Here is a 144179-nt window from a genome sequence, read left to right as displayed (position 1 = left end):
CGATTCTGAAACTTTAAAATTCTCTATAATACTTCACGATTTACTTGTTACTCCTTCGTTTTAGTGAATTCCCCGTGGTTCCTGACTGCTCACCTTCTGTCCTGTAGATCGAAGGTGGACGCGCGCAAAGTACTTTCTCCATAGTTCAGTCGGGCGGCGCTGTCGGACCAGGCTCGTTCAACCTCGGCTTGATTATTGCTCCACACAGCGGGCGCTATTTTCAGCGTCCGAGGCACGGACTGAGATGTGAACGATCCAAATCATTTACTGCGTGTTTTAACTTCTGTTATGTACATTTCCAAGTTTCCTCGTGTAACTTTCCCACCCCCCTTTACTTGTCAACAAAACATGCCGCAAATACCCCTTAACCATGCATGCAGGCGCTTATCCAATCAGAGCATGAGCCGTTCCTAGCCACGCACTCTTCCTCCAATCAGGGTCGTTATCACGCAGCGATCACGCAGCGATCACGCAGCGATCACGCAGCGATCACGCAGCGATCACGCAGCGATCACGCAGCGATCACGCAGCGATCACGCAGCTCACTTGGCTCTTGTTTTTCTCTCCTGGAGGCTCGCTTGGTTCTCAGCATTGCTTTCTCATGCCGTTTATCTTGCTCTGCAGCTTCTGCTCTGAATATTCTTTCTTGTATTCCCACACCTCAGGTTTTTGAGAGTGACCAAGGGATGCATTTCACAGGTACAGCAATACAGAAGTGGGCTGAAGACAGCAACATTGAGTGGTGATTTCATCTGCCCTATAATCTGACGGGAGCAGGCCTGTTAGAATTGTACGGTGCCTTTTTAAAGGCCACTCTGAAGACCATCTGCCAGTCCTTGCAGGAGTGGACTAAGACTAAAACAGAGGCTGAGAGACTTGAATGAAAGACCCAGAGATAGCCAAGCCAGTGCCCTGTGTATGTTACAAACAATTTGGGCCTCCCCACTTAGAATCCAAATTAAAGGAAGTGATAGATGATTTAAACCCCAAGTTGGAACAGTAAATAATCATCTTCTGCTCCTTGCCCCTGAGAGCTTAGAACCAGGATCCCACCAGGTAAAATGGCCTTGGGAGGTGCAAGTGGTACCAAAATGGTGCGTAGTACTTGCACTGTGGGGGAGATTATTAGAAGTGGGAGGAGTGGTAACACCAAAAGTAATTGGCATATGGCCCTTGCAAATTGTGATACACACTGCAATTTTCATCACAGGGGATCCTAATTATATCACTTTCGCAGATCACACTCCTCCTTCTTTGGTACCTGTTATAATTATTCAACTGTCAATATCAGGCCAATCTCATTTTCTAAGATCTCCTTGTGCATCTGACACAGAGGATAAAGAATGCCTGCTTTCTAACACTCCAAACTCAGTCTTAGAGAGTTTCCTGATCAATCAATTTACAGTATCAGTATCATAATCAGAAGTTCAGTTGGGAATGACACCCTCATTTTCAATAGAGGGACATGAGGTTTTCTATGGCCAGAGCCACAGCCTTTACCTGTGGGCATTCCTTTTGTTAATGCCTAAACCATTTATAACTGGCATAACGATCTTCTGCCAAACAGAGTCTTCCAATAGGAGAGTCCCCTGACACTTCTCTACATCCCTGTTTGTCCAGTGTTTCAATATACATTCTAACAGAGATTTCTTCAGAAATTCCCCCCTTCCAATAAAGGTGTATTACCCATTATAGAATAACATAATAATGACAGAAAACACAAAAACAACCTTCTATTTCCTATTTTCATACTTAATTGTCTGAAAGGAAGGTTTGGCCTTTCATTTTCCTGTGTCACTAATTGCTGACAGAAAATTTGATCGCAGGCCCTGTAGCAGAAATGCCAAGTCACAGCTTGAAACAGTGATAGAGCACCTGGTAGGAAGGCAGGGCCAACCCAGGGGAGCTCAGGTGTGTGCAATGCTACCCAAACCTCATTTAAGGTTTGGCAGGGGAGGCAAAGGTATGTTGCTGGAGATCCCTGCATACCTGAGGCCTTCTGAAAGTAAACAGCTTTTTTTCCTTTATTTCTGTACCCATGGCTGTTGCATTTGAGCAAATCCTCACTTGCTGCGGCCTGGGACCTTGCTGCTCTGCTGTCCTTGCTGCACTTTCCATCATATTATACTTGGCGAATCAGGAGGGTGTGACAGCAGTGAATTTATTTATTATGGATTATCTTAAGAAGTTGATGTGTTGGCTGGTCACTGGGACTCCTCGTACTCCAAAGGAGGAACTCCCAGGGGAAACCCTGGGATTCCTGGGTTCCCCATGGCTGAGCTTTTCATGAATTACTGAATAATGGGGAGTTATAAGGGACAATGGTCCCATTATTAAATCCCCTTCCAAGATGGAAGAATTTTTTTGATAAAGTAAAAGGCTCCAGGAGAAAAAGAGAATCTACCTCCTGTGGAAGAAGGGACAGGTAACTCAGGGAGAGTACAAAGAGATTGCCAGGATGTGCAGGGAGAAAATTAGAAAGGCAAAGGCCCAGCTCAAATTAAGCTTGGCTGCTGGGATTAAAGGGAACAAGAAACTCTTTTACAAATATATTAACAGTAAGAGGAGGACCAAGGAGAATCTCCATTCTTTACTGGACACGGCTGGGAATGTGGCCACTGAGGACAATGAAAAGGCTGAGGCCTTTCTTACGTCTGTCTTTAAAAGCCAGACCAGTTGTCCTCAGAGCACTCTACTCTCTGACCTGGAAGTCTTGGATGGGGAGCGAAACAAACCCCCCCATGATTCAGGAGGAAATGGTCAGAGACCTACTACTCCACCTGGACTGCCACAAGTCCATGGGGCCAGATGAGATCCACCCGAGAGTACTGAGGGAGCTGGCAGAAGAGATAGCCAAGCCGCTTTCCATCATCTATCGGCGTTCCTGGTCAACTGGAGAGGTCCCAGAAGACTGGAAACTTGCCAATGTGACTCCCATCTACAAGAAGGGTCGTAAGGAGGATCCGGGGAACTACAGGCCTGTCAGCCTGACCTTGGTGCCAGGGAAGGTTATGGAGCAGATTGTCGTGAGGGAGATCACGCGGCATTTGCAGGACAACCGGGGGATCAGGCCCAGCCAGCATGGGTTTGTGAAGGGCAGGTCCTTCTTGACCAACTTGATCTCCTTCTATGATCGAGTGACCCGTCTGGTGGATGAGGGAAAGGCTGTTGATGTGGTCTACCTAGACTTCAGCAAAACCTTTGACACTGTCTCCCACAGTATTCTCCTGGAGAAACTGGCAGCCCGTGGCTTGGACAGGTACACCCTTTGCTGGGTAAGGAGCTGGCTGGAGGGCCGGGCCCAGAGAGTGGTGGTGAATGGAGTTAAATCCAGCCAGCGACTGGTCACGAGTGGTGTTCCCCAGGGGTCGGTGCTGGGGCCTGTCCTCTTCATTATCTTTCTTGATGACCTGGATGAGGGCATTGAGAGCACCCTCAGTAAGTTTGCAGATGACACCAAGCTGGCAGGAAGTGTCGATCTGCCTGGGGGTAGAGAGGCCCTACAGAGAGATCTGGACAGGCTGGATCTCTCGGCTGAAGCCAATGGGATGAGGTTCAACAAGACCAAGTGCCGGGTCCTGCACTTCGGCTGCAACAACCCCAGGAAATGCTACAGGCTTGGGGCAGAGTGGCTGGAAAGTTGTATGGAGGAAACGGACCTAGGGGTATTAGTTGATGCTCGGCTGAGCATGAGCCAGCAGTGTGCCCAGGTGGCCAAGAAGGCCAATGGCATCCTGGCTTGTATCAGAAATAGTGTTGCCAGTAGGAGTAGGGAAGTCATTGTCCCTCTGTACTCAGCCCTGGTGAGGCCCCACCTCGCGTACTGTGTCCAGTTTTGGGCCCCTCACTGCAAAAAAGACATTGAGGCCCTGGAGCGTGTACAGAGAAGGGCGACGAAGCTGGTGAGGGGTCTGGAGCACAGGCCTTATGAGGAGCGGCTGAGGGAGCTGGGATTGTTCAGTCTGAAGAGGAGGAGGCTCAGGGGAGACCTCATCGCTCTCTATAACTACCTGAAGGGAGGTTGTAGTGAGCTGGGGGTCAGCCTCTTCTCTCTTGTAACTAGTGACAGGATGAGGGGGAATGGCTTCAAGTTGCACCAGGGGAGATTTAGGCTGGACATTAGGAAATACTGCTTTTCTGAAAGAGTGGTCAGGCGCTGGAACGGGCTGCCCAGGGAGGTGGTGGAGTCACCGTCCCTGGAGGTGTTCAAGAAACGTTTAGATATAGCGTTGGGTGACATAGTTTAGTGAGGTTGTTGGTGGTAGGTGGATGGTTGGACTAGGTGATCTTGTAGGTCTTTTCCAACCTAGCTCATTCTATGATTCTATAAAACAAACTTTCCTAACAACTGAGGAAAGAGTAGTAGCAGCATCCTCTGTAGCAGGGCTGCTGCTACTAATTATTAACATGTATCATTCCTCTGAGGAAGGATTGAAAGATGACAACAAGCTTTTAAAAGCCCATATCAGACAACTGGAAAATAAAATTATACTTCTGATGGGGTAAACTGCCTCATCTTTGAATGGCATTTCCTCTCTAAAATTAAGGACTATCTCATTAGAAGGGGAAAAGGACTTACATCAACAGGATCTTTGGACCTCAGTTGAATCTAAAAGCAAAAGGAAAATCAAGCAGACTAAAATCCAACTGGAGAATCTGGGAACCTCAGATCCTTTAGAAATAGGACCAGTAATTACTCAAAAAATGAAGAAATTCCAAGAAAGACTGGTTAGGGTTGTCACCTGAGGAGTGGTCTACTGCCCACACTACGTTACATGTGATGTTGTGCCTGTACATGGCCGCTGAACTCATGGATTTATTACAACAACTTAAACAGAAACCATGAGAGAGCATACCAGCTTGGCTCTTAAGATTATGGGACATATGGGCTGGAAGTGTGGTTATTAATGGACTGGAGACTTCTAGACCTGCATCCATCAGCACACATCTGGCCCTCAGACGAAGACTATATGCGACTGTAATGCATAATGAGGAAAACCATTCTCTAATTCAATGGAAAATGGCTGCATGTAGAATCATGTGGCCAAATAAAAGTGATGTCCCAATAAATACTGGCCTAGGGACTTCAATGGAGGAACTTCAAAATTATATCAGAGAAATGGCAATGAAGGAGGCAATTTATGGGGAGGATGATTTTGAGAGTCCAGATCTGGTTAAGTTCTTGGCAGGGATGAGGGACCTCTACTTATAACAAGCTCCTCCCCACCAGTATCGCACACTAGTGTTTGGTAGCCTCAGAGGCCATTGCCGAACAAGCCACCCAGTTGGTGGCTGATCAAGGAGAGACAGAGCACTTTTGGACCAGGTGCAATATCTGGACGTTGGAAGGAGCATAACTAAAACTAGGAGACCTGCCCCATGAGCTTCTCAATCTGGACCCATACAGGTATCCCAAAAACAGATGTCTAATGATTTAATCTGGGCTGGGGTTCAATTTGCAAAATTTGATCACCAGCCCAATCATATTCTCTTCCTGCTATGGAGGCAGCTGGAGGAAAATCAAAAGTTTCAAGATATCCTCAAAAAAGCAGGCGTAAGAATTATTGAACAAGTAGCAACAAGAACCTTTCAACTATTTAATATGCAAGACATTGCCCCTGCATAAACTAAGAGTTTTAACTGTCTTGTTACTCTGCATTTTCTCATTTTCTTCTGCTCATCCTCAAGGGAAACCTGAATCCTTTTCCTTGAGAGAAGGTTTGTATTTGAGATAATACAGCTACTAGAATCGCGGTGTTTTTGTTCCCTTTGTTTCTTCTTTTGTCATCTGACTCTGCCTACTACTCATCACCTTAGTTAGCTATCTTATTTGGGTCTTCCATGTATGCTTCTGCCAATTCTTTCCACAATTGCAAATCTGTCACTGCCACTGGGACTCAGTGCCTGACTCAAAAGTGCCAATTGCACTTATCTCTCAGAAATTTTGTCCTGGTTGTTTCAACTTAGCTGGGAGAGGTTCAGTTTCCAACTTCTCGTAATTTCCTGGTGTAGCCCAGACCATAGATTCAGCTTCTTCATAGGACTTTTTTCAATAATTTATGCAGAATTAGTACAGTATTAGATATACTTTGTCCCTTGGTTATATTGATTTACATTCCCAATTCATTCCCAATAAATTACAACTGCTATTTGGTACAGATGAAAACTCATGCATCTCAAATTTATCTCCCACATATATTAACAGTGGTTGAAGGAGGCAGACCTTTTCATCTTTTTCACTGACTCCCTGAATTACTAAAGATGCACTTGAGAGTCACCCTCCACCCCTTGGGAGGAATTTTAATGTGACTGCGAGGCTCTGGTGTTGACTATAAAAATGGACCTCATTCCAGTCCGGACCCATCCTACAGGTTATCAAAGGCTGTACTGGTGGGTCTCTGAAACACAGTGAGCCCCTGATCCTCTAGCAGTCCATTTACATTAAGCACTGGTCTTTTTCCTGACTAGGTGCCGCCTCAAGGCTAGCTTATCTCTATGGGCAGTTTCTCAAAATCATGCCCCCTTTCCTCTGCATCGCCAACACTAATCCCTTCCTGTCTTAGGTCAGGGACATTCCCATCTTGTGGGATGTTCAACTCCTCCTCTGCTTGGGGGTCTCAACCCCTCTCCAACCATCCTTCCTCAGAGTCCCTGCACTTCTCCCCAAGGAGGCTGTAGGGACTGGGCCATCACTCCAGCCCTTATTTTCACTTTTTTTCTCCTGCTGTCTCACATCTCTGGATACTCCAGAACATGATTAAGGGATTATTCAGGGGTATTGTGGAGTTTTCACTCCCCTTGCCAAGAAAGCCTTTCCTCCACTTACCAGCACCCTCCCTTGGGCATTAGGAACTTTTTACTCCCCATGGTCCCCATTTCAACTCCCGATGAAATTTCTTCAAGGAGTCCTTGGCTCCTCCTTTGTCTTCTTTTTCTCTGTTCACAGACTTCCCAGTCCATCATCCCATCTCTCTCTTGTGTCATCCAAAATCTGTAAAGAAAACTCTCTAACTCCAGTGTGTTAGGAAAAGAGCATTCGTTTATTCCTCAATATACGTACCAGGCAATTTGACAAATCAAGCACATGCTCTGAGTTCAAGATCTGCATTTAAACAGCTAAGACATACATATGCAATATGTGGGTATACAAATTCATGTTTTTCCAAGAGTTCATTAATGTATGCTAATGTCCTTCTGGGCATGTGCAGTTGCATCTAAGGTGGTCTTACAATCACCTTCATCCTCCACTTTATTTCTTCTTCAGCTTCACCACAGTGACTTTTCACTGACCTTTCGCTGTTTTTCCCCAACTTGGCAAATTTCCATTGCTTATTATTCCATAATGAGCAACATTTTATCTTGGTGCACTATAACCCAAAACAATATAAGTGAAATCCAATAAAAGAGTCCTTACACCTGGTGGATGCAAAGGAAAAGTAGCCTATTGTGTCTTCAGTGCTTCTGTGAAGCCGGGTCATTGAGAATAACAAGGCTGTTCACACACCAAGCAAAGCTAAACTGGAAAGTTTTAGAACTAGCAGTCACTGATTCCTTTTGCTAAAATAATACACTGATCCTTAAACTAATATATGGATCACTGTTGCTAAACCATCTTATATCACCTGCAAACCCAATCAATCCCCTGGTGCTGATAGCCCCCAGAATGAACTGATCACAATAAATCAGTGAGAGTGCCTGCTAGATCACTCAGGTGCCCACTGAACCTAGAGAGCAGAAGGATCCTGGCTAGGTTGTTGGGAAAATTTTTGCTCAAATAGGCTGGCCCAGTCATCCTTATCCTCAAAAGAGATAGAAAAGAGTCTTTAGATTTCATTATTTGGATAAAGGGAGAGTCCACAGGGAGAGCCCCCCAGTAGTGTCTCTCAAAGTATTGGGGGTTGTAGCCCCCTTTTTATCGTCATCTCCCAACCACATTGTCTCTCTTCCTTTCCTCACTGGCTGAAGTACTTGGAGGTTACAGTCTTCCTGGTCTACATGTTCGCTCTTGTATGTGACCCAACTTTTTATTGATTCCAGAAACAAGCTGATCAGGAAACTCTCTAAGGCTCAAGCTGGAGTGTTAGGAAGGAGACATTCTTTATTATTGTAAAGGAACTGTTATGTCACAGCCTGAACTGATGACTGAGCACCTGGTGAAGGGGGTTGCTTGCCCAGGAGGCACAAGTACAAGAAATTCACTTGTGTTTCCCATGTGACCCAGGGTCCACCCCTCTCTGAGCTCCTTTAAGGTCTAGCCTCCAAAAGGAGAGTGACTGCTGGATGAAGGCCACTTAATGAGAAGGAGAGAGACCCTTATCACCAGTTGTGAGTCAACTGTTTCGTATGTACGATTATAGAAATTTCTAACAACACTTTGCCTGGTATTGCAAAGAACTTACCAGAAGCAATTTCTCTGTTTCCAAGGACCAATAATTATCAATGCTGAATGCATGGGGGTTGACCTCCTCCTGTCTTGCATACCTTGCACAAAAGACTTTCAGCTTATGTACATTACTTTTGTTACATATGCAGAGGTTTTCCTAGAGGTATGTTACATATTCAGTAACTGATTCCAAGCAGAATCTCCTTATTTTCTTGGTACAAACATTCACCAGAACTTCTTTATCTACTTGGTCCAGAGTCACAACTCACTCTCTGTTATCTAAAGAAATTGCGGGGCTATACATCAATGAACTCTATCAAGCTTAACAATATTGTTACAACTTGTATCAGCATCATGCATGCAAACTGTGAATTTATGCCACCCAGGGAGAAGTTAATATTAATTAGCTTATTACGCCTGCTCAGTAAATCCGAAGTTCGTAAGTTGAGGCTGTCTGTAGACTTCTGTAACTAAAACCTTATTTGGTGAGAGAGTACAAATTCCTAGTGGAGAGGAATTTGCAAGCTTCTGCATAACAACTTTCAAGCAAGGGCATCTTGTTCGCAAGCCTCTGAGCAAATAATTTTATCTGCAAGAACATCTTGTTCATAAGCCTTTTTTTTTTTTTTTTTATTTCAGAGACCAAACAGTGGGTGTTAGCACAGTGAGGTATTGGGTGGTGTTTTTCGGCAGAGGTGACAGCAACACTGGGTCACTTCTGCTGGTGCAGGTTTTGATGAACACAGTATGCAGGTTCTTGTTCATCACTGATGAAAATGCATGGTTAATGGGAGTGACTATGTTGAAAAATATTGTATTGTAGGTGAGAATGTACTTGATCAAGCAGAGCTACTGTGCTCATTGTATCTGTTGTAGTTTCCATGAAAATAAATAGAAGGCATTATTTTCAGAGTAACGTGTATATGCAGCCTAAGACAATTTCTTTTCTCTCAGTGTGGCCCAGGCAAGCCAGAACATTCTATGCCCATGGGTCTAGGGACCAGGAGCACAAGTAATGTTTTCCTGTATCCCTCTAGTTGCAGGGAATGATGACAGAAGAGACAGGAAGAGAAACAGTTGGTCAGTATCTGTCTCCAAGCCTGGTGTCACTTGGCAGACCTTTGGGATTTTTGATCATGGATCACGTAAAAAACATCTGGCCTGCTGGCAACAGACCCGAAAGGGGGAAAAGGATTCTTGTGCAAGAATCCATCTAGGCTAACTGAAAGAACTTTAAAGTAGATTGAAAGTGTGGAAGGGATAAAACTAGGCTTGGCAGAGATAAGCCTAGGGATGGTATGCCAATGGCTGCAGGATGATGTGCTAGCAAAATTCTTAGTTGTATCATCCCATTGGAGGTAGGGAATGGAAAGCAATGTGACAGCACAGACACAAGGGATACTGGTGAATTAGAAATCGTGTAAGCACCTGAAAATGCTCATATATTTTTACTGTAAATTGGTCGATCAGGAAACTCTCTAAGAATCAAGTTGGAGTGTTTCAAAGCAGGCATTCTTTATTTTCAGCTCTAGATGCATGAGGAATCAGCTCCACCTATAATGCACATCTCTCACAAAAGGTCTTCAGTTCATATACATTACATGTTATACATATGCAAAGGTTTTCCCACGCAGTACATACATATTCAATACTTCCCCAAAATCATTAATGTAGAGTTCTGCCTCCTTGCACATGCTCAGTCTTTTTGTGGTGGTGGTCTTCTGGGGTCTCTGAAGGTTGTCGGTAGTCTTTCTCACCATATCTGCTGGCTGAAACCGGTCTTCATGCATACTCAGTTAGCTTCATTCTTTGCACAATTTTTGCTTCCACAACTCCCTTATCTACTTGATACAAAGTCTTGACAGAACTTCACTTATCTGCTCAGTAACAAGTTCATCATATCATCCTGATCTACTTGGCACAAAGATATGGACTCTTCCTGTTTTCTAAACTAACTACAGGGCTATCCATCAATGAACATTAGTAAGCTTACCAATATTGTCTCAAGTTTTAGGAGTTGGATCTTCTCCACACAAAATGGTTATGGGACCAGTAGCTCAACTAAAGTGCATCTAAACTAATGCATGTAGCATGGGCAATGAACAAGAGGAGCTGGAACCTATTGTGCAGCAGGAAGACTAGGACAACTATAATATAATTGTCATCATGGTAACATGATGTGGTGACTTGTGGGAAGTATTTGATGGACAGTGGGCATATTTATTAGAACACACTCGAGTAATCCCTGGAGTGTCCTTGGAGGCCTGAGACGAGGAGCAGCTGCTGTGTTGCAAGGTCAAACATCTACGCCTCCAGGTTGTGCTTTACGGGACTGCTAACCACTATCTAACTGCAAGAATGCCTATGTGATGATATCTGCTGTCCAATTAGCAGTGTTGTAGCGCGTGACGCCTACCTGATGCTCTATAAGTGTTGTAGTCGAATTGCAATAAATTAAGCACTATGCGATAACCATATTGGTACAGCGGGTGACTTCGGCGTGCACGTTGCGACAAGTGGCGCCCGAACAGATCCAAGAGGGTTCTGGTCCCTCGCTGAACGGGGACAACGGTGGCTTGATGCAGGGGGTGACCACTGACTGACCTCAGAGCTGTTGAGAGACAGGACTGGAGGTGCAACGACACGGGCCCAGCCGGGGCAAAGGGGTCGCTCCCCTAGGCGGCTGGGAGAGAATGGAGAAAAGTTCAGCGGTGGGACTCCTTCTCGCTATTCTCTCTATGAGAGGTGAGGCAGTCTGATTAAAGGACTTGGAGCAGTTGCTGAGCTGAGCTAAGGCTCAGGGCTGCGTGAAAGACGTGGAGCTGGTATTCTCCACAGCGGAGTGGAAGGTGGTGGGCGATAAGTTGCGGGCAGCCGCCCTGGATGGTTTTAAGGACTATAAGAAGTTAGGAGTTATGTGGAGGATGGTGATTAATGCACTTAAGAGTATGAAGGAAGAGTGCAGGGTAGCTATGGCAGCAGCGAGGTTGCTACAGCTAGACCTCGAGGAGGGTTCGAGTGAGCCGCCTGACAAAGGGAAAGTATCGTGACTGTTTGAGTCAGTTTTGCTTGGGAACTATGGGGAGCTCTCTAACAAAGGAGCAACAAGTAAATCTCAAAGTATTACAGAAAGTGTTAAAGTTTCAGAATCGAACTGTATCTACCTCAGCATTAGTTAGTTTTCTTAAATGGATAAGCAAAAACGCCCCTGAGTTTTTGAAATCTGGGTTTTCTTTTGATGGGGCAGTTTGGGACAGAATTGGCATAGGACTCTGGGATGCTGAAATTACTGCAGATAAAACAGCTGCAAAGCTTTTACCTTTCCGGCGCTAAATCTCGGAAGCGCTCAAGCAAGTTTGACAGGGAAGGACGAATCCTTCCGACTATTCGCCACTGCCCCTCGATGAGGAAAGCAGCTCCTGCTCGGACCCGATCCGCGACTCCAACCCCTCCCCCAGTCGGGGAGAAGAAAAGGTGCGGCCCTCGGAGAACGCCGCCGCCGCTGCTGCGAGGCGCCCGCAGTCCCCCGGCCGCAGTCTGCTCCGGATCGTCCCTGCCCCGCGGCTGCCCTCCGCAACCCCCCCGACGCTCGCTGCGCCGCTGCCGCTGCCCGCACCCCCCCCCCCCCTCGCCGTGACGCTGTCGCTTTTCCCCCCCCCCCCCATGCCTCTTGCCGTTCCGCTTCTGCTGCCCGCATGTAATTTTGTTAAAGACAAGGATGGACTGCAACTAGAGGATCTTTTTGATCCTGGTCCCGTAGATCCGGAGGACGAACTGGATTTTTTCCCTCCTGACGACAATCTGAAGGGGATGGGAAGGAAAAATGTTGTCTCTTCTACAGTGTACTACAGTGCTTTAGAGCAGTGCAGAAAAGAGATGGCTCTGGCAAGATACACCGAGCAGTGGTTCTCTGGCGTGTGACTGCTACCCGATGGCAGTCAGATGTGCATATCATCAGTGGGTCACCTCAAGTTGTAGAACTAGCTGCGGTAGCTCAAGCTTTTCAAATTTTTGCAGAGCAAAAGCTTAATATAATAACAAACTCTTTGTGTGTTACAGGTGTCATTCAGCAGATTGAAGGGTCTTTTCTTAAGGAAGTTAACAACCCTGCTTTGTTTGCGCAGTTCAAGCGAGTTTTGCATTATGTCTCTCACCGTATTCCTTATTTTACTATGCATATTCAATCTCATACTATGCTGCCTGGTCCTTTAACTGTAGGCAACCACACGGCTGATATCATTGAGCGTGCTTATCAAACACTGAAATGTATTCTTAATTAAAAAAAAAAAAAAGGGGGGGTGAATACGGGAGACACGCCACAAGAAAGATTATGTAAGGCTTGTGCTGAATTTTTTGGATAGTGATCATACAGATACAACTCGAGTAGATTGTCATTTTGGGGTCTCCCCAGTGCTCAAGGAACAGCCAACAGTTAACGTTCGGAATATGGCCAATGGACTTTGGGAAGGTCCCTTACCTTGGGGTAGTGGATATGCTTGTGTTTCTATAGGGACTGGCGCTACGTGGGTTCCAGCACAATACATTTGGCCTCATCTCAAGGCAGAAAATAACTGGGATTGTGTGTTTCTTACTTACTGGTATTGTTTCATAACTTGTTGTATTATAGATACTATAGTGAGTGATAAAAAATGGCTGCACTACCCACTGGATGGTATTATAAATAACAACCCTAGTAATGGTATGGCAAAGTAGGTGATTCTCCTGTGCTAGCAATGCAGCCTCAAGAATTAGAATTATTAGGCATAATTTATGTTATTGTGTGCTGCTTCTATTTTAGTAGTAGATAAAATGTGAATTGAACAGGATTTGATGTTACCAGTGCTAGAATTTATGGGAATAGCTCTTTTAGTGTAATTTTACCACCTCATTATCAGTAATTCTTGGTTATGATGTTATTAGCCTATAAATTAGCATTTTCTTAATTTGTGAAGGCAAAACCTGGAAAGGAATCCCAGGCAAAAGGATGACCATGTACTATAGAATGATTACCTGCTTTTCATCCCACTAGTCAGGATTTTAGAAATATGACTACGCATCACTCGAGACAAAGGTGCACGCTATCTTACTTTGATTCCACATGTGATTCTGATATAGGATTCTGGAGTATTGCCCAACAGATTTTTAGTTCACTGGTCCCTTCAATTGGCACCTATATCAGGAGCCCAAACGCCTCTCACTATAGAATGATCTTGGGATAGAATGAAGTATTCTGATAGTTTTAAGGGAACGGATAGTTGTGTCTATAGCTGCAAATGTTTTGTTTCATAGAGAGAGCTGACTTTGATAGTTTATTTTGCTTTGTGAACAGGTGTTCCACTTGGGCTCTGTATAACGCACTGGCCACGCAGATGCAGTGTACAAATGGAAAAGGCCCTGCAGACCCTGAGAAGAATAAAAGCAGGAGAGAGTCTGTGATGGGTGGGAGAGGAGAAGTGCTCTTTGAAGCAGGGGATGCCCTGCTGGCACTGCCTATCGCATCCACCACTGGTGTGTTTCTTCTTTCTCCTTTCTGGTGGTTTGCAATTGATCAAGGGTCAAAAAGTAATAATGCACTAGCTTAGGGAGTTTCTGATTCCTGCTTACGGGATTATCTAGAATGGATGCCTGTGTGTGTGTGAGTGTGTGTATGTTGCCTGGAACTCATGACCCTCTGTGCAGCTCTGAGTGCATGGTTTGCTTGTCTCTGCTCCTGAGCCATCCTGTCTCTCAGATCCAAACGTACCCTGTGAACAGCACTCCTCAGCTTTAGCCACACTCACCAAGTTAGGATGTTAGCCAGCTAAGGAAAGTAATGCCCCTAGTGATGCTCTAGCACGCTTGCCCACTAATATCAATTCTATCCGACATGTAACTTTATGAAGTTGTGGAACCATTGATTTTCTGTTAGTCCAAAGGCATGGCTGTGAGCACTCTAAAAGCATGTGTTGTACAAATTTTAGTGATCATTCAAAATCAGTATGTCAGAGTATACAAAAGTTGAAGATTTTCTCTAATCAGTTACAGGTACACACAGAATGGGACCCTCAGGGACACTTTTCCAGGTTGCAGAAACTTGGGCCATGGGCCAAACAAGTGTTTATTCTTTTTTAATGGGTCTAACAATATTTCTTGTCATTATGCTATGTTTGCCTTGTATCTTTTCTTATGTTTAGTGTGTTGTCAATCGAGGCCTTGCTTGAGTTGTGATGGTTATATTATTAATAAGATTAGTGCTATTGTTTTATAGAATAGTAATAGTTTGCTAATAAATAAAAAAAAAAGGGGGAAATGTGGGAAGTATTTGATGGACAGTGGGCATATTTATTAGAACACACTCGAGTAATCCCTGGAGTGTCCTTGGAGGCCTGAGATGAGGAACAGCTGCTGTGTTGCAAGGTCAAACATCTACGCCTCCAGGTTGTGCTTTACGGGACTGCTAACCACTATCTAACTGTAAGAATGCCTATGTGATGATATCTGCTGTCCAATTAGCAGTGTTGTAGCGCGCAACGCCTACCTGATGCTCTATAAATGTTGTAGTCGAATTGCAATAAATAAGCACTACGCGATAACCATATTGGTACAGCGGGTGACTTCGGCGTGCGCGTTGCGACAGTGACTCACAGAATTGGAGTGCTTCGGTGGTGTAGCAAACCAGCAAAAAACAAAAACACTTTCTGACTTTCTGTGATATGCTTTGTATGTCTCAAACACTTGCAAGATAAGATCATTGTCATGACAACAAACTGAAGGCTGATAATGGTGAAGCACAGGGTCCTTTGGTAACAAGATAACCTTGCTTTGTCCGAAACAGGTCTACTTTCCCTTGAGAGAGGATGAAGTTTTGACTGGAAATCTATTTTTTATGAATTTCTTTATTCTGAACTTGCTTACAGCCTTGGCATGGTGCACCTGTAAGTCTAGCAGGCAAAAAAGGATGCCTGAGAGAAGCTTATCGCTTTGACACTTTGAGACTATAAAGACTTTGATACTTCTGGACAAGCACTTTCACCCCCTGCTTCCATCCACCCTTTGGCACTAGCAGACCAGCACTAGAATTCAGAACAGACAGATGATCTATTTTCTCTGTCAATTGTTCTCTGTCTCTTGTTCTCTCTCCACTTCTATTTTCTCTCTTTTCTTTCTATTTCTCCTGTGAAGTTGTTAATTGCAAGGCTTATTTTGATTTCTTTATAAAATTGCATAGTTTAGCCGCACTGCTAAGACTTCCAGAGGATAAACTTGTTTGTTTGAAGACCAGTTGACAGAGTCCCTTGGGAGGCAGTTCTGAAGAGCAAAGGAGTCCAAGAAGACTGAACGCTCTTCAAGAAGGAAACCTTAAAGGTACAGGAACAGGCCAATGTCATGTGCCAAAGAAGACTAGCCTGGCTGAACAGAGACATTTGGGAAGAACTAGGAGAGAGTTTATTGGCATTTGGAAGAAGGGAAAGACCACTCAGGAGGACTACAAAGATGTTGTGAGGCTTTGCAGGGAGTAAATTAGAAGGGCCAAAGCCCAACTGGAGCTTAGTATGGCTGCTGCCAGTAATGACAACCAAAAATGCTTCTATAAATACATGAGCTAAAAAGGAGGACTAAGAAGAATCTCTATCCTTGATTGAATGTGAGGGGAAACATAGTGACAAAGAATGAGGAAAAGGTTGAGGTACTTGATGCCTTCTTTGCCTCACTCTTTATTAGTAAGACCAGCCCATTGAGTTGGAAGGTAGGGACAGGGAGTAGAAAGAAGCCCTCATAATCTAAAAGGAAATAGTTAGCTACATGCTTGTCATGGTTTTTTGATTTTTTTTTTATTGGTATTCTACTTCATAACATCATGTAGAGGACTGGGAGTTAAAGAGTTAATGCTCCAGTTCCATGGACTGTTGATAGTACTGGGTACCTGGTTCTCAGAACTACGTATTCCAGAAGATGTTCTGTTTCCATTCAGAGGGAAAGATAAAACTGGTCACAAGTCATGAGATGTCCCTTTTTCCTTTCTGCTTGTCTGCAGTGTGTGTCCCTAGCAGTCTCACCTTCAGCATTTGTCCTGGTTTTATGATTTTTGGTTATCAGTATTCCACATCATAACATCATGTAGTGCACTGGGAATTAAAGAGTTAATGCTCCAGTTCCATGGATTGTGGATAGTTCCAGGTACCTGGCTCTCAGAAGAGAACTACATACCCCAGAGGACTTTGAATTGTCCTCTTTCTGTTTTCCATTCAGAGGGAAAGATAAAACTGTTTGCATATCACAAGATGTGCTTTCATCTTCCCTTTCTGCTCCTCCTGGCTAGATGTCTCGCCTTCAGCATTAGAGTAAGGTCTTCAGTTTTTGGACACTCTCTCTCATTTTATTTGATTTATTAGCTTCAATTCCAATTATATTGTATTATATTGTGTTATCTTCCATTCTAATATCTTATTTAGTAAATATATCTTCCTCCTCAGATCACCACAGCTGTTTTGCTTTTAGGACCATCTCCCTACCTTTTCCCCCTTCCCCCTTTCCTGGGACATGGGTCCATGGGTCCCCCGCCCCATTAGTCATGGAACTGGACCGAACTGACCCATAAACCGTTGACACTGCTACACCACTTAGATGCACACAAGTCTGGCCGGAGAGGATCCACCTGAGAGAGCTAGCAGAAGTGCTTATCAAGCCACTTTCCATCATTTGTAAGTAGTCCTGGCTATTTGAGGAGGTGCCAGTTGACTCTAGGGTAGCTAATAAAAAGCCCATCTACAAGAAGGGTCAAAAGGAGGACCCAAGAAACAACAGGCCTGTTGGTCTGACTTCAGAATCAAGGGAGATTATGGAGCAGATCATCTTGAATGCTGTCAATGTGATCAGGCCTAATCAGCATGGGCTTATGAGAAGCAGGTCCTGCTTGACTAACCCAATCTCCTTCTATGACGAGGTGACCCACTTAGTGGATGAAGGAAAGGCTATGTCTACTGTGGTGGTTTGCTCCCCCCTGCCACCAGTCTCCTCCTTTTGTCTAGCTGTTACACTTAAGGCCTTTTTCAAAGCTGATTACACTGTACTGCTAGATGCTATGCCAATTATCTTGCCCCATAATAGTGAGCAGCTCAAGGAAACCTTGAGCTCTAATTCTCTAAACAAGATACCACGTGATCTCCCTGGTTCCTTTTCAGAGTATTGAGAAGCTTGAGTGATTGTAGTCATGGGGTGGATTAGAACGAAGATAGGTATGATTACAGTCACTCAAGCTCCTCTTGAAAGTAAGAAAATAGTATAGAAATGGCTTAAGAGAGAAGACAACAAAGACAAGTTAGGAGGACACCACTGACTTCTGGGACCAGCTGACAGGCTAAGCATCTTCCTCCCTCATCATAAAGGATGACTGTTAAGCTTTGCACTCTCTGTTATTCCCAGGAAACCTAGGAATCTCTGTAGAGTTATTCCATAGTGTAACATGTTTGCAGTTGACTGTGTTGTTCATATTAGTGGTATTTGCATGTGCTCTGCAGACAGTATATTTATCAGAAATAATATGGCCAACAGGACTAGGGAAGCGATCATCACCCTGAACTCAGTTATGGTGAAGCTGCACCTCAAATATTATATTCAGTTTTGGGCCCCTCACTACAGGAAAATCATTGAGGTGCTGGAGCCAAAGAGGGGCAGTGAAGATGATGAAGGGTCTAGAGAACAAGATTTATAAAGAGCGGCTGAAGTAACTGAGATTATTTATCCTAAAGAAAAGGAAGCTCTGGGGAGAGCTCAGGGGGAGCTCTCTAGAACTCCCATTAGAACTACATAAGTGGAGGCTGTAGAGAGATGGGGGGTTGGTCTCTTCTCCCAAGCAAAGATTGATAGGACAAGAGGAAATGGACTCAATCTGCACAAGTTAAGGTGTAGGCTGGATAGTAGGAAAAACTTATTCACTAAAAAGTTTATGAAGCAATGGAACAGGCTGCTCAGGGAAGTAGCTGAATCACCATCCCTGGAGATATTTAAAAGATGTGTAGATGTGGTGCATAGGGATGTGGTTTAGTGGTAGATTTGCCAGTCCTATGTTAATGATTGGGCTTGATGAGCTTAGAGGTCTTTTCCAACCAAAATTATTCTATGATTCTGAATATTTGATCAACAATTGATTAACCTTACCAGATCAAACATTTAATTTGAAGAAAATGAAATAAAATTTATCAATATTCTACATGTATTAGATAATTGTAAGAAGAAATTTTTACTTTAAAGTTCAGCCCTAAAGGGGAAAGATTATTTCAACCAAGGAAGGTTCCTGAGAACCAGAAGAAAGCAAATGTCACTATATTCAGGAAGAGCAAGATTATAGATAGCTACAGGCTGCTCAGGAGCAAGTTGAAGAAGGTCTCTGATAGCTGAATATTGAAGATATGCTAGATTAATAGTTTTTTAATTAAGAAAATTTTTGGCTACTCTTTCTAAATGCATTTAGCCTTGGACAAGGTCGTTATTGAAAAACTAAAGAGCAACATCACAGAAGTACTGAGAAGATGTATACAATCTACCTATGTAGATATGTAAATCTAGATCCAGGCACTAGTCAGGACAAAATACAGGAACAGAAGGAATGAAAAAATAATAGACTACAAGATTTGACAGAAACTCATAATGAAGTAACTGCAAAAAAGGAAATGTTGCTTTTTTTTTTTTTCTTGGTGAGAATCTAAGTTTTTGTTGATTGCATGAACATTGTATGCCATTTCTGGAGCCAAATGACCCTCTCAGCAATTACTTCAGTTTAATTCAGTGGTATCTGACTTTGATGGAGGATCTTATGAACATTAACATTTTCAAGTTGCCCTCAGGTAGTCTCTACATGTAGTTTATAATGAAGAGAAAGTAAACAGGTTTGCATTAACTCATGCAAATTAGTCTGCAAAATATTTTGCACTACAAGAACAATTAAGAAATCCCAAGGTTGTTTTTTTTTTTTTTGGTGATTCAATTATATAAAATACTGAGAACTAAGTCAGTTCCACATTTTATATGCAAAAGGGTCCAAGATGCACATCCGAGTATATATACACTTAATGTGGTGTATGACACTAGTGAGCCAAAGTAGGCAAAATGGCATGTCTCACAAAATCTGTTTGATTAGAATGAATGAAACATCAACTAATATAATGAGAATTCAGTAGGAAGTTTAATGTTCATATGTATGCATCTGCCTGTTGCATACAAGACAAATAGCAAGGAAATAGTCTATTGTGAAAAAGAAATTATGTTCCAGAGGCTATACCAAGGGAGAAGAGAAGCAAAAGAGCGGCAGTACTACTGCTAGCAATACTTGTACAAAACTATTTAACACAATGTCTAGCCTTACAAATTGTATAATAGCATTGTCGGCCCAAAGAACTAGATAAGTTTCACTGAAGATGAAAATTAGATTTAGGTTAGGTTCTATTTCAATTGTGAAGAAACTAGCATTGTCAAAGGAGTAGTGGTCAAACATAGTACTGACCACCATAAGGTGTGCTCAAATTCTTTCTCTGTAACTCTTAAAACACAGACTTCAGACTTGACCCATTTTCATTCTTATAGTTAAATCTGAAAACTGCGAACAATAAATGGAACATTTTTCTCTGGATGACAGGATAAAACGATGCTGTCAGTAGTTCCTTATTCTTTTTTCTACATTTTTTTCTGTAAAAAAAAAATATATATATATATCTCACACTAGTGAGCATTACATCAAAAAGAACAGATTCCACTCACATACATATGTTGCTCTGAAAGTAATGCCTCCTTTTATTATGTTGGCCCATGATGTCACAGGCATATGTTGGTGGTATGGCAGTAGAAGCTGAACCTTCCTGCCACTATTCCATTAAATTTTGTTGCCATGTGAAAGAGGCAGCAGAGGAGCAGTCTGACATAATGGCATCTGACACAGAAGTGCATATGAAGCAAAGATATGGAATTGAGCACCTATTAGCACCTAATAACATCCATTGATGCTTAATGAACATTTTTGAAGAGCAAACAGTGGATGTGAACACAGTGAAATGGTGGGTGGTGCATTTCAGGAATAGCAACAGCAGATTGAAAGACAGGCCATGTTCTGGATGGCCATACAGATTTTTGCTAGCACAGCATGCAGGCTCTCCTTCATCGCTGGCAAAAATGCATAGCTGATGGTGGTGACTATAATGAAAAATAGTGTTGTGTACCTGAGAATTTTCTCAATCAAATAGTGTTACTGGGTGTTTCAGCAGTGGCGACACTGATGTAAAAAACAAGTCACGTTCCAGATGGCCATGCACAGCTGTCACACCACTAAGTGAAGAGCATCTCAATCAGCTCATCCTCACTAATTGATGGATTACGACAGGGGAACTCTGTACCAACCTGAATATCGGCTTCGATACCTTTGAAACAATGGTGGTAACACTGGAATATGTCATGGTTTGACCTGGTTCCGGGACCCACAGATCCACACCCTGGGAAGGAGGGGACAACGGGGGGGAGAGGAAAAGGGAGGGTGATGGGCCTAGATGAGGAAAACAGTGGCAATGAGCAAAGGGGAAAAAACTTAGTTTACTAAATACTGTGGTGGAATGTGAGATAATACAATATTATTGGAATTGAAGCCAATAAATCAAATAAAATGAGAAAAAGAGACTTTCTGAAACCTAAGTCCTTACTCTAATGCTGTAGGCAAAGCAGACAGGGAGCAAAAAGAGAGGCATTCTCCTGACTCCCGGTCCATTTTATCTTTCCCTCAAAATGGAAAATGGAAATGGAGAAAATGAAGTCTTCTAGGAGCTGTAGTTCATTCTTCTCTTCTGAAACCAAGAGACTGGAAATATTGACAATCCACAGAACTGCAGCATTAACGCTTTAACTCCCAGGGCACTGTATGATGTTATGATGTGGAACACCAATGGAAAATCATAAAAGCATGACAGAATATTGCAAAGCTTGTACCAGGTGGGTCCCACGAATGCTCACACAGGAACAGAAACTTTACCGTATGCAAGTTAGTCATGACCTATTGAACCAATATGAGGCTGAAGGTGGCAGTTATCTGAATTACATCTTTAACAGTGTTGAGATATGATGCCACAACTATAAGCCTGAGTCAAAATGGCAGTCCATTTTGTGGACATGTAACATATGACAACATGTAGATTCCCCAGCAAAGAAAACATTCAAGATGCAGCCCTCAGTGGGTAAAGTGACGTGCACTGTCTTTTTGGATGAGAAAGGGGTGATCCTTCTGAATTTCCTGGAACCTGGACAAACCATCAACTCTAACTGCTGACTAAACTGAAGGCTCGAGCTTCTAGAGTCAGGCCAGAGGAGAAGACAACCTTTCTCTTGCAACGCAATAACACCATGCCCCGTACTAGTTTGAAGATCTTGGAGCATGTTGTCAATCTTGGTTGGGCTCTCCTACTAAACCCACCATATAATCTGGATTTGACAACTCCTGGCTTCCATCTTTTCAGGCCAATAAAAGATGGACTGCACGAGCAACATTTTCCTAGCGATTATGACATCACAGCAGCTGTGAATCACCACTGGTGCAGATTTTTATGAACATAGTATACGAGCTCTTGTTCATGGCTGACAAAAATATATAGCTAGTAGTGGTGGCTATGTTGAAAAATAATGTGTTGTAGCTGAGAGTGTGCTCTATCAAGTAGTGTTATTGTGCTCTTTGCATCTGTTGTGGTTTCCTTGGAAATAAATAGGAGGCATTATTTTTGGAGTTTTGGAGGCACCCAAATACATTGCTATTTCTCTCTTGTGAGCGAAGTGTGTAATGTCATGCATGACAGAGTGAACTTGATAGTTTCAATTATGAACATTAGAAAAAAAGAACAGTCATCAAAGTAAAAAAAAACACAGTTCAAAGTGTACTGATGGTCTTACAATGAAAAATAAATGACTTACAAAGTCTGGAGTTCCAAAATGGTGAAGACAAGTGGAATGCAAGAATACAAACTACAGTGCAAAGGATTATAAAGTGATCGTAAACCACTAACATGACATCCAAAAAAAAAAAAAAAAAAAAAAAAGGCAAAATCATTCCAGAATTCAATGTCATCTGGATTATAAAGAAAACATGGGAATTAGTTATTCACCTGATGAGATGCTTGTATGACTGCACCCAGTTTGGACATCAAACCTCAAGAAGTAGTAGATCTCCTGGGGGAATTCAAAGATAAACTTGAAGTCACTAAGAGCAACCAAGAATTTGAGAAAATCTATCTTAAAATTGAAAATTGAAGAAACGTGTTTTCATCTAGTAAGGAGAAAGCTAAGGAGGAATTTTATAAGTCTTTCCTTACATTAAAAATATATTTCATTGAAGATAGTGGTTGATATCACATTTACTGAAGGAAATGAAGAACAGTTATTTAGCATGACTTCTGGAGGTCTCTAGTGCAACAATCCCACTCGAAGGAGGGCTGTCACTATGTCAGGTCCTTTTTATGCTGACACTTGAAAACAGTAGTGGAATGAAATTTCCACCATTTTTCCTCAGTGACCAGTGCAGTACTAATCTCCTTGTGAAAGCATTCTTCCTGAAGTCCAATGTAAATTTTTGTGGCTAGAGTTTTTGGGCTGTTGCCTCCTTTTGTATGGCACTGCTGTGACAATGGTGCTACCATTTCACAGTGTCCCCTGGAAGTCTTCTTTCATGCAGTTTAGAGCTCCATTACATCCAGTCACCTTTTAAGAACCACCTTTTAAATATGCAGGGGCATCCAATCCCATTGTGTTTTCAGTCATGAAAGTGGGGCAGAAGACCAGCTTTTCTGAACAGGCATCTACTCTAGGAACTTCGGCAGAAAAGGAAAGTAAATGGTCTCTGGAAGCAAGTTAGGCCTCACATGGAGATTACAAATTACATTTGTAAGGGAGAAAACTAGAAAAGCCAAACCTTTACTTGACACAGGCCAGTGTAGAGTCAGACAACAAAAAAGGCTTTATAAATTATGTTACCGTGAAAACACAGGACTAATAGTTGATGTTCAGCTAAAAGTAAGGACAAGGAAAAAGCAGAGGCATTTAATAAATTTTTATGCCACAGTTTAATATTAATGATAGACTGTGGGCTACCCCATCCTCTGAGTTGTAGAACCATGACTGGAGAACAATGACTTTCCATCTGTGAACATCAAAATTGTAAGGAACCAGTTGCATCAGCTGGATGTTTTGAAGCACACAGGGCTTGACAATATTTGTCACAGAGTAGTGGAAAATGTTAGGTGATGTTATAACAGGACTCTGCTTATTCCAGTTTACTAAAAGGCCATGAGAAAAGACCCAGGGAATTATGAAGCTGTTAGTCTAACATTAGTGCCTGGAAAAGACATGAAGTGTATTATCCTGTGTGCTGCTGAAAGGCACTTAAATAACAAAGTTATTTTAAGGCATAGTCAACATGAGTTCATAAATCGAAAACTGCGCCAGGAAGCTGGCTGCTAAGTGAAAAGAAGGGATTACAGCTCAGTTGAGATAACAGAGAAACTAATTTACTAGAAATCGTAAAGAAATATGAGATAATATGATATAAAAGGAGAAATGTATAAATGTAGAAATGGCGGTAAAACCAGAAGTAAGGCCGTGGTTACATCACCTCCTTTCCTTCTGGAAACCACATGGGAACAACTGGAGCTGCTGGGAACTGTAGTTTCCACACAGCTGTATCAGAAATTTCAGCTTCCCAGCAGCCATCCCAGCTCTGACAGCTGAATATCTATGGAAAACCATGATACTTATAGAAGAAACAAAACAGAATATGCTGTACAATAAAACGCTGCATATTGATTAAAATATTCTGTCCTTCTGCACTCCTTTCAGTGGCACTATAATATCTACATTAAAAATACTACTAGCTTAAAAACAGATTCACTGTGTATCTTAATAAATTCACAAAAAAATAACCTTTGGAAAATTTTCTGGAAAATAAATGTTGGTGAAATTTTAATACTTTGCTAACTTTACTAACACTGACTAATGTTTGCGGATTTTTTTTTTGCGGATTGCAGCCTCACCAGTGCCCCTCTGACTATTATCCTTTACTGGTAGTTCAGGCCAGCAGCAATGAAGTAGCTGAGAGAAGCCTGAGTATTATCAAAAAGGACTTTAGGGGATTGGGGCGGTTAATGTGTACAGTGGGCATCTATGTCATATTTTCTACAATCCCTTTGGTGGTAGGGAAGGATACTGAAAGGAGCAAGAAAACTCATCTCATAAATACATAGATGAGAGACTGGTGCAAACACAAGAATATTTTTTGGCCATGGGATGGTTTACTTGGCACCTGGCCTGATGGGTCTCGACTATCTCAATGGGGGAAACAGATCCCAGTCCAGGAGCTAGCAGGACTTGTTGACAGAGCTTTAAACTAGACGTGAAACAGGAAGGGGATAAAACCAGGACTGCCAGAGATGAACCTATGGGAATGATGACGTGACTGGGGGAGATGTAAGGGGCTCAGCTGAAGTGTACCTGCACCAGTGCACATAGCAATGACAACAAACAGGCAGAGCTGGAAGCCATTGTGTGACAGGCAAAATATGACTTAGTTGCTATTAAGGAAATGTGGTGGGATTGCTCCCACAAGTGGGATTGCTGCAATGGGATGGCTATAAGCTCTTGCGAAGGGACAGAAAAGGAAGGAGTGGTGGTCGTGTGGGTCTCTATGTTAGAAAGTTTCATGTTTTTGAGCTGGGGCTGAGAATGATAAGGTTGAGTCTCTATGGGTAAGGGTCAGGGGGAGGACCAACAAAGCAGATGTCTTGGTGGGCGTCTGTTACTGACCACCTAACCAGGACAAAGAGACAGATGAGGTGTTCAATGAACAGCTTGCAGAAGTTTTGTGATTGCCAGCCTTTGTTCTCATGGGGAACTTCAGTTTCCCTGATATACGTCGGAAATACAAGGCAGTGCAGAAGAAGCAGTTTAGGAGGTCTCTAGAGTGTGAGGAAGATCACTTCCTGCTGCAGCTGCTAAGAGTGTCTGCCAGGGGAGGTGCCCTGCTAGACCTACTGTTTACAACCAGAGAAGGACTGGAGGGAGATGTGAAAGTCAGGTCAAGAAAAGGTAGAGTTCTCAATTCTTGGTGAAGTCAGGAGTGAGGAGGAGCAGAACTGCTGCCTTGGACTTCCAGAGGGCAGACTTTGAACTGTTCAAGACACTGGTAGGTAGAGTCCTTGGGATTCGGTCCTGAAGAGTAAAGGTGTTCAGGAAGGCCGGTTGCTCCACAAGATGGAAGTCTTAAAGGCACAGGAGCTGCCCTGCATCTTTAACTCCCACCAGGATGTCGGCTTTGTTGGTCCCTGATCCTTACCCATAAGGACTCAACCTTATCATTCCCACCACTGAGCTCTTACACATCAAAACACTCCCTGAAATAGAGAGCCACCCCACTGCCCTTTCTTCCTTGCCTATCCCTCCTAAAGAACTTAGAGCACTGCACTGCAGCACTCCAGTCATGAAAATGATCCCATCATGATGGTGATAGCAAGTAAGTCATATTTCTCCTGCCACAAAATGGCTTCTGGTTTCCTCTGTTTGTTGCCCAGGCTGCATGCATTGGCATAGCTGAGCTATCAGTCTCACCTCTAGCTCTGGTATGCTGCTTCTAGGCTCAGGCCTACTTTTATCCCCTTTCCCATTCAAACCTAGTATGAACAAACCTTGACAACTCCTGGTCTAGAACCACTTTACCCTCTTTGACGTAGGTGGACCTTATCTGTCACCAGCCAGCCTGCTGCTGAATAAACTGCTTAGTGATAAAATAACAATAATAAAAATTCCTTTGATGGCACCAGCATCTTAACCACATGTTGATCACGTTGGTTTTCCTGTTCCTCTCAGTATTTTTTCCTGCTACCGAAGGGATCGAGGAAAACATTGTGTGAGCTCCTGCTCCATCAGCTAACTGCCTCAAGACCCTGAAGTCTTTCTTGATAGCCTGTGACCTCTTCACTGCCATCCCAAAACATCAAAGTGTGTTATCAGAAAGCCATACTACACTAGGGAGCTTCTGCATGATGTCCCTGTCCTGGGCCCCAGGGAGGCAGAAGACTTCCCCGTGAGTATAGTCCACTCAGCATATTGGGCTTCCTATTACCCTCAGGAGGAAGTTGACTATGGCAACCCCCTTCTTTTGTTCTTAGTGGAGGCTGTCCTGAAGTGTGAGGTTGGCTGCCTCACACTAGAAAGCTCTCTGGATGGACTTACTTCAGTATCCTGATTTATCTGCCTTTTGAGTCCCAGGGCATCATACCTGTTGTATAATGGGACCTGAGAAGGTGAGGTAGGCTGGGAGGAGGGTCACCTGCCACCTTGAGGAGAAACATGTTTCCATTCCTCCTTGTCTCCCAGGTCTCTTCTTTCTGCCAGTGGCAAAAGCATAGGGGATACATCACTACTTCTAGAGCATACCCTCTCTGCCTCTCTTGCAGAGATTGCAGGGTGTGGCTCCACCAGTTCATTTTCTTTTCATATTCCCCAATGTATCTTAATTGTTCTGCTTCCTCTTTTAGCTATGTTACCAGGCAGAGTAGATTACCCAGCTGCTCACATCGCACACAGGTGGTATCTCTGTCATACTCCAGTTCTTCTGCTGGGCTCAGGCATTCCCAGCAGCCAGAGACCCGGACAGCTGCATGCATGTGTGGGTGCTCAGTCTGGGTAGCTACAGTTTTGGCAATGGCTTTCAGCCAAGTGGAGACTACTGCTTGCTTAGTTTCACTAAGAAGCCAATAAGTGTCAGATGAGCTGGCTGCTTCGATGATGAGGAGGATTGCAGCTTCCCTGCACAAAGTGCCTCACAAACTGCTGCACCACATCCTACTGGCTGTTAGGAAGAAATTTTTTACTCAGAGGGTAGCGAAGCACTAGAACAGGCTGCCCAGAGATGCTGTGGATACCTCATCTATGGAGGCATTCAAGGCCAGGTTGGATGGGATCTTGGGCAGCCTGATCTAGAGGTTGGCAACCCTGCCTATGGCAGAGGGGTTGGATCTACATGATCTTGAAGGTCTTATCCAACTTAAGCCATCCTATGATTCTAAGATTCTGTGAGTCTACTGATGTGTCACGTTCTTTTTGCCTGCCCTGTTCACAGCATTCCAGGTCACTGTGCTCCCTAGGGGCTGCCTTTCTACATGCAGGAGTGTTGTACTGCTGCTACGGGCTCCATCCACACCACATCAGAACTGCTTCAAAGTCAGGAACTGTCTTAGTTCTGCAGAGACAGAAATTAGTTTTTCCTCATAGTCTCTGGTATGTTTGGCATACTGATAACATACCATTGCTTTTACTTGTTGCTGGACAGCACCAATGACATACCATCTTCTCAGTTTCTTGTACTGCTCTGTCAGCTAGGAAACCGGGATTGGGCACAAAGATCTAGAGATATGCATATAATTATTTTTATATTTATATGAAAATATATTTGTCAACAGTTTACAGGCAATCAGCCCAGTTCTGTGATGAAGGGGACAGGGAACCCACGGGCCCACGCCCCGGGAAAGGGGAAAAGGGTAAGGAGATGGCCCTGAGAGCAAAGAACAGCGGAAATAATCTGAGGAGAAACAAACTAATTTAGTAAATAAGATATCGGAATGCAAAACAACACACTATAATACAATATAATTACAATTTAAGCTGATAAATCCAATACAGAGAGAGAGAATGTCCCAAAATCAAGGTAGCTCTTACTCTACTACCGGCAATAAGATGGCTGGAGAGCAAGGTGCTGCCAGGACGAGAGACATCGGAAAAAGGGCTGAGGTCTTGTGATCTGCAAGTTTTTATCTTTTCCCTCTGTCCGGAAATGGTAACAGAGGAGCAAAGTACCTTGGGGAATGTAGTAGTCCTTCTCTTCTGAGAACCAGGTACATTCACTACATGATGTTATGATGTGGAATACCAATAACCGAAAATCATAAAACCATGTCAATATTTTAATGTGTATATATATATAAATACATATATACAAGTGAGACAAAATAACACTAATGATATCATTTTTCTTTGTCATAGTAAATAGTCTTTATCTCAATCCACTGCATTTTCTCCTAATCCTCTCCTCTGTCCCACTGAGGTGGGGCAGTGAGTGAACGACTGTGTGGTACTTAGCTATCTGCTAGATTAATCCTCAAGAGGGAGTCCATGCTTCCCATTCGGGGTGGAGAGGATTGAGGGACTGGATCTCCTTCTCTATGTGCCTGCATTCATGGCTTTTGCTACTACTATGCCTATTTTATGTTATTTTGTGGAAACTTAACACTTCTTACCTCTTTTCCACAGGCACACAATCTATGGGTGACTTTCTTCTCCTCTTCTCCTTCCCCTCCAGGCTACAAAAACTCTTGAGAAATTTGAATAACATTTGTTTGAATATCCCAAGTATGTTTCAGACATAATTCAACTATCCTACTCATTTATCTATAGGGTGCCCAGGACAGCCTTCCAGACAACATAAAACAGAATATATTTTCAATCATCCAGTGGTTACATTAATGTGACATTGTCAACACATTTTCTATCCTGTTAAATTGTCTTTATCTCAACCTACTAATTTTCACTTTATTGCCTCCACCTCACTGTAGAAAGGTATGTGTGGCAGAGAAGGGGGAGTGAGTGAATAGCTGTATGAAGTGTGTGTAGCTGCCTGGCAGGTTAAGCCATAGCAAGCTTAATTAATAGTTCATACAAATTAGACTATGTGGAATTAGTACTGCTACAGTTAATACAAAACAGGTGAACTTAAACTGGAAAGAAATAAGCTGGACAACCAGGTTCAGAAGTAAAATACAGTATTTCATACAAAGCTCTACTGTTGATCAAAATAAACATCCAAACCTAAACATAATTCTAGTTGATCACAGTCAAATGCACTAACATAGAAGAAAAACATGCATGTAATGGTTAACTCAAATTTTATTATACAATCGAAAGCACACACTGAGGAGCAAAGGAAGGCAACAGTAGTACCTTCTACTGGAACATAAACACCACAGAGCAATGAAAGATGACAAAGCTCACCCTTTCTGGTCCCAAAAGAGTGTAATCTCTAGCCAAAGACACTACTCCCTCAGCTGCTAGCACTTAAATGAGAGTGAGGAGGAGTAGACCAGACTCCATCCCTTCTGGTAACTCAGGTGCATTGCTTGCACCTGAGCTCTCTGGGTTAGCCACACCTTCTCACTTGGTGCTCAACATTTGGCTCAGGCCATGACCCGGCAATTCCCATGCCCTCTGGCTCTTCACAGCATGAACCAATGATGGAATAGGTCAGGAGTAAGCTCCAACTGTTTTGGTGATCCAAAATACAATGTATATTGCAACAAATGTACAATACCCATCATGATGTAGAATATCAAGGCACTGAAAGTGATTGTTGCCAGTATTCTGTAGTACTGTTGGGCCAGTACTTGATGTTCCTTCAGGAGACATATCTTCTAAAAGGACCAGTAGTAGTTTAGGTTAGCATTCTCTGGTTCATGAAACTTCAAATGTTTCTGGCAGGAGTCTTGGTCTCATTTGCAAACAGGTGTCACATTCCTGACATGCCTGGACAATATCCAGTAACTGTATGGCCAGTTCCCATTCTTCAGCTACTGAAGGTCTTCTGTCCTTCAAGTTATAGTTTCCTATGCAGCCACTGGGCAATGTCTTCTACTGATGTATTTTCCAGCCATCTAACTCAAGCCAGTGTGTCAGCTTCATCATTGCCCGGCAACTGCAAAGGTAGATGTCCAGAGAAATGGTACGCTTGTAGTGTCCTGTGTCTAACCACATTCCACATATCAACACACGTATCTGCTGAAGATAGGTCGGGCATGAATTGTCCCATCTTTACTGGCCCACCGTTTTATCTAGAGAGTGAGCCCTCAGTAGACTGCCCATCTATCTGTTCAGATACTCAATGCACTGTCTCCCAGCTCTTGAGTTATAACCATTCACACAGCTCGTAGCTCAGCCAACTGGCTACTTCATCCATCCCCTTTTTCAGACAATAGTGTTTCAGTTAAGGGATGGTGTGCGACAGCTCGCCATCTACTCCAGTTCCCTCTGCTGCCCATGTAGCAGGTGTCTTCAGCAAAAGGATATTTCCCCTCCCATGTGGGACTCTTCTCCAGACAAGAGACCATCATTTCCATGGGTGTCTCACTGTGATACATTACTGGGCTGAGTATATTTTGTATTTCTTCCTGAAACAGAGTTGATAACAGGCAGCTTTTCTCAAGAAGGTAAGTGACAGAGCATGCCATTGTGTGATTGGGCCACACTCATCTGAGTTATTAGTTCTACCATCTCCAATGCTGAATAGGCCACCAAAAGCTGGTTCTTAACCATAATATATATTTCCTCTGCTCCATGCCAAAGCTACAGTCAGAACTCAATTGAGATTTAGAAGTAATTCTGGTGCCGCCACAACCCCCAGCAAATCCTTCTTGAGTTACACATACATCTACTTCAGCAGGAACAGTTGGATAGAATATATACAACAACTGGACCCTATCATAGGCAAGATGTAAACAGTTGTTCTTTGTCCTGTGGTAGGCTTTCCAGCTTCTTCTATTAGCAACACAGTTGATGCAGCTCCTCTCAGACACACAGGCCATCCCTCCAGCACTGTATCCAGCTGTTTGGAGAAACAGGCTACTGCCCTCCTGTTTTCTACCAGATATTGTGTCAGGACCCCTAAAGCCACAGCCTATCTCTCATAACTGAACTATTTCAGACAGTTTTTCCAGAAAAAAATGGGTAGTCCCAAGACAGGGGCTCTCACTAATGTTCTTTTAAACTTGCTGTAACCATTTCGATGTAATCATTAAGTCCATTGGAGCAGTCCTTCTGACACTGACAATAATTCATGTAAAGGTCTTGCCATTAGTCCATAATTAGCGAGCCAAAAATGACATCATCCTATCATTCCTAAAAGTGTCCTCAGCTCATGGACTTTTCAGGGTTCCAGAAGCTGGCAGATAGCTCCTTTTCTATTGACACTTTGCTGTCTCAAAAGCTAAATACATTACGATTTCCTGTGCAAGTGGAGCCTTTTCCTTTGACACCTAGTAACCACTCAATCTGAGAAAATTCAATATACTAATGGTTAATTCTAAATATTCTTCTCAAGACTTTCCAGCTACCAATACATCATCAACATACTGTGACATAATTCCCTCTCTCTTTTCCTGCCTCAGCTCCTTTGCTAGTTGATTTCCAGAGATATTTGGGCTGTTCTTAAATCCTTGTGGCAGCACTGTGTACACCCAGTGGATTGGGTTTTTCTTCCCACCTCAGGATTTTCCACTCAAATGCAAACAGCTCCTTGACATGGAAATTCAAGCAGGACGCAGAAAAGGCATTTCTCAGGTCTAATACTGTGAACCACCCATGTTCTTCAGCAAGAGTAGTTAGCAACGTAAATGGCTCTTAGAACTGCTAGTCCTTAAGACTTCCCCTCATCTTTCTTAACAGGCAAAATGCAGGCTGTTTTACTTAGACTCATGCTCCCTTATTAAACTGTGGTTTTCTATGGGAGAGGTGACAACTCCACCTCAGCTTCAAATTTTATAGGATACTGTTTCAGCCTCAGCAGTACCAATCCTGGCTTTAGATCTGTCCTCCATGGCTCAGCACTCTTTGATCTTCCAGGCATCTCCCTTGCTCATATGAAAGGCACCGCTGCAGCTTCCGCTTCGGGTGAAATTCCTTTCTTTACTGGCTCAGCTTCGTGTAGCAATAATACTGCAGCTTGGATTAATTTAGACTCTGGTATCAATACTTCTACCACCCTGCCTTTACATTTCAATCATGCCTCTAATTTTTCCAACAAGTCTCGACCAATTAAAGGCTTTGGTGCCCCCTGGAAAATACAAAAACTGATGTGTCACCCATTGTTTCCCAATTGTAAACTTCAAAGGCTTAAAGAACCATCTAGCTCCTGACTTTCCTGTTGCACCAGTAATGATGGAAAGAAAGCACCGGAAGGAAAAAAAAGAACGAAAGGAAGACAGAAAGAACAAAGTATAAATAACATGGCGAGGATGAAGCTCAGTGGTGAGAGGAACCATGCATCATGTTCGTATTCTGTCGTTGTAGTCCCTCTTTCCTGCAGCTGCGGGACCATCGGATTGCTGCCGCTCCATCGCCAGCAGCTGCTGCTTGAAGGCAAGGATTTACATTGCTAAACACCTACTGAAGAGCATGGCTGTTCCACAGGATCCATCTGAAAAATGCCTTTTCTGCATCCCACTTAAATTTCAATGTCAGGAGCTGTTTGCATTTGAGTGGACAATCCTAAGGCAGGAGGAAAAACCCAGTACCACTGGGTGTACAGAGTGCTACCATAAGGATTTAAGAATAGCTCAGCTATCCAGGTACGTGCGATTAGGTGGAAGGATCCCCTCATGCATCTGGCACCGAGAAGGAAGAATGCCTACTTTCTAACACTCCAATGTGAGTCTTAAGAGGGTTTCCTGATTGACTGGTTTACTATATCAATCAGTGTTGCCCAACAACTTGGTGAGAGAAGATCCTCTGTTTCTCAGGCTTCTGAGAAAGAAATTCCTTTCTTTGAGGAGTCCTTCTCAACTTTTTCTGGTTTTTGTTTTTGTTTTTGTTTTTGTTTTTGCTGTTTTCCCATGGCAATGTCACCCATCCTCTAGTTCTAGATAATTCAGTCAATTCTGCCAATATTCTTCATGTGCCTGTTCCTCTGCTGTTTGTTGTTGGTTTTATTTTGTTGTGGGTTTTTTTTTTCCAAGTTGAATTTGATTCCATGTTTTCAGGTTATTTTTACAATGCATTTCACACCTTTTGGTAATTGACCTAACCACCTCTGTCCTATTTCCACTAGTAATTGTAGATGGTCCAGCAAATTTTCTCTTGCCAAATACACAGCGTTGTGCTCTTCCCTCACTAGGCTACTCATGAGTGTGCGGTACTTCCACTAGGCCAGAAGGAGCAACTGCCCATCCATCTCTCTGCCTTTCAACTTTTAGCACTGTTATCAAATTTATATCACATTTACTATAGAGAGCCTTCCCTTGTGAGGTAATCCTTCTCTCAGGTGCTATGGCTAGCACTTCAGTTTCTATGCCTTTTTCCACAGTCCTTTTTGCAGCCATGTCTGCCAGGTTGTTCCCTTGCGCTTGAGTGCTTTGTCCTGATTGATGAGCTTTTCTCAAAGCCTAATAGCCCCCATAGTAGGAGCTTTTGGATGCTCCAAAAGTCTAAAATTTCTTCCTTTTGTTTAATTTCTGTTCCTCGTTTAGACAGCGGTCCTCTCTCCTTCCATGTAGCTCCATGTTGCATGCACTACTCCAAATGTGGATTTTGAATCAGTCCAAATGCTTACACATTTTCCTTCACCTAACTGTAGGGCTCGAGACAGAGCAATCAGTCCAGCCTTCTGAGCAGGTGTTTGGGAGGGCAATGCCTGCACTACTGCTGTTTTTTCTACCATGGTAACGGTGTTATCTTGACACTCATTTTCCTTTCTTCTACAAAACTACTGCTGTCCGCGAACCATTCCCAGTATGGGTCGGGCAAGGGCGTACCTTTCAGATCAGGTCTGCTTGAATAAACCTCTTCAATAGTTTGCAGGCAGTCATGTTCAGGGCTGCCCTCAGTCTGCTGGGCCAGAAGGAACACTGCAGAGTTGACAGCAGCAGCCGTTTTCAAGATTACATCATATTTATTCCCTCATCTTTGACCACAATTTCCTTCTCCCTGTTCCCCAAATTGGGTACTATGGATTTTGCAGCCTATCTGGTGTTGATTTTACAGTTTTTCCCCTTTTAAGGCATACTTTCAAGAATTTTCTGCTTTGTCAAGACATCTTTTCTTAATGTCCAAGGTTGCAGAGTGTCAACATTTCAATGTTTAAAGCCCACAGTTTCTCCAGAGTTACTGGTTTCTCAGTTCTTGCTTAACTCTTCTCACATAGGCCTAGCTGTGTTCTGTTACTCAGTTTCTCTTAACAGTCTGTCTAGCAGTTATTGAAAGGACAAGTTAACGTTCCATATATCATACTGTGTCCCAGATGCCTGTCTCAGTGGGAACTGTTGCAACCTTGGCTTCTCAGCAGAATTGCACTTGCATCCCACACTTATTCTCTGTGTCTTGGAAACAGGGTATAACTTATAATCTGATGAGTAAAAGGAGGATGAAGAGCCAGAAATGTCCCTTTTGGCATCAAAGAACATATTGAATTCAGTTAGAGTCTGAGTAAGCAACTGTGTCCTCCTTTTGTGCTCAGAGAATGAAAGAATTATTGGAGACTACCATTGATTTTGATGTAGTCATAATGATCAAGAGACTAAGAGTCACAGATGGGTGGTACATGATCATGCAGTATTGCAGTCATAATCTTAACATATAAAGACCTGATTCAAAACATTGAAACATCCCATCTTCATTTACATCCACATACTAGGATGAGTAACGTTCTTGCAAAGATAAATATCTGTAATGACTGGTATATAGTAGTATGTACTTACATATATAAAATAGCATTGTGCTGTTAGCATTTATCTAGCAAATGCAGCACCATTCCATCAGTGAAGAAGTCCTAAAGAGGCCCTCTTCTCTGGATAGTGTTTCTCAAACTTTCTTCAGTCCTAGATAATAAATTTCTTTGACTGAACTGGGACTAAAATACAGGGGAAAGAGGAAGATTCTGCACTAAACACGTATTTAGAGACACTACATGAGTTCCTTTACCATCCATTATTTCTCTTTATTTATTAAACAAAAAGAGGCAGTAGGATTCAGTCCAAGGTTCTCCAACAAACACAGAAACCTATAAATCCAAGTGCCAACACACAATGTGAACATTCAAACAGATTTGAGCCCACAGAGTTGCTCATAGACCTATTCGTATAACACCCACCAGAGCTCTGCTATATTAGCGTTCACTCACAGGTTAGCTAAATAATCATCCAAGGAACTTAGCAGTACCAATTAGTAGATGAATGCTAATTGAGCTGCTTTGGGACTGGCTCTCTAGAATTACAGCGCTACAAGTATATACGGCAAGCCCAAAACATAGTACAGGCACAGACTGTTACACTAATAACATTCATATCTACAAATAAATGTTTCAAGATGTTTCCTGCATCACTGTCAAGTATGAAGTTAATTTCTCTGCTCTGCTGGCCAGTGGTACTTAGCATAAACTGCACAGGGCCAGAGCCACTGCTGTTTGAGCGGCTGCCACTTATGTTTCCCAAGCAGCTGACCTTAATCTCTGTGCCCTAACCAGGAGGGAACAGAGGTAAAAAATCACATTTCCATACTTTCCAGGTAAGATGTGAATGTAACATTTCCAAGATCATGAAATGTTCTTTGTCTTCCGTGCAGTAAGACTGTTGTTCATTTTAAATTTCCTGAAACGCAGAAGACAAGTGCTTAGAAAGGAGATAAGTCTGTATTCTGCGCAGGGTGCAATGTGGGAAATCTCCACAAATCAGGCTCATGGAGTCTCTACAATTACTTCTATTTACCGTCAAAAACTTTGTCATTACACTCCTAACTAATACATAAGTCACATCTACCTATTACATATTCCAAGGATTACATATGTACAAGGTTATTTAACATGTTTGAATCTGTGTGTGTGTGGGAGGGGTCTTCAGTGGTCATTTGGGGAGGTATCCCAAACCTTATTTTATCTGCGTTTGTGGACCAGAACCCCTAGTCCCTTCTGATTGGTTACTGTTTTGGACCTGTACCTCATCTCAGGGATGTTTCTTATTTATGCCAGTCTTGGATCTTTGAAGAAAAACATTCTGTCTCAGGAAGGTTGTTTATCCTAGATAAGCAGGACATCTGGAACTCAAAGTGGAGCTTTAGTCTTAAGCAAAATACTCAGCCAGGCAAAAATGTTAAATAATTAGCTTTTGAGACATCAAGGCTCCAGTTCCATATTCCAGAAGCAGAGTGGTGTGAGAGGACGGACTGAAAAATAAAATAAATTTGTATCCAGTGCAAAGGATTTATTGCCTGTGAGATCAAAAATTAACTCTGTCATCCTCAGCTGCTTAGGACTTCTACGGATTTGATAATAATTTACAGTATTACTAACTACATTGAAATCTGAAACTGGGGACAAGAATCAGTCATTAAGATTGTAGATGGCAACACTGTCACAGTGTGGGAGACTTCACATTTTGAAAAGCACATCATCCCGATACAGACTAGAAAATTACGTATTTTTCTTTCAACCTTATAACTAGCAGGTATTCCTGCTTCTGCGTGTGAGATACAACTTATGTGTCCAAAATATGTGTTTTTCTATTAGCTTTAACAGGCTAATATCACAAAATGGATAAAGATTTGTCAGTTAGGGTGTCTTCTGCAGCAGCAGATGCAAAACGCCTCCCGGTACCGACAAGGACAACAGTGGGTAGAAGGAAATTAACTGTCAGCGCCAATAATGCAAACAATAAATGCAAAACTGATCTGGAGACCAGTGCTCTTTAGTCTATTAGAGCTGGAGAATATTCCTTATGACCAGATCTCTATAATGGATTGTATACTGAGAGCCCTGGCAAGTCACCACTGGTGTAATTAAAACTATGGATTGTTACAAGACATACTAATCTGCAGGGAATTTCAAAAGAAGAGAAGAAGGAAGAAGCAAGTATATGTGAGCCAGGCTAGCAGTGTGGCAATCCTTCTGTAAAAGTTTATCTTAACATGACAGTTCATTTTGGGAATATAGAGAAGAACATGGAGGACTTGCAATGGGTGTCTGGGGAGGAAATAGTGTGACATCAAGGGCAGCACACTAAGTTGTTAATAAATGCTTTCTTTGTGTTTTGTTGCTGTTATTTGTTTTTGTACTAGATAAATACTTGTTCTTTTTTTGAGTTGTTACTGTAAATTGGTTGATCATAAAACTGTCTAAGATTCTAGTTGGAGTGTTAGAAAAGCAGGTATTCTTTATTTTCAGTGCTGGATGAATGGGTATTATCCTCCTATAATGCATGTCTTGCACAAAAATGTCTTCAGCTTATATTCATTACTTGTGTTACATATGCAAATATTTTCCCGAATGGCATGTATATGCAATACTTCCCCCAAAATCATAAACATTGGATTCTGCCTCCTTGCACGTGCTCAGTCTTTCTGTGCTCTGGTGGTCCCAGAACCCTCAGTAGTCTTCCTCACTGTTCCCTGGTTGAACTCAGTCTTTGTGCATGATCAGTTAGCTTCTTGCCTTGTGTAGGGGAACTGTTAGACTGTGGCTTGAACTGGTGATTGAGCACCTGGTGGAGCAGTGTGGCTAGCCTAGGGAACTGCCATGGTTTTATGATTGTTATTATCAGTATTCCATATCATAACATCATGTAGAGCACTAGGTGTTACAGAGTTAATCCTCCAGTTTCGTGGTTTGTTGATTTTTCCAGGTACCTGGTTCACAGAAGAGAAGAACTACATACCCCAGAAGACTTTCACTGTTCCATTTCCATTTTCTGTTTAGAGGGAAAGATAAAACTGATTACATATCAGGAGACTCTCCCTTCTTTTGCTGCTTGTCTCTGTAGTGTGTGCTCCCTAGAATTCTCACCTTCAGTTTTAGAGTAAAGCCTTCAGTTTTAGACACACTCTCTCTCATTTTATTTGATTAGTTTCAATTCCAATTATATTGTATTATATTGTGTTATCTTGCACTCCAACATCATATTTAGTAAATTAGCTTTCTCCCTTAGCTTGTTACTGCTTTTTTTTTTTTTTCCCAGGCCTATCTCCCTGTCTTTTTCCCCTTTTCCCCATTCCCTCTCTCCCTGGATCCCCTCACCCCATTAGTCATGGGACAGGGCCAAACTGGCCCAGAAACCATTGACAGGAGCACAGGCAAATTGTTTGCACCTGTGTTTCCCACATGACCAGAAGGCATGGACCCAGGATGGAGCCACCCAAGGCTCATATACGGGCCAGCCACTGAAAGGAGACCACCTCTTAAATCTTGAATGTTTCCTGAGAAGGAGTGCTGTGTAGTTGCTCAATGGTTGAGTGTGTTCTGCTCTTCTTTTTGTAAGTGACTATTGGCCTACTTTTCCTGTTATTGCCAAGAACCTGACAGAAGCAATTTTGCTTTTTTTGTGAGCAGAGTACCTTGATTGCACAATATTTGCTTGCACCAAATTAGCTGTTTCAGAGCAGAGCTTCCTTTATCTGATACAAAGACTTGACAGAACTCATCTTATCTGCTCAGTAGGACATGGATTGTTCCTGTTTCCAAAACCAACTACAAGACTATCCATCTACGAAACTTAGCAAGCTTAACAGTATCGCTACAACTTGTATCGGAGTGATCTTTTTTTTTCCATTTAACATTTTAAAAAGAGATAAGAAAAGATAGTACTCCTTTTAAAGCCTGTAACTTATAAAAATGGTTTGAGTAACATTACATGAAAAAATTTACTGGAGCATGGCAAATGTGTTGCCAAAGGTTTTAACAATAATCAACCACAAACACAGTATTAAGGTGTCTTAGTTTCAGCTTGAATGGAATAGGTTTTTTCAGAGTGCCTGGCATGATGCTATGTGTTTTAGTTCTGATTTAGGTTGGTTTAGAAATAGGGACCAGGATACTGGTTTAGGGACCATGAATTGATGTGTACTAGTTTTAAAATTTTCCAGTTTTTGCTTGGTATGTTAACAGTCTTTTTTTTTTTTTTTTGGATGATCCCTGCTTCACTGAAGCCACAACAGACCACTCCTTATCTTTGTATTCACCAGATGCAAGGATTTTTTCTTGGATTTCATATAAATCGTTTTGAGTTAGTGTACCAGGATAGAATGCTGCTTATTATGGCATGACAAGCAGTGAAAGTCTGCCAAATAGCAGAAAAACAGCTAGAGATCAGCTAAAGGGCACTGTGATGAACAGGAAGAAGAAAATAAAGGGGAGGAAGTGGGTAGTCATATGGCCACCATAGCTGTGACTGCACATGCCCAGAGGGACATTTGCATATATTAATGTATTCTTAGAAAATATTTAATATGTATACTGATGCATTGCATAAGCATGTCTTAACTGTTTAAATGTAGAACCTGCACTCTGAGAGCATGCTCTTGATTTACTGAGTTGCCTGGTATGTATATTGAGAATAAAGGAATGCTGTTTTCTAACAACACATTAGAGTTAGTTTTCTTCCTGGATTTTGGATGACAATAGTAGCAGAACAAGCCGAGGCTGAGGTCTGATAAACATTTGTTTGAGTCTAATATGACCTGCTTTAATGTATGGGTGTTTTCACTTACTGTTTAAGGCAACGGTGGTGCTAGGACAGGGACTGAGAGTTGCCTTCTGCAGCTCTGCACCTGGCTGTTGTGTTTAAGATGTCTCTTTACTGGGCTACTGATATGCTTACTTGCCTGACTTTTTTTAAGCAGCTTACCTTCCATTTCTCTCTATGTCTTCAGACAGGAATACCAAGCAAAACAGTTTATTCTATGCATTAGAAAGATTGCAGGCATCTTCAGGATGCATTGGACATATGATCAAACCTTTATGTGACTTCAGGCTTGAGAAGGAAAACATAACCTACTCTATTCAAAAAGAGCTAATTATCACAAGAAGGGAAACAGCAACAGCAATGGGAACACAGTGGGGTTGAACAGAACACTTTTGAATTATGTCTAAAGAGGTAAAGATTAAAAACCACTAAACATCAGTCCTCATATTCTTAAAAAGGTTAAAGAAAAAGGCAGAATATGATGGTACCTGTTCTATACCCCTGAAACAGAAGAAGCTGCCTAGCAGAGTTGACAGTGATGTTTCATCTCAATACAGAGGTTACTGTGAGCATATATAGGGCTTGGCTTTGGGCAGTTATGTCCTGCCATAAGCCTCAGCCATTTGCTTTCATTGGGGTAATATGTTAAGGTAGCTGCTAACGTTAATATAACTGTGGATTTTAACTGCACCTTCCATCTCAGCATGTACAGAGCAATTAATGCATGTGAAGAGCAGGTGAATACCTGAGAATATCTTGACATTCCACAGGCTCAGAAGTTCTGTTGCCACCCCTTCACTGCTCCCAGTGATGAGCCAGCCAGCTCCCAGCAGGGGCATCCCTGGGCAGAGATGCAGTGAAATGCAGAGTCATTGGTAGGAGTGGGGGAGAGGAAATATGTATAAATATTCATCCCAGTAGGTATGAACCATGAACTGAAAAGCCAGAAGAAATGCAGATATGGCTTGGAATAAAAGAGAGAATGAATAACTACAGACGTTCCCCTCCAAGTGCATGAGTAGGTGTGGATCGTCTTGCTGCTGCAACTACATGGGCTGGTGCAGACACACAGCAGTGGCTGTTTGGTTTTTCAGAGCTGAGCAGAAGATGCGTTCCTCTGGAATACATCCAGAAATTGGCACTTCATAGTAGCACTGAGCTATTAGAACTTAACTAGTAAGACCTGAGTGAAGATTCTTTGTCCCAGTGTTAGGGTACAGTGAAGTTTTCTCTTTTGTCACTTACGAACATAGCCCAAGGATTCCTGCCTCCTCACCCACAAGCCCTTCAGTGGTCTGGAAAGCTGATAATCAGTGTAGCAAAAAGGTGTCTCCGAGGCTGTGCCTTTTTGCCAGCAGCTCTTGCTAACTTGTGACAGCAGATTACGCTGGATATCTGAAGCTGCTATTCTTATCTGCTCACAGTTATTTTTAACTTGAATAGCTTTCCTGAGCCAGGGCTTGGCACAGCTCCACAAACAGCAGTGTTGGCACAGATAAGGGAAAGCTTCAGGCTGGCAGAGTACTCACACTCACCCAGTAAGGTCTACAGTCCTTAGGTCAGTGCCATCACAGTCTGCATCATGAAATAACTGCCCTGGCAGAGGCAGGGGCAACAGCTTAAGAGAAGACACCATTAAACAGAGCTGCCCTTTGTTGTGTTGCTGTTTGTTTTGTTTTGTTGTTTTTTTTCCTAATGAAGGCAAGAAATATTTCCAGGTAAGGAGGCCAGATTATGAAAGCACACCTTCCTTAAGTCCTATCAGCTTGAGGGTCCCCCCTCTCCCTTTGTCCCCTGTGCTCATGCGTTTTCAATTGGCTGTGCTGTCTCAGCTGGATGTGCAACCAACCACACTGTGACACAGATTTGCAAGTGCTGGTTGCTGAAGAGCAACAGTCCCCTGTAATACCATGTCACTTTTAGCTGCATTAGCCCCTGAAACAATTCAAGGCACGGACTTATAAATGGCTGCATCAGTAGGACACATACATGAGTGGGGAGGAGAGGTGCAGACTTGTTTAATCACTAGTACAAAACAGAAAACTACAGTCAGAAGCAATTGCACTAGATGCCTAGCAGAAGCTATTAAAATATCTCCACAGCCACCTTGTCTTGAGCATTATGCAAGGAACAGGGCCCAGGAAGCATCATAAATCTATGCCACAGAAAGGAGCCAGTGTTGTGCCTGGTTTAGGATACAACTTCCTAGGCAAATCAAAGCAAGCCCTGATTGTTTCTTCCTCCACCTGGTGCACATTGCAGTTGGGACAGATGAAGAGAAGCCCTTACAGGATTGCGGCAGTATGGCTCTATCCTGCTGCTGCCTTGACCCTGCAGTTGGTCTTCTGGAGGTCATAGACATATATTATTATTAGTCTATATCTACATAAGTTGTTTCAAAAGTAATGCCTTCTATATTTTTCCATAGAAATGAAAACAGATATAAATAGCACAATAATGCTACTTGATAAATTCTCAACTACAAAACACTGTTTTTCAACAGTCACCACTATTAGCTGTAAGTTTTTGCTAGCAATGAACAAGAGCCTGCATGCTGCGCTTGAGTAACAAAAACAAAAACAAAAACAAAACAAAACAAAAAAACCCAAAAAACTGCACCGGCAGAGGCAAACTAATGTCACTGTTGCCACTGTTGAAACACACCACTAACTGCCTTGCTGTGCTAACATCCACTGGGCAGGAAATTTCAACCTCTACTGCCATACCACCAAAATTCACTTCTCACGTTGTGGGTCAACATAATAAAATATTAAGTATTCACTTCATGCTGTAGTGTCCCATCCCACAGTAACACACATTTCACAGCTTCTCTTCCTTCTAGTCCCCATTTTTGGTGGGACAACCCTGAATGCCAGGAAACTGACAAGCAAGAGCTCCCCAATCTAGAAGCACATAATACTTCTGTAAGACCAGTCACTCCAAAACACAGCTCAGAATATACGTTCCTGCTATGGGGATAGAAGATTTGACTGTTACCTTGTTTCCTAATGATACGCATATGTATTTCTATTTATAGTGATATGTACAATAACTAAATATGTATATTTACATAGAGTCATTTATTTATAAATAATTTCATTTAGGAACTTCTAAAAGCCCTTAATTTTTTCCAATTTTTACAAGTAGAGATTTTCCACATAAGCAAGAAGAATATGAGAAAGGGCATACACATGAGGATATGTTTTGGCTAAAAAAAGCTACATAGCCCTGGGTGATGCATGTCATCACAGTGACTGAGATGACCACGTAGTAATTTGCCATTTCATAACCTGTCACGGTGCAAAAATAGACCCTAAGCAACCGGGATCCCATCCCGGGGAGAGAAACACAATCACAGATGCTGTGGAGTCAACTCTCATTTACTGGAACTTTCATGCGGTCTTTTATACCCGTACATCCGCTGCGCATGCCCGATCGCACCCGAATCACGCTCACGCACCCATCCCCCCTCTTTAACCCACCTAGCACAAGGCATTACATCAGAAAGCACGTGCCTGTGATTGACGCCCTTCCTTTTGTTCACCTTGCCAATCAGCACACATCCCCCTACCGCTTTTACCCGCCACAATAACCCTACTTAAGATTAGATATTGATTCATTCTTACAACGAATTTCACTGTAAATAGTTGTAAAGAACATATTTAGCACCATGATTTGGTATGCAGAACATCTGTACTGTGTCTGCTGGTCAAAGATAACCGACCCTCACGTATAACTCCAGGCATTTGCTTATTTTCCCCAAGACTAGAGTTTGAACTACTGAAGAGACCAGGATCGCTTGCCTAGCATCCCATAACTTCAAAAATAGAAGTCCTCAAAAATTCTCCAAAAATTTTCCATTTACAAGACCTGTACTTCTGGGGGCTTGAAAACAAGTCTGGACTCTTGAGGACTCTATGAAAGATCACAGTGGAAAGAAAAGACCTATTAATAGGCTTGCATGTACTATACAGCAGTTGACAAATACACTGGTTATGTTTTTGAGTCTGGAACTGGAAAAAAACTTACAACCACTTTTACAGTATGGAGATCTAAAGCAAGGAAAAGTGACCACACTGTTAGCAAATCTTCAATTCCTTGAAATTCCAAGCGGTCAGTATTACGTAAAACATTTATTAAAGATGAATTCCATTCCATGAATAACGTGCATGTATTATGTAAAATATTTATACTCCATGGCATTCATGTTGCTTAGTTTGAGTAAAAACATGGCACATATCCATTGTAAATAAAGTTCTTCCTTCTGCCCAATAGGATGCCATTAATACCTCAGTCTGTAGCCCTTTTCAAAGGTAAGTTTGCTAAATAAAATGCAGTTTTCATACAAACAAGTATAAAATAGCATCAATAGCTCAAGAAGAGGGCAAGCAAATACACCAGAGATAATAAAATGTAATGAAGAATTTCTAAACCTGGCCTACAGCTTGAATAATACTTTATTGATAGAGGAGCATGAATTAGAGCTTAGGCCTCTGTCCCTCTGAGTCAGACTACTTTCCACATCACTCCTAACATGCTCCCACCCTCCTCCCTCTCAGGGGCTCACATAGCTGTTACAGCAGCCATCTCACTGCAAGTCTCACCTCTTATACTGTGAGGGCATTAAGGAGCACCTGTAACTACACAGAGGAAATGATGACACACATTTGCCGAAAGGAAAAATGCCATTCAGCCATCCTTTTTTTTTTCCCCCAAGATTAAATGTGATTGAATAAGCGGGAAGATCAAATGAGCAAGACTGAATCCCTGACACCTCCAGAGCAGCGGCAGTAATAGCACTAGCACAGCATCCCTGCACATCTATTCCAAATGACAGAAGCTGCCCATCTCTGGTTGCACATGCTGGCCCTGGATAGAAATTGTCTAGAGGGAAAATTTAGACAATAGCGTTGCAAGCCAAAGAGGCTTATGGTTCATTATAATGATCCAATCCCTCCAAATTAAGACTCGAAATGGAGCTGAGGTGTTGATCAAATGAGGGTGTGCTTTTATTTATTAAAAGACGAATGATTGAGAGAGGAAAAAGAAAGGAGGAGAAAAGAAGGGAGAGAAAATAAAGGAAAGAAAAGCAAGTCACATTGCGGATCCTGTGATGTCCTGAGGGTCTGTCTTTTGTCTTCTCGAGTGGGGTAAGTGCTGCTGGTTGTGAGGTTGGCAATGCCTTTTATGCCATATGATGGTCCCTTCCAAGTGGACCAACAGCTGCTGACAGGTGGAGAGTGTCCGATATCATGTGATGTGTTCACGCTGTACAGGCTGTGCTTCTCCCTTCGCATGGTGGTTGTGGAGAGCAGTGATTGCAGGGGGAACCCAAGACTACCTTCAGCAAGATGACTAACTCCTGGCTTCTCCATCGCACTTGGGCACAACATGTGTTTGTTCTGCAACTTTCACAAGAGTGTTACAATACAGTTTTTGTTCTGAGGCCTTCAGACTTGTTTTGCTAGTCACCAGTTAGTTTCAAGTCCATCTCTTAACCAATCAGAAAGAGAGCGAAAATTCACAGTGTTACAGTTCCATATACTATTGTCACAGAGTCTGAGCCAGAAAGAATCAAGTCACTTTATTCCCACAAACAGAAAAAAAAGTCATCTTTTACTTCTAGAGGGTTATCTCTGCACTAGGGAACGATTCATGTTGCTAGGTCATATCTTTAGCTGTTTTTGAGCTATGTTGAAATGTTCCTCTTTAAAAACTGAAGACCTGTCTGGATCATTAGACGGAATAAATAAATGATTTATTCCAGCATACTCCACTTTTCATATACTTACTCTTCTCTATCAAGCTCCTCCTCCACCTCATATGCATAGATTTGGAGACTACAACAGTACCCATACATATTTGTATACATTAAATCTATAATAGTGTATCACTGTATCATATAGTATCCAACATAATAATATGATATTGGATAGTCTATTCAATAAATTAATCTGCCTGTTTGCTTATACACAGTGATTCCTACAGTTAATTAAAGTGCAGTTATGCATACACAGATTCCCTTCCCTCTAAGTGAGCAACAAACTTTTTATAGAAACAACATCATCTGTGTTCCCTGGCTGTGTTGTTTCACATGCTGACTTGTTTATTTTTTTCCACTCTGGGCTTCTTTGGTCTTAATACTTCACTGTTTCTGTTGCTCACATCCCTGACAAACTACAAAACTTCAGTGGAAGCAAAACTGCTAATTTTTTGAAACCCTGGCTCCCAGAGAACACCAGAACATCCTCATTGTAAGCAAAGACTCTTTATTAAAAATGAAAACACACAAGAATAGAAAAATACTGCTTAAAAGCAAGAAGTCTGTCATATAAGAAATTGAGAACAAATCATTCAACAAAACAAGAAAAGCCCCCCAGTTAAATATTAAAGAAGCATTTCTAGGGCATGAACTCACCCACTCCAAAGGCAGACATCTGAGATTGGTCAGCAAACTGCTACCTAACAATGTCCGTGTCTCTCCAGTCTGGCCATAATTCAGATGGAGGCACCTGTTTTGTGGATATCAAGATGGGGCAGATGAAACTCAGCCCCAGTCTTCACCTGAGCTGCCTCAAACACAGTCCAGTTTCTGCAGGAATTGCTTCACAGTATATCCATGACTGAAGGAGAGCAAAAGCTCTCCCTTGTTCCTTTGGCTGCCTTTTTCCAGCTTTCTTAAGAAAAACGTTCAGGGAGGGCTGCTGCAGGAAGGGGCAGAGCTCTCCTGTCCTAGCCCTCCCCTCCAGTGTTGGAAGCAGTGGAAAAAAAGGACTAAAGGTGTTTTCCTGCACTATCTTCTCTATAAATACAGGCTCACTCTGCTTTGTTTCTTCTCTGCTTTTGCCTTGACCAAAATTATATTTCTCCTTAATTTTCTCTCCACTTACATATATCCAGAATGAGATAGAAATTTCAAAATCAGAAGAGAATCCAAAAGCACTGTTTGATCTTTTTAAAAATATTTGTTTTGAAATTTAAGGATCAATTTAAATATATATTTTTTGTCAGGCTTGTTGTTTCTTTTCTGTAGTTTCTTCAGAAAATAGGGCTACTTATTGCATTGCCAGTCCCCCATTACTCACTCAGGAACCAACCAGCTCGTTAAAAAATGTAACAAACATATAGAGGAATCAAAGCTGAGAATGTTTCTACAGCCGAGTACAGCAGGGAGCTCTTGCTGTCACTCTAGAGAAGGATCAGCAGGCAGAGGCTGGTCCTCATCCATTTTGTTTGGCAGCTTTTGTATTATCTTGTCCAGGAAGCAGGTCAAAATATTTGGTTTAGGGACACTCAGTCTGCTGGGAGCATGGGAGGGATGTGAAGATGTGTTTAGGGGAAGAGGGAATGCCAATAAGCCTCATTTCTTTCAGCAGTAGGCTGAAACTAATAACTGACAACAGAATGTGCTGCTTTTGTAATAAATATTAATGGCAATATTAGCAACAGTGAATTAGCTGTATTCTTTTTGGGTCTTTGTTTAGGCTCTAATGAAGCAGTTCTGTACACAGCCAAAGCAAGGACTGCCCAGAGCCAGCCAGCTGTGCAGCTGGGTAACCTGAACACAGCCTGAAAGCTGCTGACCCAAAATGAAAGGGAGAGCATTGGCAGTGATAAGGGATGTGGGAAACAGGTTCAGGACAGAGTGGGGAACAGGTGATTTTTAGTCTGGAAGTAGGATGGGATGTGATAACATGGTTTCAGTGGATGAGAGGCTGTTGTTAAGGATGGCAGCAACTGCACTGCTAGAAGGACAAATACAGGATCTAATCAGTTTAGTTTTCAGAGCAGAAAAAACAAGGACAAAAATAAGAAGCCTCTGTATTTCAAAAATTTTCTCTGAGTAAATGTGGTCTTAAAAGGGTTACACAGTAGGTTGTGAAAGTTGCTCCAGTGGAAGCTAGAAGTTATGCCAAGTCACATCATAGACAGCAAACAATAAACTGTCTTGCAGTTCCTGATCATGTAAAAGCTAGCAAGGTCTTTTAGCCTGTTGTGTTGTTACCTGTTACACCTCCATCCTGCTAGCAGCCTTTCTCTCATTACCTCCCAGCCAGCGACCTTTGGCGTCCTGCAGAGAAGCACTGGCCATCTGTGTTCTTTGGGGCACTCTTATTCCTACTGAAATTTCATAGCAAGATTACACAGTCATCTCTCTGCTATCTGAGATTATGGTGGCATAGGAGACCACAAATACTAGAAAAAAGCAAACAAACATTTCATATGGTTCTTTCAGGTCACACTGTAGAACAGAATATTCTCAGCATACAGGGTGTACTGAGGCATGCAGACCTTCCCCGTACATCTGGGTATATTAAATCCATTACTATATTTCAATTCCAGTACCAAAAGAGACAAAGAGAGGTGTAAGGGAGGTGTTCTTGAGCTGCTACATCAGTATCATAGAATCACAGAATTGCTCAGGTTGGAAAAGACCTTCAAGATCATCAAGTCCAACCGCAACCTAACCACACTACTCTAACAACCCACCACTAAATCATGTCCCTGAGCACCACATCCAAATGGTTTTAAAACACATTCAAGGATGGTGACTCAACCACCTTCCTGGTGAGCCTGTTCCAGTGCTTAACAACCCTTTCTGTAAAGAAGCTTTTCCTGATATCCAACCTAAACCTCCCCTGGTGCAACTTGAGGCCATTTCCCCTTGTCCTGTCATCTGTCACCACAGAGACCAGCCCCGCTCTCACTACAATCACCTTTCAGGTATTTGAAAAGAGCAATGAGGTCTTCCCTCAGTCTCCTCTTCCCCAGACTAAACAGTCCCAGTTCCTTCAGTTGCTCCTTGTAGGTCATATTCTCCAAGCCCTTCACCAGCCTTGTTGCCCTTCTCTGGACCTGCTCCACCACCTCAATGTCCTTTCTGTATTGAGGTGCCCAAAACGGAACACAGTACTCGAGGTGAGGCCTCACCAGTGCCGAGTACAGGGGCAGGATTACTTCCCTAGTCCTGCTCACCACACCATTCCTGATACAAGCCAAGATGCCACTGGCCTTCTTGGCCACCTGGGCACACTGCTGCCTCATATTCAGCCGACTGTCCATCAGCACACCAAGGTCCCTTTCCGTCAGGCAGCTTTCCAGCCACTCCTCCCCAAGCCTATAGGGTTGCATGGGGTTGTTGTGACCAAAGTGCAGGACCTGACACTTGGCCCTGTTGAAACTCATACGGTTTACCTTGGCCCATTGATGCAGTCTATCCTGGTCCCTCTGTAGTGCCTTTCTACCCTCCGGCAGATCAACACTCCCTCCCAACTTGGTGCCATCTGCAAACTTACTGAGGGTGCACTCAATCCCCTCATCAAGATCATTGATAAAGATGTTGAATAGAAGAGGCCCCAGCACCGAGCCCTGGGGGACACTGCTTGTGACTGGCCACCAACTGGATTTAACTCCATTGACCACAACTCTCTGGGCCTGGCCATCCAGCCAGTGTTTCACCCAGCAGAGCGTATGCCCATCCAAACCATGGGCAGCCAGCTTCTCCACAAGGATGCTGTGGGGGATGGAGTCAAAGGCCTTACTGAAGTCCAGGTAGACCACATCAACAGCTAAGCGGGTCACCTTGTCATAGAATGAAATCAGGTTTGTCAAAAAGGATCTACCATTCATAAACCCATGCTGACTGGGCCTGATCCCCTGGTTGACTTTTAATTGATCCACAATGTATCCTGAGATTATCTGTTCCATAACCTTCCCTGGCACCGAGGTGAGACTGATAGGTCTGTAGCTACCAGGATCATCTTTCCGGCCCTTCTTGAAGATAGGAGTCACATTTGCTAGTCTCCAGTCAACAGGGACATCCCGTTAGCCAGGACTGTTGAAAGATGATGGAGAGAGGCCTGGCAACCACATCCACCAACTCCTCAGCACTCTAGGGTGCAATCCATCTGGCCCCATGGACTTGTGAGTGTCCAGCTTGTGGAGCAGGTCCAAAACCATCTCATCGTGGATTGTGCATGGCCTGTTCTGTTCCCCATCCCCATCTGCCAGCTCAAGGGGCTGTGTGTCCAGGGCACAACAAGACTTACTATTAAAGACTGAGGCGAAGACAGCATAAAGTACCTCAGCCTTATCCTGATCCTTGGTCACTGTGTTGCCTTCAGCATCCAACAAGGGATGGAGATTCTCCCTAGCCCTCCTTTTACTGTTGATGTATTTATAGAAACATTTATTGCTGTTCTTCACCTTAGTGGCCAAGTTCAGTTCTAGCTGGGCTTTGGCTTTTCTAATTTTCTCCCTGTACAGCTTCACTAGGTACTTGTAATTGTCATAAGTTGCTTGCCCCCTCTTCCAAAGACCATAAACTTCCCTTTTGTTCCTGAGTTCCAGTTTAAGGTCTCTGTTCAGCCAGGCCGGTCTTCTACCCCGACGGCTTGTCTTCCGTGACTTGGGGATGGTCAGCTCCTGCACCATTAAAATAACTTCCTTAAAGTATTCCCAGCCGTCCTGGGCTCCCGTGCCCTCCAGAACTACCTCACAAGGGACACTCTCAACCATGCTCCAAAAGAGGCCAAAGTCTGCCCTTCGGAAGTCCAAGGTTGCAGTTTTGCTGACTCCCCTCTGAGGTTCAACAAAGACTGAGAAGTCTATTATTTCATGATCACTTTGCCCCAGACAGCCTCCAACCTTTACATCCCCCACAAGGCGTTCTCTGTTAACAAGCAGCAGGTCCAGGATTTTGCTTCCCCTTGTTGGCTCCTTCACCAGCTGTGTCAGGAAGTTGTCTCCCACACACTCTAGGAACCTCCAGGACTGTTCCCTTTCTGCCATATTATAATTCCAGCAGACATCTCGGAAGTTGAAGTCCCCCATGAGAACAAGGGGTAGAGACCTCGAGACCTCACCCAACTGCCCATAAAGTATCTTATCCACCACTTCGTCCTGCTTGGGTGGCCTGTAGCAGACTCTCACGATTATGTCAGTCTTATTGGCCTTCGCTTTTATCCTAACCCATAAGCTCTTGACCCTATCATCATCATCATTAACTTCCATACATTCGTATTCTTTCTTAACATAGAGGGCTACACCACCACCTTTCCCGTCTTGCCTATCTCTTTTGAAAAGTCAGTAGCCATCAATCACAGTATTCCAGCTGTGTGTGTCATTCCACCATGTTTCCGTGATGGCAACTATATCATAGTTTTCCAACAGCACAATGGCCTCTAGCTCCTCCTGTTTGTTACCCATGCTGCATGCATTGGTGTAGATGTACCTGAGCTGGGCCACCTTATGAGTGGGAGAAGCCCTAATACCCTCTTGACCACACTCACATGTTTCCATAGCCACCAACCTCACACCAAGCCTTGTGTTCTTCCTACAAAAAGGTGTGTCGTCCTCCTCCTTCACCCCACAAGACTGTGGGATCTTACTAGCACAAGCCCCTCCCACAAGCAGTGGCTCATTACATACAGGCTCCTTACTAACAACCCTGGTTTCACCCCCACCCTTCATACCTAGCCTTCACCCCACCCCCCTTCATACCTAGTTTAAAGCCCTATCAATGAACCTTCCCAGTTCCCTTCATAAAACCCCTTTCCACTGATGGGATAGGCTAGTCCTATTGGTTGCCAGCAGGCCCAGTCTCGTGAAAATCGAGCCGAGGTCAAAAAACCCAAACTCCTGTCAGGCACACCAGGCTTGGAGCCAGATATTAATCTGTTGACACACCATGTTTAGTCCCTCATTATTCCAGAGAAAGCTTTTATGCAGCTAGGTTTCCTTGGGATATTCATCTGTATACCTGGAAGGACAGGATGCCTGAGAATGGCTGTTGTGGATTCAGACTTTTGGTAGAACTTAGTTTTTCTACTCAAATTCTGCTCAATTTCATATTTACTAAGCTGTTCAATTCACTTACCCCTACTTGACAATCCAGGACACAATGCTAGGATCTCTGAGGTCTGCTTCTGCAGGGGCTGAGCTGTGCCCTATGCTGTGAGGACAACTCTTCTGGCACATGGTGCTTTCCTTTAAAATCCTAGCTATTTGTCGGAGGGAGGAAACACAGCAGAAGGGTTCACACGTGCAAAAATAATGACGGACCTTAAGCAGCAGGAAGAGAGAGACAGGTAATGAAGAAGGTTGCAAAAAAATAAATAACATAGTTCCTCTTTCTGGAACAAGAGACAACAGGGGGCAGGTACACTGGCTCTGCTGTCTGCTTCAAGACCAAAAAAAAAAACAACAAACCAACATCAACAACAAAAAAACAGCGTTAATCGCGTTTTGCACCCCGAATCATGCAGAGGAATACTCCTCACCGCGCTGCGACCCACCGCACAGCCAGCTCCGACGCCGAGATGACTCCAGTGTGCGAGCTCACCAGGAAGAGGACGACGATTCTCCCCACACCCGCCGGCGGGGGTGCGAGCCCCGTTGTCGGCCCCGCACGCCAATCAGGGCGGCCCGCCTGCCTTCCTGTAGGTGTGCCCGGCTCACCTGGGAGCCGTGGTGCTGATGACATACCTGCAGCCCCGGGGGAAGCACGGAGACCTTAGTCTGCTGTCGCCTAGGGCAGGGGGACCCCAGCTAGAACGGCGCCGGGGGCAGCGCTGGCCCCGGCCCGCCCGCCGCAGGTAAGGGCATTGTGGGAGTGGCGTTGCCGTCTGCCTGGAGAGGCGCGGGCCTGGCGCCCGATCCCGCACGGGCCGGGCTGAGGCCGGGCTGGAGCGGCGCTCTTCCCGGGGCCGGTGCGGCAGGGAGAGAGGACGGAAACGGCCCACCGTTTCAGGATCCCACGGGGAAGTGGAGTAGGAAGGATCTCAGGGGAAGGAACTCGCCCTCCTCCCGCGGCGAGACGACGGGCCTGCTGCGCTCCTCTGGGGCTCGGGGCTCGGCCCGATGCGCGTAGGTGTGGGTGAGCGTGTGGGGAATCGACGTTCGGGGAAGCCCCGCTGAGCCAGATGTGGGGACGTCCGCTCCAGTGCCCACAGGGAGGGCGACAAAGGGGCCTGGACCCTTGGGAGGCCCATCGCAGCACTTTACTGATGTTCCTGCCCCTCACAGGTAGAGACAGAAACGTGGGCCCGACCCCGGCAGCCGGAGCGCTTTTCTGCACCGCTGCTGTACCTCCCACATGGGAGCCAGGTCTTGGCTCTGGTCACTGGGCTGCGGGCTTCAGAGGCCCTGGTGTTTCAGGGCTGCATTTGAACTCTGGACACCTTGTTTTTCTCTCTGCTTTGCTCCCTGGTGTCTTGTGACTTTTATGGCCTGTCATGGAGGAACGGAAGACGAAACACATGCTTACTGCACGTTTCCCTTCTCACCGCTTGGAGCTTACCTCAGAGCCGTGGTGGCACCCTTGGTGCCCCAAGCAACCTGCCTGGCCTTTCAAGCTCCTGCAGCTCATCTGGCCTGCCCAGCACCCTTGTTATCCTTGTGCTTGGTGCTTTAACTTATTTTCAGAAGTTGGATGGATCAAATTTGGCAGACAATACAGGATCAGGGGAACACCTTTGCGAAGGGGTTACTGGATATGAATGCTGTTGCCTTGTCCTTGCCCCTCACTTGCTGACCAATCCACATCTGTAACATGCCACTTAAGTTTTGTGACAGCATTCACTGATGTTTTGGAATTTCTTGGAATCTGAAAGGCTTATTGGAGGTAGCTTGTATAAGGGCAAAGTCTTCTTAAAGGGTTGCATGGGAGGGATGTGGCTTGTTTTGGAGTGGTAATGTATGAGTGACCTGGATTTCAGAAGCCCAGCTGAACTGGTTGAGGAGAAGGCATTGAAAATATGGTTTGAAGTTGTTCTAAATCTGAATTATTCGTAAGATTCGGCTGTTAATGTTTGGCATCCATGCAGAATCTCATTTTGCTGGCTCATGGCTGATGAAGTATTTGTAGTGCTATCCATACAGCAGCTCAGTGGTCTTTATAAATCTGAGTGGGAAGTGGGGATCGCATGCTATATTGCTGGTGACAGTTTGGGACTAGAACTAAGCCTGGTGCTCCAGCTGAAGCCCTGTCTTCTTGCAATCTGAAACCATGAGACCTGGGTTCTTCCTCTGAGGAACTCTTCTGAGAACCTTTGCTGGTTATAGCCTCTTCCCTGGGCCTTGTTTTATTTCATCCTGTTAAACTTGGATGCTCTTGCTCTCGTTCCTTGAGCCGCCTTCTTTCCTGTGGATCACTTTTTTTTTCAAGTGCCTTCTAGAGGTAAGGAACAAAATTTTGCTAAGGATTTTATTCTATATTTATTTACTTATTTTCTATCATTGCTTCAACTGAAAATTGGCCCACTTCCTTGGAAAAAAGAAAATTGTCTCTATGGCCATACAGTGCATGGTCTGGTGCAGAAGGGTAGCTTGAAGCCAGGCATGAGTAGACCATCCTTGTGCTAAAATGAATAAAAGAGGGAATCATATATTTATTTCCTATATTTCTGGGCTGAGACAATAGGTTGTGGTTGCACAGATCCTATCAGCTAGCACTGCTTTGGAAGATGGTGTTATGTTTGTCATCCATGCCAGTTCTCCTGCCTGGCTTGTTGCAAGGCCATGCATGTGTATATGTTGCAGAAGAGAAAGAGCAACGTAAGGTGGGAGTAAGGAGGACAGGGGATGGGCCAGCTCCTGGCAGCTGTGTCCACTTTTGACAAGTTAGGGAATTTGTGAAACTAAGGCTTGAGGTACAGGAATTGTCACAAGCATGCCTTAACTTAAATCTTTATGGAAGGTAGTTTTTTTTTCTTTTTTCTTTCAATATTCCCTTTAAAGCAAGTGTGTGAGATCAGCTGTCCTGATTCACTCATTAGCCCAGGTTTACTCAGTTGCAGGACTTGGTTAGTCAGCTGAGTTTAGGTCTATGGCATGGATGTCCAACCTTTTGTCTTGCCTGGGTTGAACTGGGTGAAGATGAGTTGTCTTGGGCCACATATAAAATATATAATACCATTAATGTGGATAAGCAACAAAACTTATTATTATTTTTTTTAATAAAACATAAAAAAGAGCGACAAAAACATAAAACTAGTGGGATATTTGACCTTGTTTTTGTGAAATGAATGCATCAATGTCTGGTTCAATGGAAGTGCTTGCAATTCTTAGTAAGTTCTCAAAGTGCTTGTCAGAAATTTTTTGATGAAATTTTACTTTTCTTGTGCATCATCCTTGAAAACATATATGCTCAAAAACATATATGCTACCAAAAAGCAATGACATGAATAAGGTGTGATTATGAAGCGAGGGATATTTCTCTCTGGCAAGATAGGTCTTGTAAAAGTCTAGTAAAAAGACGTAATCAAACTTTTCTTTGCAGCTTGATACATTCCATGTGAGAATTCACAGGTAATCTATTTATGTCAGCTGAGGATGGAGTCACACATATACCCAAAAATTGATGGTTTTTTTTTTTTTTTTGGAATCTTCAAACCTCTCCTCAAATTCCTTTATCAAAAGAGAAAGCATGGCTGCATATTTTGTACTTACTGTTCACAATAATGTGTTTAGCCAATGGATCAAAATGCTTATGTGCCATAACTTGAGCTTGCCATAATTTGAGTTTCATTTTGAACACTGTTATGATCTTAAATGTAGCACAGATAAGTTGATTTTCATCTTGAAGACACATGTTTAATTCACTTAAATGAGCAGTCAAATCCACCAAAAGAGCTAAACCTCTGAGCCATTTTTCATCTTCAAGTTCTGGTGCAAAATTTCTGTTTGATTCCATAAGTGACTTGATTTCTTTTTCAAATCATGAAATCTTTTTAGCGTTTTACCCCAACTTAGCCACCTTCCTTCAGAAAAGTAAATGACGTTCTCATAATCAGCATCTATACTTTTAAGTAACTCCTGGAACTGGTGATGATTGAACTTTATGAAATTCACAGCTTTGATGATGATTTGAATTACATTATAAATTTTTAAAGCTTTCACGTGTAAATTTTCTTGATGTCTGATGCAGTGATGTTTCATCAAACATGAGTTGCTGGTGGCAATTGCATTGTCTTCAATAAATTGTGTAAGCCTCTCTTTTTTTTTTTTTTTTTACCAAAAAAACCCATCTCTGGGGAACCATCAGTAGCTATACCAGATATGTTGACCAAAAGTTAAGAAAATAGCTTTAATGTATTTTTTACTGTTTCATACAAATCAAGAGATTTGTTATGTCTTTTAATGGCACTAAAGGAGCCATTTGCTCAGTAACATTATATGCACTATCTATGTCTCTAATGAAGATGGCAAGTTGAACTGTATCTGTAGCATCAGTACTTTCATCTATCACAAAAGCATAAAATTTGAAACTAGCAGCTTTACTCTCCAGATTTCTTTTGAAAAATTTCCTGACTTCTTCAGTTTGCCTGGCTACACTAAGGTGAGACAAACCGATTTTAGAAAAATCCTTTTTTTTTTTTTTTTTTTAATCAGGACAAGTTATATCTGTCATACTTTCCAAATATTGCTTAATAAACTCGTCATCAATAAATGGTTTTGATTTTTTTTGCAATTAAATTTGCTACCACTTAACTAGCTTTTTATAATAGAGTTCTTTTGAGCTTTTTAAAAAAAGATTTTGTTGAGATGACAGATTTTTTTTTCAGTTCTGCTATTTTGTTTTCACAAAGCATTCTTTGATATTCATTGAATTTGGCATCATGTTTCTGCATATAATATGTTTTCAAATTGTAACCTTTGAAAACTGGCAGAATTTCTTTCCAAATTAAACATAGTGCCATATTATTTATCTGGACAAAAAAAGTACTCATCTGTCTGTTTTTTGTTGAACACTCTTCCTTCATCCGTAATTTTCCTTTTTTGGGGTTCTGGTTTTCTTTTGAGGCACCATTAGGTATCGGCAGTCACTATGTTTTACTCAACAAGTGACACAAGTGCATGCCACGTGTAATACATGCGGGTTTTGATGCGACTGAGTGTGCGTGATGGGTGTGAGAGAAAAAGTCTGTTCTGCACTGTGCCCCCCAAAGTTTTGGATAGTATATGAAAAGTGAACCGGAGTAGTTGGCCATAAATTAACTTCCTCAGACTTTATCCTGTTTGCAGAAAGTCACATAGAAGTATGTGTTGACTACAGCCACAGAAATTTTCAGACATCAAACTACCTTTGTAGTCTTGAATGTTTCAGTTCTTGTTGTGTGAGAATTGGCCTTGTTGGAGCTCAGCATCCATAGTGGAGTGCTCAGCAGTGGAGTTTTTGCCGCTGATTGTACACAAAACTTCCCAAATCCTTACCTGGGTCATGCTGAGGTGCCTGGGAGGATCCACAGTCTTGGTGATCCCTTGCATGTGTGGGCAGGGCCCAGTCATGCTGATGAGATTAAGCCTTGCACAGTGTGACTGAAGAGGGGAAGATGAATGCCACTTCATTGATTTATCCAGTGGTAGAGTTTTTGGTTTCAAAATACTCTAGTCAAGAGGGGCAGGATTAGGATTACAGGATTTCTTTTTATTAGAAGGTGCAATTCAGGTTGCTTCCCCATAGCAGATGAAATGGGGAGTTGGAAGTATCTCTGTGTGTTCCAGGTGACTGGTTCCATCAGTGAAAAAATTGGTATGCTAAATTGAAGAGCATACTCACCACAAATCCTACTCCCCCTAAATAAAGTGTCCTCAAAATACTGTGTGTATAGAATGAAGGGAGGAAATAATCACTGGAGATGTATCCTCACAGAGGAAGGTTACTAAATAACACGTGAAATTTGCTTCAGTTCAGACCAGGAAGTGTGTCTGCCTGGGGGAGCAGGAGGTCGGATGCAGTTCATTTGGGTTGCTGGAGCCCTATGCATGTGGTGCAAGGCCTGAGCTGGGTTCAGTATTGGATGTGGTCATTGCTTGTAGCTGCTGCAAGGTGGCTGCAATGGCTACATTTACATATTCATTTAATGATAGAAATAGATACATAAACCAGTGTTGAACTAACGCACACAAACCAATGGGAGCAGGGGTGACAAGAAGAAGATTCTTTGCTCTCAGGTGTTGCTGAGCAGCAACAAAAAATCAGTGGATGTAAACTTTATGTATGTACCCTTTGTATGCACAAAAATTACAGGTCTGGTAATCAAAAGTGCCTGCAAATACTCTTTGAATAGCGTAAGTCTTAACTAGAACCTTACTTTGTTACCGATTCCTGTCCTGTGAGGAGGTGCTAGTGGAAAATTCTTAAGTGTATACTTGCAAGAATATGTCTTTGCTGGCATACTTCATTTCATAGCAGAAGGAAGGGTACCCTAGCCATACAGATGCCTAACAAAGCATTGATGTTGTAGCTGTGTCTTTAGAAGATCTGGGCTATAAGCAAGATTCTTTTGGTATAGATTAGCCTGAGCTGCTGTTAAGACATACAAATTGTACTGTAGGTATTCCATAGTACAAGTGTATAAGGGTAACTAGCCCTGTGAAATATAATCTAGCTGCAACACTTGAGTCAGCCTTCTTTCTAAAGTGCTCAGAGATTCCTATCCATGTTGCAGACGACACCAAGCTGGCAGGAGGTGTTGATCTGCCTGGGGGTAGCAAGGCCCCACAGAGGGATCTGGACAGGCTGGATTGCTGTCTGAACCCAATGGGATGAGGTTCAACAAGACCAAGTGCCGGGTCCTGAACTTTGGCCACAACAACCCCAGGAAATGCTACAGGCTTGGGGCAGAGTGGCTGGAAGACTGTGTGGAGGAAATGGACCTGGGGGTATTGGTCAGTGCTCATCTAAGCATGAGCCAGCAGTGTGCCCACTGTGCCCAGGTGGCCAAGAAGGCCAATGGCATCCTGGCTTGTATCAGAAATAGTGTTGCCAGTAGGAGTAGGGAAGTAATTGTCCCTTTGTACTCAGCACTGGTTAGGCTGCAACTCGCGTACTGTGTTCAGTTTTGGGCCCCTCACTGCAGGAGAGACATTGAGGCCCTGGAGCATGTTCAGAGGAGGGCAACAAAGCTGGTGAGGGGTCTGGAGCACAGGCCTTATGAGGAGCGGCTGAGGGAGCTGGGATTGTTCAGTCTGGAGAAGAGGAGGCTCAGGGGAGACCTCATCGCTCTCTATAACTACCTGAAGGGAGGTTGTAGTGAGCTGGGGGTCGGCCTCTTCTCTCTTGTAACTAGTGACAGGACGAGAGGGAATGACCTCAAGTTGTGCCATGGGAGATTCAGGGTGGACGTTAGGAAAAGCTACTTTTCTGAAAGAGTGGTCAGGCGCTGGAATGGGCTGCCCAGGGAGGTGGTTGAGTCACCATCCCTGGAGGTGTTCAAGAAACATTTAGATGTTGTGTTGAGAGACATTGTTTAGTGGGGTTATTGGTGGTAGGTGGATGGTTGGACTGGATGATCTTGTAGGTCTTTTCCAACCTTGCTAATTCTATGATTCTGTGTTTACAGGTGAGGATTGTCAGGTTGCATAGCAGCAAAGATGAGAAGGTGTGGTGTGCATGTTTCCCTTTTAGATTTATACAAGAACAGGTGTTCCAGGTATACTGTCAGCCTTGTACTATAGGGTCAGTGTCTCACTACACAATATTTGGGACAGCAAGGGTTAGATCACAGAATCATAGAATCCCGATCATTGATAATGTATGTGGCTCAGATAAATCTTCCCACTGTCTGTTGCCTTTCTGCATCTGTTTCTGTAACTTGCTTTGCACTGTCACTCTCTTCCTCAGCGGTGGGCACCGCTGGGAAGAGGGAATGTTCTCATAGTACATCTGGAAGGGACTGAAAGGGAAACTGTAAGATATTTCCATGGTCACAGAGTCAATGCTGCCTTCTACTGTATTGCTACAGAGCTCATTTCAGTCTGTGTTCTGTGCCATCAGGGAAGGCAGCCTTCCTCTGGCATTCGTGTAGCCCACCATATCGCCTTGCACAGTGAGTAAAACAAGCTGTTTCCTTCCAGAGAGGTGCAGAGGAAGGTGCAGCTTGGATGTGTACTGAAGGAACAATCATGCTTTTTACTGGAAGAGCAAGGCCAGGCATGCCAGTTATGTCACCAGGTGGTGTGCTGTGACCAGTCACGTGTCAGAGCAATAAGAACCCACCTGAAATTATGTCTCCATGTATAGAAAAATAATAGCAACTGAATTGGACAGTGAGTATTATCAGACATATTGGAGCTCTTTCCCTCAATTCTAAATACAGCTTCCATGCTTACCTATTTGGCTGCTGAGTGTATAGTAATAGAGATATCAAAGGAGTAAGAGTAGGCATTGGGGTGGAAAATGGAACAACTCTAGCTCTTTGATAGTCACAGCAAAATGGCTTTGAAGAAAAAGGTATAATAAGAAAATATGGGGTTTGATGGACCATGTGCCATGAAAAAAAAATCCTGAAAATCAGAAATTTCAACTTCAGCAGAGCAGTATGAAGTCAAATCTACCCTGAAATATATTATGTTTTACTAGCATGTTCCCTTTGGTAACTTAATTTAAAATTCAGCATTGTACAAATTTGGATTGTGACAATGGAAAAGAGTAAAGTGCATTTGGATTTTTTTCATTATTATTCATTGAATTGCAGAACTGCAGGGGTTGGGAGGGACCTCATGAGATCATTGAGTCCACCCCCCCCTGCTAAAGCAGGTTCCCTACAATAGGTTGCATTTCCAGACAGGACTTGAATCTCCATAGAAGGAGTCTCCACAACCTCTCTGGGCAACCTGTTTCAGTGCTCTGTCACCCTTACCATAAAGAAGTTCTTCTGCATGTCTGTATGGAACTTCCTGTGTTCAAGTTTTAGGCCATTGCTCCTTGTCCTATCGCTACACACCACTGAGAAGAGCTTGGCTTCATCCATTTATCTCCAACCTCCCTTTAGATATTTATAAACATTTATCACCTCCCTCCTCAGGTTTCTTTTCCCTGGGCTGAACGGACCCAGGTTACTCAGCCTTTCCTCATAAGGGATATGCTCCAGGCCATCTAGTACTGAAAATAAGGCTGAATTTCTCCTATTTGGAAGCACAGTGTTATGATACAGAACTCTCCAGTGTGTATTACTACTTCAGTAATATGTTGACTTTAAATAGTTGTCTGGAGTCCTGGGAGAACTGCAGTTTTGTGCTGAAGTGAAGCAGTAATCCTGAGCCAAGAGTTGAAGACCAGGTTCCTAAGATTAAATACCTGGATCCATTCAGAAACAGCTAGTTATACTCAGTTTGCGTGAACAATTCCAATGTAACCAAAATGTTATTGATTTATGTCTGTGGGCTTCTTAAAGCCATAGGTTCAGAATTATGGATTATTTTAGAGTAATAGTGGAGCGGGAGTGTTGGATTTCTGTGGTTTTGTTTTGTATTTAATAAAATAAACCTTTTAACTGTCTTGATCGTAGGAGAAGGCTTGAAGTGGGACAGAAGTGTGACATGGCTCCTACAGCAGAAAACATTAGAAAAAAAAAAAAGTAATCCCAAGCTTCTTTTGTCCCAAACAAGAGATTTAAAAGAAAAAAAAAATTGCATAGGAGAGACCTGACCTATACATGTAAGTTCAAGCATTTATTTGTAAAGACTTGGTTTTCAAGAATGGTTTGGTGGAGATACTTGTTTTGTGCTTAGAGATACCACGAAATATCTGATGCTGTATATCCTGAGCTTATAAAATTGTTGGAATTGTGGTTCGGGGCTTACCTGAATGTGGACGGAGTGAGAAATAGGCTACTGTGAATACCTGACATCTGTGAAGTTATGGGGCAGGTACTTTCATGAACTGGACAGTAAGATCACTAGAATGTAACCATGATACAAGATTAAAACTGATCCAGAGTGAGTTGCAACAATTAATTATGAACACTACTTTGTATGAAAAATGTATCTGTTGTTTGTGCTAAGCATCTGCAGTACAAAAATAAAATACCTTAGGAACACCTTTTGTATCCTAAAGAGCTCGGAGGCAAAAGACACAGTGAGGGATCTGAATGAACAGTTAATACTTTTTCTGCTGGTGAAAGGATGGTTTAATAAGACTTTACCTATAGCCGTGGTCAGTTACTGAGTTTAAAACAGGGCTTTGCATGTTGGTCACGCTGAGTGGGCACTGACTTACTAATCCTGAGAGCACATCTGTGAGGTATAAGGGGCTGTGGTTCCCTCAGCTGCTCAGATAGGCAGGAACTGCTACTCAAAGAGCCAGAACTGGGAATTCTGTTTGGAAAGGTGTGAGGGTGAAGGTGCAGTTCTCAATTGCCTTGAAAAACCACTGATCATCCAAGCCATTTGTAGATTCTTCCTTTACCAAAGGGCAACAGTGGGTAATTGAAGGAATGTGAGCTCCTACTATCCGAATGTGTACAGTTCAATTTCCCATTATGTTACTGATGTCACCCTTTGTGGCCCCATCAACTTGAAATTTCAGGGTGATCACAGCTGTTTAACTGTTCGCAAGAGGTAGCTTTAGGTAGAAGCACAACTTGACACAACAGTCATATTGGAGCATCTTTATCACCTTTTATTAGGGTAAATGCTAGCAGAGCAGGAGTACATAAACATTTGCAGTGCAGGGTGTTTTTCTATTTGAAAGAAAAGCAGTAATACTGCTCTTTCCTGCTGTGAGTAAAACTATGATCATTCTTTCTCTACTGTGATTGTTTCTAGAGAGCAGGTCTAAAAAGACCCGTTGTACCTCCTGTGTATGCCAAGAGTGACAGAGGTGGTTTGTTACATCATGATGCGTCACTGTGATTGTTCTCACTAGCATACTGAAATAATGAGCTTGTACTGTCCTTCAGTCCTGCAGCAGGCAATCATAGCTAGATAGAATGCGAACCTGATACTGAACGAAGACAAAGACCTGTGAAACAGTGTCTGGATGTGGGTTGTTAAACCCTCCTGCCCTCTGGCTGTGAGGGTGAGACCTCACTTGCTGCAATGTTAGCTCTCAGCATCATGTGTGCTCTGGAGAGCAGGCAATGTGCAGAAGTTGCTTGCCTCTTGCCCTTACCTGACCACCAATATGCTGTGACATATGGGAGGTGCAGGGTTCATTAATTGTCAGCAACAATTTGTTCTTTGAGCCAGGTTCACCTAGACTGGCAGAGGAAAGATAGAAGACCCTTTCTCAGTATGGGAGTACATTTGGGAAGAGGGCTTTGACTTCCTTTCTGTCATGGTCTATGGACTACACCAGCCCCTTCTCTTGTACCGTCCTGATCCTTCCCCCTTCAGACACTGCCTATAGCTCTTGGCTTTCCCCAAACAGACCTGCTGTACCTGACTGCATGCTGTGCTGTTGCCTGTAGTGACTGCTGAATGCAACAAAGTGGTTTGCTGTATGCCAAGTCTGATGATCTGGTGTAGGTGAGTCTGATGGGCAGTGTCAGGATTTAGGACAGAAGACTACCTGTGAAGCTAAACTCTGCTGAACCCCATCGAAGCTGAGAGAGATAAGATGTTTGTGTGTTTATTTATCCCCCACTGATCAAAGTTTGTTACAGGTAATGGGAAAGACGGTGAGCTGAGTCTTGGATTTCATTTAACTACTGCCTGTAACTTCCCAGGGGAAGTTACTTATTCATGCTAAAGTATGCACAATCCCAATTAGAATATAGTATGCACGCTTGCGTAGGTTGGTGGATCCGAATATATTAAGGACTTTGCATTCCTTAGCTTGACATTATTGTGTGATAGTGTCATAAAAGAGGTAGAGGAAATGATATCAACCCTCTATTACACAATTAGTCATGACAACTGTTAGGAGACAAATTGTCTCATGTTCCAGTTTCTCACTAGCATGCTGAAATCATAAGCTTGGAGGGAATTTAAGGGACAAAGGACTGACTTCTCTGTGTTTCTTTTTGGTGGGGTGTGGCCTGGGAGGAGAATGAGAGGCAGTTCTGTGTGCTGTAGGACTGAGGACAGAGAGGCCATAGGCCAGTCAAGAGTTGGGGCTGATGTCTTCAAAAACTGCCAAAGGGCAGTCTCAGGGTTTAAACTGTTCAGTTGAAGAGCTATGGAGCTGCAAAGCAATACTATTTTAAGAAATCTTGGAGGGTGATGGTGTGAAGCAGACTCTTCTTCCTCATTTGTATGTCGTATGCAAAAGAATGAAAATAGATGGAGGAAGGATTAAAATGTCTGTAATTGTTCCTTATACATTTAAACTTATTTAATTATTAAAGTAGGAAAAATAATTAGTTAATGGTAGAGAAGGTAGCGATATTTCTAAGCTGGTATAAATTCTGTGCATTGAAATAATACAGACTGGGAGCTGTACAGCATTGGAAAGCATGTGGGAATAATTTTTGCCCATTGACAAATAAGGGGTAATATTGATAAAATTAGCATTATTATTTTTAATCTTCTTCTATCCTATTTTCCCTTTTTTTACCTTCCTTCCCTCTGTTCCTTGCTTCCTTCCTTCCCCCACCCTTCCTTTTGCGCTTTCTTTTTTTTTTTTTGCCTTAATCTGTTTTACATTCTACATACAGTGTGTCTCTCCTTCCTCCTCCTCCCCTCCTACCTCTCCTTCCTTTTCTGCTTTCTTTTTTTTTTTCTCTATTCTGTTCTACATTATACGTTCAGTATGTCGAGTCCTAATCTAAATTCATTGAGACCTGTGTATCCTCAGTTCTAATTAGTCAGGAATGAAGACTTAACGTTTTTGGCTTAAAAGGCTAAGATAAACCCAGACAGCAAGACCTTGTCTTTGAGCCATACTTTTTAAAAAATTATTTTATTTTCAGGCCTTTTCCACACCTTTAGAGGCCAGACATACATTTTTCCTGATTGTAAGCCAGAATTCTCACATAATCACATGATTCTAGGAAGTGGGACTATGTGTAAAACAGAAAATACTGTGATGCACACAATGAGCCTATGCCAGTTGGCCATGCAGGCACTGTGCTGTGAGTAACAAGTTTTCCATGTCTTTGCATTAGTATCTTCCTATTCAGCTCCCACACAATTCCTGTGGCTTTGGGTGTGTGATGCTGTTTTTCCATGGGGAGAGGGAAGGGGTCCTCACTGGTGCTTTCCCACATTTACATTGTTTACATTTTATTTATATCTAATACTTTTTGCTCCAAAAAGCAAACTTCTCATTGTGCTTCTTCAATCTAAGTTCACCAATTAACTTTCCAAGAAGAATAAGTTAATTCCCTGAAAAGTAACTTTAGAGAAGGGTTGTACAAAAACCTGTTTTTTCTCACACACATCACTACATTCCTTTTGGATGGACTTTTTTTTTTTCTTTAGCTGCAGGTTTTAGTACAAAGCAGCACCAATGCTGCAATATTGCCAAGTATTTTTGGCTATGATATATATCTCAAAACTTTTTTCACATTTTTCATTAAGTCTAATTACTAGATTACAATAAAAATGCTGTTCGGAACTTAAGACAGAAAACGTATTCTGAAAATACAAAATGAGGACAAATGAGTTCAAGATTAAAGAAAAAATAGTTGCTATGTTAGATGTCAAAAATCAATATTTTGTTTGTATTTCCATTTGATGATACTTATAATATTGAAACCAAATGTGTGGTATGTTTTTCGGCTGTAGGTATGCTAGTTGTAGCTGATGAAGTTGTGCTGGTTGAAGTTGTTAGCACAGTGTGATGTATAAGTGAAGTTTTGTTGCTATTACTAGGAATTGTTTCAGTTACATAGAATATGCTTCAGCTATATTGATATAAAAACAGTGATTTGCCAGTACTTTGGTGGCTGGGTGTGTTTTGCTGTATAGCTTACCAGTTGTCCTGTACTAATAAAATGTTCCAGCTTTGTATCTTCCATTCTGTTAAGGCTCTGGCAGCTGTCACTACTGGAAGCAAGAAATCTAACTGTTCTCAATATGGAACTTGATCCGGTTGTGAAAACTTATATCATGTGTTTTCCAAGAACATCGGACAGAATAACTTCAGATGCCCTTCCTGCAAGGAAGGGTACTTTGTTCAGTTTGTTGAATATTGTTCATCCTTATCTGTCCATAGCTTAACTGTGCTCAAGACTGGTACAGGTAATGTGGCAATAACTGTGTTCAGCAATGATTCCATTGAGCAGTCTGGGCAAGGCCAAGCTTTCAAGTCTATTTCCAAGCTCTTTGATGTTTTAATGGCATTTCCATTTGTCAAAGTGATTTGGTATAAACATTAGCATTCTTTAATCTGAGACTCAAAAACAGCAGCATGGGCTCATGTTTCTGTAACATAGTAAAAAACTGTGAAATTTCTGCAGCTAGCTGGAGATCCTCTCCCATCTAGGTCCTGAAACGCTTTGCTTAAGGAGAAACTGGAACTCCTGTGGTTTATAGCAAACTTTCTGTCTTGGAATGTGTGTAGCATGCCTCTAGCAAACAAGATAGCTCATCATAGTATACATTTCAGAAGTCCTTGCTTCCTTTTGGACACCAGATGTTTTTGTTGGTTGTAGAGACACCTGTGTGGTGCAACTGGAAGTGACTGTACGTTGCTGTCACTGAAGGGAATGCTTCCTCTGTGAGTCCAGTAGTAACAACAATATTCCTGCTAAGCTATGACAGTGAGCACTGTGTACTGTTCCTGCTTATTCCTAAAGACTGTACTAAAGATTACAAAGTATCAAGGCTTATCCAGTGCTTTTTGTGACTATAAAACTGAAGCTCTGCTTAAGCCAATTCTCCTGATGTACAGATGGCCGTGGTTGTCATAAGACTAAATCATTTTGTTGCCTCTTTGGGAAGCGTAATATCCTGTCCAAGCTGCAGGCATTATTTGCTGTTTGGATTAACATTCTGTAGCAATTACTTAGGTGAAATTCTGTACTAATTTTCTTTCTTCAATGTATTTTTTAATTTATCATTTAGTCTTCTAATCCATTTAAGAGAAAACAAATATAGGGTGAGTATCATTTTTCTGTCAGTTAGTGAATCATTTGATAATTAATGTGCTCAGTATATCTTCAGTACGCCTACTGTTGGTGAAAAGCAGTGGGGTACTGAATATTAAAACTCAGCAAACTGCATCCATGTGACAGAGAGGTCTTATATTTTCCTGAGGTTCAGTAGTAACTTGGATGTATTTTCCTTTTTTTTTTTTCCTGCCCAAATCATTAGAGGAGGCAACTATTTCCCAGCATACCAATAGCACACAGGCTTTTTAACATAGCAGGAGATGCTACATTATTTTGACTCATGCTTTTTATATGACTTATTTTTTTAATTCTTTATGTTATTTCTTTTGTCAAGCTCCAAAGGATTACGCTCTCCATACTCTCAAAACCACCTCTAAGTAACGTTCTTTCACTCTAGTGCTCTGTGAAATCTCTTCCTGAGCTCAGGAGTTTTGACCCTCCAACTTCACCTCTCTCTGTAGGCTGTATAGTGGAGTAGCCTGATGGTTCATGAAGATCACTAACCAGGCACTAGCCTGGTATCCATTTTCTGGAGTTGTTTGTTGTTGTTGTTGGTTTTTTTTTTAACTTATTTATTTATTTATTGCAGATACACATATGCAGTAGGCCTCATGCAGGAGGCACTGCTCTGTGGAAATGGATTTAAGCAAGATGTTGACTTACAGGGATGCCCTCCTGGGGAATGGTCTACTAAAAATTGAGTCTTGTGGTGGGGTAGGTTCTGTGTTAGCACAACCTTGGGCATTGTACTAAGTTCCCTCTTGAGTGCCTAACCAAATCAAAGGATGTGCAGCCTTTAGGTAGAAGTGGAGATTGTCGCAGCTCTGGATTTTGTATGGAGGAAGCCAAACTGAGCTATCCTCTGCCATCCTGACTCCTTTAAAATATACTTGAGCTGTGTGGCAGCCCAGCTGGGGCCAAACATCCATCCACCACCCATTAGGGGGCTTGGCTACCCCTAGCCAAGCCATAGGAGAGGCAGTGGGGTTCCTCCAGGCCTTGTGGGCTGGAGAGGGCCAGTAGGCCAGGCGCACAACCCAGCTAGCAGTACGTGTTAGTGCAGCTCTAGTTGTGAGGCCTGTAATTGCAGGGCAGGGTGTTCTCAGGTGTGAGGCTGTTTACAACAGCACAGGCGTATGCACCTTTTGCTCCCACCTCGCTGTCCTGGCACAGGCCTGGGGAGCTGGCTGGATGCCCCTCCAGCTCCTCTGCAGAGGGAAGGCAAGGCGAGGGCACAAGAGGCTGGGTCCATCCCCAGGTTGGCAGGAGGAGGATCTCAGCACTCATTTAACTCTTGGTTTTCTTAGGATTAGTGCTCTATTTAATTCCATGTAGTTGTTGCACCTTGTTTCCTGGCTAACTGTATAACTTGTCTGTGCTTGACAGCACTTGTTATTTCTATTTTTTTTGTTTTGGGGAGGAGGTGGGGAGGGAAGGTGAGTACTTTCTATTTAAAAACTGAGAAGTTTGTCATCTCCATCCAGGTAATTGACACACACTGGAAGAAAGTATGATACGTTGTTTTTTGTAATCTGGGAAAACCATGGATAAACATGTACCATCACAGGAATTACTATGTCCACTAGTGCTTTCACTGCTATCCAGTTTTGCTTAGCTGGCTACCTTGCTCACTCTTCCACTCTCAAATTTTCTGCCCCCTGTTGCAGTAAAACCAAGTACTACCCCTTTATTTCCGTGCTTCTATGCAGCTCACTTCACCCTCTCACTTCCAGCTTGCAGCTGTTTTGCACCTAGCATCAGTTAGCATCACTGTGCACTGTTGTGTGCACATGAGCTCTGAAGTCCTGGATTTTTAGGTCCTCTTGGCAAAGAAAGTATCGCTAGCTTTATCTATACAGGGGCCATCAGACTTGAGAAGTTCTTTCAGAAAGTACAAGGGAGAGATGACACGCTGAACATCTGACCCAAAAGGATGTGAAAAGACAAGCAGTCCCAACAATGGTAAAGTTGAGGTTTCTGGGAGAGTTTGCATAGCTTGCAAAAAGATGACATTTGTCAGAGAGGCTCCTTTGTCGTGTTTGTTGTGTTATTGGCCCCCTAATACAAATGCTAATTGAAAATTTACTTTGGCTAGCCCAGGTCCTGGGAGTTTCCTTGGCTATTTTCTGGAGGAGAACCAAACTCTATTCAGAGCTTAAGAACGCAGTGCTCCATGGGGATTCTCTAAAAGAACTACTGGTGTGTAGATTCTCTGTACGTGTCCCCTACAGATGTAGTAGGAGTTATTATTTTCACCCTATTTCAGTGAAGTCCTTATTGTAGAGATGTTTTTTACTACAATGCACCAGCCTTCAAGCAGGAGCTTACCTGTTTCCCTCACCAGATGCTTAAGGCTCACACCACTGTGTATCCAGAAAGTTTGCCCATCCTTTCTCCTGCATCATACCCCAAAAATTCTCTCTTATCCCTGAGGTGCAGAACACCTGGCAGTAATTTGATGAGACAGATCTCACTTGGCAGCTTCCAGTGTTGATATGCTGTACACCTAATTCTGCCCTGCTGTCTCCCAGTATCATTGTGGAACTGTGCGAGACACAACTTCAAACTTGTCCTTTCACCTGTCCAAATCCCTTGCCAACAGAGCCAGCGAAGTGGAAGCTCAATCTTTGAGCTTAATGCGAGGAAATTCACTGTTTACAACTGTAACAGCTCAGTGGGCCACAGCTGTTCTTCCTCTCACAAGTGAATTGGCTTGAGTTTGAGGATCTTGTTATTCAGACCTTTCTAGACCATCCCATCTTTAGCAGTAGTAAACTTTCCTTAGCCACCAGCCTGTGTCTAGGACCACCAATCTCCCTAAACAGTCTTCCTGCTCCTGGGGAGCCCATTTTTTGGTAAGCAGTATTCTTCTAGGCATGTAGCAAGGATGCTAAAGTTATATAGTTATATAGGAAGAGCTAAAAACAGTGTAGCATGAATAATCTGGCATGATCATGGAGCCTTTGTTACAGGAGGGCAAACGTCTCTCTCAGGGATGATTTAGTTATAAGTTGATCCTGCCTTGGACAAGGTGGCCTCATACAAGTTGCTGCTTTCTGGGATCTGCTTAGCTCTATGTTTCTGTGCTGGAGTGTCTTCCTGACGCTTGCTTGTAGAAAGGTAAAAGATAATTTATCAGCACTGACAGCAGTAAGATACAACAGAAGCCCTCTGGGAAGGTTTTGAATGGACCTATCAGTTTAAAACATACTGTTTGTTGAAAATAAATATATTTACAACTATTTTCAATTTCAAAAATTCAAATGCTGAATAATCTATTTTTACCTGGTTTTGGAAAAAATAAGTTTTCAAAAAAAAACCCCACCAAAACAAACATGGTTAAAAAGGAACAAAGTTAACTGATGAACTCAATTTTTTGCCCATTTTTCTAAGCCTTAAAATGATGAGAATCCCCATGAAGCTGCATCAGGGGAGGGTCAGACTGGACATTAGGACATTCTTAACTGGGAGGGTGGTCGGCCACTGGAACAGGCTCCGTGGGGCAGCGGTGATGGCACTAAGCTGCCAGAGTTCAAGAAGCATTTGTACAATGCTCTCGGAAGTACGGTTTGAGTTCAGAGTGGTTTTGTGTGCAGACAGGAGTTGGACTTAGTGATCCTTGTGGGCCCCTTCCACTTTGGGATACTCTATAACTGTATGATTGAGATATATATATATATATATACATATATATATGTACGAGATATATATACTGCTTCAGTTCTGTACTTGCTAATTTCAGAGTAGGCGTTCTGTTTCACTTGACGTATTAACGAAACGAACTTAAAGGTCAGGTGTATCCTGGCCGTGGAGCTGGATGGAGCAAATAGTCCAGATATAATCGTGCCCATAATGCTTTTACCTTCTGTGTGGAATAAGCACAATTAAATTGTCATTGATCTCAAAGACTGCTCTTTCATGCAGAGATTTTTCTTTCTCTGTGAGTCTCTCTAGTTGAAATTGTTGTCCCCCTCCATCACACAACAGCAGTTGAAATTCTGGAAAAAATGTAATCTTAAAATTGAAGGGAAGATAAAGAGCCCGAGAGAGAAAAAGCATGTTTAATGAACTCTGCAGACTCTCCAGATTCAGGCCTTAGAGCTATTCTGCTGCTAAACAGTAGGTTTCTATGTGAAGAAATGTGGGATGGTTTGTGTTATCAAAAGATGCAGGACTGTGCATTCATGTCTGGAAACCTTGACAGGATGAAGGAGGAGAACAGTGAATCTTTGTTCAGGGAGAAATCTTCACTGTGGTTACACGTTGCAGCAGATCCTTGAAAGCTAAATTACAAACTCTGGTGTGACTGCAGGTGTACCTAGTACATGTGAAGCAGCCTGAAGCAGCAATTTATTAGCCACTTCTAATAAGCATGGAATAGGAAGTAGGGAAGAAAGCCTGGAACATGAGGGAGCACATTCCTGAAGCCAAAGAAAGGGGGGGAGCCACTGAGGTTTGTCTGTTTCTTACATCTTTTAAATTTGGGATTCTGGATCATGGGATAGGCAGAATCCAGAAACAGTAAAGCAATGAATCAGATTCTACTATCCTTTTCACAGATTTTTTTCTCAAAGGTCATGTCTGAACTTCAAATGCGCTAATGTTTAGGAAATTCTACTATGTCCTTTGAGAAACTGTCCAACAATCCTGAGATTTTTACTAAAATGGGTAGTCTGAATTTTCATCTTGTTTCTCTTTGCAATCTGTAGTTATGTCTTTGTGCATCAGGGGTACTCCTCTCCACCTGTGTAATTTATACAGCCTTCAACTATCTTGTGTCTTATGTCATGTGCTTGTTATGTATTAATCAAATTCTTACATTCCTACTTCTTGTCAATCAATTCCTGTGATGAGTTGCAATAAGTTCTATTGCACATACATACAAAGAGATCTGTGAAGAGATCCATCAGCTCCACAGTACAAGTGCTTTGCTGTTGAAATCAGAGATCTTTAAGTCTCAGCTAGCCACTACAAGAGATAGTGAGTATTAATCCACTGTGCCACAAATATTAATGGAGATTTTTATTATATTCTTGTCCTGCTTTCTGGGTTTCCCCTTTTGAGTTTGAGAGGGCTTGCCATAGCCAATCCTTTTCATAAATTGCACTTTGCCCATGTACAGAGTGATCAACATCTCTACTTGTGACCAAAGTCACTTTTTGGATTTGCATTTAAAACTAGAAAGGCACTCGTAGTTTTATTTTGGAGTTATTTTCCTATAGTGCAAGCTTACATCAGGTGTTTGCCTACCCTCAGTCATGGTGTTTCTCTCAACACTTACTGATTCACTAAAGTATGTCTTTTGTTTTCTTTCCCCTCAGCAGCATTAGTATCTTTTTTTTTAAATCTCTTAAGCCAATAAGTTCTACTAAATCATCTGCAGTACTAACAGAAAAATGGTTTTTTTTTTTTTTTTTTTTTTTTTTTTTTTTTTAACTGAATGCATCACTGATGGACTCTGAAGAAGTCAGCAAGGGAGGTATCACCCCTGGAAGCTTGCAGCACTGCTGGGGAAGCCTGGAATTCTGCAGTAGATGAAAGAAAGCATCATGCCCCTCATGCATCAGCTGAAATGAGCATCAGCTCACTGGATTCTGCAGAGGAAGCAGAGCTCAGCATACTTGAGGACTGCCTTTCCACTCCAGGGGAAGAAGCAGAAATGCCAGGCAGACCCTCTAACCCTGTACAAAAAGTGCCAGCAGGACTTGTACAAGAGCACGGTGATGCAGATCCTCAGAAGAGACTCTCAGAATGGGAGGGAGAAATGATTTTAGAGGGTGGACTGGATTGTTCACTGAAACTTAAGCAAGGGGATCTGGCTGACCTGGAAAGCAACCAGGACTTTTCCTATCTCAGCCCAGTCCAGGATGGGTCAGCTACTGGCAATGCCATCCGACAGTCTGTGGACCTCAGCACTGAATGTTCTCAGTCCCAGACAGAACTGGATTTTCATGTCTCAGACCCTCAGGCCCAGTATCAAAAATCTCCTTTGTCTGATGACGTTTCCTCTGAGAGAGAGGCACCTAAGTGTTTCTTGGTTTGTAAAACCATTTCAGAGGGGCACTATAAGGCTGAGCCATCTCTGGATAAGGTAGAGTCCTCGCAGGAGATTGACGCTAGCGCAGAGCAGAAGCAAAGCAGCAAAAAGGTGGCACTGGTAACTGATGAACAGCATACCTCAGAGATAACAGCAGAGGATGCGGCTGAACTTTACGCTTCTGAAGATGGTAAGGAAAGCAGAAGAGCACTCTGGAGTTGGGAAGACAATTCAGAGTCTTCGTATCAATTGTCTTTCACCTTAACAGATGACAGCCAAATAAGCTCACTACAAACAGGAGGAAACATCTCAGCTTGTGAAATAAGGAGTAGCAAGCTGTTCAAAGACCAGGGAACAGTAATGATTCCTAAAGAAAACTCATCCATTTCTAAATGCATTCATCTTGAAGGTGATCACAGAAAAACAGACAGCAGACCGACCTCTTCAGTATCATGTGCTTTCCACGTAAAGGATGCTGCTAAAAATGTTAAGCAAGTGAATACTTCACAACATAAGGAAGCAGCACAGGAGGAAGCAGTGTTTAAACTTCAGCAGGAACAAGAGAAGAAAGAGTGCAAAGACCAGAATTTGGAAGAAGGAAAATTTTTGGAGCCCAAAGATCAGGAAAAAAACAAACATAATGAACAAGAACAGCAACTACAGAGCGAAGATTTCAAACTGAAGACACTGTCATCAGCTCTCCTTTCAGAGACACCTTATATGCCCAGGCATAAGGTGGACTTCTGTGGTTCGGAAAATGTTTTTCTGGCTGAGCAAACTGGTACAGGACTTCCTGGGGAATCTGACTTCATAAAAGATCGTCTTGGTGAGAGCATGCTGCTCAAAGCGCATGTCACAGCAGTGGGTTCTACATGTCAGACACCTTCTGCCAGCCCTTTCCCATCAGAGAGCCTGAATCTAGTGGATGAAATTCCAGTGATGCCTCTGCGCATGTGCCATGTCTCTGACCAGGAAGAGCTGGAAGATTCTGTCCGCTTTTCCATCAGCAGTCAAGACAGTGTAGAAGTTGACTGGGATGACAAGATAAGGCTGGGCAGGGAAGGTGAACACAGTGGTGGACCTGGAAAGGCTGCCCAGATATTTGACAAAAGAGAAGCACCACTCTGTGAAGGAGTGGCAGCACCTTCCAGCATAGAGAACCCAGAGGCTTCTGTTCCAGTATGCTCCTCCTCTGGTACTGAGAAGGCGGAGCCCACTGATCCTGTGGATCCTCATCCCATTGCAGAAGACTTACGAAAAGCTGAGGTTCGTGGCTTTGTTTCAGATTTACCCTCAGAGCTCACCTCTGTAGCTTCAGTGTCTGGCCCACAGCAAGAGGATGCCAGTGGAGGCACCCCAGAGAACCCTGAGGACTGTCATAGTTCCAACCTGAACAAATTGCCATACTCTGTAGAGAAGCAAGCTAACCATGCTGTTTCTCTGTGCATGCAGGACCTGGCATCAGTGGAAACTGTTGATTTAACTACTGATCCAGAGGAGGCCAATGCTTCCCATGAACTGCTCGCTCCTGAAGAAGACTGTCATGAAGACCTTAGTGGCCCATCTTCTTTCTCTGTAATATATACAAGCTCTCTTCCTGCAGAGAAGAGCCTTCCTGGGGACAGAGAAACTCTGTTTTTCATTTCAGAGCCTCTGGAATCACCTCAAACATGGGGCAGGACTTCCACTCCCCTGAACCACCCAGAAACAGTTCAGCAGTACCAACCTCCACCAGAAAAAAATGCCATTATGCAAGAAAAAGAAACTGGAACAAACGTGGCTCACAAAGCACAAGAGGTGCCTTTGCTTGATCAGCCTGACAGGAGCTTAAACCAAAAAGATCCTGGATCTAGAATCTCAAGCATCCTGAGCACCCTAACTTGGTCCCCTGAAGAAGATGTGGTCCTTGCTATGAACCAGGGAGGACGACCTCTGTCTCCTATGCCTAACTCAAGCCTAACTCTGGTGTCTGAGCCTGATTCCAAACACCTTCCTTCCCATATTCAAAGCCCTAATCAAGCTCAGGCCCCTGCACCTAATGCAAATCACTGTGCCCAGCCTTTAGCCCTTGAGAGTTACAAGACACTGACTCCTGTACCCCACTCCAGGCCACATCTAAACTGTAATATGGATGATCACGACTTTCTAGCCCTTACTATAAGCCATCCTCTATGGACTTCTGCTACTGTATCTGATGCTAACACTGTGGACTCTTCTCCTGATAGAAGTGTAGTAGACAAAGTTGTCTTTGTTCCAGCGACTGAAGAGCACAATCACTGTGACTTGGGTACCCAGGATACAGAGACTTCTGATGACTCAGTGGGCAGTTTGTTGGCCAAAGGCTTTTCTGCTGTTGGAAATGAGACACTGGCCAGCTGCTCTGACACCAGCACTGAAACAACAATTCAGCACATGGGTATACAGTGTGGAAAATCCTCACCTGACCACCTTTCTTGGTCCTCACTGGAAGATCTGAGAACATTCCCAGACTCCAAGAGCAGAGACTCTGTACAGTCCCTTCCAATGCTAGCATTCACCAATCCAATTCACTTTCTCCAGCTAAGTCCTCCATCACCACCAACCACTCAAACAACCTGCCAAGAAGATGAGGTCTCAGGAGAGCTTCAGTGGGAGCAGCAAGCAGACCTCTTTGGTGTGGACACAAAGAACTTCCAAGCTCCGTCAGCAATTACAGAGAAAATAGAAAGTGAGAGGAGAGTCAAGCAAAGGCTAAAAGAACAAGAAGAAGAACACTGTTTGGTGTCTCAGATAAAGGAAGAAGTACCCAAACATTTACCTTTGGAGAAATCATCAAGCTGGCCAGACAAAATAACTGTTGGGGTAGTTGCACAAGGGCCAAGAGCCAATCAAGAAAATCTGAGTAAGCGCAGAGTAAAAAGCAAGGACTGGCACCGGCAGGGCCTGAAGAGGATATCAGTACCACCAGACCTCTTGAAGGGTGAGCCCATCCTCCATTTCTACCTGCTCTTCTTCCCTCTGCAAAACTTAATGCAGATATCAAAAGCCTGAAGTTAAATTAAATAGGCAGTGTGATACAAAGTCATGAGAGTTGAAAGTGTGGCAATGCTTTTGTGCACTTCTGGCAGTACTTGTAACTGCAGCCCTTTGTAGATCTCCAGACTGCCACCACACAGCTCTCCCTGGGCTCCTGTCTGCTACCCTGTGATAAGTGCTTCCTGCTGCACATGGGGACTTAGTTCCTCTGCTTCCACTAACACATGCAGCAGAGACCTTATTTCACTTCCTATTCCTTCTCTGTGTTTATTGATCTGCTGCCCTTACTCAGTAACATGAGCAATTTTGGCCTACTTCCTAGAGTTGGTTTTTTTGTGGGGCTGCTTGCAGCTGCTGATCACCTCTGCTGCCATCATATGGCCATTGCTTTTTGCTGCACTTCAAAAACAGCCCTTTTCTAAGTAGTAAGGAAAGTATGCACACATCCTTGGCAGCCCGTACGTGTTATGGCATGTATCAGCTCCTTGTTTATTTCCTACCTCCCTTCATTTTGCAGCTGACACCTTTTAGTCTCCAATCTGACCTTATGAAAGAGATTTTTTCCTAAGAATGTAGACTTTGAGATAACAGATAAGAAAGCACATTTGTCAAGTCTAAAATCCTAACTTGCACAGAAGCCAAATCATTGATGTTATAAACGGAAAACTTGCATCTTCTGTAGTGCAGCTCATTCAGACAGTACCTGTCTGTTCCTTATTATATTCTGCATGTACATAGGTTGCTCCGAAAGTGATGCCTCCTATTTCCATGTAAACTGCAACAAAGAGCACAATAATGCTATTTGATTGAACTAATTCTCAGCTACAAAACACTGTTTTTCAATATAGCTACCATCACTAGCTATGCATTTTTGCCAGCAGTGAACAAGAGCCTGCATGACGCACTTGTAAAGTCTTTAGTAGCAGAGGTAACTATCTGCCGCCACTGCTGAAACACACCACCCACCACCTCACTTTGCTGACATCCACTGTTTGGTCTCCATAAACATGAGCAAATGTCAATGCATGTCAGTGGGTGCAATTTTTTCTGTATGGAAGAATTCAATTCCCCACCTTGGCATCTGATGTAGAGCGTATGAAGCAATTTTGTCAGACTGCCCTCTGCTGCCATCTGTTACATGGCAACAAAATGTAACAGAATATTGGCGGAAAGGTTGAATCTCTACTACCATACCACATATCACCACAATCTGCCTTGGATGTCGTGGGCCAACATAATAAAATAGAAGGCAGTACTTGTGGAGCAGCCCTCATATAATATTTAAACATACTTGCTTTTTCTCAGAAATTAAGAAGTTTATTTTCCAAGCTCCACAATGTGCTGGAGTTCTGTCATGGAGGGAAAGAAGGGGATGGCTGAGGGGTGCTAAGAGTTTGGCAGCACATTCAAATCAAAATTTCTTCATGTATTGGACCTGTACATTTTTTGTTCAATATTTTAAAACATTCAAGTCAGCAGTTCTTTTCCCTGACTCCTATTTGCAACTCAGTCTTTAGTCTCACTTCCTCCTTCTGCTTCTGATGAATTTATATATAATTTCTTCACACCTTACTTAATTAAACCTCTCACAGAACAAAAGAGAAGCTCACACTTTCTTCATTTTATATAAATATAAGCTGACTCAAACAGTGGTTTGTAAGTAATCAGGGCACATAAATGCAAGTTTTGGATAGCACCATTCATTCTCATACTGGTGTCATCCTTTATAAGACTCTGGACATGTGTGATTTTGTTAGGTGTTTGGTATTTCTGTCCTAGATGTCACTCAGAGTTTTTGGAGCTCAACATCTGCAAAAGCAAGTCTAAGACTTTCAGACACAAGTAGTGAGTTTGGGTCCATAGATCCTCAGATACCTAGCCCAAGTTGCTGAAAAGAAAAAGGCTGCTTACAAATATAGGGCGTGCAGGCAATATCTTCACTTAGGCAACTGAAAATCAATGCTCTTAGAGTTTCTGTCACTTTTGAAAGTGTCAGTCTTTTTATTGGTATGAAAAGCAAACATGACTAAGTAATAGATCTAAAGTGTAAGTAATGCCAAGGATTACTAAAACCAGAAATAAAGCTCAAGAGGGCATTTGTACTGTAGACTTAAAACCGTTGCATAGGTAGGGTATGATAAGTGGTATTTGTGTCTTTTGGGATTCTGGCTTGACTCTACATTTGGATTTGTGTTTACCTTCTAATTATCTTATGTAACAGAAGTCCATCCTGTTCCTTCAGAGGAAGAAGCACACAAGATGCATAGGGAACCACCAGTCAGTTCAGAAACAGTTACATTGCGGTAAGTCTCTTAAAGGCTCCTTTGATTTTGGCCTCATATCTGTGTAGCACAGATGTCTGATGCTCTCCCATTGTTTCTGAGGGGCCAAAGATGAAAATAATAAGTAGAAAAACTATGATAAGGTGACTTATGGCTGTGTTCCTTTCCATGTCCTATTGGAGAGAACTTCATTGTAACAGAAGTATTTCTGTCCAGTGGACAGTATTTCCATCAAGCCAAACTTTGTTCTTTGTAAAGTAAAGCATGTGGAGCTTGAGCTTGTTGAAAAGAGAGGGCCTTGCTGTGCCAGATCCATTACTAAGATCTGGGTTATCCATCTCTGGCGCTGTGCTCTTCATTTTCTCTGTGTTTGAAAATCCTTACTCCCTGACAGAGAAAAGAAACCTGCAGACACAGTGGAGACCTTCAAACGTCGGCACTCCAAACTCATCAACTCCTGTAAGTACCTTCTGCTTGAAGTGCTATGGCAGACCCCTATCCTCTGTCATCTCCCACCCTTGCTGTGGCTTTTGTCACTCAGCAGAATTAGAGCATTAGAAAAGTGTGTTTAATGGAGGCAGTGAAGCCAGAGTCATGGTCACCACCTGGCTGATAGTAGGTACATATGGTCTAATGTATTCAGTTATCCTAAATGGAGGTAGTAACAGAGTTTTCTCCAGACTGAAGTAGAGGCAGGTAGCTGCCATAGAAAGTATAAAAATATATGCCTCTCTTCACAGCAAGGTTGCTGTATCAGGAGTACAGTGATGTGGTTCTGAACAAGGCCATTCAAAGCCAGAAGAGAGTGGATTCTTTTGCAGAGGATACAGAATCAAGTTTGCCAAGCTCCCCGAGGCTACGAAGGAAAGTGCTGTCTCCCCAGGACTCATATTTGCAGCGTCTGTCAGTCTCATCAAATGCATCCCTCTGGCAGGATATCCCCATGATCCGGGGCAGCAGAATGCTACTCAATATGTCCCGTGATGAGCAGAAGCTGCAAGAGGTAATGGATAGATGTAGTAGGGTAGATAGGTGGGTTGTAGTCAAGAAGGATGACTGAGGAGGGTAGTTAAAATGGAGAGCAAAAATGTCTGATGTGGGAATGCAGTGGCTGAATGCCAAGGTCACCTTTTCATGTAAGCAGCATGGGAATGTGGCATCAGTGCTTATGAAGTAGTACAGTACTGAAGTTTAGCATTGTTGATAGAAGAAGCACAGAAATAAGATAATAATTGTATCAGTAACTTCATGAAAACAGACGCCAGGAAATTGGAACAAGAGAAAACAAGGAATTTTGAACAAGTTTGATGCAAAAGAGAATTTTAAAGAGAAGACCAATCTTTCTCCTGCGCTTAAGCTTATGAGAAATGCTAATAAAGCCACAATGAACTGTAGTTCCTGTGCTAGCATGTGAGTTTACAAAATTGACCCACAAGTGCTGCAGGGCTGAGGGGAAATAAGATGTAAGTATTCAGCAAATTGGTACATGGAGTAATAGGCTATGGAAAATGGGAGGGACCAAAAAGTGGATGGGAGAACACCGAGAGAGAGGAAAAAAACAACATGTGAAACATTATGAAGGAGAAAAAGAATATGGGCAACGTGGATGCTTGAAAATTTATGGGAGCATGTAAAATAGGGGACTTAGTGAAAGTGGAGTCCAGGAATGAAAAGTAAAATTAGAACAGGTAAGTCATACTACAAGCTGTCTTTCATTCCTAAAGTTTCTCTTATTTTGTAATTAATTGCACGCACCTCATACTAAAAAGTTTTCTTGCTTTGCCCCATCTCCACCGAGTAAGATTCCTTGCAGGCTTGCCTGGTCTGCTGATGTTTTGCTCCCTTCTTACTTCTCCCAAGGCCAAATTTGAGTTGATTATGTCTGAGGCTTCCTACCTGCGCAGCTTAAATGTGGCTGTGGATCACTTCCAGCGATCAGCAGAACTCCAGGCAATGCTCAGTAATCAGGAGCGTCAGTGGCTTTTCTCACGCCTTCAGGATGTACGTGATGTCAGTGCCAGGTGAGATACACCCCCTTACTTCCACAACTAACACCCACCATAAAGTACAAATTCAGCCTTGAAACTACTAGTTTCTATCAGTAACATCTCTCACTCCTGTTCTGTATGTTCACTGACCTTTGAGTTGGATATACATGCACATAGCACTTTGTGATTGCACATCAATGTTGCCCTCAAAGGAGCCATCACCTTTTTAGGTGACAGGACAATGCAAATCTTGGTGTTAAGTCCTGAAAATGATACAACTGTGCACAGAGATCATTGCAGAATCAGAATGTTCAAAATGCTACCATGCCTTATTGGCACTAACTACAAACAAGTAACTAGACCTCAGTCCAAACCAAATGCAACTCTTGCAAAATACACGTGGAGAAGATGCAGCTGCACAATCCTGAATCAAAAATAAGTAAATAAGGTTACAGCAATCATATGACAGCATAAGCATTAAGCATAAGTCATAAAACATAGACTTGACCCCATGTGCAAAGAATCCTCTATGATTCTGTCCGGTTTTTCTCCTGCAAGGCTACTATGGTTTGCTCTATGTTTTCAGTTTCTACCAAGGGGATTTTTTTGGTGATGTCCTAATTTGCTATTGTTTCATGGTTGTAACTTTAGAAGTAGCAAATATGGCTTCTCAGGAACAAATTAGAGGGCTGGGCAGTTGCCAAATGCATGAAAGTTACAAGATTCAGATTGTATACATGGGACAGGGCAACCCTAGCTGTATGTACAGACTAGAGGACAAGAACCTGGAGAGCAGCCCTGCAGAAAGGGATCTGGGGGTTCTGGCTGATAGTAAGTTCAATCTGAGACAGCAGTGTGTCCTGGTAGCCAAAAAGGCCAACTGTACCCTGGGATGCATCACACACAGTTGATAGAGGGAAGGCATTGTCCTGTTCTGCTCTGCGCTGGTGCAGCCTCACCTTGAGCACTCTGTGCAGTTTTGGGTCCCATAATTGTAAGAAAAAAATGTAACATGGACATAAAACTATTAGAGAACATCCAAAGGAAGGTTATGAGGATAGTAAAGGATCTAGAGGGCAAAAAGTATGAGAAGCAGCTGAGATCCATGGTTCACCCTGGAGAAGAGGAGGCTGAGGGGAGGCCTCATGGTGGCCTACAGCTCCTCATGAGAGGGAGCAGAGGGGCAGGAGGTGGTCTCTGCTCTCTGATGACAGCAACAGGACCAAAGGCGATGGCATGGAGCTGCATCAGCAGAGGGCCAGGTTGGGTATTTGGCTCTTCACTGAGGGTGGTTGGGACTGGAACAGATTCCCCAGGGAAGGGGTCATGGCACCAGAGACCTGCCAGAGTTCAAGGAGCATTTGGACAACAACACTCTCAGACATAGGGTTTGAATTTTAGGTGGGGCTGTGTGGAGCCAGGAGTTGGACTTGATCATCCTTACTGGGTCCCTTCCAACCAGGATGTTCTACGATTCAATGAGGAACAGTAACCTGTTTTGCTTCTGCCTCTTCCTTGATGTCTAGCCCCAAATTGTCATTGTACAGGCATTATGCTCTCTAGAAGTAGAACTATCTTGTGCTTATATGTGAGCTATCTGGATTTTAAAGAAATTAAGATGTTCCTGCTACTAATGAAACTGATCACTGTGCTCTGTATTTCTCTCTTCTTCTGTGGTGCCACAACTGTGTGCTGCAGTTTCCTTTTTGACTTGGAGGAGAAGTTTGAAGAGGACATGTTCACCTTCCACGTATGTGATGTGGCTCTGAAACACGCTCCTGAGTTCCGCAGGGTGTATCTACCATATGTAACAAACCAGACATACCAGGAGCAAACCTTCCAGCGGTTACTGTAAGTTTTTCATTTGTTGGAATCTTCTCCAGCCTCCTACTTGCTTGCTGCGCTTCTGATGTGCACTGTCTCAAGTGACAGGGCATACAGCAAGTATGATTGGTTTGTTGGCACTCACAGTACATCTCCAGAAGAAGAAGTGGAAGCCTTCTTCAATTTGGATTTGGAACAGCAGGACTGAGCTGCTGCAAGGCTCCTCTTTTGAGAGGAGAAAAAGAATAACTGAAAAGAGAATAATTAATATCTATTTCTATTGAAGGCAATTGCCACTGCCTTAGAGCAAAAATGACTGTCCTAGACAGTTGTTTTCAGTCTGTGGTTTTCAGTCTACTAAGAACCTGAAAATGATAGTTAATAAAAGTATGGCTGCTGCAATTAAATCTAAACTGGTTATCCAAGAGTCTTTGAAACAGATTGAAAATCCAAAGGCCAGAGCACTATTAGTTTCTCTTGCTGTCTTCTGCACTCAGTGGCACAATCAAGCACTGCTTAGGCTCAGTCCTGAGCAAGGTTTCCTTAGCACTTCTGCTCTTCTTCCCTCTGTAAAAACCCAATCCTAGTTGATGATTCTGACAGAAGTCACTGTTCCAAACAAATAATTCAGGTACTGTCTCTGGGTGCTGCTGACTGGGAGAGATTTAGTCTTACAATTGGTTCCCTTCAGTGAAGGCTCAGTTCTGCACAGAAAGAACCTTCAGGATATCGTCTAGGGCATTTTGGGCCCAATGGTTGCTTGTGAGATGCTTCTACTAGGCATACAAGCTTCTTTCCCATCTCTTCAGGGACATAGGATTGGCTAATCTGGCAGTAGATGCCACTTGCGTACCATTATTCTGGTATCTGCTGCTGCCCAAGACAGAAAACTGGATGGCGGTGGCTGTTTTTAAGAGGACATGTTAAGGGGGGGAAGGCTGGAGTAGTACTCATCCCAGGAGTAGCAAGAGAGTGGAGGCAGCTTTTCCAATTTCTGGATAAAGCCCCTGGAGCTGGGCCATTTGGTATGAAGAAAGTGGTAGTTTGTAGCCTATCTTGTGAAAGGTACCCTTTTTGTTGGTGAGACTGAAACATAGATGCTACTTCTGGTTATTATTCCAAAGGACTATAGCAAAAAGAGGAAAGATCTAACAAGTGTTGTACTGCTGACCTCCTACAGCTGTTAGAAACCTACACTTATTCTTGCTAAGCAGAGTGGTCCAGTTTGTTGACATCGCTTGCTCCAGGGCCAAAACATGACTGCAGTGACTGGAATACTCCAGCACTCACTGAAATCTGGTACTCTGTTAGAAAGTCTATTTATTTGCTCTGATGCCTAGATATCTTCTCTTATTTACAATCCCACAGGAGTGGAAATGCAGGATTCCAACAAGTCCTGGAGAGATTGGAAAGCGATCCAGTATGCCAGCGTCTTTCACTTAAATCCTTCCTCATCCTCCCTTTCCAGCGCATCACTCGACTTAAACTCCTCCTACAGGTAACTGTGCTCATTCTCTGTTTTCCTGCACTTTCTCTTAAGCTGACTCTTCTTCAAGTCTGAAAGTCACATAAATATGAACCAGGAGGGGGGGCTGCATACAGCTCTTCATGCTCTGTGTGATAAGTTTGGCTAGATGCTCTGAAGCAACTCTACTGCATTTATTGTAAATATGGCTTTCCAAAAACAAACCTATTTATCATCATACAAATGCCTGCTGTGTGTTAGACCAACACCATTAGTTGATTACAGTCTCTCCTGTGAGACAGTGTAGTTTTGTATACTTGTTAGGATTTAGTTGTAACACTACTACAATTACATACCAATGAGTAATTTTATGGAGTAGTCTCAGAGCATGTTGCTTTAAATTCTATTGAACTTTTTTTTTTGCCTTCCTACTAGAAGGCACATGTTCCCTGGCTGCCCTCTGGAAGGCAGTCTGTCTCTACTCTTTGCCTGCAACACTGTCTCTCGGGGTCACTCCTATTAAGTCAACATGCAAGTCCTCAGTGAATCAACATTGAGCTCTTCCACCGAATTTCTTTTTGATTATTAGAGCCTCTTTTGAAAAGGAGAAAAGGAATATCGGGCAAAGAATTATTCTGCACTTAAGGCTGTTTTTGTTCAGATTAGTGATTGTCTACTATATCATGTAACTTGCAGAGGATAGTTAACTCCATTTAAATTTTCAGGGATGTCCTGTTCAATGCAGCTTGTCAGCTGTGTCTTGCACTTCAAATTTCTGGCCTTGTTATCTCCTCATCTCCTACCACTATTTCATTCTCCCTTGAGGCTAGTATCTTAATGTATCCTTGTTTCTTGAACCCCTCTCAGAGCTCTTCCTGTCTACATTATGAAAAATGCTTTCTCTCATGCAGAATATCCTGAAGAGAACTCGGCCTGGGTCTGAGGAGGAAGTGCAAGCAACACAGGCCTATGATGCACTTGAAAAGGTAAGGCTGTCAACCTGTTCTCCACAGCCCTACTATACTGCACAGTTGCAGAGCACCAAAGTGTCATTGTGTGCTTTTTCTATTGACCCTCACCCTTGTCAATGGCCCATATTATTGATCCTCACCTATAACAAATCACTGTGTTCATGTGACTCTACTGCATTAAGCACTAAGAAAGGACCTAGCTAGGATGCAACTGAATCTTTGCCAATGGTACTGAACTCAGGATTCATGTCTTCAGTTGTCTTGCCCCAACTAGTCGGTTACAAGGAAGGTGAATCTTTTGAATCCCCCAAATAAGGCACTCCCTGCTCTGCAGGAGACACCAGACCACTGGAGTCAGATAGTGACTTGCAGGAATGACACAAGACAATTCACTGAACTTTCCAACAGTCAACAGTCAATCAATTACTCCAAGGCAAAATTAAGCAAGTTTCTAACAAGGATAAATCAACTACTTCAAGGTAAGATTAGGCAACTTTCTAACAACAATTAATCAATATTAAGGATAAAGGATACTTTGGCACAGGTGTTAGTTCCTTATCAAGTGTTTCAAGGCAAATTTAGTCAATGGCTACTGAAGAAAAGGAGTAAAAGAAGGTCAAGGGGAAAAAGAGGGAGAGATAGAGAAGTGGAGAAAGAATGAGAGACAGAGAGAGAGACAGAAAAGAGATCACTGGTCCATTTCAAGGAATTCCAGCACTTGCCCAGCAGTGCTGGAGGATGGATGAGGGGAAAAGGTGAGAGAGCTCATCCAGCGGTTGAATTCTCTAACTGGCAAATAGCAGAAAGTGAAAAGTCCCCTGAAGCTTCTCTCGGGCATCCTTTTATGCCTGCTGGGTTTGAAGGCACTCTGGGTTTGAAGGTTGTAAACAAGAGAGTTTACAACAGTAAGTTTGTAGCAAAAACTTTATTGTGGGAAAGTAGGCCTCTTTTCTGGACAAAGACTATCCTGTTATTTCACAGGATCCCGTACTTCACTGTTATCAGTCTGGTTTGTTGTCACGGCAATGGCCTTGTCTTGAAGTGTTGGAAACCTACCAAGCATACCAGAGGAAGTCCGAAAGCATTTTTCATTGGTCCATTACACCAGTCTCCTAAATGTTATCACTCCTTTGTGTTCCTTATCTTTGTCTCTAATTAGCTATCAATTTATCCCCCACTTCTCCAAGAAAATCTCACTCTAAAAAAAAAACAACCAAAAAGGCATGTCAAGGTTTTTACTCTATTACATTCATTCTTACTCTGTTTATTAAAAAGACAAGACTTAAAGTCTTCTGAAACTATTTGTTACCTGCAAGATGTACTGCAGAATAAGATAGACTTGTTCCTTGGTAGCCCTTATGCCCTTGTTTTGTCTAGTCATCATTTGACATTCTTGGAGTGTCACTCCCTTTCTTGCAATCGCTCCAAACTCTCTCCCACAAACCGAAACACCAGTTCAACGCGATGCATACCTCCTTAAAATTTGTAGGTCTGCACTTGTCATTTGCACAGATCCCAAAACACTGCACCCTGAGACAGGGGGTAAGATATCATACACGGAATTCTTGGATTTGGCTCTGTGTAAGCCATCTCTGTGACACTGACATGCATCTGCCCTGTATCACCTCAGACAGCTATGTAGGCAGCTTTAAGACTGAAATACTTCTGTTGTGTCTAGTCCTCACAGTTACTGCAACATGCTCTGGGTTGTGAAAAATCTGGGTCTTATGTTTATCTAATCATCCTCCTGTGTGTACAGTGGAGCATCAAATAAAAGCTCCATACAAATGACCAGCAATTAAACTTCTGTCACCTGAAAGGAGAGAGAAGTCTCTACTATCCTTTCCAGTATCCTAAAGTTAAAACAATACGTATAGAATATCCTAAGTTGGAAGGAACCCAGAAGGATCACTGAGATCACAGAGACTTCATTGAAGTTTTCATCTGAATTTCTTAAGAAAGAACAGTCACTGTAGGTACGGAGAAGCTTAGTATGCTTGCCTGGAATCTTTTTTTTTTTTTTTCTCAGGAAGATGCCCAAGAATTGTAATTTACCGATTCTTCATGGGTTCCTGAGAACAGTACTGATTCCAGTTGGCAGGTCTGCTCCTCACTATCACCCATTTTCCTCTGCAGCTCATCAAGGACTGCAATGAAAATGTTCAGCGCATGAAAAGCACTGAAGAGCTGATCTACCTCAGCCAGAAGATTGAATTTGAGTGCAAGGTGAGCTTGCCCATGCCCTGGGCCTTGCTCTAGCCTAATATCTCTCATCCCTTTCCTTACGAAGTCAGTTGTGTTTCCTTTTGTTCTCCTCCCCAGTATACATTGACATTCTGGTTCAGCAGTTCTTACACAGCTCAGTTCTTTGTCAGTGCTTCCCTTACCAAACACTTGTGTCAGACTTCAGCTGTAGGTCTCTAACATGAAGTATCCTGGTCCAGCTGAAAAGATGAAAGCATGCCTCCTTTGGAGAAAGACCAAAATCCAAAACTCATGGATACCTTTTTCCTTGCATACACTTGACATAAGTTTTTACTTCTGTCTTGTAGATATTCCCACTTGTTTCACAGTCAAGGCGACTTGTGAAGTGTGGTGAATTGACAGCTCTGGACTTCAATACCCCAAGTCCAAAATGGAAAGTCACTACCCGTCCTATCTACCTACATCTCTTCAATGACTGTCTGCTCCTGTCTCGGCCAAAGGAGTGAGTGCTTCAGCCACAGTTCTTGCTGTCCCTTCTGAAATGCCTGCCTCTTTCTGGGTCTGTGCTTTGGTGAGAGTCCGTTCCCTCTGCCTGCCAGCAAGTGGCAGCATTTGTCAAGCCATTTTCCTAACCTTGCATTATATGAGTATCATGTAAGTATGTGCAATCTGACATTCCTAAGGTTTAATTAAAATATACAATAATATAACTAGGCACTTTATTGTTCATAGTGCAATATTTCCATTCTGTCTACCTCAACAATATGAAACACTTTAATAGCAATTTATTGTAGTTATACTCAAACAATAATTTCCTCCTAAGTGACAGTATGAAGGCTCATGAATGTACAAATTAGTGAAACAGAAAAAGCAGTTAGCTGGTTGAGGGAAAGGTGAGTGGGTGTTTTTATTATGCTGTAAGCTATCAAATAAAACCTTGACTGGACAGAGCTTGCAAAGGTAGTATATTTCTACCCTTTTTGTTAAATCTTCTCTCTCTTCTCTGGCTCTCTCAGATTTCCAGAAAAAACAAAGCTTATGGTGCCTGAAGCAGATCAAGAATCATTAAAAGCTTCTTGCTTTACTAACATCAGGGACTTACTTCTTAGCCTTCATCACCTTAATACTCACAATTTTTGTTCCTCCTCTTTACCTGCAGGGGTGGACGTTTTGTTGTATTTGATCATGCCGCTTTCTCAGATGTGCGTGGGGAAAAGTGTGAGATGAAACTGCATGGAACAAACAAAAATGTTTTCCGTCTCTTTCTACTTCAGAATTACCAGGGAAAGAGAGTGGAGTTTCTATTTCGTACAGAGACACAGTAAGTTAGCTCAAGGTTACCGTAGTGTATCCTGATGCCATAACCAGACACCTTCTAGAAGCCTGGCAGTTGTGCCTTAACTACCAACATGCTGAAATATCAAGCACAACTGCTGAATGGAAGACTCAAAAATCATCCTTTTGCCGTAACAAGCCCCTAATGAATCATGTTGCTCCTCTCTCATCACAGCTGCTTATAGAATACTACAGCGTCATTTCATACCATCAGCCTGCAAAAGCGGGAGTTTTTGCCTTGTCCCACCCTTTTTTTCCCCAGTTCTTTCCCTACTTCTATAAGGACCCACTTCCTGACCCCTCCTGTGAGGATGGACCCGTGTGCGCACATGCACACAGACACTCCTGTCATCATACTGCTATCCCTCACACTGAAACCTGACACGTATCTGCTGATATTTTTCAGTAGTGAGAAGCTGAGGTGGATCTCTGCTTTGGTTCCTCCACAAGGGGAACTGGACCTCCTGGAATGCCCTGGTGAGATTGCTCTGCTATTATTAACAAGGAGGGTGGGCAACTTAGAATCACTGCAAGGTGGAGTATCCCAGAATGACTCCATGGCAGAATATTTGCCTTTATGTAATTAAAACATATTCATGTTTTTTTCCTCAGTGTCACGTTCTGACAGTCATTCTACTTATTTTTACTCCTCATTTGGTAGAAGACCTGTAATCTCCCTGCTCTTCAGTGATTGGGCAGTCTCTTATCCTCTTCCTCCTCTGGGTCTGATAAACAGAGGTTTACTGTTACTTTCTTGTATACCATTATGATCTTTCCTCTCGTATTAGATGCACCACAGGTTCAATGCATAAGGACGTACAAAGCTCGGGAAAATGATGAGCTAGCTTTGGAGAAAGCAGATATCATCATGGTTATGCAATACAGCAATGATGGTGAGTAGAATGAACAATATCTAAAATTATGGGTAGCAAGTTAAGTAGCATAAAGCTTTTGACAGCACAATCCAGCTTCAGAAGGAGCTTCTCACTTGTGGTTGTTGGATTGAGAGAATAAAGAGACTTTTTATCTTCATTAAGGAACTTTATGTGGAAGCTGAAAGGGGCTTTAGGGCTTTGTTGGAGTGAGGTTTGGGGGAAGAGTGATGAAAAAATGCTCACCTATTTTACCTCATGTTGTGTTTGTCCCCACTCCTGCAGGATGGATGGAAGGAGTGAAACTTTCGGACAGGGAGAGGGGGTGGTTCCCCTCAGAACACGTGGAGCTCATCTCCAGCAAGCATGCGCGACAGAAGAACCTGAAAGAAGAACAACGTGTGAAGAATGCTAAGCAGCAAGTCTTCTGCAAGAAATAATTCTACCTTGTTTGGACCTGTGCAGTCTCTCTGCCGCAGAGAAACCATCTTTTCCTATTGTTTCTCAGAATAAGTACCTCTGCAAAGAGTGTAATACAGCACTTTGATAGAACTGCATGTCTTTCGCCAAAGAAAGTGGGAATTCAACTGGGAAAAATTATTCACTTCCTTTCTGTCACCAGGATTACAGCAGCAGAAGGGAAAAATATTGCATGTATTGCTTGCTTTGTGTTAGTAGGGAGAGACTTTAATCGTACAGAGCACTGGGATCTGGACTCCTGGAAATGTATTCTGGTTTTACCACTGGCACATTACTTCAGAATTCTGCCTTAGTTTTTCTGTTTATGAAATGGTGGTAAACTTACCTACCTCACTGGATGTTGTAAGGCTGAATTCATTATTATTAGCATACTAAGAGCTTTGAGTTCCTGAGAAAGATGGTGCTAAGCACATTAGATGAGTATTTTCCATGTGAATATCCTCTTAATGTCTTGAGAATATTGATCTCCATAGTATAATTTCTACTTAGAACAATGGATCTATTTGATCATACATGTCTACTGTTTGCTTGTTTTTTTGAAAGGCACAGCACTTCATTGTACCTAAGTTGAACTCAGTCTTAGCATGCTATTAAGAATCCTCAATAGCGTTAGAATACCCATTTGAGTTTCAGAAAGTTTTGGAAATTACTGTGATGATTTCCTGCACCTTAGGAAGTATAAAGCTGAAGAATCTGTTTCACAAAAGTCACCTCTCTCCTGAAACAGGGTTCTAGTAAGCCATCTGAAATAACTGTTTTTCACTCTACCTCCCACTCAAAGTAGAACAGTTACTTTTTACAAAGATCTGACATGTTAGTACCTGCCCTGTACAAAACAACCATGTCTAAGTGTTTGGAATGAAGGGGCATTTCCTGCTGCTCCTAATCTTATAGCTGATATGGTACTGCATGCACCATTTTGCACACTTATAGTAAACACTGAGATACTTAGCCATTGTAGATAAAGTCAAAATATGTGCCAGGGACTCTGTTTTTCTTTTCTTTCTTTTTTTTTTTTTTGTAGAACTCTCCAGTTGTAAGTCCAGTTTACATGTAGTCCCGCTTTTGTGCACAACCTATTTGAGGACATGCCTTCAACTGTAAAATATTGTTTCTGCATTTAGTTACATCAATACAAGAATTAATACACCAAAGAAAACCGTAGCTTTCTTGCATTTAATATATTTAAAGAATTAATTATCTTCATATTTCCAGCTTTCCTTTTCTATAACGTTCTACTTTTAATTCCCATTTACATTGTGGTATAGCTTATTTCAGCCTATTTATGTCAATAATTGTAGCTGGATTAAAAAAAAAAGTTTTAGTCCTAGTAAATTCATGCACTTTTCCTGTTAAAATAAAAAATATTTCTGCTTATTTTAGATTTCCATATTAAATGAGAGTAGCTGACTATTTTCTGAATATTTTCAGAAATATATTCAGTATTTTAGTTTATTTTTTCCATAAACGCTCCTTTCTAAATTAAGTACAAATTACTGCCTTAAGTATAGCTAAGAAAACGTGTTACTAGCCGTGGTAATGATCTTTAGAGCCTTATGGTATAAGTCTGTGTGAATGCCCTGAAATAGTTGCTGCTGCAGGTTCCCTAGTGGTATTAGTCATCAGCGTATCAAGGTAAGCTAAAAGGATGACCTAGAGAAGATGGGATTTGGGTCTACTGTACTAGTACTGTGGGATTTTTGGGCCCCTAACTACAAGAATGATACTGAGTTGCTAGAATGCTTGCGAAGAACAGCAACAAAACTGGTGAAGGGACTAGAAAACAAGGCATACGAGGTTAGGGAACAGGGCTGTTTAATCCAGAGAAAAGGAGACTCTGGGGAGGGAAACCTCTTAGATCTCTACAAGTACCTGAAAGGAGGTTGCAGCAAGGTGGGTGCTGAACTTTTTTTCAAGTGACAAGTGATGGGACACGAGGAAATGGCCTCAAGTTGTGCCAGAGGAAAGTTAGACAGGATATCAGGAAGTTTCTTCACAGAGTGGTGAGGCATTAGAACAAGCTGTCCCATAGAAGTGGTGGAGTCATCATTCGTGGAGGTATTCTTAAATATGTGGATGTGTGGATGAGGCACTTAAGGGCATGGTTTAGTGATGGATTTGTAGTGTTAAATTGATGGTTGGACTTTATGATCTAAAAGTTTTTTCCAACCTTAAGATTCTAGGGTTGTCTTTTTAATTTATGGTCCAGTCTACAGTATGCATACACTTTTCTTGCCTAGAATAACTGAAGCTGGTACCTAGCTCAGAGCAAAAGTAAAGCCCTATCTCAAACTGCACAGTCACATAAGAAAAGTTGTAATCCTCAGCAAGATCTGCAAATGTTCAAAGATCCAAAATATCTGCTCATCTAGGCCTTATGAAATATGTGATCATGATCACTGATGTTTCAGTTGTGTCCATGTAACATCATCTTATGCAAGCAGTCCCAGGTGTGTCATATTTGTATCAGTTTCATCTTTGTTACCTGCCTCTTGAAGAGGAATGCTATAGATATTGCTATTTTCAATTAGAAGTCATCTTGTTAACAATTTATAAACCAAGAATTCTTTACTCTTTCAACTTCTGCTCTCAAGAGCGAGCAGGCATATTATTTCCTAGTCTCCTAAGGTGGTTTTTAAGTTAAACAGTGTATGTTGTCAGAATTTTAATTGAGATAGGAAAAGTTAAGGACACTATTGTTGTGAGGGATAGAACATTTATACTGTTTAACTACTTGTATCAAAGGTTAACTTCTCCCTTTCGCTAATACATGTTCCCTGTTGTCAGGATTTTGTTCAGGAATATTTAATAATCAGCTTATGCTTTTAAGTGATTATATCCTGTTTTACTTTGACTCCTTACATTTCAGATAGAGACAGTGAGAAGCTGAGAACTAATTAACTAATTGTTTAGCTGCAGCACCATCCTGCCTCCAAAATCTGTAAAAAATCTCCACTGACTTGCTTCATGCTTTTTGAGACTTTGTAAAAGCCAAGGAGCTGTCAATTAAGCTACTGCAATTCTTCTCAATATCTCTTAGCACCTTCAGTTCATCAGAATCAAGTTGACAGACTATCTCTCCCTTACATTATTTAATAGGGTGAACCTGCCTAGCCAGAAAATTGGTATGCAACAGGAATAGGTTAGAGCTTATCTGCTCATTCTCTACACTCTAAGATGAGCTCCAAAGAAGGTCCACTGAACAAAAACACTGAATGAGAAATGACCTTTTCCTGTATGTCAGCAGGGTCTGGGACTCAAACACTAGTGCTGTCTATATCCCGGTCACCTGTGTAACTAGCTTCAGGAGTCTATTTGACATCACAGTGGGTACAGAAAGAAGTAGCTATGTGCATAAACAAGAACTTTTTAGCTATATGTTGAGCCCATCTGAAGACCCATAAAATATGTAGTTTTAAACACCTCCCCTCCACAGAATCACAGCACACATCCCAGTAAAAGCCATTATTTGAACAAGAATCTATAAATGCTGCTAATGTTTTACATTATGAACCGATACGGTGATTGGTGAAGTCTGAGGAAAAAAAAAAAAGTTTTGTATTTTGAAAAATGAAGAACTGTAAGAGGTAACCTTTCTTTCCTCGTTGTGGCTCCAAGTGCACCAGCAGGCTTTTATTACCCTGGCTGGTTTCCTACACCAATTAATCTGTTCCTTGTTGTCTCAGGAGGTATCTTTGAGCTTAAGCACAGGACATAGGACCATGTTGTGGAGTAGGCTTGTGCCTACAGAGACAGGAATACCTGCCTCTGGCTGCAATTCCTTCTGCTTGTGACTGCAGCCTCTGGACAGACCACAGTCCTGATTCATCATCTCACCCTGCCTGAGGCTGTCAATGGGCCCTGCTATCATCACCCTGCTCTGATGCTCTAGCTGTGCATTCCGGTCCATGAGGACACCACCTCTGCCTATACTGGAGTCGTCCCTGACTCTAGGTTGGTCTTCACTTACAAAGCAGCTCCAATCTTGCTGTTTCTGGCTCTCCCAACATGTTCTATCAACTGGAAAGACAAATTCTCTCAATCTATCCAATTAAGTATTCCTGTCAATGCCAGACATACATTCTACATGTCACATAAGCTACCTCTAGAGAGGGATTCAAGACAAAAATCTAAATTAGGGTTCTGACAAATTAGGTTAGGATCAATTGTAATGATTCCCCTTTGCAGTCATTCCCACTGCTGCTACAGGAAGAGCTAGAATGGTGATGGCCATTAAAGACTGTGGCCTGAGTGAAGAAAGAAATCAAACTTAGTGCTAACTTACCTTAAAAGGTGGGCTGTAAATAAAAGCATGACTTTCACAGGAACCTTTGGAGACATAAAGAGTATCTGGACAAAAAATATAAGTAAATGAGCATTTCCATGCTGCTATGAGAAAAAAAAAACTCAAAAGATAACCCACAGAAGTGGGCAAGTATGCCTGTTTCTTTCTGTGGTAAGAACAGTGATGAAATACAGACATGAGCTACATTTGAAAAGCTTTGTTGAGAACCTGGGAAAATCTTGGATCATGTCTAAAAATAAAATGTTGTAAGTACTGTCATTTTTTTTCATTTAAAAAAATTTGAAATACATAAATAGACACGTTGCTCTAAAATCTAAAACTTCACAGCCCTGGAGACCTTGTATTGGTTCCTTCTAAAGAAAGACAAAAGAAAGCATTCTCCATAGTTCTTTCTCTTCTTCAGAATACTAGAAAAAGCTGCTATTTGAGCCAGGTACTAGAATCAACCAAACTTCACTCAATAAGTAAACACAATGTTGATTAGAGACAAGGACTTCTAAAGCAGTCATTTTTTATTTTTGTGCTTTGGTTTAATATTTAAGAGGTTCTATCTACTTCAAGATCAGAGTTGTGCCTGGTCAGCTAAATGCCTCTAAGAAATTAAGCATAATTTTAGCTTCAATAACATTCCAGCCAGCACAGCTTACATTTGCTGGCTGAATCAGCTGTACTGTCATAGTAATTGTACTTGATTAACACAACTCTGCCACACATGCTTCAGTTTATACTCGTTTAACACTATGAAATTACTCTTGGGTCAAAGCATCTCACTGGCACAGAGTAAAGGGGCAGGATCACCTCCCTTGACCTACTGGCCACAGTTCTTTTGGTACAACCCAGAATACGGTTGGCTTTAACTGGGCTACAAGAGTGCATTACTGTCTCTTGTCCATCTTGCCATATGCTAGTACGCCCAGGTTCTTTTCAGCAGAGCTGTGGTCTATTCTTTTGTCCTCCAGCTTGTACTGATAGTGGGGGTTGCCACAACCCAGGTGCAAGACCTTGCACTTGGCTTTGTTGAACCTCATGAGGTTCACCTGGGCCCACTGTTTGAGCCTGTCTAGCTCTCTCTGAATGGCATCCTATTCTCTGGGTACGTATCATGCAGCTTGGTGTCATCCACAAATTTGCTGAGCATGGACTTGATCCCAATGTTGTTGATGAAGATATTAAATAGCACCAGCCCCCCTACAGACCTGTGTGGAACATCAGTCTTCACTCCATCCAGGCATCGAGCCACTGACCACCACTCTCTGAGCACGATCTTGCAACCAGTAGGAGCCCTGCCCTACCGCCAGCTGGCTTTCATCTGCTGCAGGGCTTTCGAGTTTGCTGCCCAGTTACATACGGTTCCATCGGGAGTCCTCTTTTTTTTTGCACTGGCGTAGCCCGCCTCCGCCGCCCCCTGCCTAGCCGAGTGGCTGAGATAAGGTAGTTCGGAAAACCCCAGCGCTCTGGGTTACACTTTTCCCTCAGAGGGTCGCTGGCGCCGCAGGTGGATTTGATGAGCTGGCTGGTCTCGCTGCCCGCATAGGGCTCGCTGCTGGGTGGGGCATTAACAAGGCTGCGCCCTGCTGTGGTGGGCTGGACGCACAGCAGCCGTCGAGCCGGGATGGACGGGGTGGGCATGGAGGAGGAACGAATGCCGAAAGGGCTGGGTAAGGGTTGGGCTTCAGGAATACGATAGCAGCTCATGTTAATCATCGGACAGGAGGCACCCGGCAATGAGCCTAATGAGCAGCCCCCGGAGAAAATAACAACCCTATCGTTTCCTCCAGGCTGTTACCTGGGTGGTGGTCCTGCCAAACCTTGACCGGTACTTGCAAGAAAGGTGATAAGAGCCCTTGCCCCAGGGATAGCTGCTATGTTATCCGGTGTGCTGTCTGGAGGCTATGGGCTGCTGTCAGCTCAGTGTCTTTGTGGCCTTGGAGTCTCAAGGCTTGCAAAAGCACAGGGCAAACTGGAGAGGAGGCTGTTGGTCTTCCCTTTATAGCTCCCTAATGGGATCCTGCTGCCTCAGGGTTTCCAGGCTGGTGGTGCTTATGTCCCTCAAGACAATTCTTTTCCTCTTTGAGTTGCACGAATGGCTCTGTGAAGTTCATGTTTGTCCCTGCATGTCCAGGTTGCTTTGCACCAAACACTCAAAGCAGCCTTAAAAATCTTCCTGTTGCTGTGCAAATATTAACTTTATTCTAGAAAATTCTGAGGAGGTGACTGTGAGGAAGAGGACAAATTTGCTTCTTGCTCATGCAACTTCAGACATTCCAGGCTCCACTAGTATGATATAACCTAGTCACTTAAGGTGTCTTCTAAGATTATCCAAAAAATGTGATGCTCAATCGGGTCTCTTGTTGCTGCAATGATGGAAGAAGGAGTGGATTGGCAACTCTCTGGTTGTTACTGTTAAGGTCTATATTTTTTTTTCCAAGTTTTACTTTCATTTCAGGTCTCTTCTTGTTGATATCAAGTTACTTGTCAAGTCTTTGCTTTGTGTCTAAGAAATAGAGGTGGTAGATTTTCTTTTTGATGAAAGGATTATTTCTGCAGGTGATTGCAAAAATCCCTGCTTTTGATCCATCTCTCTATTGCAGATGCAAGGAATGGGCATAAGACTTTGAAACATGTTTTGTGATGTAAACACATACCAATGCATGCATAAAAGTAAAAATTAGTTGAAAGCGTTCTGAGACAATCAGTAGGAATTTTTGAAGATGTTCGTCCCAGCTGGAAAAGATCACATTTTATTTTTTTTATTCTGTTAAAGTAATAGTTGACTACTTTTCTTGCTGTGTTGTTTCTTAACTATCTTCTGCTATTTGATCTCTATTAGCATAGTGCAGTCAGTGCTTTTTATTAAACTTGGTCAGACTTCTTCATCTATTTTTGTCCTCAGATACCTTCTTCATTGTCCATCCTTAGGTTTGTTATTCATTACTGTTGTGTCTGAAGCTGAAGAAAGCTAATGCAAGTCAGTTAATAGATGTTCATAGAATTCATTTCTTTTTACTTTGATCAACTTCACTATGATAGAAATAGAAACCTCTATAATCAAAAAGTGGTGCCATTTATCAGATAATCACTGCTGACAGAATAGACCAGAATCTGGCTTTCATTTGTCTTTTGCTTATTTTAGTAAGGAGTCATTTGATGTCTTGATACGTCACTGATTTTTATTTTGTTCCTTATTCCAAAGACCTATGTTATTCACAGTGCTCTTTTCCTTATAAGTACTACTGTTTATTATATGCAGCTTTATTTTTTGTGTCTAGTATTAACTCATACTAGAGTTTGCAGTTGACTGTTTTTTTGCAGGCATTCTCTCTCACAAGATAAGGCTTTTCTAGGCTCAGAAGTTTAGATATCTCTACGTTGACCATATTGTATTCTTTTTTCTTTTGTTATCCTGGTCACAGTCTTCATTTTGAACTCTCGAAGTGTGTTTGTCTTTTTTTTTTCACTGTTAATTTACAGTGCAGTGTTCCCTCTCCCATAACTGAAACTTATCTAGGCACACCTGGGTTAGAAATCATGCATATGAGTCAGTCTGGGGACATTTATTTTTTGTTTATTTATTTATTCCTTGTAGAGTGCAAGGACAGGAAAGAGGGCTTAACACTGAAAACTGAGCACTTTGTGGTAGATGCTAATTCTCTTGGTGGACATGGTACAGTGTGCAATGCATTGTTTACATCCCAACATGCAACTATAAAAGAAGTTGGGGATACCCTGGGTACAGAAGATAAGACCAGCCTTGTGAAGGAGGAAGGTGGCAGTTACTGCATGCTGCAGGAAAGTGGGTCAACTTCTGAAAACTCAACGTCCCTACCACTCAACCTTGCCTCAGTGTGCAGGCAGTTGTCAGATTTCCACAGCAACACAAATTCTGTGCTTCCTCTTCGCATGGTTAAGTTTGCACAGGCACCCACAGATAATTCAGGTTCACTCAAACAGCATGAAGGTTATTACTCTGATGTGACTGAAAAGGAGGCCAAGAAGAAAAAAAATGATGGCATAAGTGGAATGTGTGCTGAGAAAGCATCTAGTGCAATCTCTGGAGACCTCTGCAGGCTAGCACTGTTAGAGGATGTATATGGCCCAACTACTTGCAGGTCAGTGCTCTGCACTTCAGCCAGTACTGTAGCGCAGGAATCCTACAATGTATCTTCATTCCTGGAATCTGGAAGTAGCCATGGTGAGAACAAGCAGAAAAAAGATCTACCTGAGAATCCAGAAATTCTACCACCAGTCAAGAAGAAGACACGCACCTTCTATAATGCAGGTAGATAATGGGGAACCAAGTGGCAGACAGTGATACTTGTAGTGATAATGGCACTAATGTTTTTTACATCATACTGAAGGCACAGCATGGAGGTGCTGAACTGCTCTGAATAGTATTTGCTATGCATTCTGCACTATTAGAGGTGTGAGAAATTCTTCAGTTAGAAGTTGCCAAGTGTTTCTGTTTGAACTATTGCTAGCAATGCTGTTTGTTATACTGTGGAAGGAGACATTACTTTTGTGGCTTGCTTTTAAGAAAATACCACTTATGTTGTTGTATTTTTAACTACAGTAAAAAAAAAAAGGGGGGGGGGGTCTTTTTAAATGACTTTTGTCATTGTTGTTTGTTTCCACCTCTCTCTTTTTGAACAATGCATTATTTCTAGAGCAGCTAGAAGAGTTGGAGAAGATGTTCCAGGAAGACCGCTACCCTGACAATGAGAAGAGGAGAGAGATAGCAGCTGTGGTTGGGGTGACACCACAGCGTATCATGGTAATGGCTGTGTGGGTAACAGTGACTGTAGGATCTGTGCCAGAGAAATGTCAGGGGGAGGAACTGAGGCAGGGAGGAGAGGTTAATCTTGCAGATGCTCTGTGGAAGAAAGAATTTTTAAGAGTTCTGGATTCACCTGGGGAAGCATGGAGTCAGTCATTGCTGTTTCTTTGCCTGTGTCCCCGTGTGTAGATCATTCCTCTCTGAATGTTTCTTTCTATTGATCAGGTCTGGTTTCAGAATCGCAGGGCAAAGTGGCGAAAAACAGAGAAGTTGAATGCCAAAGGTGGCAAAAAATACTCAACATCAGCGGCTCTGTCAGTCCATGCTGGGTCAGAGAGTTGTGGGTGAGGGACTTGCTCTGTTTTCTCATTTCTCCACAATAGATACCTAATGAATTAAATCTTCACCTGTCACTTTTGACCTTTATGTTCAAGTCATGGAGAGCTGATCATAGAGGCGAAAGTTTATTGCCCTTCTGTTTTCTCCAGTCAGACACGTTTCTGGAAAATTGTTGTAGTGGCTCCTTTTAGGAGAGCTTTTGAGCACACTATTTTTTTGCTGAAGCCATGTAAAGAGCAGAGAATTGGATAGAAAGGATCAGTGGAATCACTCCTTCATTTTTATTTTATTTTTATGTGCTGTTCAGGCCTTTTGTGTGCACACAGGAAACCTTTTATCCCAGACCGCCTTCCATCACCACTTTACGTTTTCATGGATTTTTCACTTGGTGATGGAAATGCTGCTTGCGTGTAACAGTTTCACAGAGACATGGGCTTCTCTGAAGAGATGAAAAATAGCACCTTTCAGAGATGAGTGGGGAACATTTACATTTGAGAGAAAAAGGAATAAGTGAAAAGATATGTAGCCTTTCAGGGGAAGGAGGGGGTGGAAAAAAGGAAGTCTCCAGAGGGTGGTGTTTATGGCAATCTGGTAGGAGAATCTTGTTGTTAAGACCGAATGAAAACAGAACCATTAAGTGACAGATAGGAGACCACCCAACTGACTTCATTGCACTGTCCCTACTGCCTGTCCTTTCCACATGAATAGTCTCGGACTGCTTCCCCAAATATTGGTTGATAGCGTCCCTTGCGCTGCCTCCTTGCACTCATAAGTCAGTGTTTACTGATCTAATGATCTAGGATCTACCTGTTGTAGGATAGTTTAAAAAAAAGTGTGTATTTTGTGGTAATGTCTTGCATTGTCTTCTAGTTCAAGTTCATACCTTTTATGTCCAACTTCAGGGCACCTCTTCTGCCAATGCCTCCATTGCCTGACCAGTCTGCCATATTAAGTGTAAACACTACAGCTGGGAACTGCTCCAGCCTGCTCAGTGAGCACTCTGCATTGCTTTCTTCCTCCTCAGGTGAGACCCATATCAGTGCAATATTCTACAGTTATTTTTGGTGATGTTGGGAGGCTCTCAGACACTTCAAGGGATGTCATGTCCAAAAAGTGACACCAGATTTAACAGTTTCCTTCTAATCATGTTAATGGCTATGTTGGATGGTGCCTCTGCAGTAGTGCTACAGTTGGATGTACTGTTCTTATTCATTCATGTTGTACCACTGCCCAGCAAGGAATTCTGAATATGAGCTCATAAGGATATGTGATTAGACATTCTGCTGTTGTGGTTGTATGATAACTGGTGCAGCTGGAGGTGCTTCTCTACGTGATGATGAAAGTATTATTCTGGATATTATGTGTTCTTTGGGGCAAAAGTACAAATCCCACATTCTAGTTTAGACGATAGTTTTCTGGCTGCAACCTGTAATGAAGTGAGCTTGTGAGGAAGGTGCATCATGTGAGATTTTTGTCAGGTACTCCATACCTTTCTATCTTAACAAGGTGTGCGTGTGTGTGTGTGTATTACTTCCCCAGACATTATAAATAGTGCAAATATACATTTGACCTTGAGGAAGTGAGACTATGTGAGTTCTCAAGCATATAGCCTAGTTTAATTGCTGTTGCAGTGCTGTTGGAAGTCAGTGAGTTGTGCTGTTAGATCAGTTTTCTACCTGAGCTGCATTTAAACTTGTTGATGGCAACAAAAGAGAGGGTTTATTAAATTATGTATTCATGTGTAGAATATTGGAGCATTCCTTGAAGACAGGAATGTTCCTTAAACTATTTCATAAATACATTTACTTTTCCAAGTTGGCATAACTTGAAAATATTTCCAAAATGATGTGGATTTCATGACTTCCTTAGGGAGGGATATCTCAAGCAATAGATGTGCTGGCATGTGGTACAGAAATTCCCTACTCTTCAGTATAACTAATTCATTTGAATTTCATGCTGTTGTTTCTGACCCTCATTGTATTCTATATATACTTATACATACATAGATATATTAGAAAGTGATCCACACAGAACTGCCCTTAATACTGAAATATATATTATAATATATATAACACACATATATAATATATAGTTATAATATATATAATATATTATATATATTATATAATATAATTATATATAATATAATATATAATTATAATTATATGTATTATATATATAATATATATATAATATAATATATATAACATATATTATATATGTTATATATATTATATATATATTATATAATATAATTATATATATATAATATAATATATAATTATAATTATATGTATTATATAATATATATAACATATATATAATATATGTGTGTTATAGATATTATAATAGATATATAACACACATATATAATATATAGTTATAATATATATATTATTATATATTATATATATTATATTATATATATTATATATATATAATATAATATATAATTATAATTATATGTATTATATATATAATATATATATCATATATAATATATACACATATATTATATATATGTTATATATTATATATATTATATAATATAATTATATATATAATATAATATATAATTATAATTATATGTATTATATAATATATATAACATATATATAATATATGTGTGTTATAGATATTATAATATATATTTCAGTATTAAGGGCAGTTCTGTGTGGATCACTTTCTAATATGACTCAAAATCTTTAATGAATTTTTAATAGTACTGATACCTGTGGAATAAATTTTGACATTGTAAAAAGCAACTTTAAGAGCCTATAAATAAATTTGGAATGTCAATAAATAACTATATGTGTTAAAAGAGAGATACTTACTAAAGATACTTTCTTGATATCAGCAATTCTGTTGCATAATCAATTCTATGAGCTCCTTAAACAATATGACTGTTAGCTTTTCTGCTTCTTGCAGTGGAGTAAACATGGTAAAAAGTATTTGAATAATTTGCTGTTTTCCAGAATGTTGAAGTGGTGCAGACAATTGAGTCCTGTACTTAATTAGTTAAAGACCAAGATTCTGAAAAAATAATTGATTTAAAGGAAACAAAGCAAAGATCCTCTTATTTCTATACTTGTCTGCAGAACAAGTATAGTTGTCCTGGTTCCTAAAGTACATTTGCAGACATGCTATTTAATCAAGAGAAGAGTATATCTGTTGGAGAAATAAATTTTCATTCAGGGATACGATCTTGTCATCTGTCTATATTGAGCAATTTCTTTCTGGGGAATCTGCACACTGGAATGCAATTCTTGATGTGAAAAAAAAATCAAGATAAAGATTTATGGGTTTTTACTCCCCAGATCCTTTGAACTTGCTGCTGTGTGTAAATCTATCTTTTATGAAATACATGCTTCCTCTACTTGTCTGAAACTCTAGTATCTTCAGTATTAAGGACATGTGAAGATGAAAATATACCTTAATCTACTAGGTGTATGTAAGGGAATAAAATTCTCATTCTCTTTAAATCAAGCTGAACAAGAAGTAATGAAGTCTGTTTGTCATCTAGGGCTGGAAAATACTTTCCAAATAAATATCTATGTGACAAAAATAATATTACCATTTCTAAATTACTTTGCAGAAAATAAGCGTGCTTCGCTAGTGAGCATGAACTGTGAAGTTCAGTGACTGTTTTTTTTCTTTTTTCTTTTTATCCTGGTTTCCTGAGGGGAGGGAGGAGTGTGCTATGTGTAATGATATGCACACAGGCTGAACTCACTGTTTACAAAATCCACCCTTCCTTCCAATCTTAAAGCTACATTCCTACAAGCCACGGGAAAATTGTTACCCAGGAAAAGTAGAGATTTAAGTTACTGTTCCTTCTCAGGGAAAAGACTGCTATTAGAGTTCTCACAGGCGAGAAATCTGCATATCCCATTCACAGGAAAACCTTCAGTTAAAGTTGTATCTTAGATGTAGGATATCACAACCATGACAAGTGAGACTTTTTTTTCCTCTCATCTAGAATTGCATAGGCAGACCCATTCATCCTCATTCAGAAATAAGTTTGCTCATAAACGAAGCTATCCAGGGCTCACCATTTTTCTTAGAAGACTTCAGAAAAAGAAGATAAAACATGGATAGGATAACATGCAAAGTAAAAGAAGCAAAAGAAGAGTGAACAAATGAATAAAAAATTATAAATTCACAAAGCAAAGACTAATAAAAGTGGCCTCAGTGGAAACAACTCATAGCAGATTTCAGCAGAATAATCTGTGACACATGCAGTGGTGCAGTTGTGCTCAGAGACTGGCCCAATGGAGTGATTGTTCAGATGCTTTCCTTGGTAGCAGTGTTTCGCCACTTTCAACTGGACAAGCAAATTATTTATGTGCATGAGAACACTACAACCTGTTAACTGACTTCTGTAAAGTGCTCAGTGCCTTTTTTTCCTTTGTTTTTCCTTGTTCTCTAGACAGTGGTTATGATTTTTTTTTTGTCTCACTGTTTGATACAGTTCTCCAAAAAAGATGGTTAGCTGGTTAAAAATGCCAGCAAGTTGTAGTTGAGATATTTTTCCTTTCTGTCAGTTATTGATAGCACAGCTAACAACAAAATCAAAAGATTCGATTATGCTTCAGAAATTTTTACTTGAGCTTGCCTTCTTAGAATTCTATTCTTGCATTTTTGCTAGATTAGTAGCATGCTTTAAGCAAAGTAACATGTATGTATATGTTTGATATTTCTCGTTTGCAGTTTGTCTGAGACTTCTGACAATTATATTATTCTGATTTAGTGATTTAGCGATGGCCTCTTAGAGATGAAACTTGAATGTCTCTGAGTAGGACTGAGCTTCCTTAATGTTATGGAAAGTTTGGATGCATGTAAAGGCATGAAATGCCTTTTACATAAAAACAAGAACGTGTTTCTGCAGATAAGCACTGGCCATGCATGTAAACTTCCAGTTATAGCAGTTCCTTGAGCAAAACTAGACAGGCAGTTGTATGTATTTTTGGATAATTTTGTGTATTTTATGAGATTTTCTGGTGATTTAGCTGTTGATGCCTACTTTTCAGAAGCTGTTTGTCAGCTTATATACAGTTAACCATTTACCCCCATAGAAATAAAAGCTACATTCTATGCCTCTGTTAGTTTAAGATTTTTTTGTTTCCCTTGGTGGTTTTTCAGGAAGTATTTCTTTCATGTGTCTGTTTTGCTGAGGACACGTGGTGGGAGCATATATTTTTCACAGAACTTATAATAATTTCAGGAAGAGATTGCATATGTGAAATGCTTTATGATGGCCCTTAATGTTCTACTAAATACTGTGATTACAATTACACAGGCATGTTTTATTATAAGAAACTGGATTGGATGGTGTGTGATTGAGACTCACAGTAACAGAGCCTTTTGCTGAACTCTCGATGCTTGAGAAAGCAGTTCTAGTGTAAGTACATCGTGTGAGGTTAGTTTGGTTGCTCAACATCATCTGTGTTGTACCCAACACTGTGCTTTTTGAGAAGTTAGTCATGTTCCCCAGACCTACTGAACAGTCTGCGAGCAGCTGCTTGTTTATCTGCCAGAATTGTGACAGTTGTCTCATGCCAAGGCCTTCTGGAGTTAGCATGATGTGCTTGATTAAGAAAGTAATCTATGGCAGGTATTGGGAGAAAGAGCTCCAAAGCAGATAGATATCACCCTAATACCAATTATTTTGGAGGTGATCTGATAACAGCAGTGAAAGCAGATCCCTAAAACATAGTCTCATAGTTGAAACCATGCCCAGTTTTAAGTTCACGGACACATCTGTAGCATAAAAATCAGTCCCCTAAAGTCTGGTGCAAGACTGAAAACAGTCATCTTGAGAGACATATACATATCCTTCACATCTTTTTCTTTCCTTTTAACTTAAGACTGTTTCATTCATTGGAAACTTAAAGAATGGGTCTCTTAATTCTGCCAGGATGCTGAGAAAGCAGCTATACTGCAGCAAAGACATTACTTAGGGTTCTAATGTCATGATCACAAGGGTTATTTGTACTAAGTGTTTAGAATATTTAAAAAAAAACAAAACGGAGCATATTTCTCATTATGTGTGAAGTGGGTTTAGAATTGTTTTTCTGGGATATGTTATTAACACTGCTCACATTTGTCCTGAGCAAGGCTAAGGCCAGCTTCAAAATAGTTAATTGTACTGTCATTATTGAACTAAAATTTATCTGGAAATAGACAGTTTTTCAGATAAGTTTTGCCCTGTATGGTTACTGTTTCATAAAGTTTACTCAAAATATTGTATTCTGGGCCTTTACAAATGAAGGCTTTTGTAAATGAAAACAGAGCTTCAGCTCCATTTCTTCCTAAGCTATTTTGACTTGTTATGAAACCGAAAGTTGTTTTGACTTCTTTGTTTTACAAACTTTGGACTGTATGCTATGTCGAAAGAATTATGAATGTAATATGTACATGCAACATAAAGGCTGCCTGAAATGGAGAAAGAGTATATTCAAATAGCAAACTAAACCACTGAGAATTGCCTGGGAGCGTGAATGCTTCAGAGATGCCATTCTAGGTCTTGATCTTGTTTTTGAAATTATCCCAAACTCAGGGCTATTCAAGTTTTCACTGAAATATCCCAGCTGTCTCTTTCCATAGTTGCAGTGAGTTGGAGGAAAAAAAAAAACATACAGAAAGATACAGTAAGATAAATGCTGGGGAATCTTAGAAATGGAGCTGAAAATGATTGAAGTGGAATCTGATTAGCTCTCTGGACATGCATTCCAAAATTCTGTAAAAGTTGCTCATTCTAGCCGCAGCTGTATTATGTTTAGGTTTTATGCCAAAGGCCTTTAGCTTACACCTGGTAGAGTGCATCTGATGTTCCCCTCTATGCCTGTGAGGGTGAAATACAGCTGTAAATTATTTGCACTACCATAGCATTCCCTGAGTGCACTGCCGTGTGTGGAAATAGACCATTTCTGCTTGAATAATAATATCTGTGTTATATTCTCATTTCTGCTCATTCTTAATCTGGTTCAGCCTAACTAGTCTTGAAAAAATCATTTCAGTTGTCCTACATACCTGAAGATAGTTACATTTCTCTAAAAAGAAATAATTAGCTGTTTCAATTAATAGAAGAACATTCTGTTCTCATACAAAGTTCTTGAAGAGCACATACAAAAATTCTTGAACATCTGTGTTCTTGTTCTGGATCACCAGCATACATGCTTATGACCTTTTCTCTTCCTATCATGTCCTCCTTCACCAGAGGTGGCTTTGTAAGAAACTGCTAAGACAGAAGAGACAGGTCACTAAACAAGACTAACAACTGAAATATGTTGGGTGTGCTTTTCCACCTCCCAGCTTCCTTTTCTGAAGGCCCTTCAGCTGACATCTATGGGTTTTTGTTTAGTTTTTTATTTTTTTTTTTTAGTTTTTGGCATGACTCATCAAAGGCCAAATCAGGAGTGAAAGTTGTTTTTAAAACACAGCCTAGATGGTCTATCTCCGAAGACATGCTTTTTGTTTCTTTCAAACTAACTGAATTTTTCAAGAGGAATGTGCTGCACAGATTATCTTCCCAGAGGACAATAGACATGGAGGAAGGCTAGGGGATCTTGTCTTTTTTCCATGAAGTACTTATTTTCATTTGGCTGCCTTTTTGAGAGCTGAATAAATCTAGTATGCAGAGACTGAAATCCTGAACATAATCTTAGTTAACTAACAAACATAACTGTATGATCCAGAGAGCTTGCTACTACTTGTTTTTCTTCCCAGAAGCAATGCTGCTACTTGTTCGCTTTTATTCACACCAGTTAACCTACCCTCCTTCACTGGCATCTTGCCTTTCTGTTTTACCACTTTTCTTAGACCAATCCTATGTTTACACCTTTTTAGTATGACAGTCTCTCTTTTCATTCACAGGCTCTTCAGTGACAGGAATGATGGCATCTTGCGAAGCAGTTCAGACAAAAGCATTGCTGCAGCTTGACTTCAGTTCCAGCAGGGTGGAGTGCTTCCCCAGCCTTCCTAGCCCTCCACCCATTCGCAGGGCCAGCCTCCCTCTCAGTCTTTCCTTCAGCCCCTTTAGTCACATTGTTCCCTTCATGCTGGATGCACCCAACAGTGAATGCAGCTCGTCCAGTCAGGAAGTCAGCTCCAAGGAGGCCTTCACTTATAGCATCCAGAATCAAGGGTAGGAGCAGATGAGATTCTCTTTGAGGAAGACAAAGAAAGTGAACCTTGGGAGGGCGAAGCTGGGACATGGGACAAGGAAATAAATGGGGAGCATAACCAAGAATTCAAAAGAAAACAAAACTTTTATATGGAGTATGAAAAAGAGTATCGTGTCGTAGTAGGACTATACACTTCAGAAAAGTGATATCCATAGTAATTGCATGCATATCAAGTGGAAGTGAAGTTCAGAAGCACATCCTTGAGAGGTGATGCATTAAGTGTTGGTGTGTGCCTTAGAAAGTGGGAAGAACTGAAAGGTAGTCCCCATCAATGTGCTATGTTAGAGAATCCTGCTGTTAAAGCTCTCTTTTTTCCTGTGCCTGAGATTTGGAAGAAAGAGTTGGAGTCAGATAAGGATTTGAATGGCTGTCAAGGGTGAAAAACCAGCAGTTGAATATTTTACAAGGTGCTGTACAGTGTTGACCCTACTTTGAACTCTGAATTGCTTCTCTTCTTGCTCTCCGCAGCTTGTGTTCACCGGTTTCCCCTGAGCAGCTGGAGTTTACAGGCAGTCTAGAGACCCCATACTGTCAGTATGGCAGCCAGGGTGGAACTTACCAGCTGTCCCAACATCCCCAGCAGCACCAGTACTCCCAGTTCCACCGTCTGCCATTTCAGCCACCCAGCAATGTCTCCAGTGTTCACCTCACTTCTACAACACCAACCGAGTCCAATGCAGCTTTCCTTGCCTTATCTGGTAGCAGTGGAATGGTAACCTATAGGGCAGCAGGAGCTGCAAAGGCCTATGTACAAAACCACGTGGGGGAACAACTTGTTTTACAGCAGCAGAATGAAAACTCAGGTAAATTTCTGAAATCTTGACATCTGACTCCTCAAGAGTAAGTGTCACCTGAAAGCCTCAGGGTGATCGGTGTTTTCACTGATGACTGAGAGGAAGAAGGAATGTGCATATACATGCATAATATATACATATTGCCTATCTTTTTCTCCCCTCCCCACAATCTTTTGTTCTCTTAAGTGTTTGTGACCCATTAATTTGAATCCAAATTTACTTCTTAGGTTACATGTTAAGAGAGAATATTACTGTGTGTGTACATTAGGTACTGTAGTGGTTTCATCTGAATTGGAGAGCAACTTGCCTTTTTCAGAAGAATACTGAGCAAACTAACATGCCTATTGTGTAAGGTAGTGGTCAAGAGTGAGAAATAAAAAGGTGTCACAGAAAACTGAGTAGTTGTAGGAAACAAGAAAAATGGGGTTCCAAATCTGCTGGGCTTCCCCAGAGATCATTTTGAAAGAACTTTATGTATCTTAGGGTAGTACAGTGAAAGACAATCAGAGATGGGGGGGGGCATGAGAATTTTGTTATGGCTTCTTTTTTTTAATCTCTGATGGGAATTTGTGATACCACCTAGAAAATTATGCTGAATTGCTTTATTCTAAGTAACCAGGTAGAAATGGCGATATTGGTATAGGTTTGTGTCAGTGATTTGTATTCTGAATTTGTTCAAGTCCTGGTACAATCAAAAGATAAGACTACTGCAATTTATTTACTTTGTCTGTCAGGTTTGTTAAATTAAAATCAGTCTAAAAAACATCTCTCATCAAATAAGAGAATAAAATGCTTTCAGACTACAGATGCTGCTCCTGTATCATTTTTGCAGACTTTGTCAAGGAAAAAATCTGACTCACAGGGTGACTGGTGCAAGCTGGCTCACTGTTTATGACAAACATTTTCTAGAGCAGGTTGGCAGCAACTCTATCTTGCACTTGGCCTAGTTCTACTCTTTGGATGTAAGGTATAATTATTATTTTCTGTAGTTTTTCAGTTTGAAATGTCAGAAGTAATGAGAGGGATGTATTCCAGCACATCAGGTTAATATTTTCATTGTATGATGCAAGAAGCGTGTGTTGTGTGCCTTAGAGCATGTCATGCAAGCATAAAGGGATGTGTAAAGGTATAAGCTTTCCTAGTACTGATGAAGGAGGATTGCTGAAGAAATAGTCTCAGAGTTGATGCTCACTTTTTTCTTAATTCTGTCTGGAGCATAACAGGTAGTGAATTAGCAGTGGCATGGCTCTTTCCTTCAAGGGAGGGATCCTGTGACTATTATACAAAGTGGATAACTGGGGCCAGAGAGTGCAGTGGGGAGGGAACCAAATTGTCCGTGTGGATACGCCATAAATTTTTACTTCAGCGTGTAACCAAGTGAACAATTTAGCTGTATTAATACATATGAATTAAACAAACAAACATTCAAGCTTCCTGAATTGCAGCTTTCATAAATCAAAGTGATGATTAAGCATCCAGCTCATGCTTTGCAGAGCTCACTTGGAAAACTGGAGTGGAGAAAAAAAACCAAACACAATATTGAGGGATGTCATGGTTTTATGATTTTCGGTTATTGGTATTCCACATCATAACATCATGTAGTGGACGTACCTAGTTCTCAGAAAAGAAGGACTACTACATTCCCCACTGTACTTTGCTCCTCTGTTACCATTTTCCAGCCAGAGGGAAAAGATAAAAGCTCGCAGTATAAAAACTTGCGGATCATGAGACCTAGTCCCTTTTTCCACCGTCTCTCGTCTTGGCAGCACCTCGCTCCCCAGCCGTCTTATCGTTGGTAGTAGAGTAAGGCCTACCATGATTTTGGGACATTCTCTCTCTCTGCATTGGATTTATCAGCTTTAATTGTAATTATATTGTATTATAGTGTGTTGTTTTGCATTCCGATATCTTATTTAGTAAATTAGTTTGTTTCTCCTCAGATTGTTGCCGCTGTTCTTTGCTCTCAGGGCCATCTCCCTACCCTTTTCCCCTTTCCCCTTTTCCCGGGACGTGGGCCCGTGGGTCCCCCGTCCCCTTCGTCACGGAATCGGGCCTAACGCCCGTAAACTGTTGACAAGGGGTCTCTAATATCATTACATACACCCGTGTTCTTTAGGTTGTAGTAATACTATTGCTTGAGGGGTTTTTCTCTTAATAGAAATGTTCTGGATAGGTAGACTCCAGTGTAAACAACAAAACTAATCTTCATACTTGTGTGATGTCTGCTTCATTGCAGCAAGCATTAAGGAATAACTGTAACACTGTTTTGCACTGAGTACATTGTCAGTAGCAAAACATGCATTTTTATATACACACGATTTTAATCCTACTTTCCTTGTTGTGATTTTTTCCATTCTTGCTTTTTACTCAGTGGGCATCACTGCCTATCAGGCAGTCCCCTGGAATGATTGCTCCATGCAGGGAGCTATGTTCTTGCATCAGCTGCGCTCTCAAACGGCATTTTCTAGCACAGCAGGAGGACAGTATTTCATAGAGCAGATTTTGTACACGCAGCTGCCTTGCCTGCCCTCCTCTCCATCTTGCCTTCAAGTGCCCAATGGAACAACACTAGGATCCGTGCCACATACTGGAAAACAAAAGGGAGCGATACCATCAGACCAAAGTTCGTACCAGAACCACCAAAAAGAATCAGAGTTGACATCACTTGCTGAAGGAGAGGAAATAGGGAGCAGCATCAGGAAGGAAGAGAGTATTGTTGGTAATGAAAAGTACAGTCAATGTTTTTTTTTTAATTAATTTTTTTAAATGAGAATGGAGATGAAATAAGGAAAGAGTTCCAAGACAGCAATAGCTCTTTTGTGTACTGTTATGGGGTTGTGGAAGCAGAACTGTGGCATGAATGGGAATTGAATTTTCTTTTTTTGGGTTCCTGTCCAAGATTGGCCCAATTATCTCCAATAGCTGGTTCTCAGATTCATCTTTTAGAAATGAGGAATAAATGATATGAGTAAAATAGACGGCAAAGTTCTGTCTTGTGTCAGACTTATTCTGTTGTAAGCTGAGCAGCTACACAAGATTATTTCTACATGTCCCTTCAAGGCAGAACTTCTCTAGAAAGAAGAGAGGAAGGGATAATGTCTTATTCTGAAAAGTCATCTGGGAAATTAAAATAAAACATTTACTTTAGAGACAAAATTATCTTGCTCTAGATTTGCTGTAAAGAGTTGAAGGAGGATGTTTGTCTAATTTTGCAATGTGAAATATTTGGAATTAATTCAGGCAATTCTAGGTCATGTGAGGATTATGTTTTCTTAATAATCTGTTTTTCTTCAGATGTTAAAGAAGAAACTGTTGATTGACACTGTGCTCCGAGAAAAAACAAGAGGAAACCTTACTAATTGAACTGCAAAATAAGAATAGAGAATATTATTTACAACAACTGTGGTTGTTTGGGTTTTCTTTTTAATTATTGTTGCCATTATTGTTTTCCTGCTGAGGAAAGAAGCTGGAAAATTTAAATCAGTACAACTTCTAGTCTGTGTTGTGTTTTTGTTGTTGTTTTTTTCCAAATCTGACTTTATTCTTAATAATTAAGATCTTGAGGGGCATGCAGAAAAGAAAGAGATGATACAGGCAACAGAGTCCCCTGGATAGGTGGAAATTCCCAGGAGTTTGAAAGTATGGCTAGTAACCTGGGAAGAGAGCCCAGGGAGATTAAGATGCATACAAAATGAGAAGGAACTCCAGAAAGTACAGCTAATTTTAGGGACTATAGACAATACAAGAAGTGTTGTGGGAAGTCCGGTCCATCACTGGTTTCATGTTTGCGAGCTTTTACATACAAATGTTATAAAAATTAATACATTGAAACTATAAATGTCAGCAATATAACCAAATCTCCATCAGTTATTTGTTGGTTTGCATCCCGTTTGAATTGCTGAGGATTATGTTGTTCAAAATTACTTTGGAATTGATAACTTAAATATTTGGTGGGTACCACTTTCATGAGATACTAAAATCTGACACAACAGTTTAAGTGGCTCAGTTATTGCAAGAGAGGTTAAGCTTTCAACTGTCTTATTTGGTTAACAGGAACTGTGGATAGCTCATGTGTTATGCCTTGCATTTGCATCTGAATCCTTTCAAGATGTGCTGCAGTTTAATCTGATGGGATGTTTCATAGCTGTGGCTTTTCTCTCACATTCTTGCAAATCTTAATGTGGAAACATCAAGCTGCAATGTTAGCATGAGTAATTTAGTATAGTAAGTGGTCTTGGTTCAGTAGTCTTGGCTGCTGCTTTACCTGGGGCTGTCCTCCTAGGAAACAGATAAAAATACATATGTGAAATTAGTCATCAAGTGGTAGCAGCAGTGGACTTGACTTGGTTCATAAACAAATGGTTACAGTTCCTAGAAGCTGTGGTTTCCAAATGAGCTTTAACCAGCTGAATGTATAGGATATATGAGGAGCATCTAAAATGTCAGGATCTTGCTGCCTCCTTGTGAGGACAAACCATTGTCTTTACATGAAGCTGGCAGTACATTTCCTCTGATAATTCCAGTGTTGAACTGTGAACCTTTTCATTGTCTTTTGGACACAGACACAGCTTAAGTAGTTTTCACATTACCATGTTCTATATGCCTCTATTGTACTCTATGAAATTAAGCATTGTCAGGTATTCTGCTTCATTTTTTCCCTACCATAAAGGATGCTGGTAGGAGCTGAATGCTGCTGGTCTACTTCTTTTTTTCTTTTTTTTCCATTTCATTGTATTGTACAACACTGCTAGTGGCCAAAGGCTAAGCAGTACAGGCAGGAACAGATTTATATCATGAATCTCCAAATTTGTGAAGAGATTCAGGAATTTTCTTTCTATAGAGCAAATGTTTATTGACTGCAGCAGGCTAGGAATGTGATGGGGAACGAGCATCAGTTCATGCTTGTTTCACTCATCCACAGCTGAACAGTCTAAACCAATACTTCTTAGAAGCATGAAAAGGAATTTTCACTGCAATTACAAGTGTGACCTGAAAACTGTTAGTGATGACTGCAGTATTGTCTTTAGCTAGTTTTGTTTATGAATCTTGCCTGGGTCCAAAAACAGCCCTTCCAGGAGATAAAAAGGACAAGAATAACAACAGAATATCAGCTTGTTTGCTCCTACTTTCCTCTTCTCTTACCCTGAAATATTTTTCCCTTTACTGTGTTTTCTTGAGAAACTTTTAGTTTCAGAAATAGGCCTTTTGGCTGTTGTTAGATGTGGCTCATGTAACACCAAGAGTTTGTTGCATCTGCAACAGCAGATGCGCTAGTAGCTTGAACTCTCATAATTTCTTAGGCTCCTCTTACTATTCTCTCTGCTGCAGCTTCTTTTAGTAGAATTTATTTGTCTTCTATTTACAACATTTTTTCTTTGCATGCCATTTGAAGAAGGTTCAAGAGCACGGAAAGCCTCATTGTATGGGAACTGCTGAGTCATGGCCTGAACCACTGATTGAGCACCTGGAGGAAAGACCCAGTCAGCCCTGGGAGCACAGGTGAAGGCAATTCACCTGTGCAACCAGAAGGGGTGGAGCCAGGCTCCACCCCTCTTAGGCCTCATTTAAGGGCTGACTGGCCCTGAGGAAGGATCTCTTCCTGGAGATCTCTCCTTGGTGGGAGCCTTTCCCCGTGAGCCCAAAATCTTCTGATCCGGGTGAGCTCTGTATTTTCCTTCCACCTTTTGTAACGCTATTTCCATCGCGTTAGTCCTGCTTATCGCTACACATGGGCTGGGTTGCCACCCACGAGGGTGCATCCCAGGGCCCCATCCAACCTGGCCCTGAACACCTCCAGGCACGAGGCATCCACAACTTGTCTGGGCAATCTGTCCCAGTGCCTTATCCTCAGGCACTTGCAAATCCAGGACCTTCCTTCTACACAAATGGCAGATGGCCTGTGACAGCCTCATTTTCAGTCTGAGGCTGGAGAGGGCTTGCTATGTGTCACCATGTATGCTCCAGCTCTCCATTACAGCAGGGAAACGTGGCACCTGGTGGGTTCCTGTGTCCAAGAATCCCACTACCTGCATGTACCCCAGCCTGCAGCCCCACTCATTGCGTCCTCTAACCTAAAACAATCTCACCTAAACCAGGAGCTCTTGCTCATGCATGCTTGTTGCAGTCATGGTTTCCAAAAAATGTGATTTTGCAGCTCCTCTCAATGACAGTATCTGTCAGAGGTCTGGGCTTGATCCTACAAGCACAAGTCTGGTCACACATCGAAAGTGAGACAAAAGTATTATCAGCTACAAGAGGCTATTAATGTGTAATTTCACTTGAAAAGTAGTTAAACTGTAGGGTATATATTCAGTATCTGAGATGGTTTATACAAAAAAAAATAGTGGATTGTTTTTTGTATTCTATAGGAATCAAAAAAGGTTGTTTTCCCTTCTTTTAGTAAAATTATGATATTTTCTACAACCTTCCTTCCAGAAATGATCTACTTCCATCATCAGTAGAAATAAAAGACTGATTTATTTGGAACTGATACTGACATTTTTAACTAAATCTTGATTTTGAACAGCTAAGAGCAAGTTTTTTTCTTCTTTTTATCCCATGCATTTTAGCGCGGATCTTGAAAACACTGTTTAAGATACAATTTTATAGGAGTTCCTAAGTTGGCATAGAAATTTCCCAGTTGCACTCCTGACATTATTACTAATGTATTATACACAAAGGCAAGGATGTGTATAAATCTCTTCCAATCTTCTTAAGCATTGCTTCTAGAAAGTGATTTAAAAACATGGAAAACAAAGATGTCTGTTCTCAGGGTCTTCTAGCTATACTTTCAGCAGCGGAAAAAGACTCAATTTTTAATGAAATCCTAAGGGGCTTCATGAATTCAAAGCCTTTTCCCCACAGAAGAAGGCAGACAAATTTCCATGATAGACAGATTTTCTAATAGCATGAGGTCATCCATGACCATGAGGTTTTTCTAATAGCATGAGGTTAGCCTAACCAGTTTATTACAAATCCTAGTAGCTTAGGGGGATGGGGAAGGGAAGGTGGGTGATAGAAAAGAGATTAAAAAAAAAAAGCAAGGAGTCTTTGTAGAAAGCAAGAGAGATAGTCACCACCAGGGGTCCAGTGTTGTTTGTAGCGCAGATGTTGATCTTGGGTGATGGGTCATCAGGGCTTGTTGTTCGGTTGATGACTGCTTTGGTTGACGACCACCTCCAACAGCAGTACGAACTTATTTATAAGTCCAAATTGGTTGAGTCAGCTCTCTCTGGAGTGGCAGCTTCTGGCTTTGGGATCTCAGCAGAAACTCCTTTGTTCCCATCTCCCAGCCCTTGCCAGCAGATAAGAGGGAGCAGAGAGGTGCCCACCTGCATCCTGTTTTTCACAGGATATGATGGTATCATTCCCCAGTCTCCCATACCAAGCTGGTGCTACTTGGTCACAGGCCAGATCTTCCACCAGTAAACACTCCTGAGCACTCTCTTCCTGGGGCAAACAGCTCTGGAGGAAATGCTTTCAAATGTTCACATGGTGATGTTGATTGCCACATGGCGACACCCACCATTTGCCTCATTGGTATGTCAGTTAGAGTCTTATCACAAAACATACCTCAGAAAGCAAGCTTTGAGCCAAAAGAAAAGAAGGGTTCAGACAGTAATGCACTGTGGGACTTTCAGATGCATTGCTCAGTCTTCTTGTGTGTCCTGTGTGCTCACATCTACACAACCTGTTACCTCAGCGTTACACCAACATCATCACTGAGATCAGTGTTCCAATAGCAGCCCACTAAGTATTGTTGTGGAAAAATGAACTGCAAAAAAATGTGATTTCATGTCAAGCAGCTGCAAGTAGACAGGAACTTAGACCTTCCAGTTATATGTAGGCATGTGGACCACAATCTTGGGATGCTGATTGTCTCCACTGTGCTTAATATAAACTGTTAAAGCACCTAGGGAAAAGGAAAAAAAAAACAAACAAACAAAAAACAAACAAACAAGCAAAAAAAAACAACAAAAAAAACCACATTAAGGTCCTCTTTGTTTCCTTTCAGGACTTACAAGTAAAATGTGAACAAGAGATAAAGCTGAAGCCTGTTTTACCAGCAAAGTGTACCTTTGGGGTCCATTCTGCTTTCAAGCACTTGGGGGCAAGGAGGAAACATGGCTCCTCTAGGGCTCCCTGCTACAATGGAAGAGCCCTGCATCAGTCCCTCTTTCTTTTTCTGTAGGAAGATCATTCCCCTACCTTTCTTCTTTCTTTTAATGCTGTTGCTTCTCTGTCAACCCTTACACTACTGTAGTTTTGGCTCATAGAGAAAAGCAGAAACACTGGTGGGAGAAGGCTGCAGGGAAAAGGAGTGCCAAGGAGAGAGGGTAACCAGAAAGAGGGTGAGGAGAAACATATATGAAAAAGTACTTTGTGTGACCTCTCCACATGGTGCTGAGGACCCCCAACCTGTGACCTGCTCCAGTGTTGGTTAAAAATGTCCCTGTGTCGATGGAACAGATCTTCTGCCCTAGGGCTGCTGCTCTGCATCCTATTCCAGCAGCTCTCCTTCCAGGGCTGAACCGTGGGCTCAAGATGCCGGGAGAGGGATGCTGGCCGTGGTGCTGAGACACCATTTGCAATCTGGGTTTTTTAACTGGAATGGACGTACTGAGGCATTGCACACCCATCCTCTCAGCTTGTCTTGTTGGAGAGCATTTCGGTATGTCGGCAATTTCCTGACTTGGGGTCAGCATGAATTTCGAGCTGACATGAGCTGTGTGCTACTGTAACCCCTAACCCACAAACAAGCTGTTTGGCTGCTAGGTTGTTTCCCTTGCTCTGTTTGTGATGTGGACTGAAAATATCTCCTATAATTTCTGTTTGCTGCTGACCACAGAGCAGGCATGATTTATTTTTGCATCAATCTGCCATTTTGGAAAGCCTCTTTCTGTTAGTATAGTGTCCCTCCAGCTCTGAGCAATGAGTGTCCTGTGAGTCCTGCAGGAGAGGTGAGATGTGAAGTTATCTGGAGCTTGAAGAGGCATGTGTGAAACTCTGTAGGGCATTTTCACTGGCAATTGCAGATCAAATGGGAAATATTCTGCTTGCAACAATGCTAGGGGGCAGAAAACCAGCACTTAGCAGCTACACATAGGGTATATCTGGTGTGCAACCACTAGAAATGCCAGAAAAAAGGATGATTCTGAGCGGGTAGAACAGCACTTTGAAGAACATCAATGTTGCTCATCAAAAGACAGATGGAAATTATTTAAGATAACAGAGCTGAGCATAGAAAAATTAGGAAATGCTGCTGTGAAGGTGCAGCTTCTTTTGTGCCTATGCATTATAATAGTAGATGATCTTGTAATTAATGAGTATTTTAGCTCACAGCCTCTGTCTCAGACAGTGGGTATGCAGGTAGTAATTTGGATTTTAGGGGGCTTTTCAGCGAGTGTGTGACTCAGTGTATTTACTTCATGTAATCTTAATTCCTCACTATGTTGTTAATAATTCCTACATGGCATTTTGAAGACTTTGGTGGGGGGGGGCTAATGGCAGCCTCCCAATACCCGTGAGAAGGTTACCAGAAAGGCAGAGCCAGCGTCCTCACTGTGGTACATAGTGGCAGGATAACAGATAACTAGCATAAGTTGAACCAAGAGAAGTTCAAACTCTCGTAAGAAAAAACTTTCCCACCAGGAGGACAGTCAAGCAGTGGATCAGGTTTCTGTAAGACATTGTGCGGTTCCCATTCTTGAAGGTTTTCCGGACTGGGTTGGATAAAGCCTTGTGTAACCTGTCCTGACCTCACGGCTCACCCTGCTTTGAATAGAAGGTTGGACCTCCTGAGCTCAACACAAAATTGGCTTGTTCTGTGATTGTGTGATCCCAGTTCTCTTTAAGCTTAACAGTTCTCATATCCTGGAGAAAGTAAGGGTCTGCCGAGCCTCTGCAGTAAAACTGAAGTAACTTCACACTGTTTAATTGCTATTTGCTTCCATTCCCTACACAATAGTAGTGGGCTGGCAGCTGACAGATTGAATGGCCAAAGCCCAGACATTTTCCCCTCCTCATAATTTACAAAATAAAAAAAAAAAAACAAAAAACCAACTCTCTAGTTGTCCTGCTGGCAGAGGGCAGGCGCACAATATGTCATCCTTTCTGCTTTTACAGGAAAAAGACCTCACTCATTCAACTCATTCAACTCATATTACCCATTAAAACATGATTTACCCTAATGGAAGATGGGTTGGATTTGACTTAGTCCTCTCTCTTCCATCCATTTACACCATATTTGCCATCCTGCTTTCTTTTCAAGAGCATTTTTCATGTGCCCAGCATGCAAAAACCGTCAGCTCTGGTGCAGGATGGAGGCTGAAGACATAGGCTGTGCAAGAGAGATTGGAAAAGGAGGAAAATCCCCTTCTAAGCACAGGTACAGTCTGCATGCTTACATAGCCCCCAAGAAAAATTTAAAGAGAAAGAAAACAAAAGCACAATAATTTTCTTTAGAGGAGGCTGCCTTATTGCAGAGTACAGTTTCTTCAGAAGGGGAACAGAGGGATAGGTGCTAATTTCTTCTCTCTTTTGACAGTGACAGGATCTGAGGGAACGTCATGGAACTGTGTCACAGGAGGGTCAGACTGGGTATAAGGAAAAGATTCTTCACCAGAAGGTGGCTTGGCACTGGAACAGGCTCCCCAGGGCAGTGGTCACAGGCCCAGGTTGCTGGAGATCAAGAAGCGGATGGACAATGCTTTCAGATACTGTGTTTGGAATTTGAATGGTCCTGTGTAGAATCAGGAGTAGGACTCAATGGCCTTTGTGAATCCCTTCCACTTTGAGATATTCTATGATTCTGTGTTAGTGTTTGAGGGTCTACAAATCACAATGGTCCTACGTAGTACAAAGCAACAGCCTTGTAAGAGCAGAGGTTCCTGGGGCTGTAGTTTCCTGGTACTAGGGGCAGAGCGGCTGCCCCTGGAGACATGCTGCTCAAAAAACAGCTTGGCATTTAAAGTGGACACAATGTCATCTGCAGCAGGAGTTTGACTGGATACAGGTTAGCTGGCTTTTTCATCCTGTGTGGTGAAACACAAAGCAGGTCATCCACATGATAGGAGAATTTTTGCAAAGTCACTAACCAATAAAGCCACTCCTAAGGAAAGGAACACAGCAATGACTAAGTGGGTTTTGCTTCCCTCTTTCCTCTCCATGCCATAATACTATACACTCAACAAAGGCAGCCCTGGGGCAGTGGAACACAAGGAGAAACTAACCTGTCCCATAGTGCAACATGGCTGTGCAGGCTTGCGGAACCAGCCTTTATCCAAAAGCAACAATGATTTTTCTTTCTTCAGTCTCACTCAGAGCAAAGTCACTGATATTTGCAAAGAATTAATGAGTGCCATAGAAGAAGCAGCAAATAGTAAATTCTACTGAACATTCACTGACACTTTTAACATCTGCCTGACTGAACAGCCTCCAAGGAGGATGAATCATGACTTGCTGCCACGCAACCACGTCTCTCCTTTTCCCCTATTGTGTGTCCAAGGGTGGGATGTAACCTGTAATTTGGAGGTGTTAGCTGCCCTGCTGCAAGGGGAACCATGCCAGAATGTACAGCAAAGAACTTAGACACAGCAGCAGAGAAGTGTCAAGGATAACAATTAGAAAGATTCTTCTGATTACTATCCTCAAATGATTGCAGCACTGAGGTGAGACTGTGGCTTTGGAAAAGGCTGCTGAGCCCCAGCTCTCCAGAAGCAGAAGCAGTATTTATTTCATCCCTGCAAAGCCAAAAAACCTGCCTCTCCTCTACCCACGTTCTTTTCTCATACCAAGCCCCCGAGCAACAGCTCAAGCCTAAACTTCTTGTCATGAGCAGGGCATGCTATGCTAAGGTTGATGCTTCATGTTGACACTGCAGGAGCCATTTCTTTGGTGAGACAAAGCAGAAATGCAAGCACTCAGCACATGGTAAGTTAGCAATTAAATGTCAACATGGAGAACAAGGCAAAAAAAAAAGTCACTGCCTGAATAGCTATTGAATGTCAAATAGGCAGCTAGAGAAGAGAAGCATTCAAACAGCCATGAAAGGCTTCCTTGTAGATTCATTTTGTAGGAGCCACACATGTGAAAGCCTGTATCCAGCAGTGGAAAATCTCACTAATTATTATTGCCAGTGAAGTCTGGCAGCTGTCTAGATGTTCTAGGTTCATTTAAAAGTGACTTTTGGTAGGAATCAAGGTCCTCAGTGCTGACAGCTCAAATTGGGTCATTCCTCAGAGCTGTCAACAGGCAGAAACTGAAGAGGTTACTATTTTATAATCATTCTAATTATATATGAGCTGTAGGCAGAAGCAACTCTCTTAACATAGAAACACAGAACAGTCCAGGATGGGTTTTACTAAGCTAGTACTTGTGTATGCTCAGCTCCATTGGACCAGCAGTTTCCTCCTGAGGGATAGAAATCCCCTCACCAGGCCCTCCTGAGGTCCCAACAAGACATTCCCCCTAAACAGGAATTTGACTAGCATTTAGCACAGTGATTCCAGTCCCTATCACTGTTTTCTTTTCTATCTATCTACCTCCCCTCCCAGTAGCTCCAAGACCAGATCCTGTGACATGTACTTGAACATAGATCCAGCAAGAAAACTGGAATAGGGCAGATGTACAATCAGTTCGTAAGAACCGTCTGCAAACTTTCTACAGTATTTGGGCTGATAGGTGAAAGGCATACAGAATCATCCTGAGTTGAATAACCTGTCAAAGTAAGCCCACGGTGTCGCTGCTGAAGTATTTCCTTTTTCAGGTCACACTCTAGCTAACTACAGTATCCCACCATCAGGCATCCTCTCCCCTCTTTAGAAATAAATTGACAATTCTTTACACACTGAGTCTGTTAGGCTCACACCTTTCTTTCCAATACTGGCAGCTTCTTTCCACATCCCTCACTGTTTCCACAGTTCAGGGATCTGCTGTTATTTTTTTCTTGCACTTGATTCAATCGCTAATGTGCTAGGACTCCCTTAAAATGACAATATGCTGTACCACCGTTGTCCTTCCTAGCTCCACTGTAAAAAAAAGGAACCTCTTCTGCAGTGATAAGTGTTGCTCCTGTGCAAAACACAAGTTCTGCACATGTCAGTGCACTTTCTGGCAACACTGCCAACAGTGCAGCTAGCTTGAGACTCCCTTCATTTCTGAGGCAGGCTGGTTCTGAGTTTTTAAGAGTAGTCTAAAATATTTTCTTCTAGCATAAATCCCTCACAGAGACCCTCAATCTAGTCCAAGAACTTAGTAAGGTCCTTGCCACTTGGCCAAACATGTTTTCTTGAGTTCACAGCAGATATGAACAGAGCAGATATGGTGGTTGTTTCTTGGAGCAAATTTCCATATTTTATGTTCTGCTTTACCCAGCTGTCCTTGGCTAGCTTACAAACAAATAGCTGTATTCCTTAGTGGCTTGGCTTCATTTTCTTTTCATTTTCCTCACAGCAGTGGATAGCAGGCACAACTCACAGCAGCCTCAGAGCAATGCAGTGCAAAGCCTATCAGTGTTTCCCTGTGAACACAGCAAAACCTAGCAGTAAGCTGTGCTCTGCCACATGCATTTCAACAGCTCATGCAATCTTTGCCTATCATTCAACAGTTCAACAGTCAGTGTTATGTTAGTGCCTTACACAGGACTTATCCCCATGACCAGTTATTACCTCTTCTGATATGCCATTCCACGCAAATATCCTTCAGATACTCCTGATCTGATTAACTGCTGGGAAACACAAACTTCTATGACAGATTGTGCAACTAAACCTCTTTTTTTTTTTTTTTTTTTTTAATAAAAGAAAGTGGTGTCGCCATTGCTTAGAGGCAAATTCTTCAGGAAATCTGTCCCAGTTGCTACCTGAAAACCCAGCTGCCTCAGAAGCAGTTGCTTGAGAAGTATTGATTTTACATCAGCTTTAAGATCTTAGGAGGACTACAACCAGATTTTATACCTATAGTTCATGTTCTTGCTAAAAGGAAAATAATATTCAAGTAACCATTAGTAACTAAATCTTTTTTCAAAGAGAGCTGATTATACAGAAAACTCCAACCAATACATGTAGGATGTTCAAGAAGGGCAGAAGGTTGGGTTTTAGTACTTCCAAAAAGAGTTTGATGGCAGATAATTACGAAATGTTACCATAAACACTGTGGTTACGAAGGCAGCGTTAAAAGACTAACGTGCACAGAAAATGCTCATTTAGCTTCTTTAGAAAGCAGATGGCAACTTATCCTTCCAGCTATTCAGTTGACTTCTACATCAGTTTGAGAGCTACCACCACAGCTGATGCTACTCAGCTGCACTCTTGCTAGCAACAGCATTATCTCATGAACTTACAACTGAGCTCATTCAAGTCTAAACTAAATGCATGCTTCCCACTTCCTTTAGGTTTATTTTTTATTTTTAAAGAAAACACCATTAAATAGAATAGAGCAATACATTACAGAGGAAAGTTAGTATTTGCATAAGCCCCTGAATTTATTAACTCAAAGGCAAGACATTCAGGCATTAATCTATTGCTACAACTGGAGCCCCAACCCTCCACAATTCTGACATTTCTCATGTCAAATGAGAACGTCCTTACAAGAGAAAAGCAGGAACTGCTGAAAAATTTCAAGTACATAGATGACAAAGACCAGAAACTCCTAAGAACATATCTGAGGTACTACAGCAGAAGAACACAGTACGCAGTTATAGTGCAGCAACTGGTAAAGCTTGAGGTTTCTATCCCACCAGGAGATACTTTAAACACTATAAAGGCCATTTAGAGTGTAAGGACAGGAAAACTGGTAACTTTTTAGCTAGGGTTTCCTCAATAACACAGCTGCTCCTGCCCATTTCTACTTTTGGTCCAAAACACAACAGCCAAAGTTCTAGTTGCTGCTATGAACAGTGACTGCAGAGCACTACACTAACTAATAGAACTTTTGTGTTCCCTCCCTGCCCCCCCCAAAAAAAAAAATTGAGATTTGGCCCTTAAGACTATGTACTTCAGTGGTTTTGGACAGTGAAAGCACACAATTAGGTACTGAGAAAAATCTTGAGTACACACCATAGGAATTTGCCTCATCAAGACACTGAGGCCATGTCAGAAGCCAGGGAACCGTTATGCCGCGACACAGGCTAAGAAAGCCCACATGGCTTCAGAGTAGAGCCCAGCACAGCAGGGTACCACTGCCTGTGCCTCATCAGTATGACAGTTATACTTTACCATCCTGTATGAAGATGACATTAATTCTATTTTTCTTACAGCTCTAACATTTTTAATAACTAGTTTTGTTCATGCAATAAAAAAGGTGAAATTATGAGACCTTGCACAATATGCACCAATAAAGCAGATCATGAAAAATCTCTGCATTCTTTGGAATTGTCTTCTAAAATTACATTGACATAAACATAAAATCATTGAATGGTTTGGGTTGAAAGAGACCTTTAAAGAACGTCTAGTTCCAACCCCCTGCCATGGGCAGGGACATCTTCAACTAGACTAGGTTGCTCAGAGCCCCATCCAAACTGGCCCCAAACATTTCCATTGATGCCCTTATCAATGAATCTCCCCAAACATACAATACATCTTACTCTTTATTAAAGAAGAAATTGCCTTAAACATAAATATATCCAAATTACCTAATTTTCAAGAAAAACAGATATTTTATGTACAATGTGCATCTTGAGTCAGATATAACTTTATCATTTTAACCAATAGCATAAAAAGCAAACCTACATCGGTATCAAATAAAGCATTAAAAAGGTAACATACAATTTTATTGTAGAAATGCTTTGAGAACACTAGAGTTAATGACAGATTTTATAGTGCGGAGGCTTTGGATTTACAGCTCTTAGACCATTTCTCTGTTTCTGCGGATAGCACAGCAAAGAACCATACTGAATATCATGCCAAAAATCTGTAAAGAAAACAAACTCATTAGAAATCAGAGGGGAAAAAAGCATTCTTATCAAGATGTAGAAAAGCATAGATACTTCCTGGCTCAAAATGCATGCTAACAATTTATTCTACAGTTTATGTCCCCAAACCTCCTTTCCCTCTGATCCCTAAATTTCAGTTCATTCTCACCAATCCCCCTCACCTTCAGTACTTCAAAACAGATCAACTACAAATTCAACCCAATCTCTTAAGTATTGGATCTTCCCAACATACTTTATTGCATCTACATTGTATTCTTCTCCCAAGAAAAGAAACAAGTGCACATTTTCTGATTAGCACTTATTTCAGACTTCTGGCCAATTAGAGAGGAAACAAACAGGTCATGTTACCATCCCCTGTTTTCAACCTGCACACCCCACACTCACTCAATACAACATTTTGCCAATGCTAAAGCTACAAGGAGACAGATCCTAATCCAAAGTAGAAGCATGGAGTCCCCAGGCACCCCACCTACTGAGTTGTCTCAAGGACCCACAGCATACAATCTTACAGGTACTTAACATTAGTGGAACAGGGTCACAGACAGCAGTTAGCATTTGGCATTGTTAATAGACTTGTACTCTAAGCACCCTTGGCCAGGCAGCAACCCTCTAATTTGCAAACTCACCATTATCACAGCAATACCAAGGCCAACTGCTCCAATGACATTCAGTTTTGAATTAAAGACATCATCAATGGCTTTAGGGCATGCCTGAAAGGAAACCGTATTTGTTAGTGTTTCATACATATTGAAAGAGTAATTTGTTTGCTTGTTTGAGCTCATCTGCTGACTGATTCTACACCTCTGACCAAGTCAGAGGTATACTCTGTGTACTTGTAATAGAGATGAAGAGTTAGCTCTCAAAAGCTGCTTAGAGTTGGCCTGTTTTTTCAACATCCTTCTGGATATCTATGGATGTTCCAATATAAAGTTGTTAGAGAAGTTTAAATCAGAGTATTTAACCCTCTTAAATGCACCTTGTCAAAAGCAGAATTCCCTTGTCAACAGCCTCAGTCAGTCAGCTCAGGAGCAACAGTTACTGCATCAGAGTTTGCTTGCTACAAATGGCTGTCAGCACTTAAGCTGCAGTACTGCTCAGCCTTTCTCAAAACAAATTTGAGGACAGACTTCATATTTCCAACATCTTTTATATCTTTAGAGACATCTCATAAATACATGGTGCACATGAATGAGAGGATTTGCATTGCTTGCATAAGTACTAGACCGTGTGCAGATTCATACCTGTGCCAGTTTAAAGTTACCAGGACAACATATTACAATTACAACTAAAAAGGATTTTAAGTAGACTTTTCCCCTTCAAGGTGCACAGTAGCCAAGAAAAAGAACAATAAACTTACACAGCAGTATAAATCTAAGATATTAGTAGCTGGTCAGTCTCATCCCTTCTCCTGTCCTATCCCAGCAACAGACCACAGGAAGCTGCTACATACCACTTATTTTATTGTTTCATATCCAGGCACAGAAGACTGATTTGAGGATTACAGGAATATAACAGCAAGAATGAATCAGTCAAACCAGAAAAATCAGTACAGTGCTAATCTTTAAGTCATGCATATCAGCCACACCATTATATCCCTTTAACCTTAGAGTCTGTCCACTGTTTTTTTTTTTTTTTTCCTACAGCTGGGACTAAGCCCTCAGCACATTACAAGATGAAGTCAACAGTCCAAACCGAAACAGAATAAACCTACATACTGCCTCTGTTACACCCATGTAGTGTAGCAGACAGACTGTATGAACAAGACTCAAGATTGAATCTGAATACAGACTGAAATGTCTCAGGCTCAAAACTATCTGTAGAGAGAGGTAGAGAACAAGTGATGCATAAACAAGTCAAGACATGAACCGAGATCTCTGCGTCACAACAAACTCAGTTTTTGTGGAAGAACTAGTACAGGCTCTCCTAGAACATACAGATCACAAAGCACTCATAAGAACTTCAGGAAGAGAGTAGAAAAGAGAACTATAACAGTGCCTCTCCTGTCTGTGGCATGTAGGCATCGTTGCAGCACTATTTCAACACTGGAATCTGATTCAGAGAATTTGTTTATGATATAACCACCCAAGCAAGACACGACACCAACGCACTACCTATCCCATCCCCCCCCCCTTTCCAAATTGGAAAATTTCTCACTAAAATTTCAGACTTGCTCCCTCCTCATGTTCTCCTCCCTAGGGAAGAGAGGAAACAGCTCCAGTGCATACCAGGAAGGCACTTTATGATAGCAGCAGTCCAGACACTAAAACACTGGAATGTTTTATGCAAAGTTTTTGCATTAATTTGTTCATCATGCCCCTGAATTTAGCAACATAGACTACAACACCATGCAGATTCAGAGTTCTGATTTCCTGCTGATCTTGCTTGTTCCTTCTACAAGTAGACTGTAGAATTTCTAAAAGTGGATGGATTATTTGAATAGGCTGCCTCTATCAAGAATGACAGGAATTTTCCATGGACTGGAAGGTTTTATTCAGAGGCCTGTTTCTCATTCTACTCATTTGGTAGAGCTACTGGAGAGTTAAGTCATGAGTTACCATTGTAGCAAATGACTCAAGCAAGGTCTTCTTTGGACAGGTGTCCATTAGCTGCTGTTCAATACCTCCAGTAATACCACAGCAGTTCAGCTACAACAGAAAACAGAAAAAGAAAACCAAGTTACATTTTTTCCTCTCTGTATTTGCTAAAAGGAAGAACTAGATTACATTAGCTATTATTACAGACCTTATGCAAGTTGGCTTGGAAGTCCTGCCTATCTGACTAATGTAAAAGGCTTTTAAAAACAATGTTTATAGCAAAATACAAGATTCCAAAAGTAATAGCTCAATCTCATTAAATATACACATGCACACACTCCAGTTTTGGGGGCAGCTTGTACTCCTTACAGATGAAGGATGAACTTCTTAAACACATGCAACTACACATACCATGGTACCTTCAGATCAATGCTAGAGATCTAGAGTTTCTCAGCTTGCTTTTAAATTTATTTAGGAAAAAGACTAGTCTTACTTATTTCAAAGGGGAAAAAGTATACTGAATTCACTAACAGAATACAAGAAGAGCCGCAGTTTATTACTAATGCTCCTTTGGTTTCTCCTAGTTAGTAAGGTACTAGATTTGTACCGGATTCTGGATGTGTTAGACAACAATGTTAAACTGTATTACTACCTAGTTTAATACTAACTATGTACTTACAGCAAAATGAAATGCTTTCAAGGTTTCTCTGGCAGCTGGCTGAGATCTCTTTTCGTAGGTTTCTTTGTAGAAGTCTTGTAACTCTTCAACAATCTACAAGATAGATAGTTGTATTCTATGAATATTTTACCTTGATTAATAAGTTGTTTTGGATAGAGTAGTCATTAAAACTTCTACAGTCTACAATGCCCTTTTGATATATAGAAATAGAGAGTGGAAATGGGGTGGACAGTATTACTCACTTGGAACAAATAAGCCTAAATGGTGTACTCACATTAAAAGCTTGACCTAAACAGATAAGATTCACAGCTTCCCTTCAGAACTATGAAATTCTAGGAGGACTGAGAAAACTAAGTTTTCCCCATTGGTTACACAGAATTATTTCCTACTCATTGCTATACTCTAGAAGTCACTACATTCCCCAGTTGCATAACATAAGCAGCAAAACAACCCTGAACCAAGCACTCAATTTGGAAAAAAAAAATCTGAGTGTTAAGAAGCAAAACTGAATTCTAATCTACAAAGTATATCCAAAGAGTTTCAATTATTTCTGATGTTTCAAACTGTTTGCCAAAAACTTCAGAGCCAAACCTACATCAGAGTTTCCCTGGCATAGGAGGCCAGTACTCCCATATCTACCAACATTTCCACTTCTGTGGCCTGCAGCACTCTCACATTGGCTAGTTTTGCTTACATGAATCTGATTAAGCATAAAGCCCTCCTATTCCTGAACTGTTAGGTCAGCAATAATCTGTGGTACTCCCAGCATGACTGGTATCGAAGGCCTCACCACAGCATCTGCACCAAAAACCCAGCCAACTCAGTGCCTTGCTGTCATGTAAACTCATACACAGTGACGAGACAATACTCAGAGCATGTCAACATCCACAAATAGTAAAAGAGATATCTGAGGAGTATATCAACTTGAGGCAAGAACACAGAACAGTCATGGCTTACATGTGACATTTAGTCTTTAACAGCAAATTCCTTCCTGGAAATGGTAAGACCTTACTGAAGGCCTGCTTCACTTCACAGTGCAGACACTCAGAGGGCATCTGTAAGGGGCAACAGCACCTTGGGTTCTGGCCTCTCTGCTGCAGCCTTTTTAAATCTTAGTGTTTAGTTTCTCATATTTGGCTGCAACAAGCCTTCTCCCTCCTCCTCCAAATTACATAGATAATCAATATTTGACTACTACTGGTACACTTTTCACTAGACATCTACATTTCCACAGGCACATAGTCTTCCTAAATTTAAAAAGAAGCTGTCAAAGGACAGTAAGGGTTAAGAAAACTGCAATATAGTTTAAGGCCTGCAGCTTTGGGAAAAATCTTTGCATTTAAAAGCTGTGACAATGAAAGAATCAGAAACTAACAGACAAGGTCTTTCAAGTGAAGAACATTCACTTTGAGGTCTCAGATGAGGTTTTGTTGATAGCTTTGGTTGTTACTTAAGAGCAACCTACCTTTTCTTTATTTGCAAATCCCCAGATGGCAGTAGCAATTTCAAGGGCAAAAATCACAAAGAGGAAGACAAAGAACTAGAAAAAAAAAGATCACATCATTAACCAACATCATAACACAAACAAACAAACAAACAAAACAAAACAAAACAAAAAAAACCAGTAGCAGACATCCCTGAAAGCTTGTTTGGTTCCCAATGTTCAGCCTTGTGAGAACTATCACTCAACCTGTTTTTAGCTGAAGGTCTGAAACACTGGTTGAAAACAGGGGATAGGACATACACTCAACACTTCCTCCTGACAGCATCAGTAAGCTTGGCAATGTTTTCCAAGCAGGAGTCCTGCTTTTTTGATCAGTGTTAATTAAAACCAATTATTTGTTAACCCCAACTTGAAGTTGCACAGGTCTCACAGGCGTCATAGTAGTTAACATACTTTCTCTGGCTTGTCACCCTTATTGCTGTAAGATTACTTATTACCTAGCATGCCACCTGAGAGCCCTCCTTGAGAGCTAATAGTTACATGTGTTAGAAATAAAAATAACACCATTCATGTTCAATTGACTATCAGTTCCAGAACACTGACCACTTAAACGCACTTTAAAAAGTCGTGTTCAGAATTACAATATTGGACTAGAGGCATAATTTTGCAAGGAAGGTAAAGCTTCTTCCATTACATAGGAAGTGAATTATTTTTCCACCAGAAAACTATAGTAGTCTTATTAACCATATCTGGTTGTTTGGATAAGTAGTTCCACAAAAGGTACAGACATGCTTGAACTGAGTAAGTCCCAGTAATCTGAAAAAAATGGGGTTACTCTCCAACAACTGACTTGAAGAACACTAGTCAACTAGACTAGTTCATCCAGTGATTATGAACAGCAAAAGTGTGCTGTTTTGAGGATCAAATACCCCAGTACTGGTCTCAAACACAGCATTCAGAGTTTAGAACAAGTTGTTTAATAAACAGCATTAGTCTTATCAAGATTTTAGTTCTGCATTCACACAGTCTCCCATTCCCTTAACATCTCAGTGTCTGAATGTCATTAACTTGGTCATTTTACATTCAAATGTAACATACATTTTGATTCAGTGCCAGAAATAGAAACTAAATGTCATTACTTAAACATTTTAGCACTACACAGATGAGCATAAATTAAAACATTGTGAAACCTATCCAATTAGTATCTGTTCTTTTTTATTCCACAGCCAATATTGGCCTTCCTTTCTGATCTTATTGCTAAGTTTAAACATTACTCTGTTTAAGCACTCACGCTTACCAGTCCAAGCATACACTGTGACTCCTGCAATGCACCGCAGCATCCCAAGAAGCCAACCAGCATCATGAGTGCACCAGCTCCAATTAGGATGTAAACTCCTAGGAAGGAGAGGAAACAAAGATTCATACAAACTAGTTGGATCCTCAGCAGCAAGTTAGTTGATCTATAAATGGCCTTTTAAAAAGCAAAAGAGGGATGTGCTTAATTTTCAAAGTAATCATCTCAGAGCTTGTGGGGAAGTTATTAATAAAAAACGTCAACTTACAACAGCTGATGTGCACCATTGCTGCAGTTTCACAAATTTTAGAAAAAGCACAAGATAAAGCCATCTGAATAAAACTATAAACACACTTAAAACTGACTCAGAGACCAAATTATATACTGATTTTTAATAAAGAGTGTTGCAGTTAGTTTGAACTAGTGATTTATCAAGATCTCAAAATTCTTGATGCCCTTCAGTACCTGTTCTCCTGATGCAAGCAGACAATACAATCACCTGTCAAAGCTTTAAATGCTTTTGTACCCCACATGTCCATCAGGAAATACCAAATTATTTCACCAGCCACAGTGCCATATGTCTACGCTTCAGCTGCCTAACTTGACAGCCTTTCTAACTAAATGAAATTCAACATCTTCTGCCTTTTTGAAAGCACATACTTTAAACCAAGCAGATAAATCTATAGACCATTTTGCCCAGAATTTGAGTAGCAAGTGTTAAAGTAGAGAGAGCAAACAGCTCTGGACTAAAGTACTCTTACGCCCAAATATCTTCTAATCTTGGGAACTGTCAAGAATTACAGCTCCTCAGCTGCTAGCCACTAAAAGCAATAAGAGATAGCTAGGAAAACACAAGTCCCATAGGATGGCTGGGAAGTATCACTAAGGTGGTGAAAATATCAACACAATGCATGTAAAATTACTTTGACATTTCTATCAATACAGACAAAAAATACAGTTCTGGCGTTCAGACACCCAATCAAACACTGGTTTAAGAAAGGCTTTCTTTAACAAACCAGTAGGTATAACTTGCCAAAATAAACATCTAACTTGATTAAGCCTATGTACATGATTATTCTTGTCAGCAATTTCATTTTTTAAACCCAGTTGAAACTTATCCCATTATGGGGGGAAAGAAGTCTATAAGAACTTCTTATTTTAAATTTTCCTTATAGTAGTACAGAAGACTTTTGAGGTAACTTCATAGAACCATAGAATATTTTGGGTTGGAAGGGACCCTGGAGTTCCAATCCTCCTGCCATGGGCATAAGAAGCCTTCAACACCTGCAAGGATGAGGCATCTGCAACTTCTCTGGGCAGCCCATTCCAGTGCCCCACCACTCTGAAAATTTCCTTCTAACATCTAATTTAGATCTCCCCTCTTTTTAGTTTAATACCATTCCCCCTTGTCCTATTACTCTTAGACTGCAGAAAACATCAGACTCCCTTCTGTTTATAGACTCCCTTTGCTTTCTTACTAGGTGCAAGCTGGAAGATTCTTTCAGCCTCCTACTGAAAACTGCAGCTAGTCATTAGCTCTGTGTGGAAGACAACAACTTTTTTTTTTTTTTTGGCTCAAAGCTCACTTCATGAGGCCTTTTTGGTGATAAGACTCTAACTAGTTACCTGCAAATCTAGGGGGGTGAGTGGAGGGTGTCACCATGCCACAGTACTTCTGCTTATGTTTGTAAAGATAAGCAGAAGAGGGAAAAGCAGTCTTTTTCAGGGGTGCAGCTTAAGGAGGTGACCACAGCAAAAGCCGATAATTCTTGTGCACAGCAACGAAGGCACCACTCCCTGCTGGCTTATCTGTTGGGCCAGATGTGTCACACTAACAAATAGAAAAAGAAAAAAAAAAAAAAGATGTGAAATGGGGGATAAAAGGTCCCCACTAAACTAAGAACTTTGGAGAAGAACTCTCAAAGAAAAGAAACCTTTGATGGAAGAATTCCCTAAGAGAAAAAAACCTCTTAGAATAGAACCCCCTGGGGCCTGCTTGCTGTGAAGCTTCCTGCCTTTCTCCCATCCCCCTTGGTGACTGGACAAGTTTCTGAGATCAGTGGAGGCACTACAAACAGTGCTGGACCCACAGTGGTGACTCTCTCTCTCTTGCTTTCTATAAGGACTCTTTTCTTTTGTTTCCTATCCCTTTTCTATCGCCCACCTTCCATTCCCAATCTCCCTAAGCAACTAGGATTTGTAAAAAATTGGTCAGGCTAACATTTGACCTGTTGTGTCTTAATCTTGTCGTCATGTATACATATATTAAAAGAACCTCCTCTCCCTCTCTTACAGAGACAGTGTCCCTTACAGAGACACTCTGTAAAAATGTGAAACCATTAATTCTTGTTAATCTCTTCCTAAAATCAGTTTAATCTACAGACTTCAAATAGGTTTGTTTCACTGTACTCAGACAGAGACTCAAATACAACATTACAAAACTGCCATAAATTTTAGGAGGTGAAAGGGTTGTTTTAGACTACTCAAAATTCAGCTCAGTTAAGTTTAGATCTCTTCCTCTCCCAAAGTCCAGTTAAAAGCATCTGGAAATCTGGGCAGCTGCAGGAAGAACCCACTTTACTACCATATCAGTGGAATACAGGCTTTCTTGCCAGTTCATATGCTCGTGGATTGTAGCTGCTTCATGATGATGCAAGAGTATGTCTTGTTTTTCCCAGCTATTGTCTCTAAAAAACTTAACTTAGTACTAACATTATATCCTGCAAGAGTACCTGGTACCCAAAAGCTGCACTGTAAACAGTACATGCCAGGATGGCTTACATCGTCTTCACTGACCCCTTAGATATCTGTCTGGATGCTGAAAATGGCTCAACTAGCTAAATCATAAAAAGCTGCCTAAGACAGACCTGCTGGGGATGGCTAATGAATGATGCAGCCAGTACAGAACACAAGCCCATGTGCTATACGAAGTATATTGACACGAAATATTTGTGTACAGTGAGCATCCAAGCATAAGATGGCAGACACAAGTGAGAAACAGATATTTTAATTCTTTGTTCACAGTTGTTTGTGATCTTCAAGCTCAGCTACTGTTTCAAGAAAGGTTTGAGCATCTACTGATGGTAACTGGAGGAATGTGTGTCCTTCCATCCAAACCTGACAGTGGCTGTAGAGATCAAGATCTTAGAGCCACTTGAGATTTTAAGACATCAGAACAAATAAAAGCCATGCATCTTTACCACCTACTTGACTATTGAGGTATCCCAGGCTTTGTTTGCAGAAAGCCTAGACTGAGATCTTATAAGATCAGAAAATACTGAGGAGTAGACTCTACCTGGCCTATCTAAAACTATATTGACCTAGGTTGACTGTAATAGATGCTCACAGACTAAGACATTGTACTAAGACATTTTCAGTATTAATATACATAGAACTGTAGGAATTTCACAATAGTATGTACATTTCTTCAGAGATAGGAAGGGATGCAGTTGTGGTTTTGTATAGCTTATCAATTCTGGGAAAAGAAGAAAGTAGCCAGGGACTCTGTGAGCAAAACAGTGATCTATCTCACTGAGTTACTGCACAGCTTACCTGTATAGAATGTTGTGTTGTTGGATTCCAGTTCAAAGACACTTTTGGTCTGCACATCAAACCGAAGCCATAGTCCAATTGCAAGAACTGCTGTTCCTGCAAGCTGTAGGAACAAGTAAATAAGACCAATCAATAATTCACCCTAGCAACACCAGAATTAATCACAGGATTTAGCACTGTTATTTAACAAAGAGGTGACAGAACCAGCATGAAGATAGGGATACCAAAATAAGACTGAAGTCAATTCCTGATGTGAGGCATCTTGTTGACAGATCTGCTTGCATATTAATGTAGAACTAAAGAGAACAATGCCATGCTTTTTTTTTTTTAAACTGAAAATAACCGAAGTTTACAGAAGTGTCAAGTATCAGATTTTCCACTGACTACTCCACCCATAGTTTATTCCAGGTCACTAATGATATTGCATGGCTTACAGATCTTTCATACTAAGTATGAAGGACAGGTGTAATGTAAAGAAAAGCAGCTTACCATGTATTATAAGGCCAGCTAAAGTGGTTAGCATGTTAAACACTGATGATAGTTAAGTGTACTGCAGTACTGAATTTAGAAAGAATGCTCTCATTCGTAAAGCAGGGGCAAACATATGATAAGTTATCACACCAACAGGAAGCACAAAATAAAGGCTGCTAAAATAACAACATCGCTGTGGGCTGACCCAGAAGAATAGTTAAGCTTTAGGTAATATTTAGCTTTGCAACATATCATTTTTGCTTGTATGCCCTCCAGGTTCCTTTTGACATAGAGCTTGCATTTGCGGCAAGCTGTACATTTAAGTTAGCTCCTTGATGAAGGTGACTGGCTTCAGAAGTGTTGAGAAAGAGGGAATTACACTTATGCAGAAAACACTGGCAATTTGCTTTGAATAGATTGAAAAGCCTGATCTTACTTTCTATAAGAAAACTAGGGCTTTCATTGCATGCAAGGAAAAACAAAAGACAGCAACTAAGACAAACTAGAACAGTAAAGCATGTGCTTTTCAGGTTTTATTTTATCTGAATATCATTTAACAATCAGAAGAAAAGCTCAAAAAAATAAATACCATGCATATAGCAATACACACTACAAAAAAAGTTTATGAAGACCAATAATCTTAAAGCTTGGCAAGTCCAGAAGTCCACTTAGGCTGAGCATGCATGAAAACAAAAAAGAAAGCCTTATCTTTGAGAAGTCCCTTCTAGAAGGAAACAACATTCTTGAATCGCCTCCAAGAAACAGGGAGGTGTTTACTTTCAAATGCCAACTTTCAGCAAGAATATGGAAAGAATTCCCACAGAAGGCATGTGAACACACTCAGACACCAAGCCTAACCCTTGGCCCTGCGTTCTCTCTGAAGAATGAGAGCTTGTTCTCTTACAGGAATATTCACATTTACTGAAGGCAGGCATACCCTGGTTGCCTATAGCTATCTATTCCAACCTCCTAGGCTCTCTCTCTCTCTCAAAAAAAGCTTTCAAGACTGATACTAGATAAAGGATCAAGCTAAGAAAGGGCTCAAGGAGAAGGTATCACCCTTATAATTTCTCACCAGAAAGCATCCTAACTGAAGTCTTCAAGGGCTCAGGTACTAGTGAGGAAAAGTGAGACAGGCTGCTCTCAGAGGAAGACAGCTTTGCTGGAAAAAACAGCACTATCTGTACAGCAGACACATACCTGCTAAGCCTGCCCCTGAGAAGAGCTGCAGGATTGAGGCTGGGAAAAAGATGAAGTGATACATAATGCATAGAGCCAAACCCACACAAAGGTTTCCAAACCTATGCAAATGATATTTGATGACTACGATGAAGTGACGGCATCGGTGGATGGGAGGAGGGCGATGGATGTCATCTACTTGGACTTCTCCAAAGCCTTTGACAGGGTCCCTCATCACATCCTTCTCTCCAAATTGGAGAGGTATGGATTTGAAGGATGGACTGTTCGGTGGGTTAAGAAATGGTTGGCTGGTCGCAGCCAAAGGGTTGTGATAAATGGTTCCATGTCAGGGTGGAGGCCGGTCACAAGTGGTGTCCCCCAAGGCTCAGTCCTGGGACCGGTGCTCTTCAGTGTCTTTATCAATGACATAGATGATGGAATCGAGTGTACCCTCAGCAAGTTTGCAGATGACACCAAGCTGAGCAGTGTAGTCGATACATTGGAAGGAAGGGAAGCCATCCAGAGGGACCTGGACAGGCTGGACCAGTGGGCCCACAAGAACCTAATGAGGTTCAACAAGGCCAAGTGCAGGGTGCTGCACTTGGGCCAGGGCAATCCCAGGTATTTAAACAACCTGGGGGAAGAAGTACTTGAAAGCAGCCCCGCGGAGAGGGACTTGGGGGTCCTGGTGGATGAGAAGCTGGACATGAGCCAGCAGTGTGCGCTGGCAGCCCGGAGGGCCAACTGTGTTCTGGGCTGCATTAAAAGAGGAGCGGTCAGCAGGGAGAAGGAGGTGGTGGTCCCCCTCTACTCGGCTCTTGTGAGGCCCCATCTGTAGTACTGTGTCCAGGCCTGGGGCCCCCAGCACAAGAAGGACGTGGAGCTCTTGGAACAAGTGCAGAGGAGGGCGACCAAGATGATCAGAGGGCTGGAGCACCTCTCCTATGAGGAAAGGTTGAGGGAACTGGGCTTGTTTAGTTTGGAGAAGAGAAGGCTCCAGGGAGACCTCATTGTGGCCTTCCAATACTTGAAGGGAGCGTATAAACAGGAGGGGGATCGATTGTTTGTGAGGGTGGATAGCGATAGGACAAGGGGGAATGGTTTTAAACTGAGACAGGGGAGATTTAGGTTAGATATTAGGAGGAAGTTTTTCACACAGAGGGTGGTGACGCACTGGAACAGGTTGCCCAGGGAGGTTGTGGATGCCCCGTCCCTGGAGGCATTCAAGGCCAGACTGGACGTGGCTCTGGGCAGCCTGGTCTAATGGTTGGCAACCCTGCACTTGGCAGGGGGGTTGAGACTCGATGATCTTTGAGGTCCTTTTCAACCCAAGCCATTCTATGATTCTATGATATTTAGTGCCATGTGCAGAGGTACAGGCTTAGTCATAATACATACAGCAAGAACAAAGCCTGCACAGAGCCAGAGCTTCCCTTGTTAGAAGTATTCTGACAGAATAACCAAATCATACCACAGAACCTTGATGCAACACCCAAATGTCATAAGGGTGTGTCACCTCTACGTACTGTACAATTGCACCACCCCAAAGGAAAAGCAGCTGCCAAGGGGACTGCAGGGAGAGAAGTTCCTGCTCTATGTGGCATTCCACTACAGCATTGCTTAGGAAAATCCTGAGCAATCTCAAATACCAGAAAGTCTTGCTGACAGAAAAAAAAAAAAAACAAAAAAAACCCAACATACTTCCAGCTTACCTTCCAGTCACCCAACATTTAATTCCCTGATAAAGCCCTCCTTTCTGGGGTCATTCAGCCTTCAGCTTTTACAGGTATCCAGTTCTGAAATGTTAGGAGAAAAACCTGCAGCCTCTTCATGCCTTCCTAAGAACGCATGAACTGCAGAGTTCAAGAGTGCCTGACTGTGTACCGCTATATATTTCTGCTGTTTGACAAGCTCCAGTGTTCAACCAGAGAGCTCAAGGGCTGTGCTGCAAACAGAACAGGGCACAGTGAAGGTTTGCACAACTAAAACAGCATTTACAATCCAGCAGATCTTTAGAATATTTGTGAAGGAAGTAAGAACACTACATCAAGTAGATAATCTTGCAAGACTAAACAAAGTGGAATGTTCTTTCAGAGAAAGAAACTGCTTGGTTAATGTTAGGAAGTCTTGACGTACTTGATATGGCTCCTTTTGAAGAAGCTTAACACACCCCAAGCACTATAACTAAATGCAGTATGGTGCTTTCTCCTTTGGAATGTAGCTATCCTGTGAAAAAACAGGATAATCACAGGGCATCAGTGAACAGCTCGGTATCACTGAAAACAGTGGGATTAAAAGTGATCACTCATCATGGTATGCTCACAAAAGTGACTTCTGCTTCCATTTCTTAAGGGAAGTGAATTTGTTTTTCCAGTTTGTGATCTTCCTGACCACAATGACAACTGAGCTAAAAATGGAAATTTTAAAGCCAAAGGTAAAAAAAAAAAAAAAAAAGTCTGGAATTACTTCCACTAAAACAAGAATTGAATAAGATAGTGCACTAACTTGGGTCTCAGAGGAAGAAGCAGGCCCCACTGCACTCTTGCAGGCAGCAGCAACTGCTCAGGCTCCAACTCACCACTTAGCACTTAAGAAGCATTTCTGCTCCCTGGTGCTACTTCAGTAGCTGTCAGGTGGCTTTGGTAGTTGTATTTCTTCTCCCTGACGTAGGGATTCAAGCCCCCCTGCCCAGGATGCCTGGAAGCTGAACTCTCCAGTAGTAGATGATCTGCTAAGAAGTGTGTTTTTTAAATGTTTTCTCAATTTAACAGATGAGCTTCTGCATTGTCATGCAAGTTCAGTAATTCTAGATATTTCTAAGTACAAATATCCTGTACCAAAACAGGAAATTTAACAGAAAATAGAACCATCTCTCTCCCTGAAGCTAGCATTCTATGTGCTTAAAACCTACAAAAATAAACTGGTTTGTATGCTTGTGAAATATGTTAGAAATATGTTACAGTAACAAATATTGGCAAGAGTACTTGGGAGACAGTTTCACCAGTCTGAACAAAGTTTGTAGTTAAAAGGGATACTATTCACTCACTGTATTAGAAACAAGTTTGAGGCAGCAACACTCCAGTTGTAAATTCATGTATACTAAATAACAAGCAGAAGCATACTACAGACATAACTGCAAGTTAATTAGGCTCCTCTTGTTTTCTATAGCCACTATTAACTATCTTAAAGTTCCAGATTATTCTTTCTCAACTTATCTCTGTTCTATAGTGACAAAGGACAAGGATAAAAATCCCTGATCATTCCTCCTCTACTTTTACAGAGGCTTCTTGTTTGCACGCGATGTCAAAAGTGAGATCTCCATTGCTCTAAACATTCTACTCCTACGTGCATACTTCTGCCTGTTGCAAGAGAGGAAAAAAAAACCTGGCCTTTCCAGCCTTTTTCCACCCCCCTTCTTTTGCAGTTCTGTGGCTCCCATGGCATAGTCTCCCAGTGACCCTTCTCTCAAGCCAGTCTATTACTAAGGGCTTATGTATCTAAGGGTGTGACACAGCCTTGTATCTCCAAAACAACGCTTTTAGCCTCCTCTGTCACAAGACATAGCTGACAAAGGATCTGTGTCATGGTAGAGATTTGCTCTGTACTTGAGATGACTAACAGCTGATCTATTCCGGAGGCAGAAGTGACAATACTCTGCCTTCTCCTCACTATACTTGGGCTGGCTTCAGTATTGCCTTAAAGTGTTTAGTCACAGGGTGGAATTATCAAGCCATTTCCACTATGATTTCCCCCTCCTCCCCACCTCCCAGAGCCAGAGATTTTATAGTCTGCTAGTAGAAAGTTTTCACAGGGAGACATTTAATGATACTGGGGGGGAAACATCAGAAGTTACCATATGAGCTGCTCAGGCTCGAAATTTTATTAATGTATGACACAGTAGTGTCAGAATACCATGACCCTATTTCAGGAAGCTGGAAAGCTTGTTTCAGATTTAACTACTCTTCTCAAAGACTTTTGTTCAGTCCCTTCTGAACTTGTTACCCTGACCCACCTTGAGAAAGCACAACCCTGCAGCCACAGCACTGCATGCGCTGCAGACATCTTCCAATAAATCGCCTTTTCACACACAAAACCTGATCAAGGTCCAAGAGGTTAGCAAGTCCTAATAGTTGGCTGATGGAGCTTAGATTGCAGATCCCTCCAAAGCACCTTTATGCAGAAAAAGCCTCTATGTTCTGCAATTTTGGTGCATTTAGGCCAAGTCTATTGATAACTCCTATCAAGTACATGGCACTACCTTGAGCAGAAGGTAAATTAGTATGTGGAAATACATTCAATCAGAAAAAAAAAAAAACAAAAAACAATAACAACAACAAAAACAAAGCTGCTTTCAGTGCTGTCTGCTTGGCATTGCATCTAACAGAAGACTTAAATTAAGTAAAAAAGTATGCCAGGCTCTATATGGCTGTTATGTTGGTTTTACTTACGGCATGCCAACAGTACACTAAAAAGCCACCATCTTCTTTCCATCTCAAACAGAAGAAATTCTACCTAAAAATTGACTCAGATCTTCCTCTGTGTAAGAGCTAACTTCTTCCTCACCATGCAAGGTTACATGGGATAGCATGCAGGCACACGACCGTATGCATAGTCACACCAGGAGCTGCCACAAGTTTATTAGGAAGAGATTTTGCCACCTAGTCCAAGTCAACCCAGCAAGCTATGGGAGCTCAGTGGGAAGCACTAATTCATAACAAAGATAGAGGTAATCAGGCACATGCTCACTCTAAGGTTGTTCAGAGCCAGCTTCAGTGAACACCACGCAGGTTTAAGGCATATTATGGGAAGTTTCCATCATTTTCTTGCCAGACTCAAGATGTTATGTCAAAATCTATTAGTTCTTTATGAACCTCTATATCTACCTTCCCCACACCAACTCAAGCTTCAAAAAAAAAAAAAAAAAAAAGGTAACTGGTATGGCTTTTATTACTAAGTATTATGCAGCAGTGCTGATAGCATTATGACAGAATAGCAGTGTACAAGTCCAGGGAGGAGTACACTGACCATAACAGCAAGAAAATAGAAGAGAAGAAAGAAAAGTTATCAGATGGGCTGTGCTCAGAAACTAGCTGAGCATCCCATCAGTGTGCTTTCTAGGAAGGGTATCAGAACAAAGCAGGGCAGGCAGTGGTATTCCCCAGGACTGATCTCCCAATTCACATGTTGAGCACTTACAGGATATGCAAAGATGGAGATAGCACTACTGGAAAAGAATTACAGAATCATTAAGGTTGGAAAGACCTCCAAGATAATGTAGTCCAACTGTCAACCCATCACCACCATGTCCACTAAATCATGTCCTTAAGTGCCACATCCACCCTTTTCTTGAAAACTCCAGGGATGGTGACTACCACTTACCTGGGCAGCCTGTTCCAACACCTCACCACACATGTAGAAATTTTTTGAAATATTGAACCTGGATCTTCACTGGTGTATTACCACTTATCCTATCACTAGTAACCTGGGAAAACTGGCCAGACCCACCTCATTACAGTCATCTTTCAGGTAGTTGTAGAGATCAAAGAGGTCTTCTCTGAGCCTTCTCTTCTCCAGAAGAAACAATCCCGGTTCCCTCAGCCACTTCTCTTAAGACTTGCGCTCCACACCCTTTACCAGCTTTGTTGCCCTTCTTTGGGCAAGCTCCAGGGCTTCAGTGTCTCTCTTGCAGTGTGGGGCCCAAAACTGAACGCAGTTCTAGAGGTGCAGCCTCACCAGTGCCGAATACAGACGCATCACCTCCCTGGTTTTACTGACTATACTATGTTTAACACAAGCCATGATGCCATTGGCCTTCTTGACAACCTGAGCACACTGCTGGCTCATGTTCAGCCAGCTGTTGAGTAGCACTCTCAGATTCTTTTTCTCCATGCAGCTTCCCAGCTACTCTGCAGCACTGTGTTGGTGCAATTGAAGTGCAGGCCCCAGAACCTGGTCTTGTTAAAGCTCATACAATTGGCCTCAGACTGTCAATACAGCCTATCCAGATACCTCCATAGGGCCTACCTGCCCTCAGATAAACACTTCCTCCCATCTTGGCATCATCTTCAAGCTTACTGAGGGTGCACTCAATCCCCTTATCCAGATCATCAATAAAAAAATTAAACAGGACTGGCCTCAGTACTGACCTTTGGGGAACACCACTAGTGACCAGACACCAGCTGGATTTAACTTCATTCCACTCTGCTCTTGGCTGGTGTTTTTTTTTTTGTTGTTGTTGTTTTTTGTTTGTTTTTAAAAACCAGCAAAGAGTACACCTGTCTAATCCACAGGCTGACAGCTTCTCCAAGAGAATGCTGTGGGAGACAGTCAAAAGCTTTACTAAAGTCTAGCTAGACTAAATCTACAGCCTTTCCCGCATCTGCTGGGTGAGTCACCTGGTCATAGAAGGAGATCACATTGGTCAAGCAGGATCTGCCTTTCATAAATCCATGATGGCTAGGCCTGATTCCCTGGTTGTCCGCACTTGCCATGAGAACATACACAAGACAATCTGCTCCATGACCTTACCCAGTACTGAAGTCATGCCAACAGGCTTGTAGTTCTCCTTTTGACACTTCTTGTCGATGGGTATCACACTGGTAAGTCACTCCAGGACTGCTTAGCAATCCCAGAGAGCCCTTAAAATTCTAGGGGACATACAAAAAAGTAAGCTAGTAGTAATAAGCTTTCACTCCTCCCCCAGCATTCAGGCTTTTGAAGGCTTCAAAGCTAACTGCAACCTGACTTCCTTACAGTAGCCATTCTTTCTTGCATAATGTCACATCTCCATCTGTACACCAACGTTTTAAAACAGAATCTTCTCCTCAGCCTATTCCAGAGGCACCATATATGCCACTATACTGTTTTTCTAGGGGCTGTAAAGAGCATCAAGTTTGCTGTGCTCCAGTTCCCTGGCCCTGAGGTGTAGCAGCAAGCCAGAGGTTTTACCTAAGCACAGCACATTTATTTAGCCCTGGCAAGTTTTTAGTCAGCATTTTTTATTGTAATTTCACTACTTTTTCCCACCAAGAGATTAATCCTGAGATGGAGTCACAGACAGTTTATGCCACAGGACACCCAAGGTGTTCCTCAAACATGCTAAGCAAAGGAAAGTACTGCAAAACTTGACTACCAACACACTTACACCTGGACTGGCTACTGCATTTAAGGACTCTGGAAGGCCTCCTGCTACTAGTGTCTCCAAAGATGAGGTATATTATTTGGATTTTTTTTTTTTGCAAGTTATTGTAAAGCTTACTTCTGGCTTGCCTTACCACATTTTTATTTGGCCTGCCAGCATTTATGGACTTTTATCTTCTTGGAATACAGCTTCAACTGTGTTTCCCACTCTTTGTTTTAGTAACCTCCAACACCCAGCTATCTTGCTCTTCCCATCTCCTCCCTCTCTCTCAAGTCCCTTATAGGTTATCTCAAGAGAGATAACATGTCACCTAATACACCACCTGTACATACCTGTATGCTTGTTGCAGGACATTTACATTCCTCACTTGTCCTTTTGAGGACAACTGTTTTAAAAATAAATATGAACTTAATCACACTTCATGCCATCTTTTACTTTCTGCTGGTTCAGGAGGCACACTGGCTCTAACCATAGCAATGGTGACAATGTTAAGTAGCTCTTGGACAGTAGAATGCTAAAACTTTGGACTATGTACAATTAAGTAAAGGTTTTTTTTTTTTTTTTTACTCCTCAAAGGTTTTTTTACTCCTCTTGGGGATTTCACAGCCAAACAGTTGCTGATTTGGTATTAGAATTGCACTCAGACAATTTACGCACAGTCAGACTTTTAACCTCTAGAATGATAAGACAACTATGGAAAGACATCAAAACCTTCTTAAATATTGCCCAAAGAACTCATGGATGCCCCAACCCAAGAGGCATTCAAGGCCAGGTTGGATGGGGCCCTGGAATGTCTGATCTTGCGGGTGGCAGAGTTGCCTACAGCAGGGAGTGTTGCAACTAGATGATCTTTAACGTTCCTTCCAACTTGAACCATTCTAAGATCTACCTCAAATTCTTCTCTTACAGGACCTTTATCCATCCTTTTCCCACATCTGGGTCAAGAGTAAGCATTGCCACCCTTAGGAAGGCCATTCTGCCTTTTGGAGTGGCAGCTGCTTTACTACAAGAGCTGCTACTCCAAGGCTCCCTAGGCATATGCAGTATCAGCACATGATACAGCTTGTCCTGCAGGCCAGAAGCATCTCCTTCACCTACCACTCCTCCTTCCTATCCCGTTAACAGAGCAGGCTTCATGTTTACCGAGCACTGAGTCAAACTCCTGGACTTGATCACTAAGAAATTCCCAAGAAGCAGATGCCTTCCAAGCTAAATGAAGAGATACTATTTTGAGTTCCAAACCCCATCCAGACATGTGGTGATGCTCATTCTAGGATTGTCTTTGAGGCAGTGCCTTTGCCAGCACAACGGTTTCATTATAACAGCTTCTAGAAAGGTTGTATCTTGAAAAAGAATCACAGAACCCTTAGAGTTGGACAGGACCTCTGAAGGTCACCTAGTCCAACTCTCCTACAATGAACAGGGACACCACAGATGGATCAGGTTGCCCAGGGCCTGATCCAGCCTCACCCTGAAAGTCTCCAGGGACAGGGCATCAACCACATATCTAAGTAACCTGTTCCAGTGCCTCAACACCCTCACTGTAAAAGATTTTTTCCATACACCTAACCTAAATCTACCCTCCCTGACCTTGAAGCCATTTCCCCTTGTTCTACTGCCATAGACCCTGCTGAAGAGCCTGTCCCCTTCTGTACTGTAGCTCCCCCTTAGACACTAAAAAGATGCTATCAGGTCACCTTGCAGCCTCCTGCTCTCCAGGCTACAGCACCCCAGCTCTCTCAGTCCGTCCTCATAGGAGAGGTGTTCCATTCTGCGGATCTTTTTGTGGCGCTTCTCTGGACACGCTCCAACAGGAGCATCTCTCTCTTGTACTGTGGACTCCACATCTGGACACAGAACTCCAGGTGAGGCCTCACCAGCACAGAGTAGAGGTGCAGGATCACCTCCCTCACCCTGCTGGTAATGCTTCTTTTGATGTGGCACAGGATACAGTTGGCTTTCTGGGCTGTGAGGGCACATTACTGGCTCATTTCCATTCATCAGTACTCCCAGGTCTTTTTCAGCAAGGCTGCACTAAAGAAAGAAGACATCAACATTTTTTTCCTGTTTCAACAGGAAGTTTAGCAGCTCACTGATCCAGAGGCTTCAGTTAGTATGCAGTTCAGCTCCTTCTTTAGCAATTACATGCCTCCAAACTAAACTTCCTCCTCACCATTCTATACAGTCTAGGATTTTCTTTGTCTTGCCACTGTAAACTTCTTCCATGTAAGTTCCCTTGATTTCCCTTAACTGTAGCCTTTGACCTCTTTGTTTTAAGCTTTACTGAAACCTATTTTTAAGAGATCACAACTATTACAGGCATTAACATTGGATCTGTAGTTATTCCATGTGCAATACTACAGTTGATCATAGAAGTGCTTTCTTTATAAAACTCTAGTTTATTTTCTCCACATCGGAGGGTGATAAGCATAAAAAAGTCAAACATGCATTTCTCCGCAGCAGCAGACAGCAAAAGGAAAATTCATTTTTTATTTGAAATAAGGAAGAACTGCTCTTCAAACTAGTTCCCTTTAACCTCACACTTATACATCCAGCACACAGAAAGCTAACCTCACACTTATACATCCAGCACACAGAAAGCTGCACTATGTTCCCTTTACTTTTCCAGAAGGCAAACAGCACTAAATCCAGATGTCCATTCAGC

The 144179-nt window shown here is 41.9% G+C and overlaps 3 protein-coding genes and 1 long non-coding RNA gene across 18 annotated transcripts in view; 2 read left to right on the top strand and 2 right to left on the bottom strand.

Annotated features, from left to right (window-relative positions):
- LOC110397499 overlaps positions 1-399 on the bottom strand; it is a 12642-nt gene extending 12243 nt beyond the window's left edge. The window contains exon 1 of the long non-coding RNA XR_002437815.1: positions 94-399. This is a non-coding gene — a long non-coding RNA (uncharacterized LOC110397499). The remainder of the gene's footprint in view (positions 1-93) is intronic.
- Positions 52084-90290, top strand: ARHGEF5 (Rho guanine nucleotide exchange factor 5). 12 transcript variants are annotated; one of them, XM_021393761.1, is made up of 15 exons: positions 52084-52232; positions 71884-75415; positions 77693-77774; positions 78148-78212; positions 78494-78756; positions 79614-79774; positions 81440-81592; positions 82934-83063; positions 83942-84016; positions 86138-86227; positions 86554-86708; positions 87366-87527; positions 87948-88018; positions 88330-88434; positions 88699-90290. In XM_021393761.1, the coding sequence occupies exons 2-15, from the start codon at positions 71992-71994 to the stop codon at positions 88851-88853; spliced, it is 5091 nt and encodes a 1696-aa protein (XP_021249436.1). In that variant the 5' UTR covers positions 52084-52232; positions 71884-71991; the 3' UTR covers positions 88854-90290. The 12 variants fall into 12 exon arrangements, 11 of the variants coding, with proteins under 11 accessions (XP_021249436.1, XP_021249434.1, XP_021249460.1 ...); XM_021393759.1 differs by lacking the exon at positions 52084-52232 and adding an exon at positions 52252-52503; XM_021393785.1 differs by lacking the exon at positions 52084-52232 and adding an exon at positions 52252-52513.
- On the top strand, positions 94643-108097 carry NOBOX (NOBOX oogenesis homeobox). The gene is made up of 7 exons (XM_021393828.1): positions 94643-94857; positions 96786-97478; positions 97864-97970; positions 98199-98317; positions 99215-99336; positions 106188-106458; positions 106967-108097. The coding sequence occupies exons 1-7, from the start codon at positions 94812-94814 to the stop codon at positions 107319-107321; spliced, it is 1713 nt and encodes a 570-aa protein (XP_021249503.1). The 5' UTR covers positions 94643-94811; the 3' UTR covers positions 107322-108097.
- CD9 (CD9 molecule) overlaps positions 122858-144179 on the bottom strand; it is a 22642-nt gene continuing 1320 nt past the window's right edge. For 3 of the 4 annotated variants that reach the window (XM_021393715.1, XM_021393692.1, XM_021393698.1), the window contains exons 2-8: positions 132724-132826; positions 129175-129272; positions 127899-127973; positions 126434-126526; positions 125776-125865; positions 123847-123930; positions 122858-123198 (exon numbers count right to left, since the gene is read on the bottom strand). In XM_021393715.1, the coding sequence (XP_021249390.1) occupies positions 123133-123198; positions 123847-123930; positions 125776-125865; positions 126434-126526; positions 127899-127973; positions 129175-129240 (474 nt within the window). In that variant the 5' untranslated portion in view covers positions 129241-129272; positions 132724-132826 and the 3' untranslated portion in view covers positions 122858-123132. Of the gene's footprint in view, positions 123199-123846; positions 123931-125775; positions 125866-126433; positions 126527-127898; positions 127974-129174; positions 129273-130797; positions 130945-132723; positions 132827-144179 lie in introns of those variants that run through there. The other variant, XM_021393705.1, reaches the window with a different exon arrangement.

The sequence above is a fragment of the Numida meleagris genome, chromosome 1 (genome assembly GCF_002078875.1).
Source record: "Numida meleagris isolate 19003 breed g44 Domestic line chromosome 1, NumMel1.0, whole genome shotgun sequence".
Classification (NCBI taxonomy): Eukaryota; Metazoa; Chordata; class Aves; order Galliformes; family Numididae; genus Numida; species Numida meleagris.
The sequence above is the reverse complement of the archived record's forward strand: the minus strand, read 5'-3'. Positions and strand labels throughout refer to the sequence as shown.

Bases quoted from the DNA above. Each gene is read 5' to 3' on its own strand.
- ARHGEF5 (XM_021393729.1), top strand. From the start codon at position 67,056: ATGGATTTAAGCAAGATGTTGACTTACAGGGATGCCCTCCTGGGGAAT. The intron at 75,416-77,692 runs GTGAGCCCATCC...CTTATGTAACAG, and splicing joins ACCACCAGACCTCTTGAAGG to AAGTCCATCCTGTTCCTTCA. The intron at 84,017-86,137 runs GTAAGGCTGTCA...TTTCCTCTGCAG, and splicing joins CCTATGATGCACTTGAAAAG to CTCATCAAGGACTGCAATGA.
- NOBOX (XM_021393828.1), top strand. From the start codon at position 94,812: ATGGACGGGGTGGGCATGGAGGAGGAACGAATGCCGAAAGGGCTGG. The intron at 97,971-98,198 runs GTAATGGCTGTG...TCTATTGATCAG, and splicing joins TGACACCACAGCGTATCATG to GTCTGGTTTCAGAATCGCAG. The intron at 98,318-99,214 runs GTGAGGGACTTG...GTCCAACTTCAG, and splicing joins GCTGGGTCAGAGAGTTGTGG to GGCACCTCTTCTGCCAATGC.